Here is a 144,179-nt window from a genome sequence, read left to right on the forward strand (position 1 = left end):
GTTAGTTCCTGCTTTATAACAAAGTGAATCACTTATACATATACATATGTCCCCATATCTCTTCCCTCTTTCGTCTCCCTCCCTCCCACCTTCCCTATCCCACCCCTCTAGGTCACAAAGCACCGAGTTGATATCCCTGTGCTATGCCGCTGCTTCCCACTGGCTATCTATTTTACGTTTGGTACGGTATATATGTCCATGCCACTCTCTCACTTTGTCACAGCTTACACTTCCCCCTCCCCATATCCTCAAGTCCATTCTCTCGTAGGTCTGTGTCTTTATTCCTGTCTTACCCCTAGGTTCTTCATGACATTTTTATTTTTCTTAGATTCCATATATATGTGTGTTAGCATACGGTATTTGTCTTTCTCTTTCTGACTTACTTCACTCTGTATGAGAGACTCTAGGTCCATCACCTCACTATAAATAACTCAATTTCATTTCCTTTTATGGCTAAGTAATATTCCATTGTATACATGTGCCACATCTTATTTATCCATTCATCCGATGATGGACACTTGGGTTGTTTCCATCTTCTGGCTATTGTAAATAGAGCTGCAATGAACATTTTGGTACATGACTCATTTTGAATTACGGTTTTCTCAGGGTATATGCCCAGTAATGGGACTGCTGGGTCATATGGTAGTTCTATTTTTGTTTTTTAAGGAACCTCCATACTGTTCTCCATAGTGGCTGTACCAATTCACATTCCCACCAGCAGTGCAAGAGTGTTCCCTTTTCTGCACACCCTCTCCAGCATTTATTGTTTCTACATTTTTTGATGATGTTCATTCCGACCGGTGTGAGATGATATCTCATTGTAGTTTTGATTTGCATTTCTCTAATGATTAATGATGTTGAACATTCTTTCGTGTGTTTGTTGGCAATCTATATATCTTCTTTGGAGAAATGTCTATTTAGGTCTTCTGTCCATTTTTGGATTGGGTTGTTTGTTTTTCTTATTATTGAGTTGCATGAGCTGCTTGTAAATTTTGGAGATTAATCCTTTGTCAGTTGCTTCATTTCCAAATATTTTCCCCCTTTCTGACGGTTGTCTTTTCGTCTTGTTTATGGTTTCCTTTGCTGTGCAGAAGCTTTTAAGTTTCATTAGGTCCCATTTGTTTATTTTTGTTTTTATTTCCATTTCTCTAGGAGGTGGGTCAGAAAGGATCTTGCTGTGATTTATGTCATAGAGTGTTATGCCTATGTTTTCCTCTAAGAGTTTGATAGTTTCTGGCCTTACATTTAGGTCTTTAATCCATTTTGAGCTTATTTTTGTGTATGGGTCTTATTTTTGTGAGGGTTCTAATCTCGTACTTTTAAATGTACCTGTCCAGTTTTCCCAGCACCACTTAATGAAGAGGCTGTTCTTTCTCCACTGCACATTCCTGCCTCCTTTATCAAAGATAAGGGGACCATACGTGTGTGGGTTTATCTCTGGGCTTTCTATCCTGTTCCTTTGATCTATATTTCTGTTTTTGTGCCAGTACCATACTGTCTTGATTACTATAGCTTGTAGTATTGTCTGAAGTCAGGGAGCCTGATTCCTCCAGCTCCGTTTTTCGTTCTCAAGACTGCTTTGGCAATTTGGGGTCTTTTGAGTTTCCATAAAAATGGTGAAATTTTTTGTTCTAGTTCTGTGAAAAATGCCAGTGGTAGTTTGATAGGAATTGCATTGAATCTGTAGATTGCTTTGCGTAGTAGAGTCATTTTCACAATGTTGATTCTTCCTATCCAAGAACATGGTATATCTCTCCACCTACTTGTATCATCTTTAATTTCTTTCATCAGTGTCTTATAATTTTCTGCATACAGGTCTTTTGTCTCCTTAGGTAGGTTTATTCCCAGATATTTTATTATTTTTGTTGCAATGGTAAATGGAAATGTTTTCTTGATTTCACTTTCAGATTTTTCATCATTAGTGTATAGGAGTGCCAGAGATTTTTGTGCATTAATTTTGTATCCTGCTACTTTACCAAATTCATTGATTAGCTCTAGTAGTTTTCTGGTAGCATCTTTAGGATTCTCTATGTATAGTATCATGTCATCTGCAAACAGTGACAGCTTTACTACTTCTTTTCCGATTTGGATTCCTTTTATTTCTTTTTCTTCTCTGACTGCTGTGGCTAAAATTTCCAAAACTATGTTGAATAAGAGTGGTGAGAGTGGGCAACCTTGTCTTGTTCCTGATCTTTGTGGAAATGCTTTCAGTTTTTCACCATTGAGGACGATGTTGGCTGTGGGTGTGTCATATATGGCCTTTATTATGTTGAGGAAAGTTCCCTCTATGCCTACTTTCTGCAGGGTTTTTATCATAAATGGGTGCTGAATTTTGTCAAAAGCTTTCTCTGCATCTATTGATCATATGGTTTTTCTCCTTCATTTTGTTAATATGATGTATCACATTCATTGGTTTGCATATATTGAAGAATCCTTGCATTCCTGGAATAAACCCCACCTGATCATGGTGTATGATCCTTTTAATGTGCTGTTGGACTCCGTTTGCTAGTATTTTGTTGAGGATTTTTGCATCTATGTTCATCAGTGATATTGGCCTGTGTTTTCTTTCTTTGTGACATCCTTGTCTGGTATTGGTATCAGGGTGATGGTGGCCTCGTAGAATGATATTGGGAGTGTTCCTCCCTCTGCCAAATTTTGGAATAGTTTGAGAACGATAGGTGTTAGCTCTTCTCTAAATGTTTGATAGAATTTGCCTGTGAAGCCATCTGGTCCTGGGCTTTTGTCTGTTGGAAGATTTTTAATCACAGTTCCAATTTCAGTGCTTGTGATTGGTCTGTTCATATTTTCTATTTCTTCCTGATTCAGTCTTGGCACGTTGTGCATTTCTAAGAATTTGTCCATTTCTTCCAGATTGTCCATTTTATTGGCATAGAGTTGCTTGCAGTAATCTCTCATGATCTTTTGTATTTCTGCAGTGTCAGTTGTTACTTCTCCTTTTTCGTTTCTAATTCTATTGACTTGAGTCTTCTCCCTATTTTTCATGGTGAGTCTGGCTAATGGTTTATCAATTTTGTTTATCTTCTCAAAGAACCAGCTTTTAGTTTTATTTATCTTTGCTATCGTTTCCTGCATTTCTTTTTCATTTATTTCTGATCTGATCTTTATGATTTCTTTCCTTCTGCTAACTTTGGGGTTTCTTTTTGTTCTTCTTTCTCTAATTGCTTTAGGTGCAAGGTTAGGTTGTTTATTCGAGATGTTTCCTGTTCCTTAAGGTAGGATTGTATTGCTATAAACTTCCCCCTTAGAACTGCTTTTGCTGCATTCCATAGGTTTTGGGTCATTGTTTCTCCATTGTCATTTGTGTCTAGGTATTTTTTGATTTCCACTTTAATTTCTTCAGTGATCACTTCGTTATTAAGTAGTGTATTGTTTAGCCTCCATGTATTTGTATTTTTTACAGATCTTTTCCTGTAATTGATATGTAGTCTCATAACATTGTGGTCAGAAAAGATACTTGATACAATTTCAATTTTGTTAAATTTACCAAGGCTTGATTTGTGACCCAAGATATGATCTATCCTGGAGAATGTTGCATGAGCACTTGAGAAAACTGTGTATTCTGTTGTTTTTGGATGGAATATCCTGTAAATATCAACTAAGTCCTTCTTGTTTAATGTATCATTTAAAGCTTGTGTTTCCTTATTTATTTTCATTTTGGATGATCTGTCCATTGGTGAAAGTGGGGTGTTAAAGTTTCCTACTATAAATGTGTTACTGTCGATTTCCCCTTTTATGGCTGTTAGTATTTGCCTTATGTACTGAGGTGCTCCTATGTTGGGTGCATAAATATTTACAATTGTTATATCTTCTTCTTGGATCAATCCCTTGATCATTATGTAGTATCCTTCTTTGTCTCTTCTAATAGTCTTTATTTTAAAGTCTATTTTGTCTGATATGAGAATTGCTACTCCAGTTTTCTTTTGGTTTCCATTTGCATGGAATATCTTTTTCCATCCCCTCAGTTTCAGTCTGTATGCGTCTCTAGGTCTGAAGTGGGTATCTTGTAGACAGCATATATATGGGTCTTGTTTTTGTATCCATTCAGCCAGTCTGTGTCTTTTGGTGGGAGCATTTAGTCCATTTACATTTAAGGTAATTATCTCTATGTATGTTCCTATTCCCATTTTCTTAATTCTTTTGGGTTTGTTATTGTAGTTCTTTTCCTTCTCTTGTGTTTCTTGCCTAGAGAAGGTCCTTTAGCATTTGTTCTAAAGCTAGTTTGCTGGTGCTGAACTCTCTCAGCTTTTGTTTGTCTGTAAATGTTTTAATTTCTCCATCAAATCCGAATGAGATCCTTGCTGGGTAGAGTAATCTTGCTTGTAGGTTTTTCTCTTTCATCACTTTAAATATGTCCTGCCAGTCCCTTCTGGCTTGCAGAGTTTCTGCTGAAAGATCAGCTGTTGACCTTATGGGGATTCCCTTGTGTGTTATTTGTTGTTTTTCCCTTGCTGCTTTTAATATGTTTTCTTTATATTTAATTTTTGATCGTTTGATTAATATGTTTCTTGGCGTGTTTCTCATTGGATTTACTCTGTATTGGACTCTTTGTGCTTCCTGGACTTGATTAACTATTTCCTTTCCCATATTAGGGAAGTTTTCAACTATAATCTCTTCAAATATTTTCTCAGTCCCTTTCTTTTTGTCTTCTTCTGGAAACCCTATGATTCGAATGTTGGTAAGTTTAATGTTGTCCCAGAGGTCTCTGAGACTGTCCTCAGTTCTTTTCATTATTTTTTTTTTATTCTGCTCTGCAGTAGTTATTTCCACTATTTTATCTTCCAGGTCACTTATCCGTTCTTCTGCCTCAGTTATTCTGCTATTGATCGCTTCTAGAGTATTTTTAATTTCATTTATTGTGTTGTTCATCGTTGCTTGTTTCATCTTTAGTTCTTCTAGGTCCTTGTTAAATGTTTCTTGCATTTTGTCTATTCCATTTCCAAGGTTTTAGATCATCTTTACTATCATTATTCTGAATTCTTTTTCAGGTAGACTGCCTATTTCCTCTTCATTTGTTAGGTCTGGTGGGTTTTTATCTTGCTCATTCATCTGCTGTGTGTTTTTCTGTCTTCTCATTTTGCTTATCTTACTGTGCTTGGGGTCTCCTTTTTGAAGGCTGCAGGTTCATAGTTCCCATTGTTTTTGGTGTCTGTCCCCAGTGGCTAAAGTTGGTTCAGTGGGTTGTGTAGGCTTCCTGGTTGAGGGGACTAGTACCTGTGTTCTGGTGGATGAGGCTGGATCTTGTCTTTCTGGTGGGCAGTTCCAGGTCTGGTGGTGTGTTTTGGGGTGTCTGTGGACTTATTATGATTTTTAGGCAGCCCCTCTGCTAATGGGTGGGGTTGTGTTCCTGTCTTGTTAGTTGTTTGGCATAGGGTGTCCAGCACTGTAGCTTGCTGATCGTTTAGTGAAGCCGGTTGTTGGTGTTGAGATGGAGATCCCTGGGAGATTTTCACCGTTTGATATTATGTGAAGTTGGGAGGTCTCTTGTGGACCAGTGTCCTGAAGTGTCTCTCCCACCTCAGAGGCACAGCACCGACTCCTGGCTGGAGCACCAAGAGCGTTTCACCCACACGGCTCACAATAAAAGGGAGAAAAAAGAGAAAGAAAGAAAGAAAGAAAGAAAGAAAGAAAGAAAGAAAGAAAGAAAGAAAGAAAGAAAGAAAGAAAGAAAGAAAGGAAGAAAGGAAGGAAGGAAGGAAGAAAGAGGATAAAAGGAAATAAAATAAAGTAAGATAAAATAAAATAAAGTTATTAAAATAAAAAATCATTATTAAGAAAAAGAAATTTTTTAATTAAAAAAAGAAAAAAAACAGACAGATAGAACCCTAGGACAAATGGTGAAAGCAAAGCTATACAGACAAAATCTCACCCAGAAGCATACGCATACACACTCACAAAAAGAAGAAAAGGGGGAAAAAATAATAAATCTTGCTCTCAAAGTCCACCTCCTCAATTTGGAATGATTCGTTGTCTATTCAGGTATTCCACAGATGCAAGGTACATCAAGTTGATTGTGGAGCTTTAATCCGCTGCTCCTGAGGCTGCTGGGAGAGATTTCCCTTTCTCTTCTTTGTTCACACAGCTCCTGGGGCTCAGCTTTGGATTTGGCCCCGCCTCTGCGTGTAGGTCGCCGGAGGGCATCTGTTCTTCGCTAAGACAGGACGGGGTTAAAGGAGCCGCTGCTCCGGGGACTCTGGCTCACTCAGGCCGGGGTGGAGGGAGGGGCACGGAGTGCGGGGCGGGCCTGCGACGGCAGAAGCCGGCGTGACGTTGCACCAGCGTGAGGCGCGCTGTGCATTCTCCCAGGGAAGTTGTCCCTGGATCCTGGGACCCTGGCAGTGGCGGGCTGCACAGACTCCCCGGAAGGGGGGTGTGGATAGTGACCTGTGCTCGCACACAGGCTTCTTGGTGGTGGCAGCAGCAGCCTTAGTGTCTCATGACCGCCTCTGGGGTCCGCGCTTTTAGCCGTGGCTCGCGCCCGTCTCTGGAGCTCCTTTAAGCAGCGCTCTTAATCCCCTCTCCTCGCGCACCAGGAAACAAAGAGGGAAGAAAAAGTCTCTTGCCTCTCCAAATTGTAAAATTTCTTGTTCTAGTTCTGTGAAAAATACCATTGGTAATTTGATAGGGATTGCATTGAATCTGTAGATTGCTTTGGGTAGTATAGACATTTTCACAATGTTGATTCTTCAAATTCAAGAACATGGTATATCTCTCCATCTGTTTGTGTAATCTTTGATTTCTTTCATCAGTATTTTATAGTTTTCTGCATACAGGAAAACACAGGCAGAACACTCTTTGACATAAATCACAGCAAGATCTTTTTTGACACACCTCGTAGAGTAATGAGAATAAAAACATAAATAAATAAATGGGACCTAATTAAACTTAAAATCTTTTGCACAGCAAACGAAACCATAAGCAAGACAAAAAGACAACCCTCAGAATGGGAGAAAATATTTACAAACAAAGCAACTGACAAGGAATTAATCTCCAAAATATACAAACAGTTCGTACTCAATATTAAAACAACACACAACCCAATCAAAAAATGGGCAGAAAATCTAAATAGACATTTCTCCAAAGAAGACATACAGATAGCCAACAAACACATGAAAAAATGCTCAATATCACTAATTATTAGATAAATGCAAATCAAAACTACAATGAGATATCACCTCACACTGGTCAGAATGGCTATCATCAAAAAATCTACAAACAGGGGACCTTGAAGATGGCGGAAGAGTAAGACGGGGAGATCACCTTCCTCCCCACAGATACACCTGAAATACATCTACACGTGGAACAACTACAGAACATCTACTGAAGGCTGGCAGAAGACCTCAGACCTCCCAAAAGGCAAGAAACTCCCCACGTACCTGGGTAGGGCAAAAGAAAAAAAAAAAAAAACAGAGACAAAAGAATAGGGATGGCACCTGCACCAGTGGGAGAGAGCTGTGAAGGAGGAAAAGTTTCCACACACTAGGAAGCCCCTTCGCGGGCGGAGACTGCGGGAGGCGGAGGGGGGAGATTTAGAGCCGCGGAGGAGTGCACAGCAACGGGTGCAGAGGGCAAAGCGGGGAGATTCCCGCACAGAGGATCGATGCCGACGGGCACTCACCAGCCCGAGAGGCTTGTCTGCTCACCTGCTGGGGCGGGCGGGGCTGCGAGCTGAGGCTCGGGTTTCGGTTTCAGTCGGAACGCAGGGAGAGGACTGGGGTTGGCGCCTTGAACATAGCCTGAAGGGGTTAGTGCACCACGGCTAGCCGGGAGGGAGTCCGGGGAAAAGTCTGCACCTGCCAAAGAGACAAGAGACTTCTTCTTCCCTCTTTGTTTCCTGGTGCGCGAGGAGAGGGGTTTAAGAGCGCTGCTTAAAGGAACAGCAGAGACGGGCTCGAGCCGCGGCTAAAATCGCAGACCCCAGAGACGGGCGCGAGCCGCGGCTAAAAGCACGGACCCCAGAGACGGGCGGGAGACGCTAAGGCTGCTGCTGCCACCACCAAGGGGCCTGTGTGCGAGCACAGGTCACTCTCCACACCCCTGTTCCGCGGAGCCTGTGCAGCCTGCCACTGCCAGGTTCCCGGGATCCAGGGACAACTTTCCCGGGAGAATGCATGGCGGGCCTCAGGCTGGTGCAACGTCACGCCAGCCTCTGCCGCCGCAGGCCTGCCCCACACGCAGTGCCCCTCCCTCCCCGCCGGCCTGAGTGCGCCAGAGCCCCCGAGTCAGCGGCTCCTTTAACCTCGTCCTGTCTGAGCAAAAAACAGACGCCCTCCAGCGACCTACACGCAGAGGCAGGGCCAAATCCAAAGCTGAGCCCCAGGAGCTGTGAGAACAAAGAAGAGAAAGGGCAATCTCTCCCAGCAGCCTCAGGAGCCGCGGATTAAAGCTCCACAATCAACTTGATGTACCCTGCATCTGTGGAATAACTGAATAGACAAGGAATCATCCCAAATTGAGGAGGTGGGCTTCGAGGGCAAGATCTATGATTTTTTCCCCTTTTCTTCTTTTTGTGAATGTGTATGTGTATGCTTCTGTGTGAGATCTTGTCTGTATAGTCTTACTTCCACCGTTTGTCCTAGGGTTCTATCCGTCCATGGTTTTTCTAAAAATTTTTTTTCTTACTAATTAATTTTAATAACTTTATTATACTTTACCTTCATTCTTTCTTTCTTTCTTTCCTTCCTTCCTTCCCTCCCTCTTTTAGACAATGAATCATCCCAAATTGAGGAGGTGGTCTCTGAGAGCAAGATTTATGATTTTTCCCCCTTTACCTCTTTTCGTGAGGGTGTATGTGTATGCTTCTGTGTAAGATTTTGTCTGTATAGCTTTGCTTCCAATATTTGTCCTAAGGTTCTATCCGTCCCTTTTTTTTTCTAAATATTTTTAATTCAATAACTTTATTATACTTTATTTTATTTTTACTGTATCTTTTCTTTCTTTTTTCCTTCTTTCCTCCTTCCTTCCTTCCTCCCTCCCTCCCTCCCTCCTTTCTTTCCTTCTTGCCTTCTTTGCTTCCTTCTTTCTTTCTTTCTCCCTTCCTCCCTCCCTCCCTTCCTTCCTTCCTTCCTTCCTTCCTTCCTTCCTTCCTGCCCTCCTTTCCTTCTTTCTTTCCTCATACTTCTACTACTTCTCTCTACTTTTTCTCCCTTTTATTCTGAGCCATGTGGATGAAAGGCTCTTGATGCCCCAGCCAGGAGTCAGGGCTCTGCCTCTGAGGTAGGAGAGCCAACTTCAGGACACTGGTCAACAAGAGACCTCTCAGCTCCACGTAATATCAAACGGCAAAAATCTCCCAGAGTCCTCCATCTTAACACCAGCACCCAGCTTCACTCAACGACCAGCAAGCCACAATGCTGGACAACCTATGCCAAACAACTAGCAAAACAGGAACACAACCCCACCCATTAGCAGAGAGGCTGCCTAAAATCATAATAAGGCTACAGACACCCCGAAACACACCACCAGACATGAACCTGCCCACTAGAGAGACAAGATCCAGCCTCATCCACCACAACACAGGCACTAGTCCCCTCCACCAGGAAGCCTACACAACCCACTGAACCAACCTTAGCCACTGGAGACAGAGGTAAAAAACAGCAGGAACTACGAACCTGCAGCCTGCAAAAAGGAGACCCCAAACACAGTAAGATAAGCAAAATGAGAAGACAGAAAAACATACAGCAGATAAAGGAGCAAGATAAAAATGCACCAGACCTAACAAATGAAGAGGAAATAGGCAGTCTACCTGAAAAAGAATTCAGAATAATGATACTAAGGATGATCCGAAATCTTGGAAATAGAATGGGCAAAATGAAACAAACAGTTAACAAGGACCTAGAAGAAATAAACATGAAACAAGCAACGATGAACAACACAATAAATGAAATAAAAAGTACTCTAGATGGGATCAATAGCAGAATAACTGAGGCAGAAGAACGGATAAGTGACCTGGAAGATAAAATAGTGGAAATAACTACTGCAGAGCAGAATAAAGAAAAAAGAATGAAAAGAACTGAGGACAGTCTCAGAGACCTCTGGGACAACATTAAACGCACCAACATTCGAATTATAGGGGTTCCAGAAGAAGAAGAGAAAAAGAAAGAGACTGAGAAAATATTTGAAGAGATTATAGTTGAAAACTTCCCTAATATGGGAAAGGAAATAGTTAATCAAGTACAGGAAGCACAGAAAGTCCCATACAGGATAAATCCAAGGAGAAATACACCAAGACTCATATTAATCATACTGTCAAAAATTAAATACAAAGAAAGCATATTAAAAGCAGCAAGGGAAAAACAACAAATAACGCACAAGGGAATCCCCATAAGGTTAACAGCTCATCTCTCAGCAGAAACCCTACAAGCCAGAAGAGAGTGGCAGGACATACTGAAAGTGATGAAGGAGAAAAACCTGCAACCAAGACTACTCTACCCAGCAAGGATCTCATTCAGATTTGATGGAGAAATTAAAACCTTTACAGACAAGCAAAAGCTGAGAGAGTTCAGCACCACCAAACCAGCTTTACAACAAATGCTAAAGGAACTTCTCTTGACAAGAAACACAAGAGAAGGAACAGACCTATAATAACGAACCCAAAACAATTTAGAAAATGGGAATAGGAACATACATATCGATAATTACCTTAAATGTAAATGGACTAAATGCTCCCACCAAAAGACACAGATTGGCCGAATGGATACAAAAACAAGACCCTTATATATGCTGTCTACAAGAGACCCACTTCAGACCTAGAGACACATACAGACGGAAAGTAAGGGGATGGAAAAAGATATTCCATGCAAATGGAAACCAAAAGAAAGCTGGAGTAGCAATTCTCATATCAGACAAAATAGACTTTTAAATAAGGACTATTAGAAGAGACAAAGAAGGACACTACATAATGATCAAGGGATCGAGCCAAGAAGAAGATATAACAATTGTAAATATTTATGCACCCAACATAGGAGCACCTCAGTACATAAGGCAAATACTAACAGCCATAAAAGGGGAAATCGACAGTAACACATTTATAGTAGGGAACTTTAACACCCCACTTTCACCAATGGACAGATCATCCAAAATGAAAATAAATAATGAAACACAAGCTTTAAATGATACATTAAACAAGATGGACTTAATTGATATTTATAGGACACTCCATCCAAAAACAACAGAATACACATTTTTCTCAAGTGCTCATGGAATATTCTCCAGGATAGATCATATCTTGGGTCACAAATCAAGCCTTGGTAAATTTAACAAAATTGAAACTGTATCAAGTATCTTTTCTGACCGCAACGCCATGAGACTAGATATCAATTACAGGAAAAGATCTGTAAAAAATACAAATACATGGAGGCTAAACAATACACTACTTAATAATGAAGTGATCACTGAAGAAATCAAAGAGAAAATAAAAAAATACCTAGAAACAAATGACAGTGGAGACACAACGACCCAAAACCTATGGGATGCAGAAAAGCAGTTCTAAGGGGGAAGTTTATAGCAATACAAGCCCACCTTAAGAAGCAGGAAACATCTCAAATGAACAACCTGACTTTGCACCTCAAAAATCCTCAACAAAATACTAGCAAACAGAATCCAACAGCACATTAAAAGGATCATACACCATGATCAAGTGGGGTTTATTCCAGGAATGCAAGGATTCTTCAATATACGCAAATCTATCAATGTGATAAACCATATTAACAAATTGAAGGAGAAAAACCATATGATCATCTCAATAGATGCAGAGAAAGCTTTTGACAAAATTCAACACCGATTTATGATAAAAACCCTGCAGAAAGTAGGCATAGAGGGAACTTTCCTCAACATAATAAAGGCCATATATGACAAGCCCACAGCCAACATCATCCTCAATGGTGAAAAACTGAAAGCATTTCCACAAAGATCAGGAACAAGACAAGGTTGCCCACTCTCACCACTCTTATTCAACTAGTTTTGGATGTTTTAGCCACAGCAATCAGAGAAGAAAAGGAAATAAAAGGAATCCAAATCAGAAAAGAAGTAGTAAAGCTGTCACTGTTTGCAGATGACATGATACTATACATAGAGAATCCTAAAGATGCTACCAGAAAACTACTAGAGCTAATCAAAGAATTTGGTAAAGTAGCAGGATACAAAATTAATGCACAGAAATATCTGGCATTCCTATATACTAATGATGAAAAATCTGAAAGTGAAATCAAGAAAACACTCCCATTTACCATTGCAACAAAAAGAATAAAATATCTAGGAATAAACCTACCTAAGGAGACAAAAGACCTGTATGCAGAAAATTATAAGACACTGATGAAAGAAATTAAAGATGATACAAATAGATGGAGAGATATACCATGTTTTTGGATTGGAAGAATCAACATTGTGATAATGACTCTACTACGCAAAGCAATCTACAGATTCAATGCAATCCCTATCAAACTACCACTGGCCTTTTTCACAGAACTAGAACAAAAAATTTCGCAATTTGTATGGAAACACAAAAGACCCCGAATAGCCAAAGCAATCTTGAGGAATCAGGCTCCCTGACTTCAGACTATACTACAAAGCTACAGTAATCAAGACAGTATGGTGCTGGCACAAAAACAGAAAGATAGATCAATGGATAGATCAATGGAACAGGATAGAAAGCCCAGAGATAAACCCATGCACATATGGACACCTTATCTTTGATAAAGGTGGCAGGAATGTACAGTGGAGAAAGGACAGCCTCTTCAATAAGTGGTGCTGGGAAAACTGGACAGGTATATGTAAAAGTATGAGATTAGATCACTCCCTAACACCATACACAAAAATAATCTCAAAGTGGATTAAAGACCTAAATGTAAGGCCAGAAACTATCAAATTCTTAGAGGAAAACATAGGCAGAACACTCTGTGACATAAATCACAGCAAGATCCTTTCTGACCCACCTCCTAGAGTAATGGAAATAAAAACAAAAATAAACAAATGGGACCTAATGAAACTTCAAAGTTTTTGCACAGCAAAGGAAACCATAAACAAGACCAAAAGACAACCCTCAGAATGGGAGAAAATATTTGCAAATGAAGCAACTGACAAAGGATTAATCTCCAGAATTTACAAGCAGCTCATGCAGCTCAATAACAAAAAAACAAACAACCCAATCCAAAAATGGGCAGAAGACCTAAATAGACATTTCTCCAAAGAAGATATATAGATTGCCAACAAACACGTGAAAGAATGCTCAACATCATTAATCATTAGAGAAATGCAAATCAAAACTACAATGAGATATCATCTCACACCAGTCAGAATGGCCATCATCAAAAAATCTAGAAACAATAAATGCTGGAGAGGGTGTGGAGAAAAGGGAACCCTCTTGCACTGCTGGTGGGAATGTGAATTGGTTCAGCCACTATGGAGAACAGTATGGAGGTTCCTTAAAAAACTACAAATAGAACTACCATATGACCCAGCAATCCCACTACTGGGCATATACCCTGAGAAAACCAAAATTCAAAAAGAGTCATGTACCAAAATGTTCATTGCAGCTCTATTTACAATAGCCCGGAGATGGAAACAACCTAAATGCCCATCATCGGATGAATGGATAAAGAAGATGTGGCACATATATACAATGGAATATTACTCAGCCATAAAAAGAAACGAAATTGAGCTATTTGTAATGAGGTGGATAGACCTATAGTCTTTCATACAGAGTGAAGTAAGTCAGAAAGAGAAAGACAAATACCGTATGCTAACACACATATATATGGAATCTAAGAAAAATAAAAATGTCATGAAGAACCAAGGGGTAAGACAGGAATAAAGACACAGACCTACTAGAGAATGGACTTGAGGATATGGGGAGGGGGAAGTGTAAGCTGTGACAAAGTGAGAGAGTGGCATGGACATATACACACTAACAAACGTAGTAAGGTAGATAGCTAGTGGGAAGCAGCCGCATGGCACAGGGATATTGGCTCGGTGCTTTGTGACCGCCTGGAGGGGTGGGATAGGGAGGGTGGGAGGGAGAGAGATGCAAGAGGGAAGACATATGGGAACATATGTATATGTATAACTGATTCACTTTGTTATAAAGCAGAAACTAACACACCATTGTAAAGCAATTATACCCCAATAAAGATGTTAAAAAAAAAGTCTACAAACAATAAATGCTTGAGAGGGTGGGGAGAAAAGGGAACCCTCTTGCACTGTTGGTGGGAATGCAAATTGATACAGCCACTATGGAGAACAGTATGGAGGTTCCTTTAAAAACTAAAAATAGAACTACCATATGACCCAGCAATCCCACTACTGGGCATATACCCTGAGAAAACCGTAATTTAAAAAGACACATGGGTGCTTTCCTGGTGGCACAGTGGTTGAGAGTCTGCCTGCCGATGCAGGGGACACGGGTTTGTGCCCCGGTCCAGGAGGATCCCACATGCCACGGAGCGGCTGGGCCCGTGAGCCATGGCCGCTGAGCCTGTGTGTCCGGAGCCTGTGCTCTGCAGCGGGAGATGCCACAGCAGTGAGAGGCCTGCGTACCGAAAAAATAAAAAGACACATACACCCCAGTGTTCATTGCAGCACTCTTTACAATAGCCAGGACATGGAAACAACTTAAATGTCCATCAACAGAGGAATGGATAAAGAAGATGTGGCACGTATATACAATGGAGTATTACTCAGCCATAAAAAGAAACGAAATTGGGTATTTGTAGAGACATGGATGGTCTTAGAGACTGTCATACAGAGTGAAGTAAGTCAGAAAGAGAAAACCAAATATCGTATATTAACGCATATATATGGAATCTGAAAAAATTGGTATAGACCACCTTATTTACAAAGCAGAAATAGAGACACAGATGTAGAGAACAATAGTATGGATACCAAGGGGGAAAGGGGGGAGTGGGATGAATTGGGAGATTGGGATTGACATATATACACTATTGATACTATGTATAAAATAGATAACTAACGAGAACCTACTGTATAGCAGAGGGCACTCTACTCAGTGCTCTGTGGTGACCTAAATGGGAAGGAAATCCAAAAGAGAGGGGATATATGTATAGGTATAGATGATTCACTTTGCTGTACAATAGAAACTAACACAAAATTGTAAAGCAACTATATTCCAATAAAACTTTTTAAAATAAAATAAAATAGAAATTTGGTGCTATGTTTCAATGTAATGTTTGCTTTCTTAGATTTTGTTTTAAAAGTCCACATATTCACAGATTTTTCGGGAAGAGAGTTAAACTAACTTTCATAAGGTGCCAGCTCAGGATGTACCTTGTTTTATGACATTTACAGGTGATATTTACATATTCAAGGACATAAACCCTGCATCTCAGCTCTCTTAAATTTGGTTTGTTTTCCACGGCATCTTTGTGGTTCCGTGTCCTCTGCTTTCTCAGTGTGTGTTTTCAACACTTTGCACAGATGGACTCTATTTAGAATGCAGTGGAACTAAAAAAGTCCAGCAGTCAGATAACCCAGACAGTCTCAACTTCATTCTGTTTTAATCCCTTGAATATATTTAAGTCTGCCTCTTCTCTCCCTGAAACAGCAAAAATAAGCAAGGGTGACCTTTACTATTCTGCTTAAGCAGCACCTCTTTCCTTTGAGCCTCCCTCTGAGGATTTATTGGACGTTCCCCCAGCAGTCCTGTGATCCTTATTTCCTGGATTTGTCTGCTCCCATCCTCCTTGATTTGCCATATATATATATATATATATGGAATTAACAGTTAAGGGCTAATTTTAAGTTAATTTTTGTTTCTCTGAAATAATGTGACATATTCCATTAATAAGTCAGAGCTCTTGTGACAACTAACATAGATGTTAGGAAAAATCAGAACTCATTCTCTGCATATTGGTGAGAGGAAATACAGTTTCTGCTCTGTACAAAATAGACAAAGTAACAACAAAATGGCTCAAGAGAAAGAAAATAAAGAAGGTGACTCAGAATCTTTAATTATTTTTTGTTCATGACTAAGCACCTACAAACAGCTTTGAAACAATATTTTCACCTTTTTGATTCCTGTTCTCATGTCCTAAAATAGTTATAATATGAGATACAAATTATTGAGCAATTTTGATATATCAAGAACCATGCGTACTAGGCATTTTTACCCTGATATTTTAAGAAACTTTCCTGTCATACAGTTAAGCTGTAGACCTGAGATTTCTAACACAGAGTTACTCGAATCTAAAGTTCATGATCTGGGATACGTGGCCTTTCCATCTTTGTTTACCCCAGTCTAAGTGATGAGCGAGGCAGGGTGTATGTGATCAGGGATAATGATGGATGGAAATCTTCCAGGGAGTGAGTGGCACAATGGGACAGTCACTTAGGTTAGAGAGGTGGGGAGGAAATAGGAAGGGAAAAAGACTAGTTCAATGGAGTTTATGGGAGAAATTATTCCCTTTCTTTATCCTGCCTTCCCAGCCCCCAAATTCCTCGACTATTTACTAGAGTTGGTTTTAGAGATTGCCTTTGGTTCAAAACACTTGTTAAAGGACACGTATATTTTAGTGTTTTTGAATACTGGTCTATGGTAAATTTTTTAATGATCTCAGTCAGGAGAGAAAAATATGAGCACTAATGCATTTTATATCAAACAAAAACTACCAAATTGATGTAATATCCTATATTCTGAAAGATGTCTATACTGTTATTTTCAAAATCATTGTATTAAAATGTTAAATAAAAAAGTAAAGGGCTTCCCTGGTGGCGCAGTGGTTGAGAGTCCGCCTGCTGATGCAGGGGACATGAGTTCGTGCCCCGGTCCGGGAGGATCCCACATGCCGCGGAGTGGCTGGGCCCGTGAGCCATGGCCGCTGAGCCTGCGCGTCCGGAGCCTGTGCTCTGCAACGGGAGAGGCCACAACAGTGAGAAGCCCACGTACCACACAAAAAAAGGGAAAACTTGTTTTTAGCTTTTATTTTGTTCTATTTTTGAGACTGCTTGGAAACACTCTTGGAAATTCTAAACTTTATAACCACAATTCTAATCAAAGTAAGATTTACAGCAGATTATTCAGAAAGATAAATCTAGCAGGCATGTATGGAAATGGAAGGACAGAAATATAGATGTTGAAGAGATAATGAAATTATTGCAGTAATCCAGCATGGGGTTGAGAGCCTATGGTAGCAAAGGGAATAGATAGAAGGGATGAAATGTAAGGCATATTTCAGAGGAAGAACCAGTAGGACTTTGTGCCATGGCAAATAAATAGAAGAAAAGAATTGTTGAATGCATGTGGTGCTCATATACTTAGCTCAACAGCTATAGTACACCTAGCCAACTTCCTTGAAGTTAACTCTGTAGCTTCAAATTCAGTGAGGCTTCCATATCACCTGGAAAGCAGTCCAAAGTTTTACCCCACTGGGAATAAGTTCGTGTTCTAGCAGATTAATGGCTGGCAGTGCCAGGCTCATAGTAAGTGCTTAATCATCATTGTTCGCTTCCAACTATGTGATTTTCTTTCACCTTCACAGCTCTCTGAATGTAGCTATGGGGAGGTCACAAATGTGAATGCTGAAGTCAGAGAAGCTAATTTCGCATGAGTAGAGACTAGTTTTACATGGTACGGAGGAAATCTGAATACAGATCAGAGGGCATGAGAGGGGAAAATGAGTCCACCCTTTGTCAGAAGCACTACTTCAAGTCCCATTTGGACAATTCCTTAGAGAAACAGAAGAGACAGAAACAGTATCCTCTTGCGACCTCATTGGTAAGAATATTCTGCAGTTGATTAAATGAGAGCAAATTGTCAAACGTGCACTTGGACCCTACTATGTGCCAGACATTGCACTAAGTCCTGGGCATCAGAAAATAAGATACATCTTGCCCCAGAGGAGCTCAGCGCCCAGTGGGCAAGCAAGATAAATGGGAAGGAAACAACATTGTAGAGTAGTCCAGAGACTCTTTAGTATGAACCTCACCGCTACCAATTTACTGTGTGGGAAGAAACACACAGGTTTTTCTGCTTCATGATCCATCATTTGAGATAGCCAGATTTATATTACATAGAGACAGCTAAGAAAATTCATTAGAAATAGAGCTGAATTTTATGATACTGTAAATTTTCAAAGCAGCCATGTAAAAAATTCTGTAAATAATCATTTAATCCTGTCTTATATTTACCGAGTAAATTCAGGTATATTTTAATTATGACTAAATCAGGAACACTCTTGAGAGAGTCTCCTTTACATTCCTAAATTATTGCCATGAAAGGTATGAGGTTTTGAACTTAAACTGCTCTACAAAATCAGAATCCTTTTTTTAAAAAGTACGGTTTCCATTTCTTACTACCCAGATAGACCAGCAGGTAGATTATTGAGACTAGCCACCACTTAAATTTTAAGTACTAAACCTATTTGGCTCTAAATGTCACCAGTGTTTGCAAGGCCCTGGCTTGGACACTATATCACACATCTTGTTGCTGCTCTCGCTCAGTAATCAGCAATGACTCCCTATTGCCATCACTTCAATCTGGTTTTCTTAAACATGATCACTGGCTACTGTCCTAGACTTACTCTTCCTAGGGCCCCCACATGCACTTCTGTCCCCCACCAGTGTCACCTCTGTCTCCAGCACATATACACTACACATCCCTAACCCTACTCCCCACCCCACCCAACACATTACACCTACAGCAAGTGCTTGTGCCAATGTCATGCTTGCCCTTAAATATTTTTCCCTGGCTTTATTGAAGGGAGAGTGAGGGAATGGAGGATAAACTTTTCCACCTTCACTTCCCAGTTCTGAGTAAACTGGCTTCCAGCAGGATTCAGCTAATGGGAGACATTCCCTGAAGATTGGGGGACAGAATGAAGGGAGAAACCAGGGTATTTTTTTCCCTCTCTCTGTGTCAAGGGCTCCTTCTCCAGTGGTAAGGGCAGCTTCTCTGGGGCTCCAATTCCTGCTCCATGTATTTATATTCATATACTATAGGAAAGACAAGTGCTTTATCTATTTAAGTCTCAAAGTCACACCGTTAGCGACAGAGTTCAGGTTGGAACTAAGGTTTAATTACTTGTTTATACATCTGTTCAATTAGATCATAAACTCTTTAGAGTCTGGGTCTATGGGTATCCTTCCTATGTCTCCTTCCTAGATATTTGGCACAGTTGGGAACAGTGTGAGTAGAGACTCAATAATAATTATTGAGTAATTATATAAGCAGTTTCCAGCCACAGAAAACCTGTCTTCTAAGAGCATGCTTTAACTATTTCAGTTGCTTGCTCCCATCCATGTTCTCTCTTCCAAGGAAGACATATGAGGGAGGAAAGAATTAGCAGAAGTGAGGAGACACCACCAGGGTTAGAAATTTTTGACCCTAGGAAAAGGTGACTACCAGGATTCTCATCAAGTAGCAAAGCCTCAAGTTCAAGAAACAAAGGAAAGTTTTGATTTTAGGAAGGCAGAGCAGAGAAAAACATAGCAACCAGATGGCAGAGACATGCCCTGGATAATGTCTTTCTGAGATGAACCATTGAATACTCATAACAGAGCTGAGCCCAAAGAAACAAAGCTCAGCAGGAATGAGAAAAGAATGCAAGTCCCAGCCAGCTGGCTTAAGTACAGTACAAGATGCCTGGCCGAGTCCAGTGACCTAGCAGAGAGGAAGAAATTCTGCAACCCAAAAGATTGGACAGACTATCTTCCATGGGAGTGGCCAATTGTTAGTGTTACTAAAACTCACACCAAAGAACTTAATTCCTTCCAATATTTTAGCCATTTGACATAATGCTATACAAGACTCGATAATACTGATTGAGTAATTGAGTAATTTACAACCACTGCTAGGGGTGACATTACACCCAGCTCAGCTTCATCGCATTATGAGCACAGCTTGCATATGGTATCTGATTTGTAGCTGGGCCTGAGGCTAGGGGCTGACAGCATCCACTCTACTGGGAACTATATGACCTTTTATTAGATTTTCTTTCTTTTTCAAGGGAAATGTGGCATATTTCCAAGGAATCTCATAGTTACTAGCATCCATTTAGTTGGAACAAAATAGAAGATTTGCCCTGAGAGATTACTGGAGTTGTTGGGACCTACCTTCCGACTTCTTTCCAAGAAAGAAAGTCCATTATTTTCCCCACTTGGCCTTGCCTTCCTCTTCTTGTCTCCTTCCCATCAAGATAATAAATTTATCCTTTGCCCATTTCAGAAGAAAGAGGAAAACTTAGAGGAACTGGCTTCACAGCTACAAGTAAAGAGAGAATATGAAGGAGAGAGAGGCCAATAAAAGCAAATTCAGCAGCAAAATTATTTTTCTTCTGGCTTATTGAAATATAATTGACATATAATATTGTGTAAAGTGTACAATGTGATGATTTAATACACACACATATATAGCAGAATATTTAGCACAAAAGTTTGTTAACACATTCTTTATCTTACATATTACCATTTTGTCACTGTTACTTTTATTATGATGAGAACATTTAAGCTTTAGTCTCATAGCAACTTTCAAATATACAATACAGTATTATTAACTATAGTCACCAGGCTGTATCTTTTATCCCAGGAACTTATTCATCTTATAACTGAAAGTTTGTGCTGTTTGACCTAAATCTCTTCATTTCCCTCACCCCTCAGTCCCTAGAAATCACCATTTTACTCTCTGTTTCTACATGTTCAGCTTTTTTTAGATTCCACATAACAGTGAGATCATACAGTATTTGTCTTTCTCTGTATGACTTATTTTACTTATTATAATGCCCTCAGGGTCCATACATTTTGTTGCAAATGACAGGATTTCCTTCTTTCTCATGGCAAAATAATATTCTATTGTATACATATATGACCTCTTCTTTATACATTTATCTATGATGGACACTTAGGTTGTTTCCATGTCTTGACTATTATGAATAATGCTGCAATGAACATGGGGGTACAGATATCCCTTTGAAATGGTGATTTCATATAATTGCAGATATATACGCAGTAGTGGAATTGCTGGCTCATATTGGTAGTTCTATTTTTAATTTTGCAGGGAACCTGCATACTGTTTTCCATGATGGCTGTACCAATTTACATTCCCACCAACAGTGCACAAAAGTTCTCTTTTCTTCACACTTGTTATCTCTTGTCTTTTTTACTATACCCTTTCTAACAAGCATGAGGTGATAGTTCATTGTGGTTTTGATTTGCATTTCCCTGATGAGTACTGATGTTGAGCAACTTTTCATGTACTTATTGGACATTTGTATGTCTTCTCTGGAAAAGAGCCTATTCAGGTCCTTTGCCCATAGACTCTTTGCCAATTCAGATCTGTAATAGAATTAATTATTTTTCTTTTGTTATTATATTGAGTTGTATGAACTTCTAATATGTGTTAGGCATTAATCTCTTTTCAGATACATGGTTAGTGGATACCTTGTCCCATACATGGCCTTTCAGTTTGTTGTTTCTTTTGCTGTGTAAAAGCTTTTTAGTTTGATGCGGTCCAACTTGTTTATTTTTATTTTCTGAAGCTATTTCTGAGTTTATTATTTCTTTGAATTTATAAATTTATGTACAGGTGCTTGACACTATGTTGAGTGTTTCTCAAAGTGGAATCCAAGGACCATCTGAAAAACAATCCAGAGAAAAGCTTACTAAAAATGCATATTCCTGGACTTCAGCATGTTTCATTCACAAATACTGAATGAGAATTCTCAGAATGAGAATATTTGCATTTTAATAAACTTTCATGGTTGTATTTCTGCACACTACATTTTGAGAATCATAAATGTAGACACGGTTGGGGGGGCGATGCTATTCCCGTGTTCCTGCCAAGATCAATAAAGAAATAATTTATGTTTTCTTTGCCACATGAAGAAAGTTAGAATAAACATTCTAGAACATTCCATAACCTTTACTTTCAGGAAGTTAGGAGGAAGTATGTCTTTTCTTGTGAAATGAGGGAAAGTCCAAAAAGTCCATTGACAAAGGCAGAATTACCACATTAAAATGAAATAAGCATAAAAATGTCTCTTATGTTCCTTTTTCTTTAACCATTACTATCTAGAGGAGAACGATTTTTTTCTCCTCCTCTTTCAACATTCACTAGTAAACTGACTGAGACAGGAACTCTCCCTCAATGGGGAGGTTTGCAATCTCCAGTGAAATCGTATTTATTTATTTATTTTATTTTTTAACCTCTTTATTGGAGTATAATTGCTTTACAATGTTGTGTTAGTTTCTGCTGTATAACAAAGTGAATCAGCTATACATAAACATATATTCCCATATCCTCTCTCCTTTGCATCTCCCTCCCACCCTCCCTATCCCACCCCTCTAGGTGGTCACAAAGCACCGAGCTTATCTCCCTGTGCTATGCAGCTGTTTCCCACTAGCAATCTATTTTACATTTGGTAATGTATATTTGTCAATGCAACTCTCTCACTTCGTCCCAGTTTACACTTTCCCCTCCCTGTGTCCTCAAGTCCATTCTCTAAGTCTGTATCTTTATTCCTGTCCTAACTCTATGTTCATCAGAACCTTTTTTTTTTTTTTAGATTCCATATATATGTGTTAGCACACAGTATTTGTTTTTCTCTTTCTGACTTACTTCACTCTGTATGACAGACTCTAGGTCCATCCACCTCACTACAAATAACTCAATTTCATTTCTTTTTATGGCTGAGTAATATTCCATTGTATATATGTGCCACATATTCTTTATCCATTCATCTGTTGATGGACACTTAGGTTGTTTCCATGTCCTGGCTATTGTAAATACTGCTGCAATGAACATTGTGGTACATGACTCTTTTTGAATTATGGTTTGCTCAGCGTATATGCCCAGTAGTGGGATTGCTGGGTCATATGGTAGATCTATTTTTAGTTTCTTAAGGAACCTCCATACTGTTCCCATTGCGGCTGTATCAATTTACATTCCCACCAACAGTGCAAGGGGGTTCCCTTTTCTCCACACCCTCTCCAGCATTTATTGTTTCTAGATTTTTTTGATGATGGCCATTCTGACCGGTGTGAGGGGATATCTCACGGTTGTTTTGATTTGCATTTCTCTAATGATTAACGATGTTGAGCATCCTTTCATGTGTTTGTTGGCAATCTGTATATCTTCTTTGGAGAAATTTCTGTTTAGGTCTTCTTCCCATTTTTGGATTGAGTTGTTTGGTTTTTTGATATTGAGCTGCATGAGCTGCTTGTATATTTTGGAGATTAATCCTTTGTCAGTTGCTTCATTTGCAAATATTTTCTCCCATTCTGAGGGTTGTCTTTTCATCTTGTTTATGGTTTCCTTTGCTGTGCAAAAGCTTTTAAGTTTCAATAGGTTCCCTTTGTTTATTTTTGTTTTTATTTCTATTTCCCTAGGAGGTGGGTCAAAAAGAATCTTGCTGTGATTTATGTCACAGAGTGTTCTGCCTATGTTTTCCTCTAAGAGTCTTATATTGTCTGGCCTTACATTTAGATCTTTAACCCATTTTGAGCTTATTTTTGTTTATGGTGTTAGGAAGTATTCTAATTTCATTCTTTTACATGTAGCTGTCCAGTTTTCACAGCCCCACTTATTGATGAGGCTGTCTTTTCTCCATTGTATATTCTTGCCCCCTTTATCAAAGATAAGGTGACCATATGTGTGTGGGTTTATCTCTGGGCTTTCTCTCCTGTTCCATTGATCTATATTTCTGTTTTTGTGCCAGTACCATATTGTCTTGATTACTGTAGCTTTGTAGTATAGTCTGAAGTCTGGGACCCTGATTCCTCCAGCTCCATTTTTCTTTCTCAAGATTGCTTTAGCAATTTGAGGTCTTTTGTGTTTCCACACAAATTGTGAAATATTTTGTTCTAGTTCTGTGAAAAATGTCATTGGTAATATAAGGATTGCATTGAATCTGTAGATTTCTTTGGGCAGTATAGTCATTTTCACAATATTGATTCTTCCAATACAAGAGCATAGTATATCTCTCCATCTGTTTGTATCATCTTAAATTTCTTTCACCAGTGTCTTATAGTTTTCTGCATACAGGTCTTTTGTCTCCCTAGGTAGGTTTCTTCCTAGGTATTTCATTCTTTTTGTTGCAATGGTAAATGGGAGTGTTTCCTTAATTTCTCTCAGATTTTTCATCCTTAGTGTATAGGAATGCAAGAGATTCCTGTGATTAGCTCTAATTCACTGATTAGCTCTAGTAGTTTTCTGGTGGCATCTTTAAGATTCTCTATGTATAGTATCATGTCATCTGCAAACAGTGACAGTTTTACTTCTTTTCCAATTTGGATTCCTTTTATTTCTTTTTCTTCTCTGATTGCTGTGGCTAAAACTTCTAAAACCACATTTGAATAATAGCAGTGAGAGTGGGCAACCTTGTCTTGTTCCTAATCTTACAGGAAATGGTTTCAGTTTTTCACCATTGAGAGTGATGTTGGCTGTGGGTTTGTCATATATGCCTTTATTATGTTGAGGTAAGTTCCCTTTATGCCTACTTTCTGGAGAGTTTTTATCATAAATGGATGTTGAAAGCTTTTCCTGCATCTATTGAGATGATCATATGGTTTTTATCCTTCAGTTTGTTAATATGGTGTATCACATTGATTGATTTACATATATTGAATAATCCTTGCATTCCTGGGACAAACCCCACTTGATCATGGTGTATGATTCTTTTAATGTGCTGTTGGATTCTGTTTACTAGTATTTTGTTGAGGATTTTTGCATCTATGTTCATCAGTGATATTGGCTTGTAGTTTTTTTGTGTGTGTGTGTGACATCATTGTCTGGTTTTGGTATCAGGATAAACGTGGCCTCATAGAATGAGTTTGGGAGTGTTCCTCCCTCTGCTATATGTTAGAATAGTTTGAGAAGGATGGATGTTAGCTCTTCTCTAAATATTTCGTAGAACTCGCCTGTGAATCCACCTGCTCTTGAGCTTTTATTTGTTGGAAGATTTTTAATCACAGTTTCAATTTCAGTGCTTGCAATTGGTCTGTTTATATTTTCTATTTATTCCTGGTTCAGTCTTGGAAGGTTTTTCTTTTCTAAGAATTTGTCTATTTCTTCTAGGTTTTCCATTTTATTGGCATATAGTTGCTTGTAGTAATCTCTCCTGATCCTTTGTATTTCTGCCTTGTCTGTTGTTACTTCTCCTTTTTCATTTCTAATTCTGTTTTTTGAGTCTTCTCCCTTTTTTTCTTTGTTAGTCTGGCTAATGGCTTATCAATTTTGTTTATCTTCTCTAAGAACCAGCTCTTAGTTTTATTGATCTTTGCTATCTTCTTGTTTATTTTTGCTTTAGGGTTATATCTGAAGTGTCATTGCCACAACCAAAGTCAGGAAACTTCTTCCAGGGAATCCCTGGTGGTCCAGTGGTTAGGACTGCATGCTCCCACTGCAGGGGGCCTCTGATTGCTGGTCAGGGAAGTAAGATCCCACAAGCCACGTGGCACAGCAAAAAAAAAAAAAGATAGAATCTGAGTAATAAAATATTGTGTTCCCTAAATAAAAGAAAGAAAGAAAGAATCTTCTTCCCTACATTTTCTTCTAGGAGTTTTACAGTTTCAGGTCTTACATTTAAGTCTTTAATCCATTTAGAATTCAATTTTGTGGTGAAAGATATAGGGGTCCAGTTCCATTCTTTTGCATGTGAATATCCAGTTTCCCAATACCATTTATTAAAAAGAGTCTTTTTAATATTGAGTATTCTTGGCTCCCTTGTCAAACATTAGTTCACCATGTATGGATGGATTTATTTCTGATCTCCCAATACTGTTCTTTTGGTTATGTATCTATTTTTATGCCAGTACCATATTGTTTTGATCATTATAGCTTTGCACTGTAGTTTGAGATCAGGAAGTGTGATGATTCCAGCTTTGTTCTTCTTTCTCAGGATAGCTTTGGCTATTTGGGATCCTCTGTATTTCCATATGAATTTTATGATTTTTAAAATATCTGTGAAAACTGCCATTTTGTTCACTATTAGATTGGATCTGTAGATCACTTTGGGTAGTATGGACTTTTTAACAATATTAATTCTTCTAATCCAGGAACCTGGGCTATCTTTCCATTTATTTGTGTATTCTTCAATTTTTTCATCAGTATATTACAGATAAGATTGTACAGATCTTTTATTTCCTTGTTTACATTTATTCCTGAGTATTTTATTCTTTTGATGCTATTATAAATGGAATCATTTTCTTTATTTCTTCTTCAGGTTGTTTGTGGTTAGTGTACAGAAATGAAAATGATTTTTGTATGTTCACTTTGTATTCTGCAAGTTCACTGAATTTGCTTAACATTTCTGGTTCTAAAATTTTTCTGGTGGAATATTTAGGGTTTTCTATATACAAGATCAGGTCATCTGCAAACAAGGACAATTTTACTTCTTCCTTTCCTATTTGGATACCTTTTATTTTTTTTTAACCTAATTGTATGTATGTATTTATTTGCTTAATTTCTCTGTCTAGGACTTCCATACTAGGTTGAATAGTAGTGGTGAAAGTGCACCCCCTTGTCTTGTTTCTGATCTTGGAGGAAGAGCTTTTAATTTTTTCACTATTGAATATGATATTAGCTGTGGGATCATCATATATGACCTTTATTACATTGAGGTGTGTTCCTTGTACACCAAATTTGTTGAGAGCTTTTATCATGAAAAGGTATTGCTTTCTGTCAAACAGTTTTTTCTGTGCCTATTGAGAGAACCTATTATTTTTATCCTTCATTCTATTAATGTTGGGTATCACATTTATTGATTTGTGTTAGTGAACCATCCTTTCATCCCAGGGATAAATTCCTCTTGGTTATAGTGAATGACCCTTTTAATGTGCTGTCAAATTCAGTTTCTTAGTATTTTCTTAGGAATTTTTGCATCTGTATTCATCAGAGTTATAGGTTTGTAACTTGCATCTGTATTCATCAGGGTTACAGGACTTTTGTTCTTGTTGTTTTTACTGTAGTGTCCTTATCTTTGCTTTTATATCATGGTAATCTGGTCTTATAATAATTAATTTGGGAGTGTTCCATCCTCTTTAATTTTTTTGGAAGAATTGAGAAGGATTTCAGTTAATTCTTCTTTAAATATCTGTTAGAATTCACCAGCGAAACCATCAGATACTGGATTTTATTTTGGGGGAGGGTTTTGATTACGGATTCAATCTCCTTACTCATTATTAATCTGTTTAGATTTTCTGTTTATTCATGATTCAGACTTGGTATGCTGTATATTTCTAGGAATTTATTCATTTCTTCTGTCCAATTTGTTGGCATATAATTGTTCAGTGTAGCCTCCTATGAGCTTTTGATTTTTGTGTGTCAAATGTAATGTCTCCTTTTTCTTTATTACTTTTATCTGAGTCCTTTCTCTTTTTTTTCTTGGGTAGTTTAGCTAAGATTTTGTCAATTTTGTTGATCTTAAAAAAAAAGCTTAATTTGATTTTTTCTTATTCTTTCACTATTTTCTATTTCACTGATTTCTGCTCTACTCTTTATTATTTCTTTCCTTCTGCTAAGTGTGGGCTTACTTTGTTCTTTTTTAATTGCATGAGGCATAAAGTTAAGCTGTTTATTTCATATCTTTCTTTTTCTTAATATAGGCATTTGTCATTATAAATTTCCCTCTCAGAACTACTTTTGCTGCATACCATAAGTTTTGATATGTTTTATTTTGTTTTGTTCTGTTGTCTGTCTCAGGGTACTTTCAGATTCCCCTTTTGATTTCTTCTTTGACGCACTGGCTTTTCAGGAACATGTTGTTCAATTTCCAGGTGTTTGTGAATTTTCTAGTTTTCCCCGTTATTGACTTCTAGTTTCATTCCACTGTGATCAGAAAAGATACAATATGATTTCAATCTTCTTAATTCGCTAAGACTTGTTTTGAAACTCTACATGTGGTCTATCCTGGAGAATGTTCTGTGTGTACTTGAGAAGAATGTGTATTTTGGCGCTGTTGAATGGAATGTTTGTTTATGTCTGTTAGACCCATTTTGTCTATAGTGTTGTTCAAATCCACTGTTTCCTTAGGGTTTTCTGTCTGGATGATCTATCTAATGTAATGGAGTATTGAAGTCCCCTACTATTATTGTATTTTTGTTTACTTTTCCTTTCAGTTCTGTTAGTATTTGCTTTGTATGTTTAAGTTATCTGATGTTGTGTGTATAAATATTTACAGTCTTGGCTGAAAAGAAAAAGTGAGAGAGAGAGAGGTGGGAGACTGGGGGAGAGAAGGGTGTTAGAGGAGGATCCATGAATTAATAGATGAAATATATTATGGCAATACAGCATCTGAGTGCAGTTAAATTTATGAAACTTGGATTAAGTAAGGACAGCTTTTCTTTAAGAAAGGAAGTAAAAGAGTAAGGATGGGTGTGATGAAGAAGAGCATGGTAGAGTGATGAAGGACAATGGAAAAAGTTAATGTCTATGTCCCCTCTAAATGCTTTTCACAAAATTTATGCCTTATTAGCCTCCTCTTAGCACAAATGCAGATTATCAAAATAGCATTAATGCAGGTCAACATTCCATTTTCTCTTAGATTAACTTCCTACCTTTTCCTTCCTGTACTCTGTGTTATGGGGAGCTACATTTCCTAGCACCTCTTCCCTCTGGTTTCATGGTAATTTTGACTAGTTGGTGTCATTGGTAGAAGAAAGGATGACAGAAGGAAGGGATAAGCCAGGGTGTTGTTTTCCCTCCCTCTCTCTCTTCTTCTTATGGTATTTGGCAGCAGATAGATCTTCACTAGAGTTCAAGATTTTAAAAAGCTGTGTTTTCTGCCTCAACCAGTAACTCCTATCTTCTTCTGGCAATTTCCAAACAGCCCTTGCTTTTAGAGTCTGGAATCATTTCTCTGTTATCTTCCTGCTGTTGCTAATCTCTAAGTTGCCTCAGCACCTCCTATTGGCTTTTTTTAAAAAATCACTTCTACCCCTGTATAACCAATTTCTTGTATTAAATGTAATCTATTTGAAAGCGATAAAGTGTTTCTCTTTTCTCAGTTGGATGCTGACTTATCAAGCATCCATCCCATTTAAACCATTTATATGACCACATGTAAGGTGTGGTCCCAGTGCCAAAATAGATTAACCTTAATCAAATGTCTTCTGTCTGAGAAACATTCTCAAATACAATACAGCTAAATTTTTTTCCAAAACATAGACTAACAACTATTGTAATTTTTTCTTTTCAGAATCACTATTGATAATTGATTATGACATTGTGTACTAGATATTTAAATAATTTTTCAATTATTGATTATAATTAACCAGTTATTCCACAGAAGAGTATAGAGTACTATTTCTAGATAGATCTCTAATCTATAAATAATAGAAGTCTGTGGTTTATCTTTATTTTTAATTGTCCTAAATATTAAAAAAAAACACTTCCTCACTCTATAGCATAATGTTACTGCACAATCACATGACAATAAGAATATTCTTCATATTGTTACATAATAAATAATAATGCAATTTGTCCCTTAGGACCTAGTATAAGAATCTCTCACACAGCAAGGCCAATTTGCTTATAAGTTTCTTGAGGTGAGACAAAGAAATCCTCCAAAAGGGCTGGAATATTTCAAATTCCCAAGGGAAAATCTGAAAGGAAGGAAACAAGCATCAGTGAGGTGTCAGTGATGCTACTTGAAGAAAAGAGAGAAAACACTCCCTTTCCTCTAGTCCCAGGATCCCTGGCTAAGAAAGAACTTGAAAAAAGTCTTTCTTTCTTTCAGTTGTCTTTTCTTCTAAATTGTTGACTGTGGGATTTGTAAGGTAAACCTCTTCTGTATCCTCTAGGGAGTCTTCAAAAAGTTGTATTTTACTCATGTTTTTATGCAAGTAAATTCAAAGTGAATTTTACACAAGTGAACTCAAGCCGATAGGAGAAAACTAATAAGTGAGGGACAGTGTTTAAGAGAAAAATGTGTCTAACTGAGCTTCCATGAGTATGCTGTCTACTTTGTGCTCATCTGAATTTGAACTTATGAAATGCTCCATAAACAGAAGACTTCACTAATTCGTCCAGACGGTCATCTCCTGTCCTGAGATGTAGCGTGGACATGTGTGCATTGAGTGTGTTCAGTGTTCACTTACTTCTAGAGTTGGAAAATTATTAAGTCAGACTAAAATATTCAGGTGAATTTTGAATTTATGCTATGAAGTTGTCTTGCAACACTGGGATTCAGTCAGGTTTACACAGATCTGAGGAATCAAGAAGCAGGAATAAGGTCACAGGAGGGATGATGGGAAGTACTGACATAGGTCACCTTTCCCATGGCCTGCCTAGGGCCACAAAATGGATTTCTTTTAAGAGTACATTTTCTTATAAATTTCTGGGCATTTACATGCTAACCTTAGGGTCCAAGAAGTTCTCCAAGTACATTTATTTCTCCTGTCCAAAATGTGCATGCTCTCTGTGTAAGAGTAGGCTAATGTGTGGGGGGAAGCTGCACCTTCTGAGAAAATACCTCTGCTTCATAGGCCCAGAGAAAATATTTCGTCAGTGCCTCAAGGTGGTCAAGCCCTGAGAATCTGACTCATGCTGGGCAAAATACACAAGAGGCTAGCGTTACCCAGTGGAAAACAGCTGCCACAGTGACAGCAGATGTAGGACAAACACATTCTTTTCCTGTGGTAAGCAGCATGGGAAACTATTGAAAAATTGTGAAGAGTCTCTGTGTTAGAGATAGAAAATACCTGAACACTTTATTGTCAATGCACTTTTCCCCCTTAGGCAGATCTAAATGTGAATTGTGATGTTCCTTTGTTAACTCTGACTCAGAACAAGGGGAGTGAGTGCTATTCTAGTATTGTTTGAAGGCTCCTTCTCAAAAGGCTCTCTCTTCTGCACTCCACTCTGTGAGGCGGCAGTAAGGGCATGCCAGAATGATTTGGGTTAGTAAGTACCAATATATTAATGAAGCAGAAAAAAAATGATACACACACACACACACACACACACACACATACAAAAACAAGGAATATCTTCAGGTATGCTTCATCCTAACAGATTGGACACATTTCATTTGTGAGGGTTATTAAGTAACCAGTATTTCTATGTATTGTTCCCATTCCTCGGATTACAATTTGTATAGGTTTCCCCCTTCATGTTGGCTCTTCTACCTTTCATGAACCAAGTTCCAGTTCAAGATGGATATTTGGATTATAAGGTGGGCCACACCAATGAACAATTATTTTAATGACGTATACCTGGTGAAGGTTTGCAGACATGCCCTGACCTTCTAGTTATTTTCTTGCAAATCTTCTGGCTTATGAGTCACTCTTTGTACTATCAAGTTAATGAAGTCATTAATGTACAGTCATTCTTAATTTATAGACAGTGAAAAATGAGGTATAGAATGCTAACTTTCTAAAGCCACAAGATAGTAAAGCTGATTTCTAGTCCATTTGTGTGTGGAACAAAGTCAGGGCTCTTTCCAGTGCCTAACACTGCCTCCATCAATGTCTGAGCCCCCATTGCTCTGGACATGTATGTGAAGTTTTCCTCTACTGCCTTAGCAGTGGACCTATATCCTTCCAGGGTGAGTTATGTTGGTATAATCATAACTGCCCACAGCTCCTGTTAATTCAGAGGTAAGAAGCTTCAGTATGAGTTCTTGACAAAATTCCCAAATACTTGCTGAGAGTATTAAACATTCTGTCACATGATACAATTAACTTCTACTGCCATGTCATGTCTCTACTGGCAAACTACTTTGTAAAGTGCCTTTACGTCCCAAGTTACTCTACCACTTAATAGCTCTGTTACCTTGAGAAAGTGATTTAAACTCGCTAAGCTTTAATTTCTTCATCTGTAAATACTGGATAATAAGGGTCATTATATCAAAGGTTTTGTGAGCTTTAAATGAAATCATGTGGAGAAAGCTCTTGGCATGGTTATAGAAATATAAGTACTAGGTATAGAAGGAGTGGTAGAAGTTATGGTAATTTTAGTGGAAAACACTAAAATATTATTATTGCAAATACTCTTATACAAATCATCTCATTGTATCTTTATAATAGCTACATTATCTCCATCTTACAACTAAGGAAGCAGAAACTTGCAGAACTTAAATGACCTGCTCAAGACCAGGTTAATAAGTGCCAGAGATATTTGATTTTCCTGCAATAGATACATACAGAAGTTATACTGTAAATAATTTAACATAATAATATATATCTGTGTAGTAATACCTATGTTCCTAGCACTGTGCTAAGTGCTTTATATGTTACCTTAACTCTCAAAATCATGCTCTAAGAGAGATATTTATTATCATTATTTACATATTAAAAAACTGGGGATTGGAGAGAGTAAATAGTTTGCCTCAGATAATATCTGGGAAATGGTTAAGGCCAATGCTTGAACTCAAAGCTTGTGCCCTTTTCAGAGTGTCTCACTATTTCTAATTAATGTAGGTAGCCCCCATTTTCCATGTCTATAAATTTTAGGGAATGCCTACATTGTAGTACTATGTGAGGATGAGATGAGATGAGATAACATAAAATAAATTAGAAGAAGGTCAGGTACATAATAGACAACAAAATGTTAGTTCTCTTCCCCTTTATTTGAGAGAACAGTTGTCCAGAGAGAGGAGAGTAAGACAGGTGCAGAGCCATTGGTCTTATCTCTGAGTGACATCTGCAGGCAGCTCAGTGACATTAGAATCAGATTGTTCTTTTGTCAAAAGGACCACCACCCTGTGAGCTCTGTACCTAGATCAGTTATGGAGCAAGGCAGTGACGTATCAGGTGAGAACTGCAACATAAACTTCCAGATTTAAATGATGCAATTCTAAACTTCTTCAAACTTTTGTACTACGTTGTTACTCCTATACTCTTACTTATTCTTAAAAATGCTAAACAACTCTTCAATAGGTGAAACTTAACTTTTAAAGACCAACTATTTATCACCATTTCTAAATAGCAAAATGCTCTATCAATGGTGAAAACAATGTTTCATCTCCATTGAGGATAGATGTGAGAGCAACACCAAGAGAGAAGAAATGCAGAGTGAGGCTGAGCCCTGTTGGATCTCACAGATAATTTCTCTGTAATTGCAAAACTTAGCACAAAGCTTTGGAATTTAAAGATAATTCCCTTTTAAAAAACTCTTTCCAAGCTTCCAGGTTGGTGAACCAGTGGAGGTGCTGGGAGAGTGGCATATTAGGGAAAGGCATGGAAGCTCCACACACTTTCCCCATACCTTGTCCTAATGCATCTCTTCCACATGGCTGTTCCTGAGTTATGTTTGTTTATAATGGACCCGTAATCTAGTTTCTGTATATGGTACTCCACACAAGGTAAATCAGGCAGACTATGCACTGGATACCCAGTGCATAAAACAAAACAAAACAAAAACAAAAACAAAATAAAACTTTCCTTGAAGTATAATAACTTTGTCAGTCCAGTGCTATCATCACTGATGTTAATATTGAGATACTTTCTCAGGAATTGCATGTGATGTATCACTGTTTAAGAAATCACAAATAAAAGGATTAACACAGCATCAAGAGTCTGAATACTGGTATAGGTTACTAAAAATTGGTATATTAATCAGTTTTATTAAATTCTTACAAAAAGAATGGGTGTCTGGGGCTTCCCTGGTGGTGCAGTGGTTGAGAGTCCGCCTGCCGATGCAGGGGACACGGGTTCGTGCCCTGGTCTAGGAGGATCCCACATGCCACAGAGCGACTAGGCCCATGAGCCATGGCCGCTGAGCCTGTGCGTCCGGAGCCTGTGCTCCGCAACGGGAGAGGCCACAACAGTGAGAGGCCCGCATACCGCAAAAAAAAAAAAAAAAAAAAAAAAAAAAGAAAAGAAAAAGAAACTGATTATATCTTTCAAGTGTTTATTAAGGAATTACTTAATAAACTATAAGTCACTATGCAAGGTTACATGCATGCAGACATTAAACAAAAATACAATCCCAGGCTTCAAGAGCCTGATCATTTAGTTGTATGGGAGACCAGAAAATAAACTAATCATCACTTTGCAGGATGTGAGGAGTTGTGCAGAGCTGGGAAGGAGCATAGGGGGAGACACATAACTAAAAAATAAACTTAGGGATGAGGGGACTTGGAGGGCTTCCTGGAAAAGCTGATATGGAACAGCTTTTGTCAGGCAAAAAAATATATATAGAAAAAAGTATATACTAGACAGAGGGAGGAGCATGTGCAAGGAGGTAGGAGGCAATAGCTTGGAAGGGCATCAATGAATTAATAAAATGATTAAACCTGGGAACAGAATGAGATAAGAAGAATCATATAGCTTGGGGGAAGATAGGGAATTTAAGTTATTGGAAGTAATGAGGTGCCAGTAGATATATTGTGTGAATAAGCTTCATAATAAACTTCATGAAACGTCCATGGGGTGAGTGGATGAAATGAAGTGGCCAGGAATGCAATTGGAATAGAGAGGGTCAAGGAACGTTGATGATGGAGTATTCTATGGGCTAGCATGTGCACACTGATGTCCTCCACGATGTTACAAGTTCTTAGTGGTGCAGATAAAGACTGTGATCCTGGTGTCAATGCTAAATGTTCACCTCCTCGGCTTCTAGGAGCCAATGTTTCACAGCTAAATTAATTGCAAATAGTGAAAATCTGTGATCTTGAACCTCAGCTATTTCTGCTCAGGGAGCTTCCTGTGATTTCTAGGTAGAGCTCACTCTCAGCCCCTTCACAACTATTTCCAACCTTCAAAATCCAACTCCAGTCTTTTACTGTGTAAGCTTCCTCCTCATTCTCAGCAGATTTCCTTGGCTTCTGCTTTCTAGGACCAAAGTGAGGTCTACAAGCAATAAATACCTTGATATCTTTCTCCCAACTAAAAACTCATCGGCATCTACACTCTCCTCTTTGTGTCTCACTTTCCTCAGCTATAAAAATGGAGTAATAATTATACACATCTGACAATGCTTTGAGGGGAAGAGTAAATAATATGTAATACTGAGGCAGGTGTGTCATGCAGTGATCGATACTTAATAGTCACCATCATTGTTATTATTACCGTTGTTGTCCAAACCTGATCCCAACACTTGTCCTCAAAGTCCTATCCCAGGTGGCCTCCTGGGGGATCTCACTTCATCATTTATCTTGTCTCTCTCCTGTATTTTCCAAATTTTCCTCTCTAATAGCTCTCTCCTCTCAGCATAGATCAGTTCTCTCACATCTGAAAAAATCTTCTTCCTCTACATTGATTCCTCTCCCCAAGTCACCCCCAGCATTTTCCTTTGCTTTACACCAAGTTCTCTGAAAGCTATTCAGAACCTGCTGTGTTCACTTTCTTCCTTAATATGAAACCACTACACTCTGGCCTCTTCACTGCAGAAACCAATTTTCAAAAGTTACTTATAATGAGCCAGGTATCAAATCTAATGGGTGCTTTTTGGTTCTTACTGTATTTGAACCCTCAGAAACATTGAAACTGTCAAAAATTACTTCTTTTTAGACATTCTCTCTTTTTTCCTCCTTCCTCATCTCCTTCCTCCTCCCTCTCTTCTTAGCTGATTTTATTCTTTCATAAACTTAAATCCCCCTGTTTAGCATGGTATTTGGTACATGTTTAGTACTCAGTAAATATTTTTGAAATTAATAAACATGGCCTTGATGATAACATCTTGAGCAAAAATGAATTTCTTTTGAGTATTAAGTATATTTTAAGAACTATTATGTCTGAGGTATGGACATACTCAGGGTAGAAAGCTGCCTCTACCAGTGTAGAAATTATGCTATCCTCTGAACTATCTTTCCTTAATAGGATAAAAAGCCAGTTACCTGGTGCCCAACTAAAATATTTAAAATTAGTCAGGTTTTATTTACTCTCGACCTTTAGTAGGAAGAAACACATTACAACAGAACAAGCTCATTTACTGTAAATTCTGTTTATCATCTTGCTTTATTTTTAACTAGATCATAAAATAAAAGTGTTGATTTAAAAAAAAATCCTGGATGCTTCACACTTACAAATATTTGGATCTGGTTAGGTGATGCTTCAGTGTACCTTTTTATAAAGCTTGTGACTTAATTGGGAAAAAAGGCCATTTCAGGTTTCCCAGCTGGCAGTGGACTGTGATAAGATGCACCTATTTAGGGTATCTCAAATCCCTGATTAGCATTCATGGGACTTGCAATTGTAGCATAGTAAATATCTCATTGAAAATGTTCTGCACTGCTTTACTCATCACAGTTTTTGTATATACAAGTACAGCAGGATCAGATTCGAGAACAAAGACAGCCAGTCAGCTTCTCTGTGTCTTATTACTATAGCCCTCCAAACAGTAGAATCTGTATTTCTGGTCCCACTCTATCCATGGAACTATAAATGAACTTGCCACATCTGTTTCACATGTTGATTTATTCACTCATTATGTTTTCACATATACTTTGGATGGACTAGGCTGAATCATTTTTGCAGTCACATATATTTGGTCCTAGTGAATCCTAATTACAGAATCCCCAGTGATGTCTACATGATAGCAAAACTATTCAATGGATGAGCTGACTTCTTTATGTCTGACCTTTCTATTCCAAATGACACTAATTTATGTCTTTATTGCCTGTCATCTAGACTAGTAGTGTAATCATATCCTGAGTAATGTCACAGATTGTTTTCCCTGGACAACAGGCTCTGAGATGGAGTTTAGGATACAGGATATTTATTAAGAATTTTCCTTGGGATCAATACCTGTGGAAGGGACAAGAAGGAAGCAGGAGTGGACAGAGAGAGAAGTAAAGCAACAGTCAGGTCCAAGAACAGCCTGAGCTCAGCACCTACCCCTTGGGAAGCTCAGAAGCCAAGATGACTCTTCTGAGTTGTATCAAGTTGGGACAAGATATGCAAGCCTTTATAGTCCTGCATAAGTAGTTATTGGATAGGAGTTGATCCTGCTAGCGGCCTGACCTTGGCCAAGGTAGCTGAGCCAATCCATGGCAAGCTGGACAACTGAAGACTGTCTATGAACAACACTCCCAGCAGCATTTCCCCAATTTTGGGGCACATCCCATTGTTTACCATGACTAGCTTCCCCCTTCACCCTCTCCACATTGTAGTTCACCACACATATTATCCCAGATTCCCCAGATTAATCTCCGGACAGGCCAGGCTTAGTCATGACACTCCACTGTTCAAAAAAACCTTCATCTAGCTAACAAATACAATAAAATTAAATTTGGCTAGTTCTCCTTTATTTTCCCCCAAACTACCTTGCCCAAGTTTCATCCACAGTACTCATACATGCATCCTCAATTTAGCCAAACCACTATCCCTAAGCCAGTGAAAACCTCTTTTGTGGCCAAATTAAGAGCGTATGTGAAGGAATAGTGGTGGACAATCCGGAAAGGTGTTTTCATGAAAGATCATTGTTCATGTCCCACTCCCTATTCTTACCTTTGTTTCTAGCATTTCCTCTAGAGAAGGGAATGCCCTTCTCCCCAGTTTTTAAATGTATAAATCCTATTGTTCTTCAAGTACTAGCTCATTACACTATTTCTTCCACATGATTCCTCACATAGGGAATGCCCGAGTGACTTTTATGAACCATAATGTTAAATATGAAATTTTATGTGATTTGGTATGCTGCAGTGTGCCACTCCCTTACACTCAAAACTGCTGACAACCTTGTGTGGGTGATGCTTCAGAGACATCAAAGACGAGGAACTATGCTCCATCTCTTGAACATCTCAGAGACAGAGGACTGAATGATTGCAGAAAGAAAGACTTGAATAAGACCAAGCATTCTTAAAAACATAGGAGTGGAATGGACCCATAAAAATTTAAATCCCTGACAAATTGTATACATTTGGCAAGACACACTAGTCCTTCAATACAAGGAATGAGGACTTGTAGCCATTTAAATTTTAACATTAAACTAAAGAGCCCATGAATTCAGAAGACATGGGAACTGCAGACATCATTTAGAGTTGGGTTTAATGTATAAAATGAGCAGGATGGACTAGGTGGTTTCCAAGGGTCCTTCAGGAGCTACAGTTGACCTAGCTCATGTGAATAACACTTCATATTCACATGGTCACTTTGTTGCTATTCACATTTGTGAACTCTTTGAGGGCTTGGCCTTGTTCATCTTTCTATCACTGAAAGAACAGTATCTGACACATAGAGGATATTCAGTGAATGTTCAGTAAATGTTAATTGAAAGCAAACCCTCATCACAAGTCAGTTCACTGTGAAGAAAATTCAACTAGGGATACTGTTTCAGGGATGAATTTAATTAGAGAAATAAAATATTTCCAGTGAGTAAGCTTTAGAGACATCTTGGGATATCTCAGTATGTACCTTTTCATATTCTTAACCTCTTGACAGTTGTCAACTGAAAGGGCCAAACATTACAGCATAGAGTTATATACTCATATTCAGTAAAATCCCCACAGTCTGGAGTGAGCTTTCTTTACTTTTTTTGTTCAGGGGGTGTGTGGGGGGGAAATGTAGTCATAATTAAATGGCATAATGAATGTAAAGCAGTTATCCCAATATATGGTAATCATTAGATAATCCTAGATATTATTTACTATTTCCATGATATTTGTGTTCAGGGATTTGACCTTAAATGACATATTTCAAACCCAACTACTTATAAAAGCTCAAGCTGCAAGACAGACAAAAGGGGAGCTGCTCATGCAAATTTCAACATTGCAAGGGATGTTGAAATCTTATATGCTCAGCTCCTCCATTAGTTCCACAGCCTAGGATCCGACCTGCTTCCAATTAATATGGTTGAAAAATCGTATTTTATTAGATGATAGCTGAAGTCCCTTCTGTTTCTGATTTCATGGCTCTGTGATTCAAATCTCCAGTGAACCTGGAGCCCAAAGCTGCAAGCTAGGTAAATCTCATTTTTAAAAAAAGGCTAGGGCTTCCCTGGTGGCTCAGTGGTTGAGAGTCCGCCTGCCGATGCAGGGGATGCAGGTTCGTGCCCCTGTCCGGATCCCACATGCCGCGGAGCCATGGCCGCTGAGCCTGTGCTCCGCAACGGGGGAAAAAAAAAAAAAAGGCTAGACAGAGTTCCATGAGGCTGCCAGGCTGCTGCTGCACTCTATACACATCTTCTAGAAATGCAATAGAGATAAATTATTTTAAAACTTAGGAAAACAACTCATGTTTTCTGAGATGGTCAGATATTCAAGTCTCATTTTCTTTTGTTTTACATTAAACAGATTAATCACGGTCTTGGGAGATAGCACACCAAAAGAAAGGAAAGAGACTTTTATGAAAAAATGATTTAAGAGTCTTAGGCAAGTCCTGGAACTCATAAGGAGTGGTGAAGAATCCTGGGACTAGAAATCACAGGATGCTTCTACCCTCCTTTGGCTTGAAGGGGTAAGGAGAGGTAGCTTTTAAAAGAACTCAGCAAAATTTATAGTTGTGGGAGAGGCGTCATATGACAATAACCATGGCCTTAGATAAAGGAATGCAGTCACTATAATACCCCCAGAACAAATACCCCCATTTCTCTCTATTCCTGTTTACTAATATATGGCCAAAAAAAGTCACCTGCAAAATCCAACCAGAATCTAGAGAGTGAAGGAATATGAGTGATACAGTTAAAGTAGTCAGTCTCCTAAGGCACAGAGCCCAGTGGCAAAGCTGGAGAGCAGACATGGAAAAGCAAACAGAAATATCCAGAACATTAGGTAACCCTGTATTTATACCATATCTTAAGACAGTAGGTACATATTAAACACAGAATACTATACAAATCCAGAAAGGCTGAGTGAAAGGCACCAGTAAAAAATGCAGTAGGAAGTCATTATCTTGAATTGTAAAGGGGATTATGAGAAAAATGATGGAGAAAAGAGTTGGGACAAAAATATTATGAAGGCTTAAAGGAGGACACCTGATGAAGATGGAGAATAAAGTGGGAAATTGGTTTAAATATCATGGGTCATAATATGCTTAGTTGGGCCCGGCAGAAGCCCCTGAATCTGTGGATGCCATTATTAAAAGTAAAATCAAATAATAATTGGAGAAAGTGTCATCATGCTTCTTTATTATATCATCTTCACTCTCCCTGAGAAATGTTCAAGGTCCTGAATGATGGTGTAACTCTTAAGAATTAAAAAGTAGGGGGTCAGTATAAGAGGTACAGAGAGAAGGAAAATGACAGAATTTGAAAACCATAAAAGGAAATATGTGAAATGTACAAAACATGGTTTATAAATATGTCCCATTTTTGCTGCTAAGTATTTGTGTAACTTATTAGGATGTTAAGCTGTTTATCTCATAGAACCAGAGGGAAGGTCACCTTGCTGTTATTATAGGTTCATAACTGCTGTCCACAGTATGGTGTAGTCTATTTGCAACAGTCTGACATTAGGACAATTTCTGTTGTTTGTAGGGTAGAAATCATGGCTTCCTTCTTCCTTCAGTTAAAAAGAGTTTAAAATTTTGGCTCAAAATTCTGAATATAAATGATGTTGCTTTAGAATATGTCATTACTTTAAAGCAACATGCAGCAATAATAAGTGCTTAAAATCAACTGAGATGTGGTTCCAAAGGAAAAATATATTACAGCCTTTGTTGAGCACTTTTTATGTAGTAAACAATTTCCTTTTTCTCAATTCAATACATATTTTCTCTTTTTTATTTAGTCTAATTATTAATGAACTATAATTTACATGCAGTAAAACGCACAACTCTTAATTGTATAGTTCAATGAATTTTTCTTATGTAGGCATTCATGTAACCACCACTCCAATTTAAAAATATATATATATATGTAGAACATTTTCATCACTGCCTATGTACCTTCCCAATCAATCCTAACAGATCATTTTTGTCTGTTCTTGACTCTCGTACAAAAGAAATCACATACTATGTACTCTTTTGACTTCTTTCACTCAACAAAATGTTTTAACATTCTTCTATGATGTGGCATATGTCAACTGTTTATAGTGTATTCACACCATTATCCATTCTCCATTTCGGATTGTTTCCAGTTTGGGCTATTATTTTTTTAAAAAGCTTTCTATCTGCTCAAAATTCTTGGAAGTACACTTGGTATTGTCAGCCATTTAAATTTTAGTCCTTTGGGAGAATGTGTGGTGGTATATTACAGTTTTAATTTACATTTCCCTGATGATGAATTATGCTGATCACCTTTTTATACATTTACCAGCTTTGGAGATATTTTATTTTGCTTGTGTTTAAAAAATAGGGTTGTCTTTATTTTTCCTTATATAGTCTTGATACAAGATCTTGTCAGATTTATGAATTATGAATATCTACTCCCAGCCTATGTCTTGCCTTTTCACTTTCTTTCTTTTTTTTTTAATTAATTAATTTATTTATGGCTGCATTGGGTCTTCGTTGCTGTGCATGGGCTTTCTCTAGTTGCGGCGAGTGGGGGCTGCTCTTCAAGGCAGTGTGTAGGTTTCTCATTCCAGTGGCTTCTCTTGTTGCTGAGCATGGGCTCTAGGCATGCAGGCTTCAGTAGTTGTGGCGCATGGGCTTAGTTGCTCCGCGGCATGTGCAATCTTCCCGGACCAGTGCTTGAACACGTGTCCCCAGAATTGGCAGGCGGATTCTTAACCACTGTGCCACCAGGGAAGTCCGCCTTTTCACTTTCTTAATGATGTTTTTTGATTAGCAGATTTTTAGTTTTGATAGTGTCTAATTTATTATTTTTCTCTTATGCCTAGTGTTTTAGTTTTCTGTTTAGGAAATCTTTGTATACCCCAAGTCTTAAAGCTATTCTCTTGTTTTCCTCAAGGAATTCTACAGCTTGTTTTCACATTAAAGTTTATGTCCCATCTAAAATAAATTTTTATGTATGGTGTAAGTTAGAGGGTAAAGGATCACTTTTTTCCATATGAATTTACCATTTCTCCAGTACCATTAATTGACAAAACATTCATTTTGTTTCTCATTACATAAAAATTTTTGAAATTGTCTGCATTCTTGTGCTCTATATTTCTGTTTACCTATCCTTGCATGAATACTATACCATCTTAATTAATGAATCTTTAAAATAATTTTATTCAAAAAGTATGTATTAAGCACCTAGCATCTGTTATAAGAAACCAGTGTAAGCCACTGAGCCCCTATAGGAGCAGAGCAAACGAGACCTGGGGGACAAGATCTATAACATATGATCAGCATGAAGACACTCCTACCACCTGTATTCATTACACAAATATATATGAAGTGCCAAACCATGTTCCAGGTTTAAACTCAGTGAATATAGCAGTGAAAAATAAGGCAAGGACGCTGCCTTCTTGGGATAAGAGTGGCAGCATGCAACTACACATTCTATAAAGTAAATGAATAAATAACATTATTTCAGGTAATGATAAAGTTCTGTGCTCAAGCATGGTAGAGAGCAATTTTAGACAGGGTGATTCATGATGGATGTACAACGCTGCACCAGCCTGTGCACTGCTCAACTCCAGTGCCATTGTGCAGACCATGATGTGAATAATGTCCCCTTGAACTGTACTGTATAGCCCTGGCTGGTCAAGGAAGGGACTTTTTGATGAGATGACATTTGAGTGGAGTCCTGGATAACAGGAGGTATCATCCGTGTGACCCTCTTGAGTAGAAGTGTTCAGGCAAAAAGAACAAAAGACGCAGGAGGGAAGAGATATGGGAACATATGTATATGTATAACTGATTCACTTTGTTATAAAGCAGAAACTAACACACCATTGTAGAGCAATTATACCCCAATAAAGATGTTAAAAAAAAAAAAAGAACAAAAAATTCCAAGACAGGTAGGAGTTTGGTGTGTTTGAGAACAGAAAGATGACCATGATAGGTGGGACACAGTAAAAGATGAAGACAGTGTTAGAAGAGAATACATGGTATGTAGGGGCCAGATCATGTGAGGCCTTGTTGATTACGGTAAGGTGTTTGAGTTTTATTCTAAGTGCCCTGAAAAGCTTTCAAAAGGCTTTAATTAGAAAAGTGATCTGATCTGATCCATGATTTGAAAACATTATTTTGGCTGTTCTGCAGAAGACTGGTAGAGAATCCTGCTTTGGCATATGGTAGATTATCAGACTAATCTTAAAGATAAGAACAACTAACAAAGGTGGATAAAATATATGTTTGAGGGCATAAGAATGCTAATAAAACAATCAACACTGAGTGGCCGAGGTATCAAAGACCAATGTAGCAAGGAGAGGTAAACCAAACCTTCATACTGATGGTCTCCTCTAGGTATTTTGCCAGTTCTCAAGTGGCAGCATAGAGATAAACAAGCATTGCTTAAGCTCTCAATGGTCTGACTGTGAAGGGAAAAAAAATCAATGGAGTTCAGGGCTTGTCAAGGTGGGGAGTTGCTGCTGAACACTTTTGGCTTAGAGGAGACACATAAAGAACTATGTACCACAGGAGTAAGAGTACACTGGATATAATCTGAGCCCTCACGGAGCCAAAATTCTAGCCTCAAATCAGCTTAATCCCTGATTGAATTAAAGTGGTCTGCCATTAATGTAACAGACTGCTAGAAGAAAAAGTAAATCCTTTCTGGGTGAATACACCATTACCAGAGCCTCAAATGTTTTCTTGATATTTTTACACACAGAGGCTGTCATTCAATCAAAACCATACAGGCGTTAAAAGATAAGAATGGACTGACATTCGAGAAAAACATAGATAATAAGAAAAACTCATGACTTAAGCTACAGCTGTGCTTAGAGGAAATTTTATAGCCTTAAGTGCAACTTATCAGACAAGAAGAAACTCTTAGCATGCATGATCTAAATATTCATCTCATGAAGATAGAAGGAAAACTATAACATTCAAAGAAATTAGAAAGAAGAACATGATAAAATAAGAATTGAATGAAATAGAAGACAAATGAACATCAATAAAGCCAAAAGTTTTTTCCTTTAAGAAGACTAGTAAAATTTATAAAGCCCTAAGGGACAAAAAAGAATGTTTTTATGACCTTGGGGATAAGCAAATATTTCTTAGAGATGACAGAAAAAGAATTAACTTTAAAAGAAATTTTGATATATTCTATTAAGTTAAATTTTAATAGCTTGAGCTCATGAAAAGACAATATTAAGAAAGTGAAGATACATATATAGTCAAGAGTGATCTTATTTGTGCAAGGGATGATCATCACTCACCCAACATCACTGAAGACCAACCCAGGAACACACAGATTCCCCACGTTAATCAGAGGCTAGAGAGAACACAGCCCTGAAGCATTACAGTTGTGTTTAAGCCAAAGAGAAGGGGCCAGCAAATAAGTCTGAGAAAGATTCATTACAGAAGGTATAGGACACCAAGGCTAGACCTTGTCTATTCTCACTCACTGGTCTCCTCCACTGAATGACCCAACTTGCTATCTGGCAATGACATGCGCAGTACTCCACACATACTTCTAATGCCATAACTTGCCCCATTCAGCACCCCAGGCTTGGATGTCCATGACCAATCAAGAAATAAGTTGAATTTGTGATGACTTATTTGAGCTTGATTTCTTTCTTTCTTTTTTTTAAAAAACATCTTTATTGGAGTATAATTTCTTTACAATGGTGTGTTAGTTTCTGCTGTATAACAAAGTGAATCAACTATACATATATCCCCATATCCCCTCCCTCTTGTGTCTCCCTCCTACCCTCCTTATCCCACCCCACCAGGTGGACACAAATGGGCTTGATTTCTGATTGTTCCCGCCCTGTCGACTTCTCCTTATTTACTCCAAATTTTATCATTGTACTGTGAACTTCTAGCATATCTCATTGCTTATGTAATCTAATCCTTCACTAAAAGTATTCCCAGACATTGAATATGAAATTAATAGGGCATGAGTATTTATTTTAGTGGCTTTATTTAAGACCTAAGATGCTGACACTGAATATCTATTAAGTACTGACTAAGCTGATACTAGCTTAGAAAGTTGATTTCTTTGAGAAAAAAATTGAATTAGCATTTTCTTTATTAATATCTAATATTAGGATAAGGAATGTGAGTTATGTACATATTCAAAATATTCTACTTTAATTTGTTTATTTTCCAAGAAGTATTTTCACAGCTCCTGTTTGTAAACATATAGTCAGGCGATTTTTAAAAATAATCCCTGTATGCATTCTAAAGCCTTTGAAGATCTATTTCAGTATAAGAATTTAGATAGTACAAGTTAGTTTTGGGCTCAAATTTGATTATGCCCATAATTTAAATGTGTTTCCAAATTTATAATAACACTTGAACTGTAATGACTCTATAGTGATGTATATTATAAGGTTTGTTTCAGAGGTGGCACTTAATCAGCATTACTGACATCTTTAACGACGACACAAATTTGTGTGCATTATTCGCCTCACTGCCCAGAACTCAGGGCTACCTGCCACCTAAAGATTAAGGCCGACTACTGAGTGAAATGATGAGTATTGTGGGTAACTTCTAAAATGGCCTCCAATTATCCCCACCTCTTGGTATTCATGCCCTTGTGTGATCCCCTCCCCTTACGTTTGGGCAGGGCTTTGTGAATTGTTTCTAATGAATAGAATATAACAGAAGTGATGGTATATCAGTTCTGGGATTCGGTTACAAAAAGCCTCTGACTCTTATCTTGGGAATTCTTTTGTGCACTCTTGCTGTCTCTTGGATTGCTCGCTCTGGGGGAAGCTAGGTAACACTTGTGAGGACACTCAAGCAGCCTGAGAGGTTCATGTGACAAGGAACTTGCCAATAGCCGATGAGGAACTGAGGCTTACCAACAACCCCATCAGTGATTTAGAGGTGAATCCTTCAGCTCCAGTCAAGTCCTGAAATGACTGTAACCCTGGTCAACAGCCTAACTATAACTTCATGACAGAACTTGAGCCAGAGACATCCAGTTAAGTCATACCAATATTTCTGCCAACAGAAACTATGAGATAACCTAATATCTATCTGATGCTGAATGTTTTTTAATCAAAATTCCCAACAAAGAAAAAAACTATAGGCCTAGATGTTTCAAATGTATCAAACACCTAAGAAAGAGTATTAATATTATACAAATTATTTCAGACAACAGGATGAGGCCACATTGTTCAACTGGTTTTAGGGTGCTAGTATGACACTGATAACAAAACTTGCCAGATACATGACAACAGAAGAAAAGTACAGAACAATATCTACCATGAACAATGAATACGGATGCAAAAATCCTTAACCAAACATTATCAAATAAAACCCATTAATATTAAAAAAAAAAGCCATTGTGACTGAGTATGGTTATTCCCTAGGAATGCAAGTTGGCTTAACATTAAAATCTTAATAAATGTTATTAACCACATGAAACAATACAAAGGAGAATTATTTTGATGATCTTGTCAATAGATTCAGAAAAGGCATTAAACAAAATTCAGCACTATTCTCTCCTTGTTTTTATGATTTTATACTCTAGGTTTTCTTCATATCTGCTGATTATTTTTTCTTTATCTCTTTTATAGACTCCTCCCCTGTTATCTCTAAGCGTTGTTCACAGGTCTCCAGCCTAAGCCATCTTCTCTATTCCACTACCTCTTTAGGTAATATATTGTTTCCGTGGCTTTAATTTCCACTCATGTTTACAATTCTCACTCAACCCTCTCCTCTGTATTCCAAACTTATATATACAATTGCCTATTTGTATATTTTTTGGGAAATCTCACACTTAATATGTTCAAAGCTGAACTCATATCATACATGCTCCTACTTCCCTAGAAAATCAATTTCTCCTCTAGTCTCTTCCTTCACAATAAATGTCATTATAATCTACACAACTGCTTGAGTCAATGGCTCTGGTATCCTGTTTGATTCCTCCTTCTTACTCACTACTCTCTCCTTCCAATTTGTCAAGTACCATAATTTATACCTCCACAATATAGTTCATATTTTCTGTTTCATCTTGTGTCTATTTTGAAAAGTTTTTTTTCCCAAGAAATTCTTCTAATTCAATAAAGTATCCAATTTATTGTCAAAGTTATAGTGATTTATGTTAGTCCCTCCATTACCTTTTTAGGTCTGTGACATTGGTAGTTAAGTTGTTAATACCAGGAATTAAAGAGGAGATATATGTTTTTCTCTCTCTTTTCTTTCTTTCTTGATATAACTAAACTAGGTTTTTAAAATATGTATTAATCCCTTCAAAGAATGGACATTAGGTTTTGCTAATTTTATGTATGTGTATATCTGTTTTCTACTGATTGATTGGTTTTTAATTTGCACATCTTTTGAAGCTTTTTAATTTGGAAGGTTAAAAAAGCAAGTTTAAAATGACTGATATAAGCATTTAAAGTTATAAAATTCACTCAATGCAATTTTAGCTGCATCTAACAATTTTTATATATTGCTTTTATTATCTTTAAGTTGGAATATTTTTAATTTCTCCTAGTGTTTCTTTTTCTTTGACCCATAGGATATTTCAAAATTTATTGCTAATTTCTCCATAATTGACCTTTTCCATAATTTAATTTTTATTGATTTCTAATTTAATTTTACTTTTCTCAAAGAACATCCTCTGTAAGATTCAATAAATTTTAGCTAATTGAGAACTTTTTTATGGTCCAACATATAATCTATCCTGATGTACATTTTATGTGTACCTGAAAGGATGTGTATTGTTCAGTTATTCTATAACTATCAGTTGGTCTAAAAATGTCAGTTGGTCAAGATGGTTGATTATGTTGTTAAATACATTCTACATTCTTACTGTTCTATTATCCAGTTCTCCTATTAATTAGAGGGGGGTGGTACAATACCCCACTTTGATTTTGGATTTGTCTATACCCCCTTTTAGTTCTGTCAGTTTTGCTTCATGTATTTTGAAACTCTTCTTTTTATATGTGTGTTTCTGTGTGTGTTTATGTATATGATGTCTGCCTGTTGACATCATATATGTAATCATATATGTTTTTCTTTTATCATTATGAAATGCACTTTGTTAATATTCCTTGTGTTAAAGTCTGCTTTGCTGATATTTAGATAGTCACACCAGCTTTCATATACTTACTTTTTGAATGGTATATTTTCCCAACCCATTTAGTCTACATGCTTGTGTCTTTACATTTACTACAAGTCAGATATTACTTTTTTTTGAAGATAAGCAATCTGCAATCTGATAACTTCTGCCTTTTAACTGGAGTGCTTAGTTAATTTACAGTTAATATAATTGTTTACATGGTTGTGCTTGTCTACCTTTTTACAATATTTGCCTCTCTGCTTTCTCCCCTTCCATTCCTTATTTAAGATTAATTTACTAGTTGTATTATTGCATTTTAATTCCTTCTGACTATTTAGGTATACCTCTCTCTTCTTTTAAAATTGTACCTCTAGGGATTACACTAGGCAATTTTAACTTGTCACATTAACTTAGAATTAAAATTGTACTGCTTTTTTTTAAATGTAAGAATGTTGAAACATTGTAATTCTGTTCACTATCTCCTTTGTGTTATTGTTTTCATATATCTTATATTTGCATGTATTATAAATTTTGTTTTATTTTACTTGATTGTATGTACTTTACAAAAATTAAGAGAAAAATCAGTTTCTATTGCATTTACCCACATATTTAAAATTTCTAGTGCTCTTCATTCCCAACTGTAAACATGATTTTCCATGTAGCATAACTTTCTTCTAAAGAAATTTCTTTAGTACTCCTTGTAGTGCTGGGCTGCTGGTGAAGAATTTTCAGTTTTGTTTTGTTTTTTTCCTAAGAAAATTCTTATCTGTTTTGACTTATCTTTATATATTTTTGAAGTATATTTTACTGAAGGAATTCAGAGCTGACTTTTTTTTCTTCTTTCAGTACTTTAAAGATGTTTCCTGTGTTCTGGTCTTCATTAGTTCTGATGAGAGGACAGCAGCCATTCACATTACTGGTACTCTTTATATAATTATCATTTTTCTTTGTCTGATTTCAAGAGCTTCTATAATTAAATTTCAGCAATTTGACAATGATATGCTTAAGAATGATATCATATATATTTAACTACTTTAGAGTTTGCTGAACTCCTTGAATCTATAGATTTATATGCTTTCCCAAATTGGGAACTTTTCAGCCATTATTTTTTTTTAATATTTTTCTGTCCAATTTTCCCTTTCTCCTCTCTTTCTGAGACTACAATTATATGTATATTATATTTTTGTGACAGTATTCCACAGGTCCCTAAAGCTCTGTCACTTTTTTTTTCATTCTCTGTTTTTTAAGTACATCAGAGAAATATATAGACATTATTCAATTTTTAAATTCAGACATTATTTTGTCATGTTCAATCTGTTAATAAGTCCATGCCATAAATTTTTATTATAGATATTTTATACATTAATTATTTATTATAGCTATTTTATATTTTAGTCAGTTTATTTTTTTAGTTCTAGAAACTCTACTGAGATATCCTATTCATTTTGAACATATTTTTAGGCAATTTTGTGTGGACTTTGAATATGTTTTGTAGTTCAGGGTCCAGTCGGGAGGTAGAAAACACACCAATAATTTGAATAGGAAAAATATAATAAAAAGAATTATTAACTAGTTCCAGGGAATTAACTACTGAGAGATAAAGAGAATTCTAAAGAATATATAAATAACCTACATAGGGAGCAGCCACTGCCGCTAAGGCTGAGGCACAAATAGGGAATAAGTCACTTTCATCTACAAAACCGAGATTCATACATCATTAGATTGAGTGTGTCTTTGGACCACTGAATGGCAGGAAAGTTCATGATGTATTTCAGGCAAGCAAGAAATTACCTGCTGGGATGCCAGCCCAGTGGAGAGACAAGTGGGAAGCTCCCTGCTGAGGTGCTGCTAAAACTCATGGGAAAGCCACCTTCTGGGTGTCACACATTCTACTGGCTGCCTCATGCAGCAGGAACCAGAATTTTAAAAAAGTTAAAAGCATACCATAACCAGGAAGAGAAGCCTCTACCTCCTGCAGTGACCCATTCAGTACCTTTTCTTAACAAAGCTTTTCATTGTGCCAGCTGGCAAAAGAGAAATGTTTACAGACTCTAGCTCCAATATCACAAAGCAGGGCAAAGAAAGGTAGAATTGGGACTGAGAAACAATAAATAGATAACTTCTAGTTTGCATAGTTATAAGAGCCACTTTAAAATTCTTGTCTGCTAGTTTAAACATCTATGTCATCAGGGTTGGTTTCTTTTGGCTCATTTTCCTCTTGACCAATGCATCACATTTTCCTGTTTCTTTGCATACCTACTAATTTTTAATATGTACTAGGCATTGTGGGTGATACAGACTCTAGATTCTGTTATCATCCTCTGGATGGTGTTTATTTTTGTTCTAACAGGCAGTTACATTACTGGCTGATTACATCAAGCTTGTGGAGGCTTTGTTTTATACTTTTGGGAGTGGGTCTCATGGTTTATGCTCAGACCTAGGGTGAACTCTTTAGATCTGGCACATAGTCTTTACTCCAATGTCATGAAACTTGTGGGGTTTCCATGAATAGCCTGAGTTTACCAAGCGCTCCAACATGGCCAGACTCAAATTCTAAACTCTGTCTCCACAGTGGAGGGCAGCAACTGACATTTCTTTCAACCTTTCCACTGTTGCTTTTTGTAGGGCACCTGAGCATCTCCCCTATGTTAGGGGATTTGAGGGGAATTTATACACAGATCTTGAGGCTCTTCCTTCTGTGGTTTGCTTCTTACCAGGATTCCCTCACTCAGTTCCCAGCCCCTCTGTCAGCCCTCAACTCTATCCTCGGGTATCTCTAGTCAGTAACAAAATAGCCTTCTGCTTATTTCCAGCTGCTTTGTGCCTTTCAGACTAGAGACTTCCCTCAGAGAAAAAGCCTTATTAAAGTACATCCCATCCAGTGAAGTTTTCCTGCTTTAAGGGTTATATACTTTACAGTTTTTTTTCCTGCTTTTTGATATTCTCAAATTCCTGAGATAAGCGCCTCTGCCACTACTGGAACAAGATGATTTCTAAGGTACATTCTTACTCTAAGGGCTTTGGATCCAACTTCAAGAAGTAAGTAGCTTGTAACACACATAGAAATGAATCTCTCTGTTTATTGAAAAAATTATAAATTGTTATTTTAGTACAATGTGTATTGTATTTCAGTACATACTGACTGCAGTTCTAGGAAGAATATTAATTATCCAGAAGTATAATAAAATGGAAAAATGTGATAAATGTACTCATATAATAATTTGCCTGGTTCCCTCTTTCAGAATCAGCAAGGAGTATTATGTCTTCATAATAAATAACTATTTAGTAAATTGAGCATACTTATAATATATGCATGTATATAAAAAAGAGATCAGCACAATATAAGAATTCATTTTTCTCTTGAACTTGCATAATCCTCCTCTTTGGAAACATACAACTGCTTTTTGCATGGGCGAATTGTTGTTCCACCACAATCCATTGAACATGGAAAGTCTCATGAGCAAAGCACTGGGTCACCTAGCACAGCTGGCAAAAGAGAAGTAACTGGGGAAGGAATTTTTATCTCAGTGACAAACAGACATCTTCAGTGGCCTGTTACTTTCTTCTCACATTAGCTGGTCTGAAGTGTCTTTTTCCTGAAACTATAAACTGCACATGGCTCCATCTTGTTCAGATGGACTGCTAATAAATCTAGTCTTAGGTAGTACTTAATCTAGATGCCTCAAAATAAGTGTAAGAGCAGCTCCTCCCTGTGATGGTGAAGGTCATCAGCATTTATCTGCAGAAAGGAAATGCTTAGAAGCAGCCTGTCTGTATTCCTTTTTCTCTATTTTATGATGTACTTGTATTGCTTTTATTTTCTTATTGTAGGAAACATCTTACACAGTGCAAGAAAAAAGCCAGAAAACACATGAAGAGCAAATTTTTAAAGATGACCCTTAACCTCACCACCTAGAGGCTGTGATTATAAACATTTTGCTGTATAAACTTGTACGTACATTCAAACACAAATACAGTTTTCTCTTTGTCTTAAAATCTTATAATTTATTCATTTTATAAATGAAAGTTTATAAACTGTGACCAGCCTCTCCCTATTTCAACCACACCCTCAAACCCTAGCAACCTCCATTCTGTTCTGTTTCTATGAGTTTGACTTTTTTAAAAGATAAATTCCACATATACATGAAACCATACAGTATTTGTCTTTCTCTGTCTGCTCATTTCACTTAGCATAATGCCCTCCAGTTTCTTCCATGTTGTTAAAATGGGCAAGATTTCTTTCTTTTTAAGCCTGAATATTATTTCATTGTATATATACCACATTTTTTTAATCCATTCATCTGTTAACAGACAGATTGTTTCTATATCTTCTCTATTGTAAATAATTACTGGTATATATTTTATTTTCTTTTACATCTTTATTGGAGTATAATTACTTTACAATGGTGTGTTAGTTTCTGATTTATAACAAAGTGAATCAACTATACATATTATATCCCCATATCTCCTCCCTATTGTTTCTCCCTCCGAACCTCCCTAAACCACCCCTCTAAGTGGTCACAAATCACCGAGCTGATCTCCCTGGGCAATGTGGCTGCTTCCCACTAGCTATCTATTTTATATTTGGTAGTGTATATATGTCCATGCCACTCTCACTTCATCTCAGCTTCCCCTTCCCCTTCCCCATGTCCTCAAGTCCATTCTCTACGTCTGCATCTTTATTCCTGTCCAGCCCCTACGTTCTTCAGAACGATTTTTTTTTTTTTTTTAGATTCCATATATATGTGTTAGCATACAGTATTTGTTTTTCTCTTTCTGACTTACTTCACTCTGTATGACAGACTCTAGGTCCATCCACCTCACTACAAAAAACTCAATTTCATTTCTTTTTATGGCTGAGTAATATTCCATTGTATATATGTGCCACATCTTCTTTATCCATTCATCTGTTGATGGACACTTAGGTTGCTTCCATGTCCTGGCTATTAAATACTGCTGCAATGAACATTGTGGTACATGACTCTTTTTGAATTATGGTTTTCTCAGGATATATGCCCAGTAGTGGGATTGCTGGGTTGTATGGTAGTTCTATTGTAAATTTTTTAAGGAAACTCCATACTGTTCTCCAGAGTGGCTGTATCAATTTATATTCCCACCAACGGTGCAAGAGGGTTTCCTTTTCTCCACACCCTCTCCAGCATTTATTGTTTGTAGAATTTTTGATGATGACCATTCTGACTGGTGTGAGGTGACACCTTGTTGCAGTTTTGAGTTGCATTTCTCTAATGATTAGTGATGTTGTGCATCCTTTCATGTGTTTGTTGGGAATCTGTGTATCTTCTTTGGAGAAATGTCAATTTAGGTCTTCTGCCCATTTTTGGATTGGGTTGTTTGTTTTTTTGATATTGAGCTGCTTGTATATTTTGGAGATTAATCCTTTGTCAGTTGTTTCACTTGCAGATATTTTCTCCCATTCTGAGGGTTGTCTTTTCATCTTGTTTATGGTTTCCTTTACTGTGCAAAAGCTTTGAAGTTTCATTAGGTCCATGTCATAGGGTGTTCTGCTTATGTTTTCCTCTAAGAGTTTTATAGTGTCTGGCCTTACATTTAGGTCTTTAATCCATTTTGAGTTTCTTTTTGTATATGATGTTAGGGAATGTTCTAACTTCATTCTTTTACATGTAGTTGTCTAATTTTCCCAGCCCCACTTATTGAAGAAGCTGTCTTTTCCCCATTGTATATTCTTGCCTCCTTTATCAAAAATAAGGTGACCATATGTGCATGGATTTATCTCTGGGCTTTCTATCCTGTTCCATTCATCTATATTTCTGTTTTTGTGCCAGTACCATACTGTCTTGATTACTACAGCTTTGTAGTATAGCCTGATGTCCAGGAGCCTGATTCCTCCAGCTCCATTTTCCATTCTCAAGATTTTTTTAGCTCTTCAGGATCTTTTGTGTTTCCATACAAATTATGAAATATTTTGTTCTAGCTCTGTGGAAAATGCCATTGGTAGTTTGATAGAGATGGCACTGAATCAGTAGATTGCTTTGGGTAGTATAGTCATTTTCACAATGTTGATTCTTCCAATCCAAGAACATGGTATATCTCTCCATCTATTTGTATCATCTTTAATTTCTTTCATCAGTGTCTTATAATTTTCTGCATACAGGTCTTTTGTCACCTTAGGTAGGTTTATTCCTAGATATTATATTCTTTTTCTTGCAATGATAAATGGGAGTATTTCCTTAATTTCTCTTTCAGATTTTTCATCCTTAGTGTATAGGAATGCAGGAGATTTCTGTGCATTAATTTTGTATCCTGCTACTTTAACAAATTCATTGATTAGCTCTAGTAGTTTTCTGGTAGCATCTTTAGGATTCTCTATGTATAGTATCATATCATCTGCAAAAAGTGACAGCTTTACTTCTTCTTTTCTGATTCGGATTCCTTTTATTTCTTTTTCTTCTCTGATTGCTGTGGCTAAAACTTCCAAAACTATGTTGAATAAGAGTGGTGAGAGTGGGCAACCTTGTCTTGTTACTAATCTTGGAGGAAATGGTTTCAGTTTTTAACCATTGAAAACGATGTTGGCTGTAGGTTTGTCATATATGGCCTTTATCATGTTGAGGAAAGTTCCTTCTATGCCTATTTTGTGGAGGGTTTTTATCATAAATGGGTTTTGAATTTTCTCAAAAGCTTTTCTGCATCTATTGAGATGATCATATGGATTTTCTCCTTCAATTTGTTAATATGATTTATCACATTGATTGATTTGTGTACATTGAAGAATCCTTGCATTCCTGGGATAAACCTCACTTGATCATGGTGTATGATCCTTTTAATGTGCTGTTGGATTCTGTTTGTTAGCATTTTGTTGAGGAACTTTGCATCTATGTTCATCAGTGATATTGGCCTATAGATTTATTTCTTTGTGACATCTTTGTCTGTTTTGGTATCAAGGTGATGGTGGCCTCATAGAATGAGTTTGGGAGTGTTCCTCCCTCTGCTATATTTTGGAATAGTTTGAGAAGGTTACGTGTTAGCTCTTCTCTAAACGTTTGATAAAATTCGTCTGTGAAGCCATCTGGTCCTGGGTTTTTGTTTGTTGGAAGATTTTTAATCACAGTTTCAATTTCAGTGCTTCTGATTGATCTGTTTATATTTTCTATTTCTTCCTGGTCCAATCTTGGAAGATTGTGCTTTTCTAAGAATTTGTGCATTTCTTCCAGGTTGTCCATTTTACTGGCATATAGTTGCTTGTGGTAATCTCTCCTGATCCTCTGTATTTCTGCCTTGTCAGTTGTTACTTCTTTTTCATTTCTAATTCTATTAATTTGATGAGTCTAGCTAATTCTTTTTTCTTGATGAGTCTGGCTAATGGTTTATGAATTTTATTTATCTTCTCAAAGAACCAGCTTTTTGTTTTATTGAACTTTGCTATCGTTTCCTTCATTTCTTTTTCATTTATTTCTGATCTGATCTTTATTATTTCTTTCCTTCTGCTAACTTTTGGGGTCTTTTTGTTGTTCTTCTTTCTCTAATTGCTTTAGGTGTAAAGTTAGGTTGCTTTTCCGAGGTGTTTCTTGAGGTAGGATTATTTTGCTATAATCTTCTCTCTTAGAAATGCTTTTGCTGCATCCCATAGGTTTTGGGTTGTCATGTTGTCATTGTCGTTTGTTTCTAGGCATTTTTTGATTTCCTCTTTCATTTCTTCAGTGACCTCTTGGTTATTTAGTAGTGTATTGTTTAGCCTCCATGTGTTTGTATTTTTTACAGATTTTTTTCCTGTAATTGATATCTAGTCTCACAGCATTGTGGTCGGAAAAGAGACTTGATACAATTTCAGTTTTCTTAAATTTACCAAGGCTTGATTTGTGACTCAAGGTGTGATCTATCCAGCAGAATGTTCCATGAGCACTTGTGAAGAAATTGTATTCTGTTGTTTTTTGATGGAATGTCCTATAAATATCAATTAACTCCATCTTGTTTAATGTATCACTTAAAGCTTGTGTTTCCTTATTTTTTCTCATTCTGGATGATCTCTCCATTGGTGAAAGTGGGGTGTTAAAGTCCCCAACTATGTTAGTAATACTGTTGATTTCCCCTTTTATGGATGTTAGCATTTGCCTTATGAATTGAGGTGTTCCTATGTGGGATGCATAAATATTTACAACTGTTATATCTTCTTGGATTGATCCCTTGATCATTATGTAGTGTCCTTCTTTGTCTCTTGTAATAGTCTTTATTTTAAAGTCTTTTTTGTCTGATATGAGAATTGCTACTCCAGCTTTCTTTTGATTTCCATTTGCATGGAGTATCTTTTTCCATCCCCTCACTTTCAGTCTGTATGCGTCCCTAGGTCTGAAGTGGGTCTCTTGTAGACCACATATATACAGGTCTTATTTTTGTATCCATTTAGCCAGTCTATGTCTTTTGGTGGGAGCATTTAATCCATTTACATTTAAGGTAGTTATCAATATGTATGTTCCTATTACCATTTTCTTAATTGTTTTGGGTTTGTTATTGGAAGTCTTTTCCTTCTCTTGTGTTTCCTTTCTAGAGAAGTTCCTTTAGCATTTGTTGTAAAGCTGGTTTGGTAGTGCTGTATTCTCTTAGCTTTTGCTTGCCTGTAGATCTTTTAATTTCTCTGTCTAATCTGAATGAGATCCTTGCTGGGTAGTGTAATGTTGATTGTAGGTTTTTCCCTTTCATCACTTTAAATATGTCCTGCCAGTCCCTTCTGGCTTGCAGAGTTTCTGCTGAAAGATCAGCTGTTGACCTTATGGGGATTCCCTTGTATGTTATTTGTTGCTTTTCCCTTGCTGCTTTTAATATTTTTTTCTTTGTGATTAATTGTTGATGGTTTGATTGAAATGTGTCTTGGCTTATTTCTCCTTGGATTTATCCTGTGTGGAACTCTCTGCACTTCCTGGACTTGATTGACTATTTCCTTTCCCATATTCGGGAAGTTTTCAACTATAATCTCTTCAAAGTATTTCTCAGTCACTTTCTTTTTCTCTTCTTCTTCTGGGACCCCTTTAATTCGAATGTTGGTGCATTTAATGTTGTCCCAGAGGTCTCTGAGACTGTCCTCAGTTCATTCTTTTTTCTTTATTCGCCTCTACAGTAATTATTTCCACTATTTTATCTTCCAGGTCACTTATACGTTCTTTTTCCTCAGTTATTCTGCTATTGATTCCTTCTAGAGAATTTTTAACTTCATTTATTGTGTTGTTTATCATAGTTTGTTTGCTCTTTAGTTCTTCTAGGTCCTTGTTAAATGTTTTTTTTATATTTTCTCCATTCTATTTCCAAGATTTTGGATCATCTTTACTTTCATTACTCTGAATTCTTTTTCAGGTAGACTGACTATTTCCTCCTCATTTGTTTGGTCTGGTGGGTTTTTACCTTGCTTCTTCATCTGCTGTCTGTTTCTCTTTCTTCTCATTTTGCTTAACATACTGTGTTTGTGGTCTCCTTTTTGCAGGCTGTATGTTTGTAGTTCTCGTTGTTTTTGGTGTCTGCCCCCAGTGGCTAAGTTTGATTCAGTGGGTTGTGTAGGCTTCCTGGTAGAGGGGACTGGTGCCTGTGTTGTGTTGGATTAGGCTGGATCTAGTCTTTCTGGTAGGCAGAACTGTGTCCAGTGGTGTGTTTTGGGGTGTCTGTGACCTTATTAAGATTATAGGCAGCCTCTCTGCTAATGGGTGGGGTTGTGTTCCTGTCTTGTTAGCTGTTTGGCATGGGGTGTCCAGCACTGTAGCTTGCTGGTCGTTGAGTGGGGCTGGGTCTTAGCATTGAGATGGAGATCTCTGGGAGAGCTTTTGCCTTTCTATATTACATGGAGCCAGGAGGTCTCTGGTGGACCAATGTCCCTAACTCAGCTCTCCCACCTCAGAGGCACAGGTCTGACACCCGGCCTGAGCACCAAGATCCTGTCAGCCAGATGGCTCAGAAGAAAAGGGAGAAAGAAAAAGAAAGAAAGAAAGAAAGAAAGAAAGAAAGAAAGAAAGGAAGAAAGAAAGAAAGAAAGAAAAAAGAAAGTTATTAAAGTAAGAAAAAAATTATTAAAAATTAAAAAGTTATAAAAAAAAAAAGGAAAATAAAGGGCTTCCCTGGTGGCACAGTTGTTGAGAGTCCGCCTGCTGATGCAGAGGACACGGGTTCGTGCCCTGATCTGGGAAGATGCCACATGCTGCGGAGTGGCTGGGTCCGTGAGCCATGGTCGCTGAGCCTGCACGTCCAGAACCTGTGCTCCACAACAGCAGAGGCCACAAAAGTGAGAGGTCTGTGTACCACAAAAAAAAAAAAAAGGAAAAAAATAAGACAGAAAGAAAGAAGGAGCAACGAAACCAAAAAACACATCCACCAATGATAACAAGCACTAAAAACTATACTATAGAAAAAAAAGGACAGACAGAATCCTAGGACAAATGGTAAAAGCAAAGCTATACAGGCAAAATCACCCAAAGAAGCACACACTCACAAAAAGAGCAAAAGGAAAAAAATATATATATATTTTGGGAAGTCTGAGGTCTTCTGCCAGTGTTCAGTAGGTGTTCTGTAGGAGTTGTTCCTCATGTAGATGTATTTCTGATTTATTTGTGGGGAGGAAGGTGATCTCCCCATCTTACTCCTCTGTCATCTTGAAGGTCTCTCTCAACATACATTTTAATTTTTCAGAGGTCTTTCTTAACTATTTAAACCTAAGTCACTCACTAATACAATAGCTTATTTTAATTCCCTGCAATGCATTTATCATTACGTGATGTTTTCCTGTCTGTCCATTCATTTCCCTGTTCATTGTTTCTGTCTTTCTCTAGATCATAAATGACTTGAGATTAAGACATTCTTTCATTCAGCCTTGTCTCCCAAACCCCAAGAACAGTGTCTTATACAAGGCAAGGTTTCATAAATATTTGTAGTGTGAATTAAAACTGAGACTGTGATGTCCTAACTGTTTTGAGTGGAGAGGGTGAGATTTTTTGCCACTATACTTGCAATTTCATACTAGAAACCTATGGGTCAATGTGGGTCAGACATTGGGGCAGGGAGATGAACTTGGAGAGTGGGATAAACTAAGGCAATCATATAACAGAGTGAAATTCGACGGGAGTAAAACATTTGTAGGATCTCCAGTAACAGTGGTAGAAGAGTAAGAAGAAAGGAGATTTGAGGCGACAATGGGAAATGAAAAGGTTGGGCAGCAGACCCAGGCAGCTCAACAGAATTCTGATTTCCCTTCCCTTTGTCCTGACAATCACAACCTCAGCAGCCATATTCCTGGGGACTCAAAGCGCTAAACACTACCACCTCCAATACTTCACCACTCATTGAGATTCCCACCCAAATTATTTGGGGAATTGACAAAGTTAGGTCCCAAGACCATTGCCTGAGACCTAAATGGTTTTAGACTTGTACTGGAATATTTTTGGAGAAGAAAAAAGCATAAGCTGAGTTTGTGAGGGAAGCTGGCATTAGTAAGATCAAAGAATCTTCTCCTAAAATGCAGTACTCATTAAACCCATTTCAAATATTTACCAAGTACCTACCACACACCTAGACTAGTACTGCCAGCTGTTCAACCTCTGGCATGGCATGGATTATTGCTGTAGGAGTGGCAGGCTGAGGCTGCAGGTAGATAAACTGTGAACTATACCCAGACAATGAGACATGGCAGACACTGGAGTGAGTCCCAGCTGTAGCTGACAGAATAGCATGGTAACGAAGAGCATGGGAATGGAGAAAATGACTCACCCAAACAAGGACCTGGCACAAAAGGAAGTGATCTGTGTCCTGAAATGAAGCCAGTGCACAGTGATGCAGATCCCAGAGCAGATAATAAATCACACAGTAGAAAGGAGGCAGGCACTAGGCCAGGATTCCAACTCAAGAGCTTTGTGATCCAAGGATTGAAGATGAAGGATGGAGTTAGTCAAAACAAAGCACAGCCCAAGCACTATTGATTGATTCACTGCACATGTTACCAATGCAGGAACTCTGGCAAGGATGGGAGAGTCAATGTATGGAACATTCCATGGTGAAGACACCTGGACTAGCACAGGAAGAGATCAACATAGTTTCTCTGTCTAGGGGTGGCTGAATGCAGACCCAGGTGCATGGTTTCCATAGCAGGTTAGTACTGGACAGTGAGGTTCAACATTTCGTCAGTGCAAGCTTATAAGGAGCTTTCAATGCCAGCATGGCAGAAATAGCAAGTTACTACCTGATAACTATGCTTATTTTCTTCTTTAGTAAAAGAACCCTGATTTAATTGGGGCAACAGTAGCTTCATTTAAAGACTACATTTTTCAACCTCCCTTTCAGCTTTGTGTAACTAAGCTATATGTAACCCTCAGCTATATGTAAGTTTTGTCCAAATTGATGGACTATCTTGTGGACTATACAGGAGGGCTATGGGAACTGTTTCAGCTGGGTTGAACATTTTTTCCATCTACTTTTACTCCTTTATGCTGATGATGACTATAAGTATCAATAGCCATACTGAACCATGAGGTGACCTTAAGACTAGAAGCTGTGATTGAAAGATATATTAAAAATTGCACAGGACAAAGAGAGAGTATAGGCCCGAGATGAACAGGAGGGACTGCCATATCAGTCATGACATGCCTTCTTCTGGATTTATCTTCCTCTTTTTACACATGAGAGAAAAATAAAGTTCTATTTTGCTTTAGTAACTATTAACTTAGCTTTCCCACTATCTGCAGCTTTCCCTAATCTCAGTCAATATAGGCAGGTTAAAGAGTATTGTGAGCAGACTCTACAGTGGTCCTTATAATCCCCACCTCCTCATGCTCATGGCCTTGTGCAATTGTCTTCCATTGAGTGTGAGAAAAGCCTTTCACTTACTTCCACCTAGTAGAAAAGGCAAAGGTGAAGGGATGTCACTCCTATGTTTGTATTACATTTATAAGACTGTGCCTTGTTAGTAGATTCACTCCAGAGTCTGTTTCCCTAGCTAACTTTGAAGAAGTGGCCATATTGGAAGGCCCACCTGACAAGGAGCTGAGAGTGGTCTCTAGGTTCTGGAAGTGATCTCCATCCAACAGCCAGCAACTAGCCAGGGTCCTCAGTCCTACAACCAAAAGGGAATGAAATCTTTTGACAACATGAGTAAGCTTGGAAGTGAATTTATCCCCCGTCAGCCTCCAGATGTGAACATAGCCCAGCTAACACTTTGGTTGAAGTTTTTTGAGATACTAAGCAGAGAACTCAGTTAAGTTGTCCCAAAACTTTGGACCCACAGATGTTATAAGATAATAAATGTGTGTTGTTTGAAGCCTCTGAGTTTGTGGTAATTTGTTATGCAACAGTAGGTTGCTAACACAAGGAATCTAGCCTTAATCTGTAGGTCTCAAAGTTCTCCATGACTGTAGTTCATCTTAGCCTACAAATTTATCATTCCATTATCCTGTAGAATGTGTATATTTGGAGTTCACGTGACTTTGGTTATACCTATGATGTGAAAAATAAAAGAAGGTAAAAGCATGATCTTTACCTCCAAGAAGCCTATGAAATGCTTTTGCATGCTTACTAATGACTCCAGTTGCACCTTCACCAAATGCAAGCAGGATAGTAATTAGGGCCCATTCAGGCTCCCTGAGAACAACAGCTGAGTGAGATCCTCTTTTTATTTGCACAATGTACCATGCAAATGAATTACTGGACAAAATGTGGGGACTTTGAATTAATGCACTATTTGTATTTAAAAAGAAAAAAGTAGAAAAGAAAACATCACAGAATCACATCTCCCCAAAGATATGATGAACATTAAGTAAACACTGAGATTCTCAGACAAAAAGGTGCCACAGAACTGCAAAACATTGTTATTAATTAACATAGTTGTGAAATTTCAGGTTCCAAAGAGAGAAAAATCTTGGAAGCAATTATGAAAGTCATTGTATAACATTTAGATTAAATAAACATGTCTCTTAAGAAAAATTAAACATTAAATATATCCTTTGATTCTCCAAATATGAGTAATCCAATTTGCTAGCCCTCACCTATCACTTAGTGGTATTGAAAAAATTGCAGATGACTTAATAAACATAGATAGCATCTAACAATGTCACCCCAATCAAATGCATTATATAATATGAACATGGTTGCTTTTTATGTCACAATAACTGGATAACATAAATGTCATAGAAAAAGTCAGAGGCAATGGGGATGCACTCACTTCCTTTTGAATTAATAAACAGTGAATAAATTCTAGATAATAAAGCAGCTTGTGAGTCAATGTTTTCCCACAAGTTATATTTGGGGGGGGGCATGAATGATAACAATGAGCATTATGTATCTAATTTTTTAAGAAGTACAAGTTCTAAGTATATCAATTACCCCCACTATGTCCCAGACGAAGACAAAATATGTGAACTAGTTGTCATTTTAATATTTACAACTAAAATAAACTTTTTGACATGAAACTTAATTATCTGAATTTAAAATATTTTTTTCAACTAGAAATTGTATCAACTACAAGCTTGTCTCAAACACATGTAACGTGGCAGCCTTTGCCTCTTCCTCCATCTTTCCACCCTACCAAAAGCAACAAATAACTAGAAAAACTGGTATGTTAATCCTTAAATATTCTGTATGTGATTATTTGGAAATAAACTATTTGAAAGGAAAAATACTTTGGTCAGCAATTGTAACTCTTAATTCTGACCTCTAAGCCTTGTGGTTAGTAGGAAATTGCTCCATAGTTTGGAACTGGGTTAACCATCAATCTTAGTTGTAAGTGATGGTATGAATTGTTAATGTTTTGTGTCTTTGAAGTACATTATGTAGTGAGAAGTGGAGGGGGAATAGCTTGGCAGACTGAATCAGATATTGTTTGCCTCGTACCAACATTCCAATGGGATACAAGATTAATATTACAAAAATTAAATCTCCACATGCTTCTGAATTTCTAACAAATTAGAATCCCATATATTTTGTGAGAGATTACTCCTATTTCCTGAGCTTAAGTATGTGATCACTTTTGAGTATGATTTTTTTATATTAAATAATTGTCTATATTAATGATAATAGTTAATTGTTAAGTCTTAATTGATAAAGGGTTTTTTTTAAAGAAGATCTTACTGACTCTTCCAGGAGAAGTAGAATGGCTCAGGAGTTCTAAAGTGGAAAAAACAAAAACAGAAGTAAAAACACCTCAGAAAAGAACCCAGGAATGTAGTTTAAAAAATGTGTCCTTATGGGTTTCCCTGGTGGTGCAGTGGTTGAGAGTCCACCTGACGATGCAGGGAACACAGGTTCGTGCCCCGATCTGGGAAGATCCCACATGCCACGGAGCGGCTAGGCCCGTGAGCCATGGCCGCTGAGCCTGCGCGTCCAGAGCCTGTGCTCTGCAACAGGAGAGGTGCCGACAGAGGCCTGCGTACTGCAAAAAAAAAAAAATAATGTGTCCTTATGAGAGAGAGAGAAAGTTTAGCTAAGTAGAAGCCAGGGACCAAAAGAGATATTCAGATTGCATGCTTATTACACAGATTATCGTGAAAGTTATACACTTCCATGAAAACTTTTGCTGAAAATACAGATAACTTTGATGTGTGTATTACTTGGTAATTTATAAAGGGTTTCACATGCATTATCTTCAATTTAACCTTATTATGAGCCTGTGAAGCTGATATTAATCATTGTCATCAGAGAGGTATTTGTGCTCACTTATAAGTGGCTCCAAAAGGACTTAAATCCAAGTGTTCTTTTTTAAAAATGGTTGCATTTTATTGTATATAAATGATATCTTAGTAGAATTGATTTTAAAATGCAAGATCCATGGAATATTTTTAATGTCATCTTTTTTATTGTTCCTCTAACATTGCATTTATTTATTTATTCATATGTCTGGTAGATCTTTTCTCCACAAGACTTCTTCCCTGGGTCAAGAGACTATGTTATTTACCTTTTCATCTCCCATAACATCTAATGCAAAAAACATGGTAATTATGGATACTCCATACTACTGCTTTTAGCAGTAAGCCTAAGAGCCCAGAAAAAATATATATCTCTGTGTGTGTGTATGTGCACATGCTTGCATACACATAATAAAGTCATTGTGAAAGCAAAATATAGTGTAAACAAAATTCAACAAAGCCACCCCTGCATTACTACCAACCTCTTTAGTATGTCAATACTCATGATCATTTGGAAACATGCACCCCTATGTTCATAGCAGCACTATTCACAATATCCAAGACATGGAAATAACTTAAATGTCTATCAACAGATGAATGGATAAAGAAGATGTGGTACATATATATTGTACCATGGAATACTACTCAGCTATAAAAAAGAATGAAATAATGCCATTTGCAGCAACATGGATACAACTAGAGATTATCATATTAAGGGAAGTAAGTCAGAAAGAGAAAGACAAATACCATATGATATCACTTATATGTGGAATCTAAAAAATGACACAAATGAACCTATCTATGAAACAGAAACAGACTCACAGACATATGGTTGCCAACAGGGAGGGGGTTGGGGGAGGGATGGAGTGGGAGATTGGGGTTAGCAGATGTAAACTATTATATATAGAAAGGATAAACAACAAGGTCCTATTGTGTAGCACAGAGAACTATATTCAATATCCTGTGATAAACCATAATGGAAAAGAATATTAAAAAAAGAATGTATATATAGATATAACTGAATCACTTTACTATACATCAGAAATTAACACAACATTGTAAATCAACTATACTTGAGTAAAAATTTTAAAAAATTAAAAATTTAAAAAAGAAAAAAAAAGAAAATTCAGGGTTTCACAGTTTGGAAGAAAATATATTATAGACTAAACATGTAAGTAATAATTAATCCAATTGTTCTTGAGCAGTGCTTTTCCAAGCTTAATTGAAGATTTGTTAAGATGCAGATTCTAATTTGGTAAGTATAGGTTGGGTTCTGAGAGTCTGCATTTCTAACAAGCTCCTGGTAGCACTGGCATTGCTGATCCATGTGGATCATTCTTTCATTAACAAAGTTTTAGGCTAGATAGTGTGCTCTTTCCATTACATTACACTCTTCTCACTCATCTTCCATAGCCACTGACAAGAGTACCAAATATTTTATGACTTAAATTATGTCATATTTTGTGTTTTCTCATATAAATATATTACTCTTCAATAAAACATCTGGCAAAGTTGTGTTGAATAAATAGACAAACTACATTGTAAGAATCTGAAGGGCATAGTCCGTGCCTTAAGAGCCTTTGATTTCCCAAACAGCTAGGAACATAGAATATATTGAATCTGAAAATTGAAAGAAAAAATTTTAATACAATAAAATAAAAATTGAGTCAATTGTTTTGGCTATCCAGAGAATACAACTGGTACCTGCCCTGCACCACAGTGGAAAAGTAAAATGGAATTCAGGGAAATAGGAAGAGAGTCATGGACTGAGAAGAAGCTGGGGTTTGAAGCAGAGTCAAAAAGAACCTCTAAGTCAAACTCAAGATTCAAGGAGCACATGAAGCTGAAACTCTTTACCTCTCATTACCCACCTGCTCTAGTTTGTCACCTTTATCAGTCCTGACAGCTGTGGTGAAGCAGTGAAACAGGATGTTAACATTAACGTTTTCACCAAGACACAACAGCACAAAAGAAGCTGCATGCCCATGTGAGGTGTCAGAGAATAACACACAGTTTTCTGACCCCAGAACTCTTCACCCAGGGTTACTGACACAACCTCAAGGTTCCAGAACAGTATTGGGCCTACCTGAGACAAAGATTTCATCCAGGCACAAGGACAAAATTTACCCGCTGTTTATTCAACAGATTAAATTGTTTAAGACACAAGATACACTTTATGTAGTTTGGTAGTTTGGGTTGAATTTAAGAGAGCTCTCTTGAAAGCATGTTGGACTAATCACAATGAGAACAAACAAGAGATGAAGGATGGAACTGTGATGTCATGGTCACAGGTACAGGAAGAGGCTTCATGTCTTAGTGAAATCAGGTAACCAGGTCACACTGTCATCATGTCACACCACAGGGTGTGGAGAACAGAAGCCCATAGCTCTTACCTCTCGGTCCACTGAACTAACGCTAAACAGAAGTTTGATTTTTAAAAATGTTCTGATAGCTAATAATTTTTAAATTTATGATCCAGTATTTCTACCTAGAGTGGAAAACTTACCGGGTTAAAATGAATGTACTCTTCAGCTTATAAGATAAATTAGCCTTAGAAAGATAGGTTGCCTAAAATGGAGAAATGCTAAAAATGTTTACATTGTATGCTTGTGTAATGTATTAGGTGCATTGTACAGAATGATGTTTTCTTTCTCTTAGGACAGAAAAAGAAACATCTTGAAAGCAAAGCAATGATAAATAATTTTGGAAAAGACAATGTTGAAAATATAAATAACTAAGTTAATTATTTCAGATGTTTTTAGACAAACGCAACTATTCCTTTCAGTGGTTCCAAGTTACACCTGAAATATATTTCTGTTTATCAACTTGGATCTAGAATTAAATCCAAGTTGATAAATTTCCTTTTACGCTTCTATTTTCATAAAAATATATGAAAAATGTAAATGTTCAAAGTATTGCTTTCCTACAGTGGACATTTCCCATACATTTAAGGTATCAGCAAGATGATTAAATATTACTTGACTAAATTTTCTCATTTTAAGAGGAAGTATGACCATTCAAGTCACTAGTTTCTTTATCACTATGAAGTACAATAACTATTCCACACATTGTAACTTATTATGAAGAGAATATACCACTTTGGAGGAAAAGAACATTTTGCTTAAGTTTCTTAGCCTGACAGCAATGCTGACCATATCCAAAACATATTTCAAGAAAATATATTGATGAAAATTCAAGAAAAAATAATACAAAATTAGACTTAAGTAGATTTAAATTATCAATATTTTTATGGGGAAAAGAAATCTGAAAAAGAATGGCTATATGTATATGTATAACTGATTCACTTTGCTGTATACCTGAAACTAATACAACATTGTAAATCAACTATACTTCAATAAAATATTTTTAAAAATAGATTCATAAAAGGTATTTGATAAAGTCCAATACCTTATCATGATAAAAAAAAAACTCTTAGCAGCTAGGAATAGAAGGAAACTTCCTCAATTTGATAAAAGATACCAACAAAACCCCTAGCAAACATCCCATTTAATGGTTAACTATTAAAAGCTGCCCTTTGAGATGAATGAGATAAGAATGTCACTATCACCACCACTATTCATCATTTTTCTGGGGATCTTGGCCAGTGCATTGGGGTTAAATAAATAAATAGGAAAAGTATTGGAATAGAAGGAAAAAATTATCATTGTTTGTGTATGATATAATTTAGGAAAATTAGTAAAATTAATTGGTAATTTCAGCAATGTTTCTGTACACAATATTAAAATAAACATCAAATTTATTTCTAAATATAAGCAAAATTTGGAAAATAAAAACTGTATACTTATAACTTTTAAAATAGCTTTAAAATACATCAAATACCCAGAATAAATTTAACACGAGATATGCAAACTCTCTACAAACAAAACTACTAGACATGAGAGAAATTAGAGAAGACTTAATAAATGGCAAGAGGTACCATATCCATGGTTTGTAAGATTCAATATTGTAACAATATGAAATATACCTTCCTTGATCTATACATTTAAAAAAATATTTTTATTAAAGAACTGTAGGGAAAATTAACTAAGAATCACACATTTTCTAGGTTCTAATTATTTGAAATAGCAATATTAGTTTAAAGAGATTTCACTGTATGCAGCATTCTATGAAGAAGATGAGATGGTTGAAGACAACTCTTGTGGATAGCTTTATTTGAAATCATCTCCTTATATAAGAAAGAGAATAAAGTAGGAGATTTTATTTGATTTTTTCTTAAAGAAAGTTATCCGTTTGATAAAATTTTCAAGGTATTTTAATTAAAATGGGTACTTCTGAATTTCTTTATGCAATTATTCTGCTAAATATTATCAGGAATTCATTTTAAAAAGTATTTGACATGTCACTGATAGCAAGATAAATATCCAGAAGGGAAATAAGATTACCACAGTAAACTACAAGCAAAATGATGAAATCTATAAAGTAGATTCAATAATTAATATGGAAAACAAGAAAGGAGAGATACTAGTGGGGGCTGGTTTAATCAAAAATAGCTTCCTTATAGATTAGTACCCAAATCACTAAATTTTTCTACCTCTGATCTGTTCTTTTTATAGATATGAATAATATATTAAACCTACTTTAAGTTAATTTTATCTTTCAGAACTAAAGCTGTTCTACCTTAATCAAAGATCATCAAACAGCAGAGAGGTAATCTTTTATAAAGTCTCTACCTAGCTAATCATCTGATAAATATGCCATACTGCTTTAGAGATCTTAAACTTATGAAACTACAGATGCCTCTACAGCTGTTACTTTTCTAATTTATTAACTCAAGCTTCAATATGACAAAGGAAATTCTGTACTTAGCCATCTATTTTAACTTACTGAATTCTCTTACTTTTGACTTGCTGCTGGGAAAAGCAATAAAAGAAGAGTCTATGGAAAAAACTTACATCCTCTTGGGTACCACACTTGACATAGGGCATCTTCAGTCGGCTGACTCAACTCCCACCTGTACCTTAATTGATATTCTTACATTATATTACCTTCTTTCCTTCCTCTTTTCTTCCTTCATTTCCCTCTCTTCTTCTTTCCTTCCTTCCTTTCTTCACTCTTTCCTTTCTTCTTTTCTCTCCTTCCTCCCTTCACTCTTCTTTTCACTCCTTCCCTACCTTACTTTCTTTCTTTCTTCCTTCCTTCCTTTCACTCAAGTCAAATACTAGCACTTTCAGAAACCTGGGCTTTGGAATTGGAGAAGCAGTAAAAATCTTGGAAAAAGCACTAGATTCGAAAATTGCAAGTAGATGTGGTTGAAATTCTATTATTTACTAGCTGTGTGACTCTGGCCTGGTCTTTGTTTCCTCATCTATAAATTATAATGAATTAGTTTTTATAAGCTTGATATAAATATCAAATGATAAATCATACCTGAAAACATTCATGAAACTTCAAAATCTTATATAAGTTAAGAAATTATTATAAATTGTATATTCCCCCAAAGCAGATATTAATTGGCCCTAGATGACTATGATTTTTTTTTAGGGTGCCACATTTGCCTAGTAAAATGTCTGGAGTTGTCACTCAAAGTTTATTTTTAAGTGAAAGTTGGAGAAGAAAATACCTCTTTAGAATCATAACTAAACTTAAAATTTTTAGCAATGTTGTGTAAGAAGGGCAGCCTATTCATTTACTCACATATTAGGAATGGTTTGTTATCAATTAAGAATAAATATGGAAACAGGTAAGTGTAGATGGAAGGGTGGTAAGGATGGAAAATATAAGAGAAAGAAAGTAAACCAAGGAGAGAAGTCTGAGCACCATGAAGAGACTTAAGATTAAGAAAAGCTAGGAAAGAAAGGAAGGATCCCAAAGTCTCAGGCTTTGATTACATTCTACCTCCCACAATATGTGGGCATTTCTTGTCCATTTATCTGTCTCTCTAATTAAAATGTAAGCAGCTTGCTTGCAGGAATTATATTTTCTAACCTTGTGTTACTGTATATAATTGGTAAGGAACAACTGAGTAGATCAATGAAAAGTCTGATTCAATTTTCTTGAGACCAGGTCCAGATCAAGGTGGCACAGTAAGAAGATCCTGAGCTCACTTCTTCCCGTGGACACATCAAAACTACAACTACATATAGATCAAATATCTCTGAGAATGACTTGAAGATTAGCAGAACAGATTTTATACAACTAAAGATATAAAGAGAAGGCCAGGTCAAGAGATGTAGGAGGGGCAAAGATGTGGTCTAGTCAGAACCCACACCCTTGATGCAGCAACTCACAAGTGGGAATGATTTCACAACCATGGAGGTCCCCCCAGAGGAGTTAATGGTTCAAGTCTCACATTGGGTTCCCAAGACAAGGGAACTTATACCAGGAAAATGAACTCCTGTAATGTCTGGCTCTGAAAACCAGCAGACTTACATCCAGGAGACCCAGAAGGCTGTGGGAAACCAAGATTCTCACTCTTGAAGGGAGTGAGTCTGTACAAACTCACTCACTCTGAGTCCCAGAAAAGAGGCAGCAGCTTGAAAAGCACCTGGGCCATTCAAAAAGAAGATTCATTGACTAATATTAGGGCATGAGCCAGAGGGACAGGGATCTGTTGGAATTTTTCTCCAGGATAGGAAATGCTGGTGGGCACCAATTTTCTTAAATTTTCCTTCCACCTAGCTGGCCCAGTGCAGATACTATTTCTGTCACTTTCAATCAACCTACCTAACACCATGTGACCTGCCCAGCCAGCTCTTCCAAAATAGTTTCCACCCCACCCTACCCAGCAGGCAAATCCAGCTGACACTGGCACTGCTCTGGAGCTCCTAGGGGTCCAACTCGGCCTCACATGGCAAGTGGTGTTTGCCAGCACTACTCGCCTCCAAAGTGGTTCCCACTCCAAGGGGCCAGCCCCACACACCAGCACACCCACAGCAACCATGGCTGACCTCATACACAGCTGGACCAGGAACGAGCCCCACCCAGCAGAGTGTTCATAGCAGTTGCAATTGGGCCTTGCAGCCAGCCAGCCTGGGAGCCAATGCTTCCCAAAAGCACACTCACAGCAATTGCAACACAACTACAATAGGAGTGTGCATGCAGCCCACACTGGGGATACCCCTGGAGCACCTGACTCTGGTGAACAGGGTGGGAATTTTGCCTCTGGGCTTCACAGACACCTTCTACCTGAGGCCACTCTTTTAAAACTGGGAGACATAGCTGATATACTCATTACATAGAAACAAACACAGTTACACAAAATTAGGAGACAAAGGGATACCTTCCAAATGAAAGAAAAAGACAAACATCCTAAAAAGAACTAAATGTAACAAATACAAGCAAGTTATTAGAAAAAAATTCAAATTAATAGTCTTAAATATGCTCGCCAAACTCAGAAGAATGGATGAACCCAGTAAGAACTTCAACAAAGAGAGAGAAAATATAAAAAGTCAGTCATAAATGAAAATACAATAACTGAAATAAAAAATACACCAGAGAGGAGGCAGATTAACAGTTCAGCTATCTAGAAGAGAGAGTAGTGAAAACCACACAATCAGAACAGCAAAAGAGAAAAACAGTCAAGAAAATGATGAAAGTTTCAGTGCCCTCTGGAACATCAAGCATACTAACATTTGAATTATAGGGGCATCCCAGAAGAAGAGAGAAGAGACAGAGAATCTATTTGAAGAAATAATGACTAAAAATTCTCCAGTCTGCCAAGGGAAACAGATATTCAAGTACAGGAAGCACAGAGAGTCCCAAACAAGATGAAAACAAAGAGACACACAACAAGACACATTATAATTAATATGTCAAAATTTAAAGAGACAAACTTCAAAGCAGCAAGAAAAAAATTTTAGTTACATATGAAGAAATCCCTATAAGACTATCAGCTGATGTTTCAGTAGAAACTTTATAGGCCATAAGGAATTGCACAATACTTTCAAAGTGCTGAATGAAAAAAAAATTACAAACAATAATACTCTGTCTGGCAAGACTATCATTCAGAATTGAAAGAGAGATAAAAAGCAAAAGCTGAAAGAAATTTGGCACCTTACAAGGAATGTTAAAGAGATTTCTTTAAACAGAGGTTTTTTAAAACAAGAAAATTATGAAAGAAAAAAATCTCACTGGTTAAGGCAAACATATAGTAAAGATCAACTACCTATAAAGCTAGTATGAAGGTCAAAAGACAAAAGTAGTAAAATTATGTATATGTAAAATAATTAAGTGAAACAAAAAGTAAAAAGACATAAAATATGATGTCAAAACATAAAACATGGTGCAGGGAAATAAAAGTGTAGTGCTTTTAGAATGCATTTGAATGTAAGTGAACTTTAACTTAAAATAGACTGCTATATAAATAGGTTTTTATATATGAACCCATGGTAACCACAACACATTAGATCAGATAAGTTTAATAGATATATATAGAACATTCAATCCAAAAGCAGCAGAATACACATTATTTTCAAGTGCACATGAAACATTCTCCAGGATAAATCACATGCTAAGCCACAAAACAAGTCTCAATAAATTTTACAAGATAGAAATCTTGTCAAGCATCTTTTCCCACCACAACAGTATGAGACTAGAAATCAACTACATGAAAAATTTTGGAAAAAGCAAAACATGAGGAGTATTGGAAGTCATAACCACAACAATTAGACAAGAAAAAGAGATAAAGGCATGTATATAAATTGGAAAGGAAGAAGTAAAACTGTCATTATTTGCAGATGACATGATACTATTTATAGAAAACCCTAAAGAGTTCAAAATCTATTAGAACACATTAATAAATGTATTCAAGTCACAGCGTACAAAATCAATATAACAGAAATCTGATGCATATCTACACATTAATAAACTATCAGAAAAAGAAACTAACAACCCCATTTACAATTGCATTAAAAGAATAAAATACTATGAATAAATTTAACCAAGGAGGTGAAAGACCTATACACTGAAAACTATTCATCGTTGATGAAATAAATTGAAGATGACCAAACAAATGGAAAGATATATAATGCTCATGGATTAGAAGAATTAATACTGTTAAAGTGACCATACTAACCAAGGTAATCTATGGAACAATGCAATCCATATCAAAATGCCAATGGCATTTTCACAGGACTAGAACAAATAATTCTAAAATTTGTGTGGAAAAACAAAATACCCCAAACAGCTAAAGCAATTTTGAGAAAGAAGAACAAAGCTAGAGGTACCACACTCCTTGATTTAAAATTACACTGCTGAGCAACAGTAATCAAAACTGTAAAGTATTGACACAAAAACATAGATCAATAGAACAGAATAGAGAGCCCAGAAATAAACTTATACTTATATGGTCAATTAATTTACAACAAAGGAGTCAAGAATATATAATGGGGAAAATATAGTCTCTTCAATAAATGGGGTTAGGAAAACTGGACAGCTACATGCAAAAGAATGAAACTGGACCACTTTCTTACACCATATACAAAAGTAAACTCAAAATGGATTAAAGATGCAAATGTAAGACCTGAAAGCATAAGAATTCTAGTATAGGTGGTATACTCTTTGACAACAAACTTAGCTATGTGTTTTTGGTTCTGTCTTCCCCAGGCAAGGGTAACAAATGAGTCTACATCAAACTAAAAAGTTTTTGCCAAAAAAGGAAACTCTCAACAAAACAAAAAGGCAGCCTACTGAATGGGAGAGAAGATATTTTCAAATGATAAATCTAATAAGGGGTTAATATCCAATATATATAAAGAATTCAGACAACTCAAAAAAAAAAAAAAACTTGATTTAAAAATAGGCAGAGGGCTTCCCTGGTGGCACAGTGGCTGAGAGTCCACCTGCCGATGCAGGGGACATGGATTCGTGCCCCCGTCTGGGAAGAACCCACATGCCATGGAGCGGCTGGGCCCGTGAGCCATGGCTGCTGAGCCTGCGCGTCCGGAGCCTGTGCTCCGCAACAGGAGAGGCCGCAGCAGTGAGAGGCCTGTGTACCGCAAAACAAACAAACAAAACAAAACAAACAAAAAAAAATAGGCAGAGAAAATTAATAAATATTTTTCTGAAGGAGACATACAGATGGCCAACCAGCACATGAAAAGATGCTCGACATTACTAATCATCAGGGAAATGTAAAACAAACCCTCATGAGCTATCACCTCACACCTCTCAGAATGGCTATAATCAAAAAGGCCACAAATAAAAAGTGTTGGCAAGGATGTGGAGAAAAGGGAAACTTTATGCACTGTTGGTGGGAATGTAAATTGGTGCAGCTACTATGGAAAGCATATGGAGATTCCTCAAAAAAAAGAGAACTATCATATGATCAAGCAATTCCACTCCTGTGTTTTTAGCTGAAGAAAATTAAAATCACTAATTCAAAAGCATATATGCATCCTTATGTTTATTGCAGCATTATTTACAATAGCCAAAAAATGGAAGCAACCTAAGTGTTCATTGATAGATTAATGGATAAAGAAGATGTGGTATATGTATAAAATGGAACATTACTCAGGCATTAAAAAGTAGAATTAAATCTTGCCATTTGCAACATCAATGGATCTGAAAGGTATTATGTTAAGTGAAATAAGTCAGACAGAAAAAGATAAATACCATATAATTTTACTTTTATGTGGAATCTAAAAATCCAAACAAACACACAAAACAAAATAGAAACAGATTCATAGATACAGAGAACAAACTGATGCTTGCCAGAGGGAAGCATGGAAGTGGGTTGGGCAAAATAGATAGGAAGATCAAGAGTACAAACTTCCAGTTATGAAATAAATAAGTCATGAGGATGCAATGCACTGTATAGACAATATAGTCAACAATACTATACTTTGTAATAATTTTGTATGGTGACAGATGGTTCCTAGACTTGTCATGATGATCAATTTGTAATTTATGTAATCCTCAAATCACTTTTATGCTACTGAAACATGTAATATTGTATGTCAACTATACTTCAATTAAAAATTTTAAAGGAAACAATTAATAAGAGTAAAGTGTTTTTTAAAATTATCCTGACACCTGTCCTTCCATCCATCTGTCCACTGTTTCATCCGTCTGCCCTTGTCACCTGCAAACCTTCAGGAACTAATTGAATAAATACCTAGGGGAAGCACTGTAATGCTGTCAATTTAAGGGGAAAGAAAAGGAAGTCCTGTAAAAATTGGAAACTTCCAAATATAAGATGGCACCATTTTATTTAAATTTTATAAATTACTAATATGGAGTTCATTGAAGAATTATCCCTGGGCAAAATTGAAGCTGTTATACAAAAGATAATTTGCTCCAATAAGTAAAATAATTGTAGATAAGTATTAAAGATGGTTTGAAAGACTGGCAGTTTTTCTTTTCCAGTTAATAGTTTCAATAGCATTCATCTCAGGGATTTCTGAAAACTTCCAGTCTATAATGGTCAAGGTTAGATTGCTTCATGAGGCCTTTACTTACTTGGTAGAAGGGAGAGTTGATAGGTTTGGCTGCTTAGTGTAAGCTCTTTGGATGGTTATTGTTAAGTGTGGTCATCAGGCCTTCACAGTGAAATTTATTTCCAGTGACTATGATGTATAGGGGGAAAAATGCCTGAATCTTGGACAAATGCCAACAGTGTGTCTTTCCTGAGGACAGCAATCAATGACTCTGGCCCTGAGTCAGATTAATTGGTATGCCTGGGAAGATGCTAGAGCTAATCCTGATAAAAGTCAATTTGCAAATGCTTCTAAAAGACCATGGCTCTGTGAAGAACAAAGCCTGGAAAATTAATCTCATATACCAGAGTTCAGAGTGACATGAGCTTGATAGATTAAGAAGATATGTTGGAGTTTAATTTTATAAGGTTTTGATCCTTCCTGCATGAAACCACCAACCCAATGGAAAAATAATGATGGTGAGCCGAGGAAGCATAGGTGTGTTTTCCTATGCAGGGATCCATGAAATCATGCTGTAAACTCAGCTAAAACCACATGTGGGACATCTGGCAATAGGGACAATCATTCCTGATCAGCCCTAACTCTGTTGTTACATAGGATGCACCAAACTAGGAAGCAGCCATCTTAAGTTTAAAAATTCTCCCTTGACTCCACTTCCTCCTCTGACTCCATTTTTCTGACCTCATTTCCATAAAATTCCTTGACAGATTTATCCATAACCACTGTTTCCAATTCTTTTTCATCCATTGCAGGATCAGCTACATAATTTGCTGTGTTCAGTGCAAAATGAAAATGTGAGGACCCCTTTTTCAAAATTAAGAATTACCAGACAGTGACAGTAGAACATTAATCCAAATGTGAGACTCATCTAAGAGTGGGGCCTTAAGGGACTGTACAGATCTTATACCCACGAAGCTGGGCCTGCTCCATCTTCTGATTCTACTCCAGTCAGGCTTTCATCCTCCACATTTCCACTAATGTAGTTCTTGTCAGTGTCAGCAATGATTTCCATTAGGTTAAATCTAAAAGTCGATTCTCATCTGCATTTTCCTGGATCAATGAGTGCATATAACAGAGTGATCATTCCTTTCTCCTTGAAGAACTGTCTTCACTTCATTCCAGAACACATTCCTCTGTTCTCTGTCTACCTCACAAGATGATGCTTCCTTTGACTTTATCTTCTGGTTCCTACTTGTGGGAAGTTGAATATTGGTTCCTCAAAGGTAACCATGTCCTAATAGTGGGAACCTATGACTATGTTACCATACATGGTTAAAAGGGCTTTGTTGATGTGATTGAGTTAAGGATCTTGAGGCAGAGAGATTATCCTGGATTATCCAAGTGGGTCCAATGTAATCACAAGGGTTCTTATAAGAGAAACAGGAGGATCAGAGTCAGTAGTAAGTGATGTGATGATGGAAGCAAAAGGTTGGAGTAATGCAAGGAAGGGACATGAGCCAAGAAAAGCAGATGACCTTTAGAAGATAAAAAAAAAAGGCAAGGAAACAGACTCTCCCCTGCAGCCTCCAAAAGGAATGCCATTTGAAGCCCTGATGAAACCTTGATTTTACATTTCAGATCTCCAGAACTATAAAAGAATAAATTAGTGTTTTTTAAGCCACTAAATTTGTGGTAATTTGTTTCATCAGTAATAGTAAAACAGTATACTCATCAATCCAACCTTTATGTATTGACCTGGCCCAGGGCTCATCCCTAGGGCCTCTTGACTTCTCTACCTATACCCATCCCCTTATAGTTTTAAAATAACCAGTTTAAAGGCTTTTAAAATACCAACTATCAAAAATGAAAATCAAAACCACAATGAGATACCACCTCACACCTGTTAGAATGACTGTCATCAACACTTAAGAGGTAAGTGTTGAGAAAGTTGTGGGGAAAAGGGGACCCTTGTACACTGCTGTTGGAAAAGTAAATATCAGCCACTATGGAAAACAGAATGGAGGCTCCTCAAAAAATCAAAAATGGAACTACCATAAGATCTAACAATCCCACTTCTGGGAGTTTAGCTAAAGAAAACAAAATCCCTATCTCAAAGAGATATCTGCACTCCCATGTTCATTGCAGCATTATTAACAATAACCAAGACATGGAAACAACCTAAGTGCCTACTGATGGATGAATAAGGATGTAGTATATACACACAACAGAATATTGTTCAGGCATTAAAAAAGTAAATATTGTAATATTTGACAACATGTATAGACATTGAGGGCATTATTCTAAGTGAAATAATTCAGACAAATACTGTATACTCTCATGTATATGTGGAACCTATAAAAACCAAACTCATAGGAACAGAGAACAGATTAGCTGTTGCCAGAGATGGGAGTTGGGGTGGTGATGATGGGAGAAATGGGTGAAAGTAGTCAAAATGTACAAACTTCCAGTTGTAAGATAAGTTCTGGACATGTAATATACAGCATGATGACTTTAATTAACAATCCTGTATTGTACATTTGAAAGTTGCTAAGAGAGTAGATTTTTAAAGTTGTCATCATAAGAAAAAAAATGTAACTATGGGGCTTCCCTGGTGGCACAGTGGTTGAGAGTCTGCCTGTCGATGCAAGGGACATGGGTTCATGCCCAGCTCTGGAAGATCCCACATGCCGCGGAGCAGCTAGGCCCGTGAGCCATGGCCACTGAGCCTGTGCGTCTGGAGCCTGTGCTCCACAACGGAAGAGGCCACAACAGTGAGAGGCCCGCGTACCGCAAAAAAAAAAAAAAAAAGTAACTATGTGAGGTGATAGATGTTAACTAAACTTATTGTGGTGATCATTTTGCAATATATGTATATATCAAATCATTATGTTATACACAAACGAATACATTTTATGTCAATTATAACTCAATAAAACTGGAAAATAAATAATAAAATATCAGCTAAACATTGATGACTCTCAAATTTACCTCTCTGGATCAGACTTCTTTTCTAAACTCCAAATTATTGTAACCAGTGGCTCATGACATTTTCACATAAATTCCTAAAAGGCATCTCAAATTTAACCTGTCTCCAAATGCATGATCATTCTGCCATCTTCCCTACATCAGTAAATGATAGCTCCAGCTCAATTCTTCCCATTTCACAGGCTAAAATTCTCAGTTATCCTTGACTCCTCTCCTTTTTTCATACCCCACATCTTGACAAGGAATCCTTTTTGCTGGGTTTCTAAAAAAACTCAAAAATCCAACACTTCTTACCATCCTCCTTGCTTCCACTGTTGTCAGGGTCACCATCATGACTCACCTGGAATATTACAACAGTCTCCTAACTGGTCTTTCAGCTTCTCACCTTGTTCCCATACAGTCTAGGCTCAACCTAGCCAACAAAATGATTCTTTTACAATATTTGTAGTGTCTCACTGAAAACATTCAAATGGCTTTCCATTTCACTTAAAGGAAAAATCCTTACAGTGACCTAGAGGCTGTTTGAGATCTAGCCCCTCTGCTACTCCTCTAACCACCTTTGCCACTCTCTGACTCACTTTGCTTCTTCTACACCAATCTCATTGCTCTTCCTAGAATACACTCAAGCAAGCTTTGCCTCAAGGTCTTTGCAATTATTTGTCCTTCTACTTGAAATGGAAACACATTACATTACTCATTTTCTTATTTCTTTCAGGTCCTCTGCTCAGCTGTCATTTTACTACTCTCACTATCCCTGAACACTTTCCCTACTCCTTGTCTTTCTTATCCTGTTTTATCTCCATAGTTCTATGACCATCTAACACACTGTATGTTTGTTTGCTTGTCTATTTATTGTTTTATTCCTCTACCAGAATGTGAGCTCTATTAAGGCAAGAGCATTAATTTGTTCTTTAATACATTCCCAATGCTAGAACAGTGACAAGCTGATAGAAGTCACTTTTATTAACACTTGTTAAATTATATGGATGAATAATGGCACAAAACTAGGAGTGCTGATTCACCATTTGCCAATTTCTAACTAACATATTAATGAAGATTCATGAATAAACCAAAGCCCAAGCCCACATTTTGAAATGAAAATGAGAAGACTGCTAATAAATTCTTGAATCCCCACTAATTTTATCAAGACAGTGTGTGAAAACTGTGATCCAGGAGCTGCCTTCATCAGAAAACTAGCTAGCCATTTTTTCCCCTAAATATACATTTCATGATAGAACTAACTCCTAAATCAGGAACTTTCAACTGGAGGTGATTTTGCCCCCGAGAGAATATTTGACAAAGCCTGGAGACATTTTTGCTTGTTATAACTGAGGGAAATGTACTGTTAGCATTCAGTGGGTAAAGGGCAAGGATGCTGAGAAACATACTACAATTCATAAGACAGCCATCCACAAGTAATTATCCAGTATACTGGATACTATTCAGTATCCTGCTGTTACTGGTTAGCATGTTTCTAAAATGTCAATTAGGTCACACTGATCAGTAGTGTTGTTCAAAGCTTCTGTTCATTTACTGAATTTCTTTTTATTTGTACTATTTGTTGAGATATGGGTGTTGATTCTTCAGCTACATTTGGAATCTATTTCTCCTTTCAGTTAGAACATTGTTGCTTTATGTATTTTAAAAGTTTGTTATTAACATAGAAACAATTAAGACTGCTATGTCCCCTGGATGAAGTTACCCTTTAATCATTTTCAATAGACCTTATTTATTGTTAGTAAGATTCTGAAATTGACTTTGTTATAAATATAGCCAGTCCAGCTTTCCTTTTGCTTAGTGTTAGGATGGTTTATCTTTTTCTATTCTTTTACTTTTGATCTATTTGTGTGTTTATATTTTAAATGGGTTTGTTATAGACAGCACATAGCCTGCCAGTTTCTTTATCCAACCTAAAAGTCTCTGCCATTTAATTTTGGTGTTTAGACCATTTAAATTTAATATGATTATTAAATCATATTATTCAATTTAAATCTACCATCTTGCTCTTTGCTTTACATTTGTCCCAACTCTTCTGTGTTCACTTTTTCCTTTTTCTGCCCTCTTTAATATTTGTTGAGTCTTCTTTTTTTTTTTTTTTTTTTTTGTGGTGCATGGGCCTCTCACTGTTGTGGCTTCTCCCATTGCAGAGCACAGGCTCCAGACGCACAGGCTCAGCAGCCATGGCTCACGGGCCCAGCCACTCCGCAGCATGTGGGATCTTCACAGACCGGGTCACGAACCCATGTCCCCTGCATCAGCAGGCGGACTCTCAACCACTGCACCACCAGGGAAGCCCAAAAGTTAACCATGTACTTTTTTTTTTTTGAGTCTTCTTTATTGTTCCATGTGGCAGGCACAATTCTAAGATGTCTTCCAAGATTGTTATCCCTGGTTTATACACCCTGTCTATTCCTCTACCCTTGAATTGGACAGGACTTGTGAATATGATGGAATTTTACTCCCATTATTAGGTTACATTATATGGCAAAGATGAAGAAATTTTTCTGTAATTAAGTCCCCTGATCAGTTGACTTTGAGCTAATCTAAAAGGATATTATCCTTGGTGAACCTTTTAAAAAGAGTCCAGTCCTTCCTTGAAAAGGGAGATTAGAAGTCAGAGATTCTCCTGCTGACCTTGATGACTTAAGTTCCCATGATATGGGATGGCTAGTGAGGACAACATAGCAAAGACCTGAGGGCAGCCCTAGGAGTTGAGAGTAGTCCCTGACTGATTACTAGCAACAACAACAATAAAAAAAGACCTCAGTCATGCAAACACAATAAAATTAATTCTGCTTATAGCCTGCATGAGCTTGGAAACAGATCTTCCCTACTCATACCTCCAGACTAGAATGAATCCAAGACAAACCCTTGAATTTCAGCCACATGAGATCCTCAGCAAAGGACCAAGCTAAGCCATGCCTGGAGTCCTGACCCACAGAAGCTGAGATAATAAATACATGTTGTTTAACCTGTTAAATTTGTGATAATTGTTACACATAATAGAAAATTAATATATTACATTTTAGTTTCTTTATTACCTTGTTAGATACTCCTCTTTTTTTTTAAGTGGTCTCTGTAGGGGTAATAGTATACACCTTCAAATTATCAGTCTACTATCAAGTGATATTATTCTACTTTAACTATAGTATAGATATCTTGTAGCAGTTTACTTCCATTTCACCAGTTCTGACCTTTGTGCTACTGTCATTCTACTTCTATATGTGTTATAAATCTACAATATGTTGTTACAATTTTGCTTTAAACAGTTAAAATATCTTTAAAGTTATTTTTTAAATAATGAAAAGTCTCTTTTATTTACTCATATATTTACCATTATCAGCACTCTTCAGTTCTGTGTGTAGATTCAGATTACCATCTGGCATCATTTCACTTTGCCTGAAGGATATTCTTATAGTGCAGGTCTGCTGGTGTTAAATTGTTGTACTTTTTGTATTTCTGAAAAAGGCTTTATTTCACCCTCATTTTTTAAAGGTTATTTTTGCTGAGGATAGAATACTAAGTTGACAGATTAATTCCCCTCACATCTTTAAAGATATTGATCCAATGTGTGACAGTTTAATTCCCCTCACACCTTTAAAGATATTGATCAAATGTGTTCTTGATGGCCTGGTTTCTGATGAGAAGTCAGCTGTCTTTTTATCTTTTTTCGTTCTTTTATAATGTGTCTTTTTTCTTCTGGCTGTTTTTAAGAGTTTCTTTTTATTACCAGCTTTAATCAATTTATTATGATGTATCTTGGTGTTTTTTCTTCATGTTTCCTATGTTTGTGGTTTGCTGAGTTTTGAGGATCTATGTGTTTATAGTTTACACAAATTTTGAAAAATTTCAGCCACTATCTCTTCTGTTGTTTTTTATTGTCACTCCCCAAATTCTTCTCTCCTGGATTTCCCTAGTTACACATATCTTAGGCAGCTTAATGTTATCCCACAGTTTCCTGTTGCTCTTCTTCATTTATTTTTAGTCTTTTTTCTTTCTCTGTTTAATCTGAGATGATTTCTATCACTATGACTTGAAATTCACTAGCTTTTTCTTCTGAATTGTCTAATCTGCTATTAATATTGCCCAGTATATTTTTCTTCTTAGCTATTGTATGTGTCTTGCCAGAAGGGATTTTTTTTGTCATTTGGAGGGGTGTATCTTCTATGCCTTTCATTAACATGCTATGCTTTGCTCTACCTTTTTTGATATAGTGTTTTGTAATAGGTGCTTTAATGTCATTATCTAATAATTCTACTGTCTGTATCATTTCTGGGTCTATTTTTATTGAGCTCATTTTCTTCTCATTATGAATTCTATTTTCCTGCTTCTCTGCATAACAAATATTTGTTTTTACTGAACGGCAGACCCTATGAGTTGTATATTTTTAGGTGTGAAATTTTTTTATTTCTTGAAATATTTTTAGTATTCTTCTGGAACCCAGTAAAATTATTTGGAAACAAACAAATGTCAACGTTGCTATTAAGGTTTGTTAGGTGGAACCAAAGGAATCTTAAGTCTAAGGGTTATTTGGATCTTACTGAGGTAAAAATGCTTAATGAGCATTTAACCCAATGCCAGATACATTATGAGTTTTCTTCAGTCTGGCTATTGGGAACATGAATTTATTCTGTGTAAACTTCAGAAATTCTTCACCTTCTTTTTTACAGTCATTCTTATCCTGGCCTTAGATAATTTCTGAATTCAGAATTCAGAGTAATGATGATAAAGATGATCCAAAATCTTGCAAATAGAATGGAAAATATAAGAAACGTTAAACAAGGACCTAGAAGAATGAAAGCACAAACAATGATGAAAAACACAATAAATAAAATTAAAATTTTTCTAGAAGGAATCAATAGTAGAATAACAGAGACAGAAGAACGGATAAGTGACCTGGAAGATAAAATAGTGGAAATAACTACTGCAGAGCAGAATAAAGAAAAAAGAATGAAAAGAACTGAGGACAGTCTCAGAGATCTCTGGAACAACATTAAATGTACCAATGTTCAAATTATAGGGGTCCCAGAAGAGGAAGAGAAAAAAAAAAAACAACTGAGAAATATTTTTAAGGGATTATAGTTGAAAATTTCCCTAATATAGGAAAGGAAACAGTCAATCAAGTTCAGAAAGCACAGAGAGTCCCATACAGGATAAATCCATGGAGAAACATTCCAAGATACATATTAATCAAACTATCAAAAATTAAATACAAAGAAAGCATATTAAAAGCAACAAGGGAAAAGCAACAAATATACAAGGGAATCTCCATAAGGTTAACAGCTGACCTTTCAGCAGAAACTCTGCAAGCCAGAAGGGAGTGGCAGGACATATTGAAAGTGAAGAAAGGCAAAAACCTACAACCGAGATTACTCTATCCAGCAAGGATCTCATTCAGATTAGACAGAAAATTAAAATCTTTCCAAACAAACAAAAGCTAAGAGAATACAGCACCACCAAACCAGCTTTACAACAAATGCTAAAGGAACTACTCTAGGCAGGAAACAAGAGAAGGAAAAGACTTATGATAATAAACCCCAAACAATTAAGAAAGTGGTAATAGGAATATACCTATTGATAACTATATTAAATGTAAATGGACTAAATGCTCCCACCAAAAGACATAGATTGGCTGAATGGATACAAAAACAAGACCTGTATATATGTGGTCTACAAGAGACCCACTTCAGACATAGGGACACATACAGACTGAAAGTGAGGGGATGGAAAAATATACTCCATGCAAATTGGAAATCAAAAGAAAGCTGGAGTAGCAATTCTCATATCAGACAAAAAGACTTTAAAATAAAGACTAATACAAGAGACAAAGAAGGACACTACATAATGATCAAGGGATCAATCCAAGAAGAAGATATAAAAATTGTAAATATTTATGCACCCAACATAGGAGCACCTCAATTCATAAAGCAAATGCTAACAGCCATAAAAGGGGAAATTGACAGTAACACAAACATAGTAGGGGACTTTAACACCCCACATTCACCAATGGAGATATCATCCAGAATGAGAATAAATAAGGAAACAGAAGCTTTAAGTGGTACATTAAACAAGATGGACTTAATTGATATTTATAGGACATTCCATCAAAAACAACAGAATACATTTTCTTCTCAAGTGCTCATGGAACATTCTCCAGGATATATCAAACCTTGGGCCACAAATCAAGGTTTGGTAAATATAAGAAAACTGAAATCGTATCAAGTCTCTTTTCCGACCACAATGCTGTGAGACTAGATATCAATTACAGGAAAAAAATCTGTAAAAAATACAAACACATGGAGGCTAAACAACACACTACTAAATAACCAAGAGGTCACTGAAGAAATGAAAGAGGAAATCAAAAAATGCCTAGAAACAAACGACAATGACAACATGACAACCCAAAACCTATGGGATGCAGCAAAAGAAGTTCTAAGAGAGAAGATTATAGCAAAACAATCCTACCTCAAGAAACAAGAAACACCTCGAATAAACAACCTAACCTTACACCTAAAGCAATCAGAGAAAGAAGAACAAAAATACCCCCAAAAGTTAGCAGAAGGAAAGAAATAATAAAGATCAGATCAGAAATAAATGAAAAAGAAGGAAACGATAGCAAAGTTCAGTAAAACAAAAAGCTGGTTCTTTGAGAAGATAAATAAAATTCATAAACCGTTAGCCAGACTCATCAAGAAAAAAAGAATTAGCCAGACTCATCAAAACAATAGAATTAGAGATGAAAAAGAAGTAACAACTGACAAGGCAGAAATACAAAGGATCAGGAGAAATTACTACAAGCAACTATATGCCGATGAAATGGACAACCTGGAAGAAATGCACAAATTCTTAGAAAAGCACAATCTTCCAAGACTGAACCAGGAAGAAATAGAAAATATAAACAGACCAATCAGAAGCACTGAAATTGAAACTGTGATTAAAAATCTTCCAACAAACAAAATCCCAGGACCAGATGGCTTCACAGACAAATTCTTTCAAACATTTAGAGAAGAGCTAACACCTAAACTTCTCAAACTCTTCCAAAATATAGCAGAGGGAGAAACAGCTTTTTCTTCATCTATTGTGATGATCATATGGTTTTTATTCTTCAGTTTGTTAATATGATGTATCACATTGATTGATATGCAAATATTGAAGGATCCTTGCATCCCTGGGATAAATCCCACTTGATCCATTTAATGGTGTATGATCCATTTAATGTGTTGTTGCATTTGGTTTGCTAGTATTTTGTGGAGACTTTCTTTGGTTTCTCTGGTTTTGGTATCAGAGTGATGGTGTCCTCATAAAATGAGTTTAGGTGTGTTCCTTCCTATGCAATCTTTGGAAGAGTTTGAGAAGGATGGGAGTTAGCTCGTCTCTAAATGTTTGATAGAATTCACCTGTGAAGCCATCTGGTCCTGGACCTTTGTTTGTTGGAAGATTTTGAATCACAGTTTCAATTTCAGTGCTTGTGATTGGTCTGTTCATATTTTCTATTTCTTTCTTGTTCAGTCTGGGAAGGTTGTACCTTTCTAAGAATTTGTCCATTTCTTCCAGGTTGTCCATTTCATTGGCATATAGTTGCTTGTAGTAGTCTCTTATGACCCTTTCTATTTCTGTGGCATCTGTTGTAACTTCTCCTTCTTCATTCCTAATTTCATGGATTTGAGTGCTCTCCCTCCTTTTCTTGATGAGTCTGGCTAAAGATTTATCAATTTTGTTTATCTTCTCAAAGAACCAGCTATGAGTTTTATTGATCTTTGCTATTGTTTTCTTTGTTTCTATTTCATTTATTTCTGCTCTGATCTTTATGATTTTTTTTCTTCTACTAACTTTTTGGGGGTTTTGTTGTTGTTGTTTTTGGTCTTCTTTCTCTAGTTCCTTTAGGTATAAGTTTAGATTGTTTATTTGAGATGTTTCTTGAGGTAGAATTGTATTGCTATAAACTTCCCTTTTAGAACTGCTTTTGCTGCATCCCATAGGTTTTGGGTCGTCGTGTATTCATTGTCACTTATCTCTAGGTATTTTTAGATTTCCTCTTTCATTTCTTTAGTGATCTCTTGGGTACTTAGTAGCATATTATTTAGCCTCCCTGTGTTTGTGGTTTTTACAGTTTTTTTTTCATGTAATTTATTTCTAATCTCATATCGTTGTGGTTGGAAAAATGCTTGATATAATTTCAATTTTCTTAAATTTACCAAGGCTTGATTTGTGACCCAAGAAGTGATCTATCCTGCAGAATGTTCCATGTGCACTTGAGAAGAAATTGTAATCTGTTGTTTTTGGATTGAATGTCCTATAAATATCAATTAAATCTATCTGGCCTATTGTGTCATTTAAAGCTTGTGTTTCCTTGTTAATTTTCTGTCTGGATAATCTGTCCATTGGTGTAAGTGAGGTGTTAAAGTTTCCCACTGTTATTATGTTACTGTTGATTTCCCATTTTATAGCTCTTAGCATCTGCCTTATGCATTGAAGTTGTCCTATGTTGGGTGCATATATGTTTATAATTTTTCTATCTTCTTCTTGGATTGATCTCTTGACCATTGCATAGCATCCTTCTTTGTCTCTTGTCATATTCTTTATTTTAAAGTCTATTTTATCTGATATGAGTATTGCTACTCCAGCTTTCTTCTGATTTCCATTTGCATGGAATATCTTTTTCCATTCCCAAACTTTCAGTCTGTATGTGTCTCTAGGTCTGAAGTGGGTCTCTTGTAGATCGCATATGTACAGGTCTTTTTTATCCATTCAGCCAGTCTGTGTCTTTGGTTGGAGCATTTAATCCATTCACATTGAAGGTAATTATCTCTATGTATGTTCCTACTACCATTTTCTTAATTGTTTTGTGTTTGTTTTTGTACGTCTTTTTCTTCTCTTGTGTTTCCTGCTTAAAGAAGTTCATTTCTCATTGGTTGTAGAGCTGGTTTGGTGGTGCTGAATTGTCTTAGCTTTTGCTTATCTGTAAAGCTTTGATTTCTCCAGCAAATCTGAATGACGTCCTTGCTAGGTAGAGTAACCTTGTTTGTAGGTTTTTCCCTTTCATCAGTTTAAATATATCCTGCCATTCCCTTCTGGCCTGCAAAATTTCTTCAGAAAAGTCAGCTAATAACCTTATGGGGATTCCCTTGTATGTTATTTGTTGCTTTTAATATTTTTCTTTGTATTTAGTTTTTGATAGTTTGATTAATATGTGTTTTGGCATGTTTTTCCTTGGGTTTATCCTGTATGGGACTCTGTGTGCTTCCTGGACTTGATTGACTATTTCCTTTCCCATGTTAGGGAAGTTTTCAACTATAATCTCTTCAAATATTTTATGTCACTTTTTTTTCTCTTCTTCTGGGACCCCTATAATTCGAACAGTGCGTTTAATGTTGTCCCAGAGGTCTCTGAGACTGTCCTCAATTCTTTTCATTCTTTTTTCTTTATTCTGCTCTATGGCAGTTTTTTCCACCATTCTATCTTCCAGGTCACTTATCCATTCTTCTGCCTCAGTTATTCTGCTATTGATTCCTTATAGAGTATTTTTAATTTGATATATTGTGTTGTTCATCACTGCTTGTTTTCTCTTTAGTTCTTCTAGGTCCTTGTTTAATGTTTCTTGTGTTTCTTCATTCTATTTCCAAGATTTTTGATCACCTTTACTATCATTACTCTGAATTCCTTTTCTGGTAGACTGCCTATTTCCTCTTCATTTTTCAGTCTTGTGGGTTTTACCTTGCTTCTTCATCTGCAGCATATTTCACTGTCTGTTCACTTTGTTTAAGTTACTATGTTTGGGGTCTCCTTTCCACAGGCTGCAGGGTCATAATTCCTCTTGCTTTTGGTGTCTGCCCCCAGTGAGTGAGATTGGTCCAGTTACTTGTGTAATCTTCCTGGTGTGATGGACTGGTGCCTGCATTCTAGTGGGTGGAGCTGGACCTGTCCCTCTGATGGGCAGGGTCTGCATCCAGTTATGTGTTTTAGGGTGTCTGTGAGCTTAGTATGACTTTAGACAGCATGTCTTCTAATGAATGAGGTTGTGCTCCTGTCTTGCTAGTTTTTTGGCATGAGGCATCCATCAGTGGATCTTGCTGGCCAGTGGGGGGAGCCAGGCCTTAGGGTTGAGATGGAGATCTATGGGAGAGCTCTCACTGATTAATATTCACAGAGGCTGGGAGTCCTCTGGTGGTACAATGTCCTGGACTGTGCTTTTCCACCTCAGGGTCTCAGGCCCGACCCCTCTCTGAGCCCCAAGACCCTGCAAGCCACACGGCATGGAAGAAAAGAAAAAAAAAAGAACAGTTAAACAAAAGCCCTAGAGAAATGGTAAAAGCAAAACCAAATAGACAAGAACAAACAAAGAAACACACACACAAACAGAAAAAGAAAAAAAAAGAGAAAACATAAAAGAAGAGTTCAACCAAACAAATAAATGAACCCCAAAATGAAAACAAACACTAAATCTAAAAACTAACATGAACAAAAAACCAAAGACAAATCAAAATCAGAAAACCAATTAAAAAGGCAAAAAAAGCATAAAACAAACACACAAAAATGATTTTTTAAAAAAGTATAAACTTTTTTATATAGTATAAGTATATAAAAGTATAAAAGAAAGATTAAAACAAAAGGGAAAAACCCAAAACAACAAAAAAGTAAAGTAGAAAACATAAAATAAAAAATATAGTAAAATAAAATCATAAAAAGAAAAAGTAAATAAAAAATAAAAGTTAAAAGAATAATTAAAAATAATATAAATAAATAATAAAAATAATAATAAAAAAACAACAGAACAAAATGAAAACAATAATAGTAATAATAATATTTTCCTGTGGCCTCAGCTGTCGGTGTCCCTGCCCCCACAGTGAGCCAAAGCCAACCCCTGCCTACCCAGGAAGTCCTCCAATACTTCTAGGTAGGTCTCTTGACCTGCTGTGGGCACTGTGGGGCCAGCTTAGACTCTGATCTGGCCTTATTCCCATGTGTACTTGCCCCCAAAGTCCACAGCCTCAATTGTGGGGATACTCATTGTCTATTCAGACATTCCACAGATGCAGGGTTTACCAAGCTGATTGCAGGGATTTAATTTGCTGCTCCTGTGGCTGCTCTGAGAGGTACCCTTTCTTTTCTTTTTTCCCACTGCCCCTGAAGTTCAGCTTTGGTTTTGGCCCTGACTCTGCATGTGGGCCACCCTCAGGCATCTGTTCCATGCCCAGGCAATTGGGGGCAAAATTAGTGGCTGATTAGGGCTCACTTGCTCACTCAGGCCAGGTAGACGGAGGGATACAGCTGTCACAGTTGGGATGTGCGGGGAGTGCTGGTGGCAGCAGAGGCCATCAGGAAGTTTCAACAGCCTGAGGTACACCGTGTACTCTCCCGGGGAAGTTGGCCCTGGATAGCAGGACTCTCAGCAGTGGCGGGCTGCTCAAGCTCCCAGGAAGTTGTGGACAGTGATCTGCACTTGCTCACTGGACCCTTGGTGGCAGCAGTGGCAGTAGTAGCCATTGCACCCACCTGTGGCATCACAGATAACAACTGTGGCTCACTCCTGCCCCTGGAGCTCATGTAGGTGGCACCCTGCCATCTGTGAGAGCATGGAGCAAGAAGATCCTATGGAGGGCCTCGTGCACCTCATTACAATGATCCCTTGCCTCTCTGGTGGGCCCAGGCTACTTCCCAGACTCCCTCAGTTCTTGCACACTAGCCCCCTCAGGCTGTCTTCATGCAGCCAACCCCAGTCCTCTTCCTGGGGTCTGAACTTTGAAGCCTGAACGTCAGCACCCAGCCCCCACCAGCCCCAGCATACAGATAAGTGTCTCAGGCTGAGGAATGCTTGTTGGCACCACTCCTCTGTGTGGGATTCTCTCTGCTTTGCCCTCCATACACCTGTTGCTGCACTCTCCTCTGAGAATCTGAATCTGCCTCCCATCCCCACCAGTGAAGGGGTTTCCTAGTGTGTGGAAACTTTTCCTCATTCACAGCTCCTTCCCAGAAGTGCAGGGCCCTTCCCTATTCCTTTGTCTCTCTTTTTTTTCTTTTGCCCTACCCAGTTATGTGGAGATTTTCTTGCCTTTTTGGAAGTCTGAGGTCTTCTGCCAGCATTCAGTAGGTGTTCTGTAGGAGTTGTTCCACATGTAGATGTATTTTTGATGTATTTGTAGGGAGGAAGGTGATCGCCACATCTTACTCCTCTACCACCTTGAAGGTTCCCCTTTACTGCCTATTTTTTGATTGGGTTATTTGGGTTGTTTTGATATTAAGCCGTGTGAGCTGTTTGTTGTATATTTTGGAAATTAAGCCCTTATTGGTTGTTCAGTTGCAAATATCTTCTCCCAGTCCATAGGTTATCTTTTCATTTCATTGATGGTTTCTTTTGATGTGCAAATGCTTGTAAGTTTGATTAGGTCTGATTTGTTTATTTTTGCTTTTACTTCTTTTGCCTTGGGAAACTGACCTAAGAAAATAAGAAAACATTTGTATGATTTATGTCAGAGAATATTTTGCCTATGTTCTCGTTTAGGAGTTTTATGTTGTCATGTCTTATAATAAATTCTTTAAGCCATTTTGAGTTTATTTTTGTGTATGTTGTGAGGGAGTGTTCTAAATTCATTGTTTTACATGCAGCTGTCCAGCTTTCCCAACATCACTTGCTGAAAACTGTCTTTTCCATTGAATGTTCTTAACTCCTTTGTTGAAGATTAACTGACTGTAGGTGTGTGGGTTTATTTCTGGGCTCTCTATTCTGCTCCATTGATCCATATGTCTGTTTCTATGCCAATATCATGCTGTTTTGATTACTGTAGCTTTGTAGTATTGTCTGAAATCTGTAAGGATTATGCCTCCAACTTTGTTCTTTTTCCTCAGGATTGCTTTGGCAATTCTGGGTCTTTTTTGTTTCCATATAAATTTTAAGATTATTTGTTCTAGTTCTGTTAAAAATGTCTGGGTAATTTGATAGGGATTGCATTAAATCTAGGTTGCTTTCAATAGTACGGCCATAACAATATTAATTCTTCCAATCCAAAAGTGCAAAAAGATATATGCACCCCAATGTTCATAGCAGCACAATTTACACTAGCTAAGACATGGAAGCAACCCAAGTATTCACCAGCAGATGAATAGATTAAGAAGATATGGTATATATATACAATGGGATATTACTCAGCCATACAAAAGAATGAAATTCTACCATTTGCATCAAATAGACCTAAAGAATATTATGCTTAATGAAATAACTCAGACAAATATTGTATGATATCACTTATATGTGGAATCTAAAAAGTAATACAAATGAATGCATATGAAAAACACAAACAGACTCACAGATATAGAAAACAAACTTGTGGTTACCAAAGCAGAGTGGGAAAGGGAGAGGGACAAACTAAGTGTATGAGATTAACAGATACAAACTCCTATGTATAAAATAGATAAGCAACAGAGATATACTGTATAACACAGGGAATTATAATCATTATCTTGTAATAACCTATAATGGAGTGTAATCTGCAAAAATACTGAATCATTATGCTGTACACCTGAAACTCGTATGATATTGTTAATCAACTACACTTCAATAAGAAAAATTAATAAGAAGAAAAATAAAAAAGAGAATATAAATACACAAATAGTCATGCTTAAATATTTAAGACCACTCCCTCAAAAGAAAGCTAACTGATACTACCCTAACACAAGAAGCCAAATATCTTGTTAAATACATCAATATGAAATTGAGTAAAAGTATGAATTGGTAAAAAAAAAAAAATTAATTAAACAACGGGCAGAGGACCTGAATAGACATTTTTCCGAAGAAGACATACATATGGCCAACAGGCACATGAAAAGATGCTCAACATCACCAATCATCAGGGAAATGCAAATCAAAACCAACCATATTGAGATATCACCTTACACCTGTCAGAATGGTTGTTATCAAAAAGACAACAAATAACCAGTGTTGGCAAGGATGTGGAGAAAATGAAACCCTTGCTCACTGTTGGTGGTGATGTGAATTGTTGTAGTCACTATAGAAAATACTATAAAGGTTTCTCAAAAAATTAAAAGTAGAACTTCCATACAGTCCAGAAATTCCACCTCTGGGTATTTATCTGAAGAAAACAAAAACATTAATTTGAGAGACATTAAGAGGTACAAGCTTCGAGTTACAAAATAAATGAGTCATGGGGGAGAAATATTCAGCATGGGAAATATAGTCAATAATATTTTAGTAAGTTTGTATGGTGGCAGGTGGTGACTAGACTTATCAGTGTGATCATTTTGTAATGTACAGAAATATCAAATCATTATGTTGTGTACTTGGAACCAATGTAGTGTTGTAGATCAATTATACTTCAACTAAAAATAGATAATAGGCAATGGAGCTAGGTCATGGTTTTAGGGCTGTCCTCTGGGCAATCTGGTGGAGCATGGTGAGGCAGTATCTTTGCACTCCAGCTCAAAGTTAAGGCAGTACCTGAGATCTGAGATTGAATTGGGATGATCATTAAGAGAAGCTGAGATAGAAATTCAGGCGCAAAAGCTGGAGAAATCAGACAAGAGTGGAGGTTCTAATCACAGCTTGTAAGGCCAAGGCAGAAGGACATGCAAGGCCTTGAGAACATGGCTTTTTATCACAGGCAGTGAGGAGATAGTTGTCAAGGACCAGCTAGAGCTCAGATAAGCTGCTCCCCCACACAGGAGCCCTTAAGGAAAATAATTTCTCTTCAGAGTCTTGAGACTCTCACATTCCCAAGCAGGAAAAGTAGAAAGTCAGATTTTTTTTTCTGTGTTTGGCTACCCTAGAGTGAAAAAGTAAAAATCATAGCCTGAGAAAGGATGGGACGTATTACTATCAAGATACGTTTACTAGAAGGGTTTAAGTGAATAGTTAGTGAGCTCACCAACACAAGTTATACAGCTCTTAAACTTGGGTTTCCTGGCTGAAATCTACCTTAATAACTTGTCACATATCCTTTCATCTAAAGAACCTTAGCTCATAAGAATGAATTCAAATATTTTAAAGAGACCCATCAAATTTATTTTCAATTTGAAATTAGCATGGGATTTTATTGCATGGCTACCACTCAATTCCAATTTGGGTATTATTGGCCTAAGTCTAACTTTAATTCAAAACACTATTTGAAACTAGCTCAGATGAGACTTCATGGTGGTGGAGTTGCTCTCTACCTAACTTTTTCAGGTTTTGTGACAAATTGGCACACATTTTATGTCTAATGTATCTGACTGTCACCCTTCTGCATAATTTACAGTTTCCCAAGTCAGAAAAACATGGCACTGTCTTTGTGCTAGACAGGTTATATAAACATTAACATTTCATTTTATAAATAAAAATTTTGCTAATTCTCCAACACAGTAAACATTTCCATGCTCAGTAGAAAGGAAACAAAATGCCATGCTATATAATAGAATTGGAAGAGCTTTGCTACTGTTTCTCAAGCAAAATCTTTGCCAGCCAAGCAATTAATAAAATTTGTAGAATTTGAAGTGATTTTGCTCACGATGGGGAGTTTATAGGTTTAAGCAAGTAGAAGAGTAAAAACTAAACTGAGAACTTACAAAGGCCAGAATTCTGTAAACGTTTTTTGTTTTACAGTTGTTGTAGCTATTCTTATTTAACAATTTCAATAACCCTAAAACATAGTTATACTTATATCTACATTAAAGATGAAAACAAGCCCTGAACCTCATAAAAGTTAAGTAATTTGATCAAGGCCACTTGTCCATCCAAGATTTACTAAGGGCTTGAACCCAGATCTGCCTGACTCCACAGCCCTGGCTTGGTCCATTAATAAGAAAGTGATGCATAGTGACATGGCAGGCACTACTGGTTGCCTATGCAGCATCCATTCTCTCTTCTTCCTTCTTAATAAAACCCAAATGTTCTTAAGGTATCCACTCTCCCCACATCACCATGTAGGTCAGAAGGAGACTCCATCCCCCACTCAAGGGGTGCTTGATCATAGCATTTTCCTTGCAATGATTAGTGTAGGGTGGAATACACTACTAGCCAATAACATATTAGGGGAAATCTAGTGGAAGGGCAGGGGATGGGAAATGCCTTGGGGGAAAAAAAGTTTCCTCTTTCTTTAGAGTGAACAAAACAAGAAACAATTCTCTCACCTTTGGGATATGGAATTGTCTGAAAGTGATGCCTACCAACAGCTTTATACCAGCCTGAAGAAAAGCCTCTGCCAAAGAGGGCAGAGAAGAAGAATGAAAGAACCTTGGAACTGATCAATTGAGTAACCCTAGATTCTGCTCTACCCATGGACTTCCCCTTATGAGATAACACGTTTGTGTTTTTTCTGGTTTCTGTTAATTGGAGCTGAAGGCATTCTAATGATATAAGTGGATGCCAAGACTACATGCAGCAAGACTTCACTAACTATTCCTTGTCAATTTTAAGTATGACAGAAGGTACCAAACTGAAGTAAAGTCATCCAGGTAGGGCAGCTGAATGGACGAAATGGCCACGACTTGTCACCAGGACTTCTATAGCAGAAAGTTTAGGAAATCAGGGACCAGCTGGCACAAGGACAGGAGCATTTGCAGGAATGAAACCTGGGACTCATAGCAATGCAACCTGGTTGGTTTAATTAGCTGAAGTTAGGCCCTGTAACAGACACAAAGAACAGGTGGTCCAATCCTATCAAGCTGAGGTCATTTACAAGAAAATAGAAAGGAACTGCCTGGCAAGAGCCAAGTTAATTAAATTCATCTCCTAAGAATTTCTTCTGGGCCATTATTTTTTCATCTAAAAGAAAAATTTTTTAATTAATTATTCTCACTCTCAATTCATTGGCTTAAGGATTTAAATTTAAAGGGCTGGCTGGACCTTGAAGATGGCGGATGAGTAAGACGCGGAGATCACCTTCCTCCCCACAGATACACCTGAAATACATCTACACGTGGAACAACTCCTACAGAACACCTACTGAAGGCTGGCAGAAGATCTCAGACCTCCCAAAAGGCAAGAAACTCCCCACGTACCTGGGTAGGGCAAAAGAAAAAAAGAAAAAACAGAGACAAAAGAATAGGGACGGCACCTGCACCAGTGGGAGGGAGCTGTGAAGGAGGAAAAGTTTCCACACACTAGGAAGCCCCTTCGCGGGCGGAGACTGCGGGAGGCGGAGAGGGGAGCTTCGGCGCCGCGGAGGAGTGCACAACAATGGGTGCGGAGGGCAAAGCGGGGAGATTCCCGCACAGAGGATCGGTGCCGACGGGCACTCACCAGCCCAAGAGGCTTGTCTGCTCACCCGCCGGGGCGGGCGGGGCTGCGAGCTGAGGCTCGGGTTTCGGTTTCGGTCCGAGCGCAGGGAGAGGACTGGGGTTGGCAGCTTGAACATAGCCTGAAGGGGTTAGTGCACCACGGCTAGCCGGGAGGGAGTCCGGGGAAAAGTCTGGACCTGCCGAAGAGGCAAGAGACTTTTTCTTCCCTCTTTGTTTCCTGGTGTGCGAGGAGAGGGGTTTAAGAGCGCTGCTTAAAGGAACTGCAGAGACGGACGCGAGCCGCGACTAAAAGCGCGAACCCCAGAGACGGGCGCGCGAGCCGCGGCTAAAAGCACGGATCCCAGGGACGGGTGGGAGACGCTAAGGCTGCTGCTGCCATCACCAAGGGGCCTGTATGCAAGCACAGGTCACTATCCACACCCCTCTTCCGCGGAGCCTGTGCAGCCCGCCACTGCCAGGTTCCCGGGATCCAGGGACAACTTCCCCGGGAGAACGCACGGCGGGCCTCAGGCTGGTGCAACGTCACGCCGGCCTCTGCCGCCACAGGCCCGCCCCGCACGCAGTGCCCCACCCTTCCCCCCGGCCTGAGTGCGCCAGAGCCCCCGAATCAGCGGCTCCTTTAACCCCGTCCTGTCTGAGCAAAAAACAGACGCCCTCCAGCGACCTACACGCAGAGGCAGGGCCAAATCCAAAGCTGAGCCCCTGTGAGCTGTGAGAACAAAGAATACAAAGGGAAATCTCTCCCAGCAGCCTCAGAAGCAGCGGATTAAAGCTCCACAATCAACTTGATGTACTCTGCATCTGTGGAATACATGAATAGACAGCGAGTCATCCCAAATTGAGGAGGTGGGCTTCGAGAGCAAGATCTATGATTTTTTCCCCTTTTCCTCTTTTTGTGAATGTGTATGTGTATGCTTCTGTGTGAGATCTTGTCTGTACAGTTTTGCTTCCACCATTTGTCCTAGGGTTCTATCCGTCCGTGTTTATTTTTAAATTCTTTTTCTTAATAATTAATTTTAATAACTTTATTATACTTTACCTTCGTTCTTTCTTTCTTTCTTTCTTTCTTTCCTTCCTTCCTTCCCTCCTTTAGACAACGAATCATCCCAAATTGAAGAGGTGGTCTCTGAGAGCAAGATTTATGATTTTTTCCCCTTTACCTCTTTTCGTGAAGGTGTATGTGTATGCTTCTGTGTAAGATTTTGTCTGTATAGCTTTGCTTCCAACATTTGTCCTAAGGTTCTATCCATCCCTTTTTTTTTAATAAATAAGTATTTTTTAATTCAATAACTTTATTATACTTTATTTTATTTTACTATCTTCTTTCTTTCTGTCTTTTTTCCTTCTTTCCTCCTTACTCCCTCCCTCCCTCCGTCCTTTCTTTCCTTCTTGCCTTCTTTCCTTCTTTCTTTCTTTCTTTCTTTCTTTCTTTCTTTCTTTCTTTCTTTCTTTCTTTCTTTCTTTCTTTCTTTCTTCCTTTCTTCCTTCCCTCCTTTCCTTCTTTCTTTCTTCATACTTCTACTAATTCTCTCTATTTTTTCTCCCTTTTATTCTGAGCCATGTGGATGAAAGGCTCTTGGTGTTCCAGCCAGGAGTCAGGGCTCTGCCTCTGAGGTAGGAGAGCCAAGTTCAGGACACTGGTCAACAAGAGACCTCCCAGCTCCACATAATATCAAATGGTGAAAATCTCCCAGAGACCTCCATCTTAACACCAGCACCCAGCTTCACTCAACGACCAGCAAGCCACAGTGCTGGACAACCTATGCCAAACAACTAGCAAAACAGGAACACAATCCCACCCATTAGCAGAGAGGCTTCCTAAAATCATAATAAGGCCACAGACACCCCAAAACACACCACCAGACGTGAAGTTGCCCACTAGAGAGACAAGATCCAGCCTCATCCACCACAACACAGGCACTAGTCCCTTCCACCAGGAAGCCTACACAACCCACTGAACCAAACTTAGCCACTGGAGACAGACATCAAAAACAGCGGGCACTACGAACCTGCAGCCTGCAAAAGGAGACCCCAAGCACAGTAAGATAAGCAAAATGAGAAGACAGAGAAACACAGCAGATAAAGGAGCAAGATAAAAATGCACCAGACCTAACAAATGAAGAGGAAATAGGCAGTCTACCTGAAAAAGAATTCAGAATAATGATAGTAAGGATGATCCGAAATCTTGGAAATAGAATGGGCAAAATGAAACAAACAGTTAACAAGGACCTAAAAGAAATAAAGATGAAACAAGCAACGATGAACAACACGATAAATGAAATAAAAAGTACTCTAGATGGGATCAATAGCAGAATAACTGAGGCAGAAGAACGGATAAGTGACCTGGAAGATAAAATAGTGGAAATAACTACTGCAGAGCAGAATAAAGAATGAAAAGAACTGAGGACAGTCTCAGAGACCATTAGAACAACATTAAACGCACCAACATTCGAATTATAGGGGTTCCAGAAGAAGAAGAGAAAAAGAAAGGGACTGAGAAAATATTTGAAGAGATTATAGTTGAAAACTTCCGTAATATGGGAAAGGAAATAGTTAATCAAGTCCAGGAAGCACAGAGAGTCCCATACAGGATAAATCCAAGGAGAAATACGCCAAGACACATAATCAAACTGTCAAAAATTAAATACAAAGAAAGCATATTAAAAGCAGCAAGGGAAAAACAACAAATAACACACAAGGGAATCCCCATAAGGTTAACAGCTGATCTCTCAGCAGAAACTCTGCAAGCCAGAAGGGAGTGGCAGGACATACTGAAAGTGATGAAGGAGAAAAACCTGCAACCAAGACTACTCTACCCAGCAAGGATCTCATTCAGATTTGATGGAGAAATTAAAACCTTTACAGACAAGCAAAAGCTGAGAGAGTTCAGCACCACCAAACCAGCTTTACAACAAATGCTAAAGGAACTTCTCTTGACGAGAAACACAAGAGAAGGAAAAGACCTATAATAACGAACCCAAAACAATTTAGAAAATGGGAATAGGAACATACATATCGATAATTACCTTAAATGTAAATGGACTAAATGCTCCCACCAAAAGACACAGATTGGCCGAATGGATACAAAAACAAGACCCATATATATGCTGTCTACAAGAGACCCACTTCAGACCTAGAGACACATACAGACTGAAAGTAAGGGAATGGAAAAAGATATTCCATGCAAATGGAAACCAAAAGAAAGCTGGAGTAGCAATTCTCATATCAGACAAAATAGACTTTAAAATAAGGACTATTAGAAGAGACAAAGAAGGACACTACATAATGATCAAGGGATCGATCCAAGAAGAAGATATAACAATTGTAAATATTTATGCACCCAACATAGGAGCACCTCAATACATAAGGCAAATACTAACAGCCATAAAAGGGGAAATCGACAGTAACACATTCATAGTAGGGGACTTTAACACCCCACTTTCACCAATGGACAGATCATCCAAAATGAAAATAAATAAGGAAACACAAGCTTTAAATAATACATTAAACAAGATGGACTTAATTGATATTTACAGGACACTCCATCCAAAAACAACAGAATACACATTTTTCTCAAGTGCTCATGGAATATTCTCCAGGATAGATCATATCTTGGGTCACAAATCAAGCCTTGGTAAATTTAAGAAAATTGAAACTGTATCAAGTATCTTTTCTGACCACAATGCTATGAGACTAGATATCCATTACAGGAAAAGATCTGTAAAAAATACAAATACATGGAGGCTAAAGAATACACTACTTAATAATGAAGTGATCACTGAAGAAATCAAAGAGAAAATAAAAAAATACCTAGAAACAAATGACAATGGAGACACAACGACCCAAAACCTATGGGATGCAGCAAAGGGGGAAGTTTATAGCAATACAAGCCCACCTTAAGAAGCAGGAAACATCTCCAATAAACAACCTAACCTTGCACCTCAAGCAATTAGAGAAAGAAGAACGAAAAATCCCCAAAGCTATCAGAAGGAAAGAAATCATAAAAATCAGATCAGAAATAAATGAAAAAGAAATGAAGGAAACAATAGCAAAGATCAATAAAACTAAAAGCTGGTTCTTTGAGAAGATAAACAAAATAGATAAACCACTAGCCAGACTCATCAAGAAAAAAAGGGAGAAGACTCAAATCAATAGAATTAGAAATGAAAAAGGAGAGGTAACAACTGACACTGCAGAAATACAAAAGATCATGACAGATTACTACAAGCAACTCTATGCCAATAAAATGTACAATAGGAAGAAATGGACAAATTCTTAGAAATGCACAACCTGCTGAGACTGAATCAGAAAGAAATAGAAAATATGAACAGACCAATCACAAGCACTGAAATTGAAACTGTAATTAAAAATCTTCCAACAAACAAAAGCCCAGGACCAGATGGCTTCACAGGCGAATTCTATCAAACATTTAGAGAAGAGCTAACACCTATCCTTCTCAAACTCTTCCAAAATATAGCAGAGGAAGGAAAACTCCCAAATTCCTTCTACTAGGCCACCATCACCTTGATACCAAAACCAGACAAGGATGTCACAAAGAAAGAAAACACAGGCCAATATCACTGATGAACATAGATGCAAAAATCCTCAACAAAATACTAGCAAACAGAATCCAACAGCACATTAAAAGGATCATACACCATGATCAAGTAGCGTTTATTCCAGGAATGCAAGCATTCTTCAATATACGCAAATCTATCAATGTGATAAACCATATTAACAAATTGAAGGAGAAAAACCATATGATCATCTCAATAGATGCAGAGAAAGCTTTTGACAAAATTCAACACCGATTTATGATAAAAACCCTGCAGAAAGTAGGCATAGACGGAACTTTCCTCAACATAATAAAGGCCATATATGACAAGCCCACAGCAAACATCATCCTCAATGGTGAAAAAATTGAAAGCATTTCCACTAAGATCCGGAACAAGACAAGGTTGCCCACTCTCACCACTGTTATTCAACATAGTTTTGGAAGTTTTAGCCACAGCAATCAGAGAAGAAAAGGAAATAAAAGGAATCCAAATCGGAAAAGAAGAAGTAAAGCTGTCACTGTTTGCAGATGACATGATACTATACATAGAGAATCCTAAAGATGCTACCAGAAAACTACTAGAGCTAATCAATGAATTTGGTAAAGTAGCAGGATACAAAATCAATGCACAGAAATCTCTGGCATTCCTATATACTAATGATGAAAAATCTGAAAGTGAAATCAAGAAAACACTCCCATTTACCATTGCAACAAAAAGAATAAAATATCTAGGAATAAACCTACCTAAGTTGACAAAAGACCTGTATGCAGAAAATTATAAGACACTGATGAAAGAAATTAAAGATGATACAAATAGGTGGAGAGATATACCATGTTCTTGGATTGGAAGAATCAACATTGTGAAAATGACTCTACTACCCAAAGCAATCTACAGATTCAATGCAATCCCTATCAAGCTACCACTGGCATTTTCCACAGAAGTAGAACAAAAAATTTTGCAATTTGTATGGAAACACAAAAGACCCCGAATAACCAAAGCAATCTTGAGAACGAAAAACAGAGCTGGAGGAATCAGGCTCTCTGACTTCAGACTATACTACAAAGCTACAGTAATCAAGACAGTATGGTACTGGCACAAAAACAGAAAGATAGATCAATGGAACAGGATAGAAAGCCCAGAGGTAAACCCACGCACATATGGACACCTTATCTTTGATAAAGGTGGCAGGAATGTACAGTGGAGAAAGGACAGCCTATTCAATAAGTGGTGCTGGGAAAACTGGACAGACACATGTAATAGTATGAGATTAGATCACTCCCTAACACCATACACAAAAATAAGCTCAAAATGGATTAAAGACCTAAATGTAAGACCAGAAACTATCAAACTCTTAGGGGAAAACATAGGTAGAACACTCTATGACATAAATCACAGCAAGATCCTTTCTGACCCACCTCCTAGAGTAATGGAAATAAAAACAAAAATAAACAAATGGGACCTAATGAAACTTCAAAGCTTTTGCACAGCAAAGGAAATCATAAACAAGACCAAAAGACAACCCTCAGAATGGGAGAAAATATTTGCAAATGAAGGAACTGACAAAGAATTAATCTCCAAAATTTACAAGCAGCTCATGCAGCTCAATAACAAAAAAACAAACAACCCAATCCAAAAATGGGCAGAAGACCTAAATAGACATTTCTCCAAAGAAGATATACAGACTGCCAACAAACACATGAAAGAATGCTCAACATCATTAATCATTAGAGAAATGCAAATCAAAACTACAATGAGATATCATCTCACACCAGTCAGAATGGCCATCGTCAAAAAATCTAGAAACAATAAATGCTGGAGAGGATGTGGAGAAAAGGGAACACTCTTGCACTGCTGGTGGGAATGTGAATTGGTTCAGCCACTTTGGAGAACAGTATGGAGTTTCCTTAAAAAACTACAAATAGAACTACCATATGACCCAGCAATCCCACTCCTGGGCATATACCCTGAGAAAACCAAAATTCAAAAAGAGTCATGTACCAAAATGTTCATTGCAGCTCTATTTACAATAGCCCGGAGATGGAAACAACCTAAGTGCCCATCATTGGATGAATGGATAAAGAAGATGTGGCACATATATACAATGGAATATTACTCAGCCATAAAAAGAAAGGAAATTGAGCTATTTGTAATGAGGTGGATAGACCTAGAGTCTGTAATACAGAGTAAAGTAAGTCAGAAAGAAAAAGACAAATACCGTATGCTAACACATATATATGGAATTTAAGAAGAAAAAAAAAATGTCATGAAGAACTAGGGGTAAGACAGGAATAAAGACACAGACCTACCGGAGAACGGACTTGAGGATACGGGGAGTGGGAAGGGTGAGCTGTGACAGGGCGAGAGAGATTCATGGACATGCACACACTAACAAACGTAGTAAGGTAGATAGCTAGTGGGAAGCAGACGCATGGCACAGGGATATTGGCTTGGTGCTTTGTGACAGCCTGGAGGGGTGGGATAGGGAGGGTGGGAGGGAGAGAGATGCAAGAGGGAAGACATATGGGAACATATGTATATGTATAACTGATTCACTTTGTTATAAAGCAGAAACTAACACACCATTGTAAAGCAATTATACCCCAATAATGATGTTAAAAAAAATAAAAATAAATTTAAAGGGCTAAAATGTTTATGTTTAATATTTAAAACTTAATTAATTAGCAGCAGTTTTAATATATATAATATCTCAATGAAGATTTTACATATATAAGCTATTTAAGTTATTAACACAATATTTGTATTTATCAGAGAAAGGAGGGAGAGAGAGAGATTGAAAGAAGAGAGAAAAATGGTAAGAAATTCCATATCTCAGTCATAGTTCTTGCCGTTTGTCATATTCCTTGTTTTCTCCTATTACACAGGACAGTGAAACACATTTGCAGCATCTTATGATTCATTGCATATTATTTGTTAGAAATAATGAAAATACCGCCAAAGAACCATATGTACAAAAGTACTAAAATAGCTTCCCTGATAAATTGAAGAAAGTCGCCACTTAAATGTAGAATTACACAAACAAATGAACACCAAATTACCAATTATCTTCTTCTACATTGTGAGTTTTTTTTCAGTGGGGTTAACTATGAAAACAAGCCACCTTCAAAGTAGACCTAAGAGGAATGGGAGGAGGTTGCACCCTGACTTCAGAAAGTCATCTGACCAAATGTGATTCTTTTTATTTTTAAAGACATAAAAGGCATATAAATAAGCATATTTTACTTAAACATTATATTTATATTTCATCAGGTAATAGAAACTGCAGAGGTAGTGGGTGTGTCATCTGATAATGAAGATACAATAAGGAAGTTTTACCTATGCTCTTCTAGTAATCACTGATGAAATCAACAATAAAATTTCAGGTTAAAAGAGGAGAAAAGATAAACTTTTTTTAATAAATAAAAGGGTGGTGGTGGAAACAACAGCTCTAAGGATAAGATAACACAGTTATACCAACCATTGTGCTGGATATTGTTTTCAACCTATATGTTACCAAAAATTAGAATTCCTTTTAATAAGACATTTTGACTCAGGCAATGGAAGGTGCTGTGACTCTGTAGTGTATCAAGTTAGCTAAGCTGGAACCATGTTTCCCAGAATTTTTTTCTTTGTATCGTTCCAGGTCAAGATGGGCTTCAAGAGAAATTTGCATGAGATTTGAAAGGCAGACATGAAATACCAGTTATTCTATGCTCTGAAAGTTGCTCTAGGACAAGGCACGTTGCAGCTCAGACGTGTGCTGCTCACTGACTAGCTCACCTTGTTGGCACAGGGCAGAAACTGGGAGCACAGCTCCTCCAGATCCCACTAGATTTTCTTTTTCAGCTTAGAGGATACAGTCTACCAAAGCAATAAGGAATGCACTAGTGAGAAGCTCTGTGGTGACTCTGCTGTATAGGCTGAGGCTAATGGTAGAAAAGGCCAATGGAAATCTGAGCTTACTAATAGTAAAGGGAATAATAGGAAGAAAGACAACAATAGCCAAAAGATGACCTAATAATCATGGCATTTAATAATCATAAGACAATAATAATCATAATTGTGACTGCAATTATCCTAATGAGTGACAAAGATGGAGGTGGCATGGGTGCCTGAACTATAGAGAGATGTGGATAATAAAATATAGTATTCCTATGAACAAAATAAGCAGCTAGGAAGGGTAATCATCTATCTGTAGAATCAGGATAAATTATCTGAATGCTGAAGGAAGTTGTCACAATGAAATGTTGTGATTCCTTAAATGACTTCTACACCTGAGCCATTTTTCAGACCCAGAAGCTATTGGTTGAAAGAGAGGCTGCATCTCTTTGAGGGAGGACCCATTAATACCATAACAAGTGTAGAGTTATGTTCCTCACAGATCTTCTCCAGGGTTTCTACAGTCATTTACTTGCATAACTGTACTTTTTAAAATTAATTTTTATTGGAATATAGTTGATTTACTATGTTGTATTAGTTTCTGCTGTACAGCGAAGTGAATCAGTTATACATATACATATATTCACTCTTTTTTAGATTATTTTTCCATATAGGTCATTACAGAGTATTGAGTAGAGTTCCCTGTGCTATACAGTAGATTCCTATTTGTTATCTATTTTATATATAGTAGTGTGTGGGTAACTGTATTTTGAGAAGACTATTGGAAATAGGGCTCCAGTTGGCATTGATACCCACTGTTAGAGTGGCAGAATAAGGAGACCAGATAATAAAACAGAATCCTCTGGGTCTATGGACCCATGTGGTGATCATTGTCCTGGTCATCAAATATATAATTAATTATAGTCATACTTGGTAACTGGCACAAACCCAACATTGGCTCCTTGACCTATGGTGTGAAAACTCTCATACAGGGAAAAAACAACTGGCAGCTTCTAAAACTACTACCCCCTCCTAAGCCAAGGTAATAAACCATACTGGAAGGTAAGCAATGACATCTTTAGGTGTTATCTTTAAAGACTTAAAAGATGCAGGGGAGCTGATCTCCCGTATATCTTTGCTTGGCATGCCTACAAGCTTGGAAGTACAGGACAGTTTATACCTCCAATGATGAGTGGAAGCTTAAATCATTAATGTTAGCATTCTCTTCTTTCTAATAGATACACTTAAGCTATAAATTTCCTTCTAAGGTAGATCAAGTATTCAAACTTAGGATAGCTCTAATACCATAGGTGAAACATTTGTCATAAGGAATATTGATTTAAGTCACTATTATGTTAAGAAGACAAAAATTACATGACACTCCATTTTCAGGATCCATTTCTATAAATGTTTACTGATTGCTTACCATGTATCAGCATTATGGTAGATACTAGGTATAAAATGATAAACTACTTAAACCTGATTAAACTTTCAATCCAGGGGAAAACACAGAAAAGTGGTAAGGAATTCAACCAGAAAGCATAGAGTTATAATCCAGCAGAATGTGCTATGGTGGAGATCCCAGGAAACACTTGACCTGAAACCTAGTCTCCCTAAAACCGAGTTCCTCTGCTGAGTATATGATTAACCACTGTATCCAAAACTTTACTCCCTTTCTTTTCTTTAACCTGTTCCCCTCAAGATTGAGGAGTGTCAAAGAAAAGGGGGAACTGAAACTTTACACCAGCCCCTGTGTCCCTGTCCTTTGAAATAAAAGGCTTTTGCTTTAGCCTCCCAGTTCTCCCTTGAGTCTCAAAAGGCTGACTCAAGTGTTAATGATTAGGAAATGTGAAGGTGTGGAAACAAAGAAGAGCTGTTGGGCTGGGAAACTGGTAACAATTTAGACTATAAATCATCCGCATAGCAGAATCACAGAACTCACAGTTCCCTGAAAGATATAAAGGCCTGACATACTAAGTTGTTTTTACAGGAAGCAGGCCCCCAACAGATGAAAACTGCTGACTGCAAGAACATAGTCCCTAGACTGGTTGAAACCAGAAGGTTGATGATGCTTGAAATTTCTCCTTGATGCCAACAAATCCAAGAACTGTGCACAAAAGGCATGCTGCAGCCCCCTCCTTCACACTGTCCGTAAAACCCCTTCCCTGAAAGCCATTGGGGAGTTTGGGTCTTTTGAGCATAAGCTGCCCATTCTCCTTGCTTGGTGCCCTGCAATTAATGCTGCACTTTCCTTCACAACCCAGTGTCAGTGAGATTGAATTTACTGTGCATGGGCAAGTGGACCCAAGTTTGGTTTGGTAACAGACCCAGAGTTGGATGGAGTAAGGAATTAATAGTAAGGGATCAGAGGAAATTTAAGTAGTAGATGTTACAGGAAAGAAGGTAGAAAATATTTTCAGGCAGAAATACGTCTTTACATAGGTAAAGAAACAATGTGGTGAATGTCAGGAACAATTAGAGGTAACTATTCTCCTGTTCTCAAGTTACCAAGAGTAACTTTCTACTAGAGGAGCACTTCTGTGATTTTTTTATGTTTCACTTAGGGGAAGAAGAGAGGTTTATCCCATGAGTGACTTTAGGAGAAGAGAATGAACTTGCAAATCTCTGTTCTATCTCTCTCTCCTTCTCTTTGTATATCATCCTTCTTTCATGAAGAGGTGGTCCGCCTTACCTCTGTGGTAAACAGATTAGAGCTCAGGCCGGCTATTTAGAAGTAAATTCAAAGCCCTGTCTCTCTCTAGAAAGTGTACCAGTTGTGCTGGCTCAACTACCCCTCAGGCTGGTTGTCCCTGAAGATCAATACTTCCTGAGAGAAGGTTTTAAAAGACTAACTGAGGCTTTGAAGACACAATATCTAACCTAGTTTTTCCAAAATTAAAGCAAATACTTTAATCTCTCTATCTCACACCTTTGTGTATTTTTTCAACTGAGCCTTAACAAAGGTAAAAGAGGGTTGAAACTTGATTAATCATTATTTCTCCAAACCCCTTCAGGTATTAGTATTGGTAGATTGTAAACTCTGAGGGAGAGGGTTTTGAGAAATGGCGTTGTCAAAGTCAGAGAGAAACTTGCCTGCAGAGTGCTAAGAGCACTACTGTTGTACACCAAGAGGAATATCTTTAGTCACGGAGTCCTGGCCCTTTGTGATGTCATATCTCTGTTTCACTGACATTTAAATTATCAAATCCTCAAATGCCAATTGATGCTAACTACTGGTGCAGTTTTTTCAAGATTCCCATCCCAGCCCCTTGCACAACTCTTTTCAGCATCCTCAAGTTGTCTTTACTTTGAGCAATTGATAGTGTATTTAAACCAGTCAATAACAAATTATGACCAAAATAGTAATGCAGGAGACCCCAGCCTCATCCCTCCACAAAGATCAACAAATAGAAAGCTATCTATGAAAAAAAGCAGCTCTGGGAGAGCTCTGAAGCACACTTAAGAAACTTCAGAAACACAATGGAACAAAAAAGCCTGAGAATACAAAAAGAAGAAAAGGAAGATAACTGCATTTTACTTGCATTGTCCCATCCCCCAAGCTGGCATAGCTCATTTCAAAGAGGGAACTCTCCAGAAAGAGTTCCCTTCATCAGGGAAGGAAGAGTGGGATGAGTTACTAGCTTCCCCAGAATTTCAGGGCACTGAAAAACTGTCTTTTTTCAGTTTCATCGCAGATAAGCAAAGGTGAAAAATATACAGAAAGCTAGGCGCAAGGAAGAAAGCAGGGGCTACCAATAGCAACCACACAGCAGGAGCAATTGTGATTCACAGTGACTTGGACTGCAGACAAACCTAGCAGCTTTTGCCTCTGAAAAAAACAATAGACAGAACAACCTCCACAGACTCATAGTACTAGAAGTCCTAACTAGATCAATAAGACAAGAAATAGAGATAAAGGGTATCTAAATAGAAAAGAAAGAAGTAAAATGACCCCTGTTTGCAGATGATCTGATTTTATATTGGGTTGGCCAAAAACTTCATTCAACAAATTCAATAAAATTGCAAGGTACAAAAGCAACGTACAGAATCAGTTGCATTTCTATATGTTAACAATGAAATATCTGAAAAAGAAATAAATAAAATCATCCCATTCACACTAGCATCAAAAGTAATAAAATACATAGGAATAATTGTAACTGAGGAAGTGAAAGATGTCTACAATGAAAACTACAAGACTTTGATGAAAGAAATTGAAAATACACAAAAAAAGGGAAAGTTATTCCATGTTCAGGCATCAGAAGAATTAACATTGTTAAAACGTCCATACTTCCTAAAGCGTTGTATAGATTCAATGCAATCCCTATCAAAATTCCAATGGCATTTTTCACAGAAATAGAACAAATAATCCTAGAAGTTGTGTGGAACCACAAAGACTGAATAGCAAAAGCAATCCTATGAAAAATAGAGCAAAACTTAAGGTATCACACTTCCTGATTTCAAACTATACTACAAAGCTATAGTAATCAAAACAGTATTGTATTGGTTTAAAACAATAACAACAACAGACAAATAGCCCAATGGAATGGAATTGAGAGCCCAGAAATAAATCCTTGTGTATATAGTCAACAAATATTTGACAAGGGAGCCAAGAATACTCAATGGGAAAAGAATAGTCTCTTTAATAAATGGTATTGAGAAAATTGGAAAACCACATGCTCAAAAATAAAATTGGACTCCTACCTGACACCACTCACAAAAATTAACTCAGAATGAATAAAAGATGAACATAAGACCTTAAACTATAAAACTTCTAGAAGAAAACATAGGGGGAAAGCTCCTAGATGTTGGTCTTGAAGATGATGTTTTGTATATAACATCAAAAGCACAAACAACAAAAGAAAATATCAACAAGTGAGACTATATCAAACTAAAAAACTTCTACACAGCAAAAGAAACAAAATGAACAGGGAACCTACATAATGAAAGAAAATATTTGCAAATCATCTATCGGATAAGTGGTTAACATCCAAGATATAGAAAGAACTCATATAACTCAATAATAACACAACAAAAAATCTGATCAGATAATGGGCAGAGGAACTAAATAGACACTTTTAAAAAGGAGACATCCAAGTAGCCAACTGGTACATGTAAATGTACTGGACATCACTGATCATCAGGGAAATATAAATAAAACCACAATAAGATATCACCTTATTCCTGTTAGAATGGGTATCATAAAGAAGACAAGAGATAATAAGTGCTGTCAAGGATGTGGAAAAGATGGAAGCCTTGTGCACTATTGCACAAGGTATATAATTTTTTACAGAAACTATTTTCCAAACAGTATGGAGGTTCTTCAAAAAATTTAAAATAGAACTACCATATGACCCAACAATCCCACCTCTGGGTATATATTCAAGGAAACTGCAAACAGGATCTCAAAGAAATATCTACTCCCATGTTCATTGTAGCATTATTCACAATAGCCAAGATATGGAAACAACCTAAATATCTGTCAATGAATACATGGATAAAGAAGTTGTGATATATTTATACAATGTTATATTATTCAGCCATAAAATAGTAAATCCTGCAATATGCTACAATATGGATTGAACTTGAGAGCGTTATGCTAAGTGAAATAAGTCAGACAGAGAAAGATAAATACCATATGACATCATTTATACATGGAATATAAAAATGCCAAAGTCATAGAAACAAAGAGTAGAGTGGTGGTTACCAGGGGCTGGGGGTGGCAGAAATGGGAAGATGTTGGTCAAAAGGTACAAGCTCGCATTATAAGATGAGGAAGTTTCAGGGATTTAATGTACAGCAAGATGATTAAGGTAATTATAGTTAATAATACTGTATTATATACTTCAAAGTTGCTAAGACAGTGGATCTTAAATGTTCTTGCCAGCAAAAAAAAAAGAAAGAAAAGATAATTATGTGATGTGATGGGGGGGGTGTTAGCTAACACTATGGTGGGAATCATTTTGCAATTTATAAGTGTAACAAATCAACATGTGTATACCTTAAACTTATACAATGTTATATGTCAATCATATCTCAATAAAGCTGGAAAAAATAAATAAACAAATCAGTAACTATTATGAAGTATTTATTCCCATGGTCTGCTCAGCTTCTGTGAGTTTCAAGAGTTATTTGCCTGTATGTAATAACAGCATATGTAACAGAAGTCTATTAGAAACTATTCTCTTAATTTATATGAGACACAATGAAACAATCTCACTTCCTGGGAAATTTAATGGGTAAACATTTTTTATTTTGTTTGGTCAAGACTGAGAAATTTACTGAAAACTGGTTTCATCTTGTTGCCAGCTAAGTTACTTTTGAAGAATTACTTCAGCTTATTGTGCCTTAGCTTCTTCATGGATAAGATTAGAATAATATTACTTTCCTTCAGTGTTTTCTAAAGATTAAATAAAAATGTATGTGGAACGTCCAGCACAGTACCTGGCAAACAATAGTTCATATTTACTGAGCATCTTTATTGCTAAGACCCTAAGATTAATGTCAAAGAAAACAAAACAGATATGAAAGAGTTCCAATAGGATTTACTAATTAAATGGATGTAGATTGAGTTCAAAACTTTCATATAATTTGTAGGTTTGGGGTTTGGGTGACTGCACAGATGGTGGGATAATTCACCAAGTAGAAGAGAACTAGGTTTTCAAGACATGTGATCTGAATATTCCTCAGTCATCTAGGTGAATATTCCATAAACAGAGGAGTCTGAGCTGGAAATGCAGATGCAGGAGTCCTCAGTGTGTAGGTGACTAGTGAAGCCACGTGTGTAGAGGAGTGAGGGCTGAGGACTGAAGAGAGAGGCTTGGAGAACATGATATTTAGAAGGTGAAAGAAGAAAGAGCAGCTTGAAATGCAGGCTCCTCCTTTGTCCTCTTGCCCTGGACAGAATAATACCTATTCCGCTGGAGAAAAGTTCTGCCATTTCACATAGTGGGAAGGCCTAAGAAGTAAGATTTTGAACCTTACTTATAGAAAACGGAGAAAGAGCTCAGATCTAAAAAATGCTTTGGGATAAAACCACCTATTTGCCTGACTTTCTGTAACCTGAACAAAAACCTTAATCAGGTCAACAGAACATACCATGTTCCAGAGAGGCAAAAAAAAAAAAAAAAAGCTAGAAAGCACTGAATACTAACTCACTTCCCTCTGTTACATACTTGGGCTTTGTTCTACACCTGGGTACTTCAAGCAGGTAGATATGAGTTCACTCTATGGAAAGACTTTCTAAAGGTAAGATTCTATAAACAGTGAATGGACTGACTTTGAAGGTAGTGAGCCCCTAGTACCTGGAGAATTAATTAGAAACTGAGAATCCTTTCTCAGGTAGATTTGTGAAGGCACTGTGTGATGGTTAAGTTTACATCAACTTGACTGAGCTAAGAGATAACTGGTAAAACCTTATCTCTGGGTGTATCTGTGAGAGTGTTTCCAGAAGAGCTTGGCATCTGAATCAATAGACTTAGTAGAGAAGATCTGCCCTCACCAATATGGGTGGGTATCAACCAGTTGTCTGAGGGCTCAAACAGAACAAAGATGTGGCAGAGGAAGGGCGAATTCACTCTCTCTTCTAAGCGGGAACACCTATCTTCTTCACATTGGCATTCCCAGTTCTCGTGCCTTTGGACTCAGACTGGGACCTACACCATTGGTCCCCTTGGTTTTCAGGCCTTCAGGCTGGGATTAGGTTTACACCACCAGCTTTCCTGGTTCTCCAGCTTGGGGACAGCAGATCATAGGGCTTAGCCTCCATAACCACGTGAGCTATATGTATATAGGCTGGTTCTGTCTCTCTGGAGAACCTTGACTAATGATGCTGTGTTCACTTATTAGGAGTTAGATTGTATGATTGAGAGAGACTTTAGAAATCTTTTCTGTTGCCATACTTAAATTTGCAACCAGATGGAATAAGTTATTTGTGTAAATTCAATTTTTCTCAATGATTTTGAAAGTGTTGTGATAATATTACTGCAGCCTAATGATTCTCCATGGGAATTATGCTGCCTCCTAGGGGTGGTGTTTTGTGAATGTGTATGTGATTTTGGACATCATAAAGACTGGAGACTGTTGATTTTTAGTGATCAGATGCCAAGAATGTGAGAAGTCCTACACTGAAGATGAGCTCAATTGGCTGCAAAGTGGGATAAACACCATAATTCTGTAGAAAAACTAATCATATCAGCTTCATGAGAGGTTACCAGTACAATGATGGAAAAAATTTAATGATACGTCTATTCTATGCCATTGAACAAAGGTGAAAACATTTCAAGAAAAAAAATCAATGATTTAGTAAAAGTTGCCAAAAAGCAACTGAAAGTGAGTTTCAGTCAATTGAGTTTTCATTACAATAGGATGAACATATTCAGTGTAATAGTAAAGCTTTATTACAGGTATTAGTTTTTTTAAGGAATGAAGAACTTGCAAGGTAATGTTATTTTCAAAACTACTAGAAATGGATACAAAAGAATCATCAAAAAGTACATGCTTGAAATCTTTACAATTGCTTCATAGAAAAATATTCTTTTCCTAATTCTATATTAGAAAAATAGATGGAGCACCAGCAATATTTAGCAATGTGGATGTATAGCCAATTTTTGAAAAGCAGCACTAAGTATTTCAGAAATTCACTGCATTGTTCATTGACCACTATTAGTCACCAAGAAAGTTAATGGAAGGCTTCACAAATCAGTGAGTGCTATTCAGTGTTATTAATACAATTATGAGTAATCTTTTAGACTGTGCAATGATAATAAAGAAGAGTTTGAATGTCTTCTCCTAAAATTGAAAGTAAGGTGCTTCCCTAAAAGAAATTATTTTTAAAGATTTTATATGCTATTTGATGCTATTACTTATATTTTCATTCAAACAATGAAAAAAATATTAAGAATTGCATTAGTATGACATAATATACATCTTTCATATACATTTGGAAAGTTAATGAGGCTCTTATTAAAATGAAAGAATCAAATCACTTCCAATAAAATGATAACAATCATTAAGGGATTGAACCACAGACATCATTTATTTCTTACTTTAGTCACAGAGCATTGTCAAGTGTCATCTTTGCAGCAGTTAGATAAAAATAAGCTTAAAGGAACTTATTCATGTATATGTATAACTGATTCACTTTGCTGTACAGCAGAACTAAACACAACATTGTAAATCAATTATACTCCAATAAAAATTAATTAAAAGAAAGAAACTTACTTAAAAATATATTGCTCTCATTTGGATGCTACTTTAAAAGACCAACATTTAGTCCCTGTCACCTAATGACAGATATAGTTTCTCTTGCAAGTCCCCAACCAGTACAAATAGATGGCACACTCAAATTGAGTAATTAAGGAACATTCAATAAATTATTTCCTGTGACATTGTTAGGGAATAGAAAAATCACAAATGATAGTGTACAAGGGTGGATACTGACACTAGTAAAACTAAGGCACCAGGTAACTAGTTCCACAATCACTGTCATCATACTTGTTGACTTAGTAATTGTGAGGTAATGGAAAAAGATATACATATATATATATTGGTCTCTGCCTCCACTTCCTGATACAGAGTTCCTACATTCCTTCGAGTTTCCTGGGTGATAGGATTGTCTTTTGTTCTAATGAGACAACTCTTGTTGATCTACTTGAAAATCTCAGGATAGGGGCTGGTTATCAGAAAGACCAAGCAATGATCAGAAGTTTGGAGTTTTCAGTCCCACCCCCATCCTCTGGGAAGAGGAGAGGGGCTAGAGATTGAGTTACTAATCTCCATGAAAATCACAAAAGTATGGGGTTTGGAGAACTTGCAGACTGGTTTACACATCCACATACCAGGCGGATGATATCCCCCAACTCCGCAGGGAAAAAAGTTCCTGTGCTTTGGACCCTTCCAGACCTCACCCTAGGTATCTCTCATCTGGCTGTCCATCTGTCTCCTTTATCATATGCTTTATTACATATTTATTACTGGTAAATGTAAGAAAGTGTTTCCCTGAATTCTGTGAGCTGTTATAGCAAATGATCAAATCAAAGGAAGGGGGTTATGGGAACTTCCAATTTGTAGCCAATTCGGACAGAAATTGTGGATAACTTGGGGACCTACTACTTGCAATTGGCATCCAAAGTGGAAGACAGTCTCCTGAGACTGAGCCTGTACCTTGTGGAATCCGACACTATCTCTAAGGCAGATAGTGTCAGAATTAACTTAACTGTAGAACACCCAGCTGATATCATGGTGTATTACTTGATGTGAGGGGGGGGGGGGAGCCACACATCTGGTGTCAGAAATGTTGAGTGTGGTAACAGCATGAGAAACACAAGAGAAGCACCTTTCTAACTCAGTGACTAAATACTAGTCATTTGGCTACGAAGGCCTTGCCCTCCATCTCAGGCCACCACCAATGACAAAAGATGTAAGCAGGATATCGCCACATAATATCTGTGCCTTATTCCCTCTGTCAGAGGGTTTTCCTTGTGCATCTTAAATAAATGAGTAAACCACTCCCAGGATCCCATTTTTAGAGTTTGTTTAATGGAGCCATTTTGAATACCAATTACTATATTATTTAGTGTCCCAGTGAGAAACAAATGGCACACTCAAACTGGGTAAATTGTAGGAGAATTTAAAGGGACTATTCATAATGGTGTGAGAAAGACACAGGAAAACTAGAAGGGATAGAGCAGTACTTAGGAACTTGTAACTTGCACCCTATGCATGAAATGAGAAGGGAGAGAAGGCCAAGCTCACTTATGAGACTAACAGACTTCCTTATGTTTTTCACTTTGAAATCTGTAATTAGTTTCTGCCTATTATTTCCTTTTTTATTTTTCTCTTATGTACAAATTAATCTGGTCAATTGTTGATTCTAATGTTTATTCTCTTCTCCTCCTGCATCTATGCTCTTTCATTTCCCTGAGTTTCTTTGGTATAACTTCTGATCTTCTCATTCTCTTAAATTCACATTTATTTTTCATAAGTAGGTGAAAGGATCTATTTTCTTATAGATCAGATCTGTCTAAATATTGAAATAGATCATTTTAACTTAGATATTTTAAAATATATTACTATATGTATATGATTTCATTTCAGGGCTAAAGATTTATTTATTATAAAAGAGACATTATTAATCTGACCATGTTGAAATTCAGTGTTATGATCTACCAATAATCAGGTACAATGTGACTAAGAGATTATGAGGTAATTATGAAAATATATACAACTTTCAATCAACTGGGAAAGCAGACTCAGTACAGGCAGGAGTGTCTTTATTAAACTTGCCTGATTTGGACATTTCTTTCTTCTGTTTTTGGACTTTTTTATTAGTCCACATTCGACTATTAAAATGACCAGTTGTGTTAAATAGGCCTTTTAAAAAACCCAACAAACTAACTAAGAAGCTCTTAAAAACTAAAAATAGAGTTCAAAAGCTTACAATTTAGCAAATTAGAGCATAACAATAAAGAACAATTCTCTTTACAATAATCACAAAATATTAACACCCAGAAATAAAATTAAAAGAAATATGCATCACTTATATGAAAGAAACTACAGAACTCAATGAAGAGACCTAAAACAAAATCTAAATAGATGGAAAGATAACATATGTTCCTTGATGACAAGACTCAATATTATCTCCTGTCAAATTTGTTTATAAGAATAATACAAATCCAATCACTACCCAAAATGTGTATATACACACACATACATACACAGCCCCAAAAGTTTCTTTAAAACATAAGAATGAGGATTTGCACTGATAGATATATGTCACTAATACTTTTAGGCACTTACTCTGTGTGCTATATTCTATAATTAGCAGATACTGACTATAAAGTTCATGTTTTTATTTATTCTAGTACACTACTTCTCCTTAAAAGTGAAGAAAAGACTTAAGGATAATTAAAAATACAATAATATGCAATCAAGTAAATAATTTTAGTGAATTCATAATATGAAATCCTGTGAAATTATTAAAAGTGTACACTTTGAAAAAATATTTAATGTGGGAAATACCCATAGTGTAAATCAATGAAAGAAGCAATTTTTTTAACATCTTTTTTGGAGTATAATTCCTTTACATTGTTGTGTTAGTTGCTGCTGTATAACAAAGTGAATCAGCTATACATATATCCCCATATCTCCTCCCTTTTGCATCTCCTTCCCACCCCTCAAGGTGGTCACAAAGCACTGAGCTGATTTCTGTGTGCTATGCAGCTGCTTCCCACTAGCTACCTATTTTACATTTGGTAGTGTATATATGTCAAGGCCACCCTCAGCTTACCCTTACCCCTCCCCATGCTCTCAGCTTAACCTTACCCCTCCCCATGTCCTTAACTCCATTCTCTACATCTACATCTTTATTCTTGTCCTGCCCCTAGGTTCTTCAGAACCTTTTTTTTTTTTTTTTTAGATTCTATATATATGTTAGCATACGGTATTTGTTTTTCTCTTTCTGACTTATTTGACTCTTTATGACAGACTCTAGGTCCATCCACCTCACTACAAATAACTCAATTTCATTTCTTTTTATGGCTGAGTAATATTCCATTGTATATATGTGCCACATCTGAAAGAAGAAATTTTAATCATTACTTAGGCACTATAATTATCATGTTTAGTAAAACTCCTGATAGGCTCTCCATTCCCTTGCTCTCTCAACATCCTGATCCTTGCACACACTGAGCACTCACAGTTAACATAATGCTCTCCAGGACACTCCAGGATTAGTGGTCCCAACAGTTAAGTAATGTTTACAAGGGTCCATTAATGTTGCCCAAGCCTGTGCATGCTGGTTGCACTTATTATTTTTACTTTGTAATTTAATTAACTAGTATGTAAATAGATGAAATAGCAGCAAGGAAACAAAGGGATCTATTGTTTCTAAGAACAAAGTTGAAGGTTTGGAAAAGATTCCATAAAGTCCAGTCAATTGAAAAGAAAGAAAGAAAGAAAGAAAGAAAGAAAGAAAGAAAGAAAGAAAGAAAGAAAGAAAGAAAGAAAGGCAAAGAAGGAAGGAAGGAGGGAGGGAGAGAGGGAGGGAGGAAAGGAGGGAGGAAGGAAAGAAAGAAGGGAGAAAGAGAACTTGCCTAAATGTGTGGGGCTAACAATTTGAGAGAATGGGGAGAGAGAATGATGAATATCTGGATTCAGATTCATATTACTTTGCAAGTGTATTTAAGTTTTCTAACCTAAAGAAGTTGACAATGGAAAGAGTCAATTCTATACCGTTGCTGTGACTAATGGAAGAAAAACCATGAATAACTCAATCAATGGGCCCATACCAAGAGATATGACCTGGATCCTTTATCAAAAGACTGGTGAAAAATGCACATTTAGAGTTTTAATTTAAAGTAATGTTTAAAAGCTAAACCCCACCCACATATTTCACCAATACTGATAGAGTAATAAGACTGCAACCATGTTGTGCTGCGGAAGTTTTAAGTTTAATCTGCATTATGGTAGAGTGGAAAGAACATAGAATGGGGCTTTGTGATCTAGGTTATAATCCTAATTCTGCCACCAACTAGCTATGAACTTTTGAACAGTGAGCACGTCTCTTAACTTCTCAACCTTAATTTCCTTATTCATAAATGAAAAGTTTTGGCTAGAAAATGGAATCAAAAGTCATTTGCACTTTTCATAGCAATATTATTATTTGTAAATAAACATTTATAAAGTAACCGCTAAGCTTAAAACAGTAGAAAAACAATATATTGCCATGATTTATGGTATATGATATCCAATTAAAACTAGCCCTTTTTTAGCAGACTATAGGAAAGAAGGGGTATAAATTTAGCTATATCACAATTTTTTTACAAAAGAGATTAAAAAATCACACTTATAAATTTGTATAAATACAATAAATTCATATATCCAGTATAATCATTGTTAAGATTTTGGGAAGTGTATCTCCTTCTCCAAGTTAAATTTGGTGTGAAGTTGTTTTTTTGTTAAAGAATTTAACATAACTGAACTCTGAATACAGATCTGTTACTGAATTGCTTTGGTACCCTAGAAAAGTCTTTCTAATCATAACTTGCTAAGAAAACATCTATTTTTTCTTTTACCCCCCACCCAACACTGCCCTACAGTGTATGAAAAATTAAAGAGTTTGCAAGAACATGTTCCATAAATTAAAAATGAATCATTATAAACCTGGTGAGGAAGCCATAATGCCTGTAGTGACCTCCCTGTTCACAGGTCCACTGACCACAAGTCACCCAGAGGACTGCAATTAAAATTCTTAATTTGTTTTAAAGGCCTCTACATCCTGCTGAATTGCATACTCACAACAATAGAGGATAAAAAACATTCACCCTCAATTAGTTCAAATGTCCTGGGAAAAAATGTCCCAAATATCTCCATCACCAAGTCACTTTTTATGTAAAAAGCAATCAAAAGGAAGTCAGTCAACCAAATGATTAGTAACTCTATTGAGCTAAGTTTATACTTAAAACTGAAGTGGCACAAAAAAACACATTGCAAATAAAATCAATTCCAAACTTTTTTAGTAAGTTCAGCTTATCCAAATTCTTAAAATAGGAACCAATGAAAGTACTGCATGCAAGGAAGCACAAAATGACATATATTTCATTTTAGCTTTGCACTTTTTTTTCTCATACAACATACATCTCTTTAATCATCTTTCTACTCTGTATCTTAAGAGATGGCAGCTATAATGGAAAGAATTTGGGAACCCAAAGTTAGAGTTTAACTCAAATTCCTTATTGAAAAATAACTGAAAAGTTGTGTTACTTTGGATAAGTGACTTAACCTATCAGAATTCTAATTGCTTATCAAGAAAATTGGTATTATAGTATATAGTTTGCCTGAATTATAGCATGATTAGAGAAATCATATGAGATAATATATGGAAAAATGCTTTGCAAACTTTCAATTCTACCCACAGGTTTTTGTACTTAAATATTAACAAGTATTCAGCTAGGTATAATATACACTGCTTATTTTCTTTAAAAGATTGTAACCTCCAAAACATCTTACATACCTTACAATTTTTCAGGGAAAAAACGTGGTTTCTTTTTATGTATTCATTTGCTTGTTTGCTTATTTATTTATGTTCTTTATTAATATAATGAATACCATGAATTCACCATCCAATGGGAGGTCTGGATTATAAACAATCACTCCATCTGCCTCCTCCCCATCCCATCTCTCTGCCTTTCCCTACTCAAGCTTAACACTTTCCTGAAACAGGTAATACTCATTCTTTCTTTTTATTCTTAATATAATTTTATCATGTATATATTTCTCAGAAGAATATTGTTTAAGTTACTTTTAATTTTTGAAATGTATATTCTGCTACATGCAATGTTCTGGAACTTGCTCAAAAATCTACAGGACTTATTTTGAAGCTATGATAATTACAACAGAGAAATTGACAAATAGGGTGGAATAGAAAGCTTTCATCACATCTATGTAAAACTAAAATTTAGTTTTTTCACTGTAAAGTAAGAATTTTTAACTTGATGATCTCTGAGCTCCCAACAAATGAAACAATTACCCAAGGTTACACAAATATTGAATAAACCATTCATGAGATTCATGCAACTTTTTTTGTTTTAAAAATATATCTGTCTTTCAAAGTCTCTTTTGTTTTGGTGGTAGTGGTTGTTTTAACGTCTTTACTGAGGTACACTTTACATATTATAAAATTCACCCTTTGCAAATGTACAGTTCAATAATTTTTTAGTAAATTCTTAGAATTGTGCAATCCACCACAATGCCATTTTAGAATATTTATCACCCCTCCTCACCACAACCAAAATTCCTTTTGGCCACTTTGTGGTCAATCCCCACTCCCACTCTTATGTAATGACTGATTTGCTATCTCTCATAGATGTGACCTTTCTGGAAATATAAGTCAAATCATACAACATATAGTCTTTTGTGTCTGGCTTTTTCACTTGGCATAATATTTTTGAGGTTCTTCCATATGGCAGCACATATAGGTAGTTTGTTCCTTTTTATTGCTAAAAACCTATGTCATTGTATAGATATACCACATTCCATTCACCAGTTGATGGACATTTGGATGTTTCCAGTTTGGGGCTCTGCTGAATAACACTGCCATAGAAATTGGCATATAAGGATTTGGGGGGATGTATGTTTTCATTTCTTTTGAGCAGATAGCCAGGAGTAGAATTGCTAAATCATATAGTAAAGTTATGTTACCTTTTTACAAAAACTGCCAAATTGTTTTCAAAAGTAGATGTACCATTACATTCTCCTAGAATTGTACAAGCGCTCCAGTTGTCAGTATTGATTGCAGTCATTCTAGTGAATATGCAGTTGTATCTTATTATGATCAAAACTTCATTTGCCCAGTGACTAATGATGTTGGACTTCTTACCATGAACATATTTGGTCATTCATATGTCTTTATTGCAAAATGTTCAAATCTCTTGCCAATTAAAAAAAATCTGATTGATTTAACTGGGTTGTTTGTCTTACTATTCAGTTGCAATAGTTCTTTATATATTATAGATACAACTCCTTTATCAACTACATATTTGCAAACATATTCACCCAGATTTTAGCTTGTCTTTTCCTTAATGGTATCTCTTAAAGAGCAAAGGCTTTTCATTTGATGAGATCCTATTTATCAATTGTTTGCTTTTATGGATCATGTTTTTGGAGTCATATCTAAGAAATCTTCGCTTATCCCAAGATCACAAAGAGCTTCTTCTATGTTTTCTTCTAGAAGTTTTATTGTTTTCACTTTTACATTTGGGTGTATGATCAATTTTGAGTTAATTTTTGTATATGGTGTGAGGTAAGGGTCAAAGCTAGCTTTTTCTTTTTTTAACATATGGATATCCAATTCTTCAAGCAACATTTGTTGAAAAGACTATCTTCTCACCATTGAGTTTCCCTAACAGCTTTGCTGAAAATCAATTGGCCGTAAATGTAAATGCTTATTCCTGGGCTTTTTATTCCATAAATGTCAATCACAAGTCTTGATGACTGTAGTTGCACAGTAAATGTAAATTGTCCAACTTTTAATTTTTTTGTATTGTTTTGGCTAATTTGGGTTCTTTGAATGTTCATATAACTTTTAGGATCAGCTTGTCAATTTCTATCCAAAAAATCCTATTTCTTTAGATCTGTCTTAATTTCTTTCAGCCACACTTTGTAGTTTTCAGTATACTTTTTTTCACTTTTTTGTTAAATTTATTCCTGAATAATTTATTCTTTTTGATGCTTCTGTGTATGAAATTGTTTTCTTAATTTCCTTTTTGTTTTGTTCATTACTAGTATATAGAAATGCAATTTATTTTTTTATATTTATCATATGTCTCCAAAGTCATTTTGATGCATTACTTGGTTCTATTCAAATTAATTAAATTCAGTTTTATCTCATCATTTTCCTATTTATTTCATAGCCATTCATTTTTGCTTCATATTTGTATAATACACCTCACTTCATTTTATTAGAAATAATTAAGTTAATATAATCTCATACAATTGTACAATATTATAATATGTTGTAATTTTAGACAAATGTGTGATTCTTACAGATTTTTTACCTGGATGTTCTCCAAGATATTCATTTATAAAAATTTTAATTTATACAAATTGGAATTATGTGAGAAAAGGCATAAAATTTTATTTCTGTTCTTTGATATCATTACAAAATACATATGTACTTGTTATATTGTCAAAACACAAGATTTTCATTTAATAAAATGTGCATTTGTTTTGAGAATCTACCTGTTTTCCCTCTAGTGCTTAAAATAAATTGATGTACAACTTAGATTAATTTAGAGGTTATATTCGGACATGCCACGGTCAGTCAACATATGTATAAATTTGACACAATATACTAAATAATATTCTAGTTCAGCATTTTCCAAACTGTGTTTGATAGGATGTCTTTTGTTATGAGTGAAAAACCCCTTAAACAAATAAGCTTGGCAAAGTACAGGAAGCAAAGTTAAATGGCTTTTGTTTCTAAGGGACTTCCCAAAGCATTTAATTTGCTAATATGCACCATGATTCTCAAGAAGAAAATTATCATATTTCCTCCTGCCACAAATAATTTCAAAATTCAGCAAAGTTTTCAAGCAGAAAGCAACCATGCTTTAGAGGCCACAATCTTCAATTTTGTATCTTCAGCTCCATAAAATCACTAAAATATTTATTAATTTCTCTGCACCTAGTATCAATCCTCTTCCCAGATGAAGTTCAGATTCTTGGTCTCTTGCCCTGTACCCTAAATCAATACAAACCCCTAGGATAAATCATCTCCAGAACATCAACTCAGCTAACTGTGGTTCCCCCTGTAGCTGAATTTTGTCCCTTCCAGATCTCATTGCTTCAGCAGCAATCTAATGTTGTAATATTTTTAATTCAATTCATCTTTCTCAATTGTTTTCATCACAGAGGTTGGAATATCACAAGCTGTTGCATACTAAGTTTGTCTTTGAATTTTTACAAAATAAAGATGTGAAGAAAGTAAAATAGGACCTGTAAATATTGAAAAGTAGAAGAAACTACTTAATTTCTGAAAATATTATTACTTTGAAAAAATCAATAGATTTAACTGAAAAACAATAATAAAAGTGTTCAGTAAGTTAGCCAGCTAGAAAATATATAAGCAAACCCTGCTTTTCACATATTGTCAACAGCTACTTACAAACTGTAAAGAAACTGAGTCTATTAATAATAGCAAAAAAACAGTGAAAATTACATATATCTGTGCATATGTATGTAGTGACTAGAAACAAATCTTACATATAGAACTTTTATAAAGAAAATGATAATGCTTCGCTAAAACAGTTAAAGTAAATGAGCAAGAAAAGTTAACACACCTTCGAATAGAGAGATTTATAAGGGGCAAATCGCCTTATCAGATGTTAAAATGCATTTAAATATAATGTGATTTAAACAGATATTACTAAGCCACATTCAGAATTTAGTATATTTATTTATTTAAATATAACTAAGACAGAAGCATACCTAAATACATATGTGAGTTAGATATGTGAAAAAGGTGGTAAAATGAAGAGAGTAAAAATAGATTCTTCATAAACATTGTTGGACCTCTCTATTTTGACCTTTATACTTCAAAATCCAAGTTGGGTGAGACACGAACAGGTGTTTCACATGAGAGAAAAATACTTTTATAAAAAAGTGTACAGTGAAATATTTTCACTAGTTATCAAAATTTATAAATTAAATTAATGATACCATTTATCACCTATCAATTTAGTAAAAGTAAATACACACATATAATACTGTACCTGCATGCGTGAGTGTGTGTGCATGTAAAATGCTGGTCAGAATTTGAGGAAATTACAGATTATTATACACTCAGTAACTGTGTAAATTTTTACAACTTATTTGAAAAGTAATTTATATATCAAAGGGCATGTAAAGAATACCCTCCTTACTAATTATCATAGGAAGCAGGCTAATTTTTATGAACACTGCATGCCGTGTTTTATACATATATGTATCACATATTAGAAAATAATATCTAAAGGTCTTTTAGTTTCTGATATTAACAAACTGCTTAGTTCAGTGCTATATCATCAGTGCCTACTGCCTGGCACATTATAAAGGCTAAGTAAATATTTTTGAATGAATGGAGTAAATGATTCACATCCTTTCAATAAAATATTACACAGATATTTAGGATAATAATTGAAAAACTTAAATAACAAAATGAATGTATATTGTAGTAAGTAAAGAAGATATAAACTTTTATGTAGATTTTATGTATATTATGGTTAAACTAAATTTAAAAATATATATGTATACACATATAACAATAATGGAAGAAACAATATTAAGATAAGCCCAATAGTGAAAGGACAATGGTAAGTTATTAAACATGAAATACTGGGGAAGTCACAACCAAAATGGACCTCAGTTTCCTTATCTGTTACGTGTGTATGATGTTATAGCAGATAAAGTCATATAGGGAGAGGTGGGTGAAATAATATATATGAAAACCATTTTACAAATCACAAAGACCTTCACAAGTGTTAAGTAGAATTTTCATTATTCACAATAAGTTATGACCTCTACTGATTACTGGTATTTATATGCTATGAATGATTGACTATTTCCTCTTTGGCTTAATGATTTCCCTGGAAAAATATGAACAAATATTTGTAAGAAAATAGATGATAGATAGATAGACTTATTTTTTAGTTTACCACCTTCTATTTTGCTCTTTTAAAAAGTTCAGAATAAATTAGGCATGGCTGTATGTAACAATGAATTTCAAATCTGAGTCAAAGTTTAATCATAACCTTGTTCCAAGTAGACATAGTGCTCAAGGGTAACCCAACAACTACTCAAGTGACACAATCCAGTGTCTCATAATCTGCATGTCACTAACTCTTCATTTCCGATATTATTTTAGAGGCCATAGTTCACAGTAAAATAACTGAGCATTGCTATGGTGAAGATATTACCAGAGAAATTAGACTCTATCAGCTAAACTCTTTGGTTATTACATAAGCGATGTTTTCAGACATTAGTTGAGCTTTTCCCATTTATTTCTGGCCACTAGATAGTGAACACCATTAAGCTGGTTTAATATATTTTATATTCATTTTTATAGTTATTATTTTAAATGGTGATAGTTCATGGAATTAATGTTAGTTGAGCAGTTACTATGTGCTAAACACTTTTATAAGCAATAAGGATAAGGTGTGAACAAAACTTTATCTTAAAAAAAGTTTCTAGTAATTACAAATCTACATCTGAATAGATCTAGTATTAGCAAATCTAGCTATTCAAAATATGAAACTACAAAATGAAAGAAGCTTTTGATCTATTTGTATTTATAGATACAGACAGAAATAAGTTGTTCAACGGATGGATCACTCCCCCAAATTATTACAGTTTTCACTTAGCATGTGATTTCTACACTACAGAGTTTATTGTTTATTACAATATAAAATTCATCTTCTGCTCCACAGGGCAGAGTCAAGCTTCATCCTCTTCTGCTAGCTCCCATAGTGCCTGGAGCAGAACATGGCACATTGGTGTGTGCTCAATAACATTATTTTGAAGAATAGATCAATTACCATTTATTTAGCCCTCTAACCTATCCCAAATTTTGAGAATATGAAATTTAAAGACAAATTTCAAACAAAAGTCCAATGATTTGATCAATTCAATAGCATAGACACAACACTCAAGAGAATGATCTGCATGCAAGCAGAACACCTATAGTTTCTTACATCATAGGTCTGTTTTCTGGTAACATGGTTGCACCATGTTGCTCTTTGTCTGAATCTGAACAGTACAGTAAATTAAAGAATCTGGATTAAAATTGGAATCCGAAGGGAAGTAATCTGCCAAATGGATCAGAATACTTGTAGGTCAGATGAAAACTTCCTTAAAATACGTGGATTCTCCTCAGTTAAAATTTCCAATATGTAGCAGATGTATCAAGATGCCTGATAAAGATATGACCATATGTATATAGTTAACTACAGTAATACTTTTTCTTAGAACGTACGTGGATAAATACTCTTTTAGAAACCAATTACACTAAACTGAGATTTCTTTTATATTTTTTACAATATAATGATAGATCAGCCTACAATCTTGAAAAGGATAAATTATGAAAAGAAAAAAAAACCTGGAAACAACTGACTAGCTCAGTTCATCCTGTATTGAACTGTTCTGCACATCAACAAGATGGAGTAGAAATACTGTTGTCATTTTATTTTCTCAGAATACTTCTCTGCATTCAAGGGGATTTAGATGAAGAGAAGCTCTTGGAATTACAAAGTCTTCAGGACAATTCCAATTATAACATTCTATATTTTTGCCACCAACACAGAGTTTAGACTTTTAGTTTACAGAAACATCACTCAAAGGTGTTATTTAATAAATATCCTTTGTATATCACATACTGTCAGCAGGAACACTCAATTCTACATCTTAAGGTGTAGTCTTTATTAGAATTTGCTCCTTAACAAGATATACAGTGTCTGGGTCATAACATTAAATAGAAAACAAGGTAAGTAATTTGAATTAGATTAACTTTGGATTCTCAGCTCTGGTTCACCCAAGGAAATAAGGTGATTGCCTTCTTAAACCATTTGTCGTTAACTTGTAATGTTGAAAAATTGCATACACTTTGCCCCAGTAATACTAATTATAGGTATATGCTTGAAGGAAATTCTAACACATGGGCAAAAAGACATGTCCAAGAATGTTGACAGCATCACTTTTCTTACCAGCAAAAGGTTAAAAAATCAAGCCCCAAAAGTCCATTGACAGGAGAAGAAATCAATAAATTGTGGTTTATTTGCACACTGGAATATTATATAGTAGTAAAAATGAATAAACTACTGTTGTATGCGAAAACATAGATGAATCTTAGGAGCATAATGTTGAGTGAAAAATAGCACATTTCTGCAGAATTCATATAGTCTGATACCATATTTTATAAAGCTCAAAAGCAAGTACAGCTAAACAGTACACTATATAGACACATATATGTATTCAATAAAAATATAAAGAATAAAAATAATGGAATGATAAACCAAAATTTCAGAACAGTCTTTACTTATGCTGAGGGAAACAGAAACTAAATGAGGGGAGGAACATAAAAATAAGTAAGAGTTATTGGTAATGATCTAGGATCTAATTTGGATTGTGGGTTGTGATTAGTCATATCATACTTTATTTTGTGTATATATTCTAGAATATATAAAATATTACATTAAAAAGGAAGATAAATATGATTTTTAAATATGGTCAAACTTGACTAAATCCTATGAATGATCCAGTAAATATTATTCTCTAACATTTTAAGTAAAGAAGTAGTCTTCTCTTTCACTTATTCATTACTCTTCACTTACTGAGGAAATAGAACAAGTCAAGCACTATGCTAGTTACTAGGAATACAGAGACAAATAAAACAGTCAATATCCTTGAAGAACTTACAATATGGTGGAAGAATTTTAACATGATAGCAATTCTCCATGAATAGGAAGGATAAGTAAATCATTATATTAAAAATTGTTAGCATCTAGTAAGTGCTTAAAACTATTAACTGTAATTCTTATTATTACTATTACTATTGTTATTTGAACTGGGAAAAATAGCCTTGAGGACAGACACTGAGCACTTGATTTGATTCAAGAGGTTTATTTTCTTTCTTACTAACCTAATGTGTACACAATAATGGATGTTTCTGTTTCATATGGCGCCTCTGAGTAAGCAGAATTTGAAAGGTAAGAGAACAAGCTCTACACCACACTGCCTGTTCTTTTAATAGTTACTCTCTTTATAAATGTTTGCCCTTCACTTTAGTTTAATAATTCTAAGAATGCAGTTTCCTCACAGAGTTGTACTTATCTTTAGAAAGTCAACAAGGAATAGTTTATGGACCAAATAGGAGAACTAAAAGGCAGCACATAGTATACAAGATTTTTTCCTGTGGTTAATGAGTCAACTGGCTTTGAAACCCAAAAGCCCACATCTTACAGCATTTGGGTAAATTGAAATTCCTTGTCAGATGAAGTGGCTCATATACACCTCAACTGATGATGCTTCAGTATGGAATTAAAATCGGAAGTATATAAAATCTACTAACTACAGAGTATTAAAGTGAAAAGGAAATTAAATGTATCAGACAAAGCTATACATTTTTGTACAGAGGAATAATCACTATCATTGTATAGGCAAATTTGAAAGCAACTTATAAGACCTTCATTCATGTCCAAAATTATTTTATTCAGGTCTCAGTGGACAATACACAAAACCATATTAAACCAACAGCTTAGATGCTAGATGTGCTACATAAGCCACATAGATTTCAAATCAAATCCTCAACCTAGTAAGTCTTACCACTGGAAATTCCAAAAATATCTCCGCCAAAAGGGGAATTAGAAAAGAGAAAACAAACACAGCCCTTCACATAATTTTCTCCCATAAACAGAACCCTGTGGGCATGCTCCACACCAGGCCATCTGCTGTTTCATGATGGTGAGCTAATAGAAAGTAGAAACAAGTGACTAATTCCATTATAGAGAGCAAATTGTTGTTCAAAGCTCCCTCACAAAGTAAAGTTCTAATCCAGCTTTGTGTGCTCTGTCCTCTGTTTTACTGGAGTAAAAAAGGTAAGAAAGGGCTCTTATTTAATCATTCTTATCTTTTGGCTTTACTTTCTACCGGGAGCCAAAGCAAAGGGGAAATAATCCCTCTAGTGGTAAAGTAGATCAATAGCAAAGCACAGGCCCAAGTGGTCAGGCTACAGTTGCCTGATTTTGATTTGGAAAAAGAAGAAAACATTCAGAAATATGAGGCAAACAGGTAGGAGAATCATGCTAGTAATTGTAGTTGCTAGATAAAATATAGACATCCAGTTAAATATGAAACACTGAATTTTGGGGGGATAAGTAGGACCCATAAATATTTGGGATATACTTAATACTAAAATATTATTTATTTATCTGATACTCAAATTTAACTAGGCATCTTGTATTTTATGTACTAACTCTGGTATCCCTACTAGAAATGGATTCCATTAACTACAGTCTAACAGGGCTCAAAATAGAAATCCTGTGATCACCACACAGTGAATGACAATATACTCATTGAAAAATGGTACAAAACACAGTATGCAGGTTCCCTGGTGGTGCAGTGGTTGAGAGTCCGCCTGCCGATGCAGGGGACATGGGTTCGTGCCCTGATCCGGGAAGATCCCACATGCCACGGAGCGGCTGGGCCCGTGAGCCATGGCTGCTGAGCCTGCGCGTCCGGAGCCTGTGCTCCGCAACGGGAGAGGCCACAACAGGGAGAGGCCCGCGTACCGCAAAAAACAAAACAAAACAAAAACAGTATGCAATGAATATAGGCATGCTGACATAATCAAAATTCATGGAATATTAGAATTAATTCAGTTAGAAAATATGCTAAAACTTTGAAGCTTATACAGCATAGGCTTGCATATTGAAATGTCTCATCATTTTTACTGCAAACACATTCAGATGACTTTCCCTTTTTCTGTTTAAAAATTTTATTTCGCAAAATTAACAGAGAAATACATGTGCAGGGCTTCCCTGGTGGCGCAGTGGTTGAGAGTCCGCCTGCCGATGCAGGGGACACGGGTTCGTGCCCAGGTCCGGGAAGATCCTGCAAGCCGCAGAGTGGCTGGGCCCGTGAGCCATGGCTGCTGAGCCTGCGCGTCCAGAGCCTGTGCTCCGCAACGGGAGAGGCCACAACAGTGAGAGGCCCGCGTACCACAAAAAAAAAAAAAAAAAAAAAAAATGTGCATTATTTTTTAAAGCTAGAAAATACAGACAAGCTAGAAAATAAAAAGATGGAGAATACCCATATTCCCACCAACTTAGAGAAGTATTGATAATATCAGATAACTTTTCAACATATAGCTATAAACAAATGCCATTAATTACTTGCTTCTTCATTAATATATTCATTCTTTTATGCTCTATGCCAGGTACTTTTTTTAAAGCATTGGGAATAGAGCAGTGAACAAAAGGCTACCTACATAAGCTTACCTTCCAGTCAAAAGAGACAAAGCAAATAAACAGTTTAAAAAGTAATACATCAGAGAGTCAGTGAATCAGAGAAAAATAAAGCCAGATAAAGGAGATAGAGATTGTTGGGAGACAGGGTGAGAAATCCTATTTGCACTGAGTAATAAGGGAAGACCTCTCTAATAAGGTATGAAGAGAGAACTGAAAAATACGATGGAGCAAACATGTATGTGAAAAAGTGAGTATGCATGTCCTGAAACTGTAAATTCCTGGTGCAGTGCAGAGGCAGCAGGAGGTCAGTGTGGTCAAAGTCAAGTGACTGAAGGGGAAAGTAGTAGGAGATAAAGTCAGAGAGTTAGCACTGGAAGCAGTCCTTAAAATGATGGGATTTTACATGAAGAGAAATAAGCTACTGAAAGATTTCAAAGTCTACGCGAAATCCCAACACTTTTCAGTTCAATAGAATCTCTTTGGGTTCTGTGTGTAGTGTAGCCTGCAGCCGGGAGGAGAATCAAGCAGATACTTCCACCCAGACAAGAGATGATAGGGACCAGTATCAGTTGGAGGCTGGTGGCAGTGAGGGTCATGAGAAGCGGTTGGACGTGAATATATTTTGAAGGTAGAGTTAAGAGGAAAGAGGAAGGGAGACAATCCTTGCCCTCAAAGGTCTTTCTCTAGGGATAACTGATACTTATTCGATATTTGTGTGCCAAAATATACATACACTGAGTTAAACTCTTTACATGCCTAATATCAATAATCTTCTCAACAACCCCATGAGGAAACTGAAGCTAATAGAAGCTAAGATATTCGCTTAGGGTCATAGAATAAGTAAAATAGCAGTCAGATTTGGCTGATACCAAACAGTGAAACAACCTTACACTACAGACATATACAAAGACATAAGCTATAGGTTCTAACTTCACGCAGCTTGGGAAAGATTTTAGATCACCATATGAGATATGGCTAAATTATCATCGTAGGCAGAGCTAAATAAGTGGTCTGCATTTAAGTGCTTTGTGAGCCCAGAAGAGTAGGAAAAGTGTGTGATTTAAAGTGCTTGGAGGAGTCGTGGATTTGGATATATAAGCTGGGCCTAGGAAGAAAGGGAGCATTTGGACCAGGTGGAGGAGGAGAAGGAGGATATAAAGCAACAACAAAATACATCTTATTTAGAAATGAGCATGACATTTCTAGGACAGAGTTGACCTAATTGACCTTGGCTGAAACTGGGGGAAATCAAAGCAGTACACACAGGATTGAAAACCTTTTCCACCTTAACCAGTTTTGTCTGATGAGCTCTTTTATGCAGAAGTGAAATATATACTGGTATTGACAAAGAGAATAGACAGGCTGTAAATTTTCACACAGAACCAAGAGAAACAAAGCACCCTTTGCTTATTCATATCCAAGTACATATCATTTGACAGCCACCTCTCCTCATGGGAAATTATAATTTTGCTTATTGACAGGTCATAGATGATGCTGCGGTAGTGGCAGTCATGTGTCAAAATTTACACACTAGAGCTCACATGTATAACAAAAATGAAGTGATCTAATTTCTCTACAAAAGCACTAAGCTTCCTGCCAAGCACCATTCTGGCATATGGCTGGGGGTGGGATGGGGGCAGAGCATTAAAATGCCAATTAGAGGTGAATCATTCTTTTTGGGCATAAATGGTCTTTTTTTAATTTAAAAGTCCCTTTCAGGAAAATATTCAGTTAAATCAAAGTTCAAACTATCCATCAGGCTGTCCTTCCTCTCTCAAAAGGACTGCCTTCCTCCTTCACAAGACAGTTTCTGGTAACAGGGTAAAGCTCATATACGCCCAAGGAGTTGGAGTGACAGGGGCTCCAATCCAGCTCTGGTTGAGGTCCATATGGAGAGGAGGTGTAGGATACATACCACAGCAACTTAATCTTGCCAGGTCTCTAGTTTCTGTCCTTACTACATCTGCTTCTAGAATATTCAGCTTATGTAACTTGGGGTCTATTCCTTCAGCATATCAGGTGGTTCTTGACCTTCACCCCCAAACCTCCCACCTCAGCTCCTGCAGGTGTTTCAGATTCTCTGGGTCTCTTCTGCTTTCTCTGTCTGACCTCTGTTATATGGCTAACACAGTCCTTACCATGGCAATGCTACTGGTTTTCCACAAGAACATGTGATGAATTCTGGATCTCCCTTCAGTGCTGCACAGCTAAGACAATTTTTAAGAGAGAGAAGTGATCTCCAGCACTCTCTCTGCCCAAACATGCACAATTATCATTTCTAACATGTGGTCTCTCCATGTTGACCTTGGGGCTCCCTGTGAAATGGTCTCCTTCCTGAGAACCTAATAGAAAATGAGGGTTCAAGCTCTCTGCTTTCACATCCCCTACTCAATCTATCTGAGATTTCTCCCATTCTTTAATAACCCCTTCAGAGTCTCTTCTTTAAACAGCCTTAGTGTGAGATAGTTCAAATGTTATAAAACTTACACATTTTAAGTGCACAGATCAATGTATTTTAGTAAATTTATACAGTTATATAACCATCACCATAATGCAGTTTTAGAACACTTGCATCATCCTCAAATGTTCTCTCACACCCATATGTAGTCAATGCTCATTCCCACCTGGGTTCCAGCAACCACTGGTCTGCTTTCTGCTCTATGAGGAAAGACTTCCACTTCTAGTATGTTGCATCAGGTAATTAAGACCAGCTTTTCCACCAAGGACAACTAAAAATCAACATTATGTACATAATGTATGACAAACAGATGAATGGTAATATATATGAAAATTACCAGATCAAAATCTAGGAAAATGTGGGAACACAATAAGGTAAGAACAGTTTGCAAAATTGCTGTTGCTTTGAGGATATTTGCCCACATGAAGAGATAGCTGTGAACAGAACAGGGGTTTTAGAAGCTTTTTAGATTGAGGGCAACTAAAGCAAAATCCAGTGCCTCCCTAAGCAGGAATCCTGAGACACCCACTCTTTAAGTTGGGGCCCCCAAGGCAAGAGTAAACTGGAAGTAAGCTAACACTTTTCTGAATTTGCAGCCCAAGCATTACAAGGAAACTTAATTATTGAACTTGGAAAACCAGACATACAAAATCATCAGCATACAAGGAAGAAAGGCAAAAAATAGGAGAAACAAGATAATTGAAACATCTATAAACACTTCATCTATTGGAATTATCATACATACTGTGAAACTATGTTGAGTATGTTTAAATAAATTTTTTAATCTTGAAAATATCTGAAAGGAATTGGAAACTGTACAAAAGTAATGAGACAATTTTTGAAAAGAACCAGCTAACTCTTCTGGAGCAGGAAACACAGTAACTGAAGTTAATTTCCTACTCTGCATTTTATCCAGCGGTTTTGGCAACCTTTCACAAATCCTTATCCTTTCTTTCTCCCTATTATTCTATCCCTTACCCTTCCCCCAACTTTACTAAACTATGAAATCTGGAAACAAAAGGATCAAAGATATTGGCATCTCATCAGTAAATTTGCCTGAACATAGCTTCTTATTCAGTGGCATGTTAATGCCCTTCCTAGAAATTTACATCCAAACTCTTTATTGAAAGGAAATAAAACAATCTACCTCAAAATTGGGCAGAAATTCTGCATTCATAAGGATGCATTCTGTTGCATGTCACAAAAACCCATCTTGAGCTGGCTTAAACATAAAAGAAAATCTTCCTAACAACACTGTGCTCTCATCAAATCCAAGGACAGAATTGTTAAATGACTTCAGAATAAAACTTTAAAAATGGATACAATATTACTACTGTCAATCTCTCTTCCTCCCTCCCACATTTGTTTCTTTCAGCTTCTTGGCTTCACTTCTAGCCACAGAGAGAGAAAGACCTCATATTCCCATAGCCCAGATCTATCACCCTTATCCTCTGTGGTCAGGGGGCAAGGTTTTTACTATTCCCAGAAGGACGGGAGATGGGAAAACAAAATATTAGCTGTCCACTATTGAGACAACACTAGTTAAATCATATAAGGTTCATCTCTAGATTGTGTAGCTCTGATGAATAAATAAAATTTGATATGAATTTTTCTATCTGTGTATGTGTTATAGTTCACGGTAAAAAAGAATCTTTAAAATATCTAAAGAAATCAAGTCCTTCACATATAAAGAACTTTCATAAATAAAATTTTAAAATATAAAAATAAGCAAGGAATCGTAATAGGAATAGCACACAAAAGAAGAAACAAATAGATCAAAATATGCTCACTCTTACTAGTAATCAAGAAATGCAATTTTTTGAATTCCCTGGTGGTCCAGTGATTAGGACTCTGTGCTTTCACTGCCATGGGCTCAGGTTCAATCCCTGGTTAAGGAACTAAGATCCCACAAGTTGCGCAGCACAGCAAAACAAAATATGCAATTTTTAAAGAAGGTTTGTCCCATCATCCAATTAATAAGAATCATGGATACTGATTATAACCAGAGTTGATAAAGATATGAGGAAACTGACTCTCAAATATGGTTGCTAGAGTATAAATTAGTGTGGTCATATTAATAGACAATTTGGCAGTATTGATTAAAAGTAAATAATTACTAATATTTTAAAAGTATATACCCTTTGAACCAGTAATTCAAATTCATGTACCCATTCCACAATTTCTTTTTTTTTTTTAAAGAAGATGTTGGGGGTAGGAGTTTGTTAATTTATTTTTATTTATTTTGCTGTGTTGGGTCTTCTTTTCTGTGTGGGGGCTTTTTCTAGTTGTGGCAAGTGGGGGCCACTCTTCATCGCAGTGCACAGACCTCTCACCATCGTGGCCTCTCTTGTTGCGGAGCACAGGCTCCAGACGTGCAGGCTCAGTAGTTGTGGCCCACGGGCCCAGCTGCTCCATGGCATGTGGGATCTTCCCAAACCAGGGCTCGAACCTGTCTCCCCTGCACCAACAGGCAGATTCTCAACCACTGCTCCACCAGGGAAGCCTGACACAGTTTCATATTTTTAATTCATGAACAAAAATATATGACTAAGGATTTTTATTAGGGTATTGCTTGTGATTAAAAAAAAATAGAAATCTGCTATTTATCCATCCATAGGAGAATAGTTAAATAAATTCTATGATACCATACTGTGATGCAGCAGTTCAAAAAAATGAAATACATTTATATGCATCAGCATGAAAAGATCAAGAAATCATACTGTTAGATGTAAAACATAAATTGCCATACAAGACCTTTCTATTTTTATTGAAAACTGAAACTACATTAAGATAGGACAAGCAAAAAGAAGGGACCCTTGAAACAAGAGTTATAATCATCTAATAGTGAGGTAAATAACAAGGTGCTGGGGCAGGTGTAAGAATTAGAAATATCTCAGTGGGCCAGGGGCAGTAAAAAGCCAAAAGTCTGAAAGCAACGAGAACAAGACAGTACTGAGGGAGTCAGCGGTTTACCACCAACAAGAATATGTTGAAGGCCTAGGAGCCCAGATAACACAATTAAGTGCCTGGAATTCAGAAAACCCTGTGTTTCTGAAACTGCATTAGAGACAGGAACACAGAAATGGAAAGGCAAGTCTGTACAGAAATTTGCAAAAGTTATTCTAACTAGAGGAATTGTGAATGTATTTGTGTTCTGATTCTTGTAAAGACAGAAAAAGGAGAATAATAGTTCATGAGCTGCTCATAGACAGAAAAAAAAGAACATTTATTCTGAGTACATTTGTGACAAAACAATGCAATTCAACCACATGGAACAATAACGTGCTGTGTAGTGCTATCTCTGTAACCTCTCAAGCGAGACTAAACTGAATTTTTGGCTTCCTCCTTGCTGACAACAGTTGTGCATGAAAACAAAAAGTTCTACTAAGCAAATGTCTCACATTCTAAACTTAGAGAAATATATGGGCTGTCAAAAGATACTGATTTCAAAGAATACGTCCTCAACAAACAGATGAAACAGTAATTGAAATGCCAACAAAAACTGATGCAACAAATTTTACTTTAAATAGAGAAAGAGGGAATGGAATTCCTATATCCAAGAATTCTTCTGTTTAATCACTGTTGCTTTCTCGTATGCTAGCTGAGTTAGTTGTCAGTTCTAACTCATCAATGCCAATAATCTAACAACCTATAAATTTGAATCTTAGATATAGGAATGTAAAATATATCAGGATAAAAACATTAAAAGGCCTCAATAAAATAGTAATTGTATTTTGTCTCCATTGCATTTTGGTGCAAATATACAGCACAAATAAAATGCTCTCTGAAATTTTATTAAAAGAATAAATTATTTCTACTCATGTATAGATAATGCAATAAACCATCACAGAATCCAGCAAGATATTTAAGTGCATCATCAACTCCATGTAATTTGCTATTTTTATTTTATTTTATTTTTCACTCACATCTCTTGCCACTGAGACATGAGGCAAGGCACTTTTAGAAACTATATAGCAAAGAAAAAGTTTATTTTGCATTCTTTCTTATCTATCCCTGCTTCACCTCCCTCCTTCTCTCTCTTCTCTTTAAGTAAAATTAAAATTCCACCTGATGCAATTGAGAAGCATTCTTTACAAAATTATTACATTAGTAGATTGATATTATAAAAACATGTAAATGTATAAGTGAATGTGATGTATAGCATAATAAATGTTATGCTGTAGAAAAAATATATAGATAAAAATAAGCTCACCCATAATCTCAGTACCCGAATCATTATTTATACTTTGTGCTGTTTCCTTCATCTTTTGTATAATTTATACATATAAAACAGAAGTGTACTTTATATATTTTTAAAATTTTCTATCCTTTAAAAATATACCATGAACATTTTAGTCTACTTAATTATATAGATGGCACACTATTCTATCATACCGATATATCAGAATTAATTTGATCATGCACTCTTGCTGGATTCAATTACATCAATGATATTATAAATAATGCTGAAGCAAATGCCATTTTAACTATATCTTGTGTATATTTCTGATTATTTTGCAAACACAACTTCCTAAAAGTAGAAAACTGGATAAAAGTTATGAATATCTTTACGATTTCTGAAACTTACCATAATATTGCCCCACAGAAAGCATGTACATTTTATAAGCTGACCCAAGCAGTTCACAGAGTACAAATCTTCCTTCATCTTCCTGGCACTGGGCATAATAATTTTTTAAACTTTATGACAATTCGATAGTCAAAATATGGTAACATTATTTTAAATGTTATTACTTCAATTATCAGTAGGTTAGAATTATATTTTTGAAAAGTTTTATAGGGAGGTGTTCAAAGACATTTTTCTTTATCTATAACAATACGTTACATATTTGCCTTAGTTTTTGTTGTAATTTGTTCTTTTCATAATTGGTGGCTCATATTTTGATTGAACATAGTGCTTTTTATGTACATATGCAAATATTTAATTTTATGTAGTTGACACAATTTTTTTATGTTTTCCTATTATCTTAAAGAGGTCCTCCCACCCCATATCAAATTAATATTACATTTTTAGGCTCTTTAGATTATTTTAAACATACATTAACACAGATGAAAATCCAAAACCTATAAGGAATTTATTGGAGTCAAAGGACTATGGCTGGACTTTCAAGATGGCGGAGGAGTAAGTTGTGGAGATCACCTTCCTCCCCACAAATACATCAAAAATACATCTACATGTGGAACAACTCTTACAGAACACCTACTGAACACTGGCAGAAGACCTCAGACTTCTCAAAAGGCAAGAAAAACCCCACGTACTGGGTGGGGCAAAAGAAAAAAGAATAAGCAGAGACATAAGAAAAGGGACAGGACCTGCACCTCTGGGATGGAGCTGTGAAAGATGAAAATTTTCCACACACTAGGAAGCCCCTTCAATGGTGGAGAAGGTGGGTGGGTGGGGGGAAGCTTCAGAGTATGGAGAAGAGCACAGCAACAGGGGTGCAGAGGGCACAGCAGAGAAATTCCTGCTCAGAGGATCAGTGCCAACCAGCACCCACCAGCCTGAGAGGCTTGTCTGCTCACCCACTGGGACAGGTGGGGGCTTGGAGCTGAGGCTCCAGCTTCCAAGGTCAGATTCCAGGGAGAGGACTGAGGTTGGCTGAGTGAACACAGCCTGAAGGGGGCTACTGCACCACAGCTAGCCAGGAGGGAGTATGGGAAAAAGTCTGGACCTGCCTAAGAGGCAAGAGAACATTGTTTCAAGGTGCGTGAGAAGAGGAGATTCAGAACACTGCCTAAACAAGCTTCAGGGACGGGTGCAAGCCGAGGCTATCAGCATGGACACTAGATGCCTATGAAATGCTAAGGCTACTGCTGCAGCCACCAAAAATCCTGTGTGCAAGCACAGGTCATTATCCACACCCCTGCTTCTGGCAGCCTGTGCAACCCGCCACTGCCAGAGTCCTGTGATCCAGGGACAATTTTCCCAGGAGAACACACGATGCCTCAGGCTGTTGCAATGTCATGCTGGCCTCTGCTGCTGCAGGCTGGCCCCACATTCCCTCCCTCTCCCTCCCCCCAGCCTGAGTGAGCCAGAGTCCCCTAATCAGCCTCTCCTTTAACCCCGTCCTGTCCGGATGAAGAACAGACGCCAGAGGGCGACCTACATGCAGAGGCAGGATCATATCCAAAGCTGAACCCCAAGAGCTGTGAGAACAAAGAAGAGAAAGGGAAATTTCTCTGTGCATCCTCAGGAGCAGCAGATTAAATCCCCACAATCAACTTGATGTACCCTGCATCTGTGGAATACCTGAATAGGTAACAAATCATCCTAAAATTGAGGTGGTGGACTTTGGGAGCAATTGTAGGTGTGGAGTTTGCTGTATGTGATTGACTAGTTTCTGATTTTTATCTTTGTCTTAGTATAAATTTCAGCACTTGTTATCAATGGTGGATTTGTTTATTGGTTTATTTGGTCTTTTCTTTTTTTTTTACTTTTTTAAAATTATTTTTTAATACATTTTGTAATTTTTTAATTTAATAACATTATTTTTTTTTCTTTCTCTCTTTTTTTCCTCCCTTTTATTCTGAGCCATGTGGCTGACAGGGTCTTGGTGCTCCAGCCAGGTGGCAGGCCTGAGCCACTGAGGTGGGAAAGCCAAGTTCAAGACATTGGCTACTGGATCTCCAGGCCACACATAATAAATATCAGCAAGAGCTCTCACAGAGATCTCCATCTCAATGCGAAGAGCCAGCTCCACTCAACGACCAGCAAGCTCCACTGCTGAACAACCCATGACAAACAACTAGGAAGACAGGAACACAACCCCACCCATTAGCAGAGAGGCTGACTAAAATAATAATAAGTTCACAGAGACCCCAAAACACACCACCAGATGCAACCCTGCCCACCAAAAGACGAGATCCAGCCTCATCCACCAGAACACAGTCACCAGTCCCCTACACCAGGAAGCCTACAAAACCCACTGAACCAACATCACCCACGGGGGTCAGACACCCAAAACAACAGGAAATATGAATCTGCAGCCTGCAAAATGGAGACCCCAAACACAGTAAATTAAGCAAAATGAGAAGACAGAGAAATACGCAGCAGATGAAGGAGCAAAGTAAAAACACACCAGAGCAAACAAATGAAGAGGAAACAGGCAGTCTAACAGAAAAAGAATAATGATAGCAAATATGATCCAAAATCTTGGAAACAGAATGGAGAAAATACAAGAAACGTTTAACAAGGACCTAGAATAACTAAAGAGCAAGCAAACAATGATGAGCAAAACAATAAATGATATTAAAAATTCTCTAGAAGGAACCAATAGGAGAATAACTGAGGCAGAAGAACAGATAACTGACCTGGAAGATAAAGTAGTGGAAATAACTATTGCAGAGCAGAAAAAAGACAAAAAAATGAAGAGAATTGAGGACAGTCTCAGAGAATTCTGGGACAAAATTAAACACACCAGCATTCAAATTATAGGGTCCCAGAAGAAGAAGAGAATTAAAAAGGGATTGAGAAATTATTTGAAGAGATTATAGTGGAAACTTCCCTAATATAGGAAAGGAAACAGTCAATCAAGTCCAGGAAACACAAAGAGTCCCATACAGGATAAATCCAAAGAGAAAAAAACCAAGACACATATTAATCAAACTATCAAAAATTAAAAACAAAGAAAAAATATTAAAAGCAACAAGGGAAAAGCAACAAATAACATACAAGGAAATCCCCATAAGGGTAACAGTGGATCGTTCAGCACAAACTCTGCAAGCCACAAGGGAATGGAGGCACTTATTTAAAGTGATGAAAGGTAAAAACCTACAATCAAGATTTCTCTACCCAGCAGGGATCTCATTCAGATTGGACAGAGAAATTAAAACATTTACAGACAAGCAAAATCTAAGCGAATACGGTACCACCAAACCAACTTTAAAGCAAATGCTAAAAGAACTTCTCCAGGCAGGAAACACAAGAGAAGGAAAGGAACTACAAAAAGAAACACAAAACAGTTAAGAAAATGGTAATAGGAACATACATATGGATAACTACCTTAAATGTAAATGGATTAAATGCTCCAACCAAAAGACATAGACTGGCTGAATGGAAGCAGAAACAAGACCTATATATATGCTGTCTACAAGAGACCCACTTCAGACTTAGAACACATACAGACTGAAAATGAGGGGATGGAAAAAGACATGCCATGCAAATGGAAATCAAAAGAATGATGGAATAGCAATTTTCATATCAGGCAAAATAGACTTTAAAATAAAAACCATTATAAGAGACAAAGAAGGACACTACATAATGATCAAGGGATCGATCCAAGAAGAAGATATAACAATTGTAAATATTTATGCACCCAACATAGGAGCACCTCAATACATAAGGCAAATACTAACAGCCATAAAAGGGGAAATCGACAGTAACACAATAATAGTAGGGGACTTTGACACCCCACATTCACCAATGGACAGATCATCCAAAATGAAAATAAATAAGAAAACAAAAGCTTTAAATGGCACATTAAAAAAGATGGGTTTATGGGCTTCCCTGGTGGCACAGTGGTTGAGAGTCTGCCTGCCGATGCAGGGGACACGGGTTTGTGCCCCGGTCCAGGAAGATCCCACATGGCATGGAGCAGCTAGGCCCGTGAGCCATGGCCACTGAGCCTGCATGTCCAGAGCCTGTGCTCCGCAATAGGCGAAGCCACAGCAGTGAGAGGCCCTTGTACCACAAAAAAAAAAAAAAGATGGATTTAATTCATTTTCAGAGGACATTCCATCCAACAACAACAGAATACACGTTCTTCTCATGTGCTCATGGCACATTCTTCAGTATAGATCATATCTTGGGTCACAAATCAAACCTTGGTAAATTTAAGAAAATTGAAATCGTATCAAGTATCATTTCTGACCACAACACTATGAGACTAGATATCAATTATGGGGGAAAAGTTTTAAAAATACAAACACATTGAGGCTAAACAATACACTACTAAAAACCAAGAGATCACTAAAGAAATCAAGGAGGAAATCAAAAAGTACCTACAAATAAATGACAATGGAAACACAATGATCCAAAACCTATCGGATGGAGCAAAAGCAGTTCTAAGAGGGAAGTTTATAGCAATACAATCCTAAATCAAGAAACAAGAAAAATATCAAATAAACAACCTAACCTTACACCTAAAGCAATTAGAGAAACAAGAACAAAAAACAAACCCCAAAGTTAGGAAAAGGAAAGAAATCATAAAGATCAGATCAGAAATATGTGAAGAAGATATGAAGGAAAAAATAGCAAAGACCAATAAAACTAAAACATGGTTCTTTGAAAAAATAAACAAAATTGATAGACCATTAGCCAGACTCATCAAGAAAAAACGGGAGAAGATTCAAATCAACAGAATTAGAAAATAAAAAGGAGAAGTAAAAACTGACATGGCAGAAATACAAAGGATTGTGAGAGATTACAACAAGAAATTATAAGGCAATAAAATGGGCAATCTGGAAGAAATGGACAAATTCTCAGAAAAGCACAACCTTCCGAGACAGAATCAGGAAGAACAGAAAATATAAACAGACCAATCACAAGCACTGAAGTTGAAACTGCGATTAAAAATCTCCCACAAACAAAAACCCAGGACCAGATGGATTCACCAGCGAATTCTATCAAACATTTAGAAAAGAGCTAACACCTATCCTCCTTAAAGTTTTCCAAAATATAGCAGAGGGGGGAACACTCCCAAACTCATTCTACGAGGCCACCATCACCCTGATACCAAAACCAGACAAAGATGTCACAAAATGAAAACTACATGCCAATAACACTGCTGAACATAGATGAAAAAATACTCAACAAACTACTAGCAAACAGAATCCAACAGCACATTAAAAGGATCATACACCATGATAAAGTTGGGTTTTTCCCTGGAATGCAAGGATTCGTCAATATACACAAATCAACCAATGTGATAAACCATGTTAACAAACTGAAGGATAAAAACCATATGATCATCACAAAAGTTGCAGAAAAATCTATTGACAAAATTCAACACCCATTTATGATAAAAACTCTCCAGAAAGTAGGCATAGAGGGAACTGACCTCAACATAATAAAGGCCATATATTACAAACCCACAGCCAATAACGTTCTCAATGGTGAAAAACTGAAACCATTTCCTTTAAGATCCAGAACAAGACAAGGTTGCCCACTCTCACCACTATTATAAAAATAGTTTTGGAAGTTTTAGCCACAGCAATCAGAGAAGAAAAAGAAATAAAAGGAAACCAAATCGGAAAAGGAGAAATAAAACTGTCACTGTTTGCAGATTACATGATACTATACATAGAGAATCCTAAAGATGCTACCAGAAAGCTACTAGAGCTAATCAATCAATTTGTTAAAGTAGCAGGATACAAAATTAATGAACAGAAATCTCTTGCATTTGTATACACTGATTAAAAATCTGAAAGAGAAATTATGGAAACACTCCCATTTATCATTATAACAAAAAGAATAAAATACTTAGGGGCTTCCCTGGTGGTGCAGTGGTTGAGAGTCTGCCTGCCGATGCAGGGGACGTGGGTTCTTGCCCTGGTCCGGGAAGATCCCACATGCCGCAGAGCGGCTAGGCCTGTGAGCCATGACAGCTGAGCCTGCACATCCGGAGCCTGTGCTCCACAATGGAAGAGGCCACAACAATGAGAGGCCCACGTACCGCAAAAAAAAAAAAAAAAAAGAATAAAATACCTAGGGATAAACCTACGTAAGGAGACAAAAGACCTGTATGCAGTAAACAATAAGACATTGATGAAAGAAATTAAAGATAATACAAACAGATGGAGAGATATACCATGTCCATTGGATTGGAAGAATCAACATTGTGAAAATGACTGTACTACCGAAAGCAATGTACAGATTCAATGCAATCCCTATCAAACTACCAATGGCATTTTTCACAGAACTAGAACAAAAAATTTCACAATTTGCACGGGAATACAAAAGACCCCAAATAGCCAAAGCAATCTTGAGAAAGAAAACTGGAGCTGGAGGAATCAGGCTCTCTGACTTCAGACTATACTACAAAGCTACAGTAATCAAGACTGCATGGTACTGGCAGAAAAACAGAAATATAGATCAATGGAACAGGATAGAAATCCTAGAGATAAACCCACGCACATTGGTCACCTTATCTTTGATAAAGGAGGCAAGAATATACAATGGAGAAAAGACAGCCTCTTCAATAAGTGGTGCTGGGAAAACTGGACAGCTACATGTAAAAGAATGAAATTAAAACACTCCCTAACACCATACACAAAAATAAACTCAAAATGGATTAAAGACTTAAATGTAAGGCCAGACACTATAAAACTCTTAGAGGAAAACATAGGCAGAACACTCTATGACATAAATCACAGTACGTTCCTTTTTGACCTGCCTCCTAGAAAAATGGAAATTAAAACAAAATTAAACAAATGGGACCAAATGAAGCTTAAAATCTTTTGCACAGCAAATGAAACCATAAACAAGACGAAAAGACAACCCGTAGAATGGGAGAAAATATTCGCAAATGAAGCAACACACAAAGGATTAATCTCCAAAATATACAAGCAACTCATGCAGCTCAATACCAAAAAACAACAACCCAATCCGAAAATGGGCAGAAGACCTAAACAGACATTTCTCCAAAGAACATACAGAGATTGCCCACAAACACATGAATGGATGCTCAACATCACTAATCATTAGAGAAATGCAAATCAGAACCACAGTGAGGTAACACCTCACACTGGTCAGAATGACCATCATCAAAAAATGTACAAACAATAAATGCTGGAGAGTGTGTGGAGAACAGGGAACAATTTTGCACTGTTGGTGGTAATGTAAATTGAGCAGCCACTATGGAGAACAGTATGAAGGTTCCTTAAAAAACTGAAAATAAAACTACCATATGACCCAGCAATCCCACTACTGGGCATATACCCTGAGAAAACCATAATTCAAAAAGAGTCATGTACTACAGTCTTCATTGTAGCACTATTTACAATAGCCAGGACATGGAGGCAACCTAAGTGTTCTTTGACAGATGAATGGATAAAGAAGATGTGGCACATATATACAATGGAATATTGTTCAGCCATAAAAAGAAATGAAATTGAGTTATTTTTAGTGAGGTGGATGGACCTAGAGTCTGTCATACAGAGTGAAGTAACTCAGAAATAGAAAAACAAATACTGTATGTTAATATATATATGGAATCAAAAAAAAAAAAACAGAAAGGTTCTGATGAACGTAGGGGCAGGACAGGAATAAAGACGCATAGGTAGAGAATGGACTTGAGGACACGGGGAGGGGAAAGGGTAAGCTGGGACAAAGAGAGAGAGTGACATGTGCATATATACACTACCAAATGTAAAATAGATAGCTAGTGGGAAGCAGCTGCATAGCACAAGGAGATCAGTTCCGTGCTTTGTGACCACCTAGATGGGTGAGATAGGGAGGGTGGGAGGGAGATGCAGGAGGGAGGGGATATTGGGATATATGTATATGTATAGCTGATTCACTCTATTATACAGCAGAAACTAACAGAACATTGTAAAGCAATTATACTCCCTAAAAATGTTTTTAAAAAAAGGACTATGGCTGACAACTATTACTTATGCAAAACATAAATGTTTTAAATATAACATTTTATTTTCTTTATAAACAAAAATTGTCACTTAGTTTGGGTTTCACAATAAAATGCCCAGAAAAAATGCCATTTAGAAGACACAATCATATTCTACCTCAGAAATCACC

Source organism: Pseudorca crassidens, chromosome 9, assembly GCF_039906515.1.
Source record: "Pseudorca crassidens isolate mPseCra1 chromosome 9, mPseCra1.hap1, whole genome shotgun sequence".
NCBI classification, from domain to species: domain Eukaryota; kingdom Metazoa; phylum Chordata; class Mammalia; order Artiodactyla; family Delphinidae; genus Pseudorca; species Pseudorca crassidens.